The 143,284-nt window shown below is 32.5% G+C and overlaps 12 protein-coding genes and 2 pseudogenes across 17 annotated transcripts in view; 9 read left to right on the top strand and 5 right to left on the bottom strand.

The window, feature by feature from the left end:
* LOC118042646 (ethylene-responsive transcription factor ERF113) overlaps positions 1–1,430 on the bottom strand; it is a 3,021-nt gene extending 1,591 nt beyond the window's left edge. Inside the window, exon 1 of the mRNA XM_035050356.2 lies at positions 953–1,430. Coding sequence (XP_034906247.1) covers positions 953–1,094 — 142 coding nt within the window. The 5' untranslated portion in view covers positions 1,095–1,430. The remainder of the gene's footprint in view (positions 1–952) is intronic.
* A 14,916-nt stretch (positions 1,431–16,346) lies between these two features.
* Positions 16,347–17,003, bottom strand: LOC118042948 (eukaryotic peptide chain release factor subunit 1-3-like; annotated as a pseudogene).
* Positions 17,004–21,065: 4,062 nt separating this feature from the next.
* Positions 21,066–24,218, top strand: LOC118042633 (OVARIAN TUMOR DOMAIN-containing deubiquitinating enzyme 1). The gene is made up of 9 exons (XM_035050343.2): positions 21,066–21,406; positions 21,507–21,572; positions 21,657–21,740; positions 21,857–21,979; positions 22,656–22,708; positions 22,927–22,976; positions 23,040–23,140; positions 23,483–23,766; positions 23,897–24,218. Exons 1-8 carry the CDS (start codon positions 21,293–21,295, stop codon positions 23,747–23,749), a joined length of 858 nt encoding a protein of 285 aa, XP_034906234.1. The 5' UTR covers positions 21,066–21,292; the 3' UTR covers positions 23,750–23,766; positions 23,897–24,218.
* A 4,354-nt stretch (positions 24,219–28,572) lies between these two features.
* LOC118042613 (protein MEI2-like 4) lies at positions 28,573–37,102 on the bottom strand. 3 transcript variants are annotated; one of them, XM_035050326.2, is made up of 16 exons: positions 36,592–37,102; positions 35,757–35,962; positions 35,491–35,536; positions 34,098–34,418; positions 33,495–33,925; positions 33,222–33,380; positions 32,935–33,051; positions 32,704–32,852; positions 32,212–32,309; positions 31,786–31,974; positions 31,582–31,686; positions 30,552–31,200; positions 30,209–30,293; positions 30,032–30,100; positions 29,620–29,799; positions 28,573–29,391 (listed from the first exon to the last, which is right to left on the bottom strand). In XM_035050326.2, exons 2-16 carry the CDS (start codon positions 35,829–35,831, stop codon positions 29,233–29,235), a joined length of 2,832 nt encoding a protein of 943 aa, XP_034906217.1. In that variant the 5' UTR covers positions 35,832–35,962; positions 36,592–37,102; the 3' UTR covers positions 28,573–29,232. The 3 variants fall into 3 exon arrangements, with proteins under 3 accessions (XP_034906217.1, XP_034906208.1, XP_034906211.1); XM_035050317.2 differs by having other exon boundaries at positions 31,582–31,974; positions 36,592–37,101; XM_035050320.2 differs by lacking the exon at positions 36,592–37,102 and adding an exon at positions 36,451–36,581 and having other exon boundaries at positions 31,582–31,974.
* A 16,177-nt stretch (positions 37,103–53,279) lies between these two features.
* LOC118042594 (uncharacterized) lies at positions 53,280–54,736 on the bottom strand. Its single transcript, XM_035050307.2, has 2 exons — positions 54,400–54,736; positions 53,280–53,806 (listed from the first exon to the last, which is right to left on the bottom strand). Exons 1-2 carry the CDS (start codon positions 54,675–54,677, stop codon positions 53,395–53,397), a joined length of 690 nt encoding a protein of 229 aa, XP_034906198.1. The 5' UTR covers positions 54,678–54,736; the 3' UTR covers positions 53,280–53,394.
* A 6,577-nt stretch (positions 54,737–61,313) lies between these two features.
* LOC118042583 (trihelix transcription factor ASR3) lies at positions 61,314–64,174 on the top strand. The gene is made up of 3 exons (XM_035050300.2): positions 61,314–62,271; positions 62,672–62,713; positions 63,493–64,174. The coding sequence occupies exons 1-3, from the start codon at positions 61,563–61,565 to the stop codon at positions 63,780–63,782; spliced, it is 1,041 nt and encodes a 346-aa protein (XP_034906191.1). The 5' UTR covers positions 61,314–61,562; the 3' UTR covers positions 63,783–64,174.
* An 8,521-nt stretch (positions 64,175–72,695) lies between these two features.
* On the top strand, positions 72,696–83,267 carry LOC118042567 (ADP-ribosylation factor GTPase-activating protein AGD3). The gene is made up of 19 exons (XM_035050275.2): positions 72,696–73,305; positions 73,837–73,913; positions 74,822–74,922; positions 76,109–76,179; positions 76,736–76,798; positions 77,186–77,230; positions 78,005–78,070; positions 78,170–78,217; positions 78,350–78,445; positions 78,539–78,580; positions 79,503–79,718; positions 79,810–79,941; positions 80,046–80,270; positions 80,440–80,526; positions 80,602–80,931; positions 81,487–81,632; positions 81,727–81,820; positions 81,989–82,482; positions 82,672–83,267. Exons 1-19 carry the CDS (start codon positions 73,261–73,263, stop codon positions 82,784–82,786), a joined length of 2,493 nt encoding a protein of 830 aa, XP_034906166.1. The 5' UTR covers positions 72,696–73,260; the 3' UTR covers positions 82,787–83,267.
* Positions 83,268–91,293: 8,026 nt separating this feature from the next.
* Positions 91,294–94,379, top strand: LOC118042577 (inactive leucine-rich repeat receptor-like protein kinase CORYNE). Its single transcript, XM_035050287.2, has 2 exons — positions 91,294–92,870; positions 93,458–94,379. Exons 1-2 carry the CDS (start codon positions 91,996–91,998, stop codon positions 93,765–93,767), a joined length of 1,185 nt encoding a protein of 394 aa, XP_034906178.1. The 5' UTR covers positions 91,294–91,995; the 3' UTR covers positions 93,768–94,379.
* Positions 94,380–96,318: 1,939 nt separating this feature from the next.
* On the top strand, positions 96,319–100,859 carry LOC118041903 (disease resistance protein Roq1-like; annotated as a pseudogene).
* A 3,505-nt stretch (positions 100,860–104,364) lies between these two features.
* Positions 104,365–105,211, top strand: LOC118043326 (light-regulated protein 1, chloroplastic). The gene is made up of 3 exons (XM_035051284.2): positions 104,365–104,625; positions 104,716–104,871; positions 104,981–105,211. Exons 1-3 carry the CDS (start codon positions 104,450–104,452, stop codon positions 105,045–105,047), a joined length of 399 nt encoding a protein of 132 aa, XP_034907175.1. The 5' UTR covers positions 104,365–104,449; the 3' UTR covers positions 105,048–105,211.
* Positions 105,212–113,774: 8,563 nt separating this feature from the next.
* Positions 113,775–119,381, top strand: LOC118041994 (auxin response factor 2B). 2 transcript variants are annotated; one of them, XM_035049497.2, is made up of 15 exons: positions 113,775–114,492; positions 114,600–114,712; positions 114,813–114,911; positions 115,009–115,065; positions 115,187–115,342; positions 115,427–115,511; positions 116,009–116,099; positions 116,289–116,453; positions 116,615–116,734; positions 116,875–116,950; positions 117,036–117,201; positions 117,287–118,089; positions 118,204–118,394; positions 118,534–118,741; positions 118,983–119,381. In XM_035049497.2, the coding sequence occupies exons 1-14, from the start codon at positions 114,411–114,413 to the stop codon at positions 118,703–118,705; spliced, it is 2,376 nt and encodes a 791-aa protein (XP_034905388.1). In that variant the 5' UTR covers positions 113,775–114,410; the 3' UTR covers positions 118,706–118,741; positions 118,983–119,381. The 2 variants fall into 2 exon arrangements, 1 of the variants encoding a protein (XP_034905388.1); XR_004686399.2 differs by having other exon boundaries at positions 113,777–114,492; positions 118,534–118,801.
* A 6,186-nt stretch (positions 119,382–125,567) lies between these two features.
* LOC118041914 (pentatricopeptide repeat-containing protein At5g13270, chloroplastic) lies at positions 125,568–128,489 on the top strand. Its single transcript, XM_035049421.2, has one exon. It carries the CDS (start codon positions 125,778–125,780, stop codon positions 128,082–128,084), a length of 2,307 nt encoding a protein of 768 aa, XP_034905312.1. The 5' UTR covers positions 125,568–125,777; the 3' UTR covers positions 128,085–128,489.
* Positions 128,490–134,585: 6,096 nt separating this feature from the next.
* On the top strand, positions 134,586–139,369 carry LOC118041924 (protein NEOXANTHIN-DEFICIENT 1). Of its 3 annotated transcripts, none has more exons than XM_035049454.2 (11): positions 134,586–134,920; positions 135,420–135,540; positions 135,659–135,742; positions 135,843–135,906; positions 136,031–136,077; positions 136,606–136,660; positions 137,063–137,101; positions 137,529–137,697; positions 138,421–138,484; positions 138,573–138,715; positions 138,808–138,967. In XM_035049454.2, the coding sequence occupies exons 2-11, from the start codon at positions 135,449–135,451 to the stop codon at positions 138,888–138,890; spliced, it is 840 nt and encodes a 279-aa protein (XP_034905345.1). In that variant the 5' UTR covers positions 134,586–134,920; positions 135,420–135,448; the 3' UTR covers positions 138,891–138,967. The 3 variants fall into 3 exon arrangements, with proteins under 3 accessions (XP_034905345.1, XP_034905337.1, XP_034905321.1); XM_035049446.2 differs by lacking the exon at positions 138,808–138,967 and adding an exon at positions 138,974–139,369 and having other exon boundaries at positions 134,592–134,920; positions 138,618–138,629; XM_035049430.2 differs by lacking the exon at positions 138,808–138,967 and adding an exon at positions 138,974–139,369 and having other exon boundaries at positions 134,599–134,920; positions 138,573–138,629.
* A 3,858-nt stretch (positions 139,370–143,227) lies between these two features.
* The window catches only part of LOC118043355 (serine carboxypeptidase-like 45), a 3,136-nt gene continuing 3,079 nt past the window's right edge, over positions 143,228–143,284 (bottom strand). Inside the window, exon 10 of the mRNA XM_035051324.1 lies at positions 143,228–143,284. This exon is cut by the window's right edge and continues 297 nt beyond it. The gene's annotated coding sequence lies outside the window, so the exon portion shown is untranslated.

Raw genomic sequence — 143,284 nt, 5'->3', positions numbered from 1 at the left:
TAATGGCAAGCAAGCTGAACGTGCGTTGGATAAAGGCCAGGAATTCATAATTGTTTTTCAAGTATTCTTTTGATTTGATTCTATTAATTATAATTTTATGCGAGCAAAGTCGTTAAGAAGACATTTAACATTGAAAAACAAGCAAAAAATCAGGATTCAATCCCTTTAAAAGAAACCCAAACACGAGATTAATTGATAGATCAAGGACAAAAAAATATTTGGTCTAGTGTAGCAACAAACCGTGCTGTCACTTTCAAGATTAGGCAGGGTGAAGCAACGAGAAGAACCAAGAAGAGATCATCAAAGGATAAGGCACAAGGTCAATGTCTCAACAAAAAGGAAAGCTAGTGATTCACGGAAGTGACCATATCCTTCCCTTTTCCCTTCTAGTTAATACGAGGAATGTCGTGAATCATGATCAGTTCACACCAGTTATTTATAGCCAACAGGAAGAGATGACAGAATCAACTCGAGCACATGGTAAATGATTTGTTACCACCTTGACATCACTAACATGTGCATCTCCGCAGAGAAAAAAATGACGGGGTCAATAGGCTGGCCTTTTTTAAAAAAAAAAAAAAAAAAATTTAATCAATGAAAATAAAGAGAAAGGACATGTATAGATACAGTGCGACAACTTTGACGAGATAAATATCTATTAAAACAAGATGAAGAAGCAGCAAAATTAGAAAGTCTTGACAGCTTAAGCAAGAAAACGATTAACCTTGCCAAGTGAACTTATTGCTCTAGGAATACTATTTTTGTCTTGTTTCTTTCCATTTCCAGATATGAAGCAAGTGTCTTCGTTTATTTTTTTTTGGTGTAAATTAAATTTGTCTAGATCATTTGGGATAATGCCAAAAACTTTATTTGAGTGGAGCTAAAGGCCGGCGTAGGTAAAGGATTTTGAAAAGAGAGATTCAAATTAAGGAAGGGAAGAAATATCCATCACCTTGATCTTGCACTGGTTGAGACTGGTCAGGTTCGCCTTTGACGACGGATTGGTGGAGAGCAAATGGGGTTGATTGCACCGTTGGGACGTTATTGTCGGCAGTACCCATGGCTTGAGTGAGAGCTGAAACAATAGAAGACATGTCTGTCTCTGACCAAGTGGAAGAATAAGAAGGGAAGCCATCAAGTTCCTTTTCCTCCTCCTCTGATGCTTCCGGTGGAAGTGGCCTCTTTCCATACCTGCGATCCACCTTTGAAAAAAGACAGTTGATGCTAAATCTTTTGGTTTTAGGACGGTGACACTAGGGCATGAAATGGCCGTTGCTTTGCTAGATTTGCAGCTTCTGAATAAGCCCTACACATCAAGAATCAGATCAAAGGACTGGTACTGTTAGGCTTGGGTGCACAGGCAGAGGGAGAGAGAGAGGGGGGAAGAACCGGAAGAAGTAAGGGTTTGACAGGTGGTATTTATGGGTCAGTGTTTATCTTCTTGTATCTGCTAGCGCGATATAAAAAAGTTGACTTTAATTTTATTACAAAAAAACGACTGGTATTTCCGTATTTCTCAAAATAAATAAATAAACGAGTGGTATTTGGGCGGAAATTAATTAATACCGCAATCATTTAAACGTCCCCCGAGTATCCTAAAATAGCGGGATTGCTCCTCTTCTTTGAATAACTGCAGAAATGCCCCTAAATGTGTTTTGCGATCTTATAACATTACAAATCGGTCTATTAGATTTCACCCATTTAATCTTAGCCATTGAATATGACATGCAAGTCCCTCCCTCCCTCGCTCCCCAAAAAAGACCCAAAAGCACACGGAGTTAGAGGTTGATATTTATACGTACGTGCTGTAATAATGATATATTTATCCTGACATTACCAGGCTGGTTACTTCATGATTTTATGATCATATTTTTCATGTATTTTTGACTTTTTATTCGGAAGCATGTGCGATCCACATAAATTTAGATGGATTGCAATTGTCAACTAAAATACTCATTAGTTTAATAATTAATTAAAGGGTTGAAGTCATAAAAAAAAAAAAAAAATCTATTCGAGGGAAGTGGTGTCAGTCAAAGTGATTTATTAATTTAAAAGATGTTTGTGTTGATTAGTCATGCTAAATCAATTAATTAGGCTAAAACATACAGAGAATTATTTCAATTATCAATCTTTTTGACTGATACCCCATAGGTTTCTTTCTTTTAGTTTTAATATATGTTCTATATAAAATACTGATCAGAACCCACTTCCAAGGTCCTGATCCCCTCTATGGTCAAGACCACCATCAAATGAATGAGATGTTTCATTGCCACGCGAGTTCTTTTATACCAGTCTTTGGACTGCACCATTACTAAATATATATTGTATGTTTTAAGGCACGACAATCTTGAATCTAAAACTAAAATTCATTTTTTTTTTTTGATTTGAGTTTAATAATGATGCAATGTGACATATATAATCTAGAAACATGCTTGTGCTCCGAAAAACCTAGATAAGAACTTAACAAATTTGTTTTTTGAAAGTTTGTAAAAATTAAGGTTGCATGTCAGTAAGAACACTTCACGAATTTACCATGTGTCATGAACATGGTTTTTTTTTTTTTTTTTTTAATAGAATTGTTCATGGTGAGCTCCAGTTTCTTAAGTTAGTGGGTGACAAGAGAGACGGATTAAGTTTATGAATGATCGAGAGAGATGATTTTTTTTTTTTTTTAAAGACGGGGAAGCAAATTTGTTTATTCAATTATACTGGAATAATTAATTATCAATATTTGAAACAATTTGGCTATATTATCATAATCTTGTTTGTATGTTGGCGTCGTTATTATAATTGTATTATTTGTATTAAGTTTAAATAAGAATAGTAATGGATCCCATATCCATTAAAAAAACTTAACCCAAGTTTTCATATAGTCTTTATAGCATTTTAATTTCTTTTCAACTTGCTTTCGATTTTTATTTTTTTTATTGATTCAGATTGAATTTAGAAATTTCAATCTTAAAACTAAAATAAAAACTAATATAAACTTTAAATAATACATAATACATTTATTTTCTTGTTGCGTATCAAGTTTAAATTCTTAAGCAATGCTGACTTTTGAAAAACAATACTATATTGTGTTACTTGATTTTATAATTTTACACGGAAAAAAGATTTGATTGAAAAGTAATAATTAAGAGTTCAAATAATGCATATATAATTCAAGTCTTATACCATCATCGACTTTTGAATAACTCGAGAGACTTGATTTATGGGTTTATCTAGTTTAAGAGATAATTTACCTTTACGCATTACTAAAAAAATATTTAATATACATCTTAAATCAAAACTTATGAATACAAATAAAAATAATATACAATAAAGTTATGCTTAGAAATTATAATTCAAGGTTTTTAGTTAAAAAAAAGTTTTCTCATTTTTAATTTATTATCAATGTCTAAAATTTTATCATTTTTACCTATATACATGTGTGGCTAGAGAGGCTCAATTTATGTGATAATTTTCTAATACATGGCAAAATATTATTAGTTAAAATTGAAATATATTGACACATAAGCAATCCGCATATCTTAATCATAAAATACACTCATAAAACACACTTAAATTTGTATTTATTTCACTAAAGTCTAGCTATACACTTAACAGACACATCAACATTTTTCAGATAAATCTTGACAGAAACAATTAAATAAAAAAATCAATTATACATACTTTTTTATATTTGAAGCAAAAAATAGTAAATCTGGTGTCTTTATTGATAACCGAATTACTAAAAACTGATTGATTATTGAGTTCTTGTTGTGTTCATTTAAACGTTTTCCCGTGCTGTTAAATACTACGGCGTGGAAAATGTTGGTTTCTTTGCTATGGACGGAATATTTATTAAAAGCACAATTAAGATAAAATTGATGCGACCAGTTCATCACAAGAATCTTTACAATCCATCAGGTGCCGGAAGAGCTCAAAAGGATGGAGGTTGCAATTGCATAAACACGAGCTAAATGTGAATCATGTTTCACTTTGTAGCCGTGAGATTATTTATTTGAAGCAACTGAATCAACGCAATTAAAAATCTCATTAATGCAGCACTAGAGTGATTCATGCCTGAGCACTCCACCAAGTCAAATAAGCTACGAGTTAGACTATCTACCTATCTATTTTTTTTAAAGTAATTACATCACTTTGAATGTCATCCATGTACTTGAAGACCATTAATTTGTGTTCAACGGCGAGCGCAAGAATTTGAATTAGAAAATGCAAAAGATTTGGGTGAGAACCAGTTGCCTATGACCAAAGCCTGCAGCCTGTCAGAAAAGCCAACAAATTATTTTTAATATCAATAAATTAAAAATCAAAATTATTTTTAAAATTTCACGGAGTTCCGGGCACTTCACCTCCGGTCAGTTCACCCTCAAGCTGAGGTTCTGCTTTCTTTATGTAGGGATCGACTTCTATATACAGCTAGCCATTTTCTTCCCTTGATTATGTGGGATGTGGGATCAAGCTGTAAAGACAGAAACATGCAAGCAACGATCGATAACCTCTCGCCTTTCTATTATATCAAACGATCGAACAGATGATTCATCGGAAGGAAAAAAGGGAAAGTCAGAGACAGAATTTCTATATGTTATACGTGCATGTGCCCTTGCTCAGCACATGCGAGATATGTCAGATGTGCACTCACGTGTGTGTGTGTGTGTGTGTGTGTGTGTAGTAGGTGGCATGTATGGCGATGTATATATATGATCTTGTATACATTGCACCGGGTATTAATAAGCATGTTTGGAGCAATGTTACTTCCTTTTGATGTCTGGACGGGATTCGGTGGTTTGTCGTGTACTGCTATTTGCTTGATTTCTTCCGCACGAAACGTTTTAGTGTTTGAATTCTTGCTTTCTGTCAAGATCTTGAAGACACACAAATTCTAACTTGAAGCTGGTTAATTTTGATGACGAGGTACGGATGGTCATTTAAAAAAAATATTAAATTAATATTTTTCAGATATTAAAATAAAAATAATTTAAAAAAACATATATTTTCAAGCAAAATAATATTTTAAAAAATTAGAAATTCAAATTGATACTGCACACATCAATTTGAAATTATATTCAGAATGCGACAATCGAATTGGATTGGAGGGGGGAGAATTCAAAATGTCACACTATGCAATTTTGTCAAATAATTATTAGGTAGGTGGACTGACCTTCAACCGGCCATTTGCTTAGGGTTGTCGTTGACTTCCTTAGCCATATTCCCATTTGACTACGACCAGCAATTACATACTGGATGACATAAGCCTAAGCGACCTTACGGACGCTCCCTGCCATTTTCAAAGGCCACACACAAATCTCAGCACATGGTCTCATGTGTATCAATAATTTTTTTTTATATAAAAATATTAAATTAATTTTAAAAAATTCAAATAAAAAAGTATAAAATACTGTGCCAAACAAAATTTTAAAAAAACATGTAGGTATAACACAGCAATACATCAAATACAAACATAAATATAATTTTAGTGAAGACTTTACTAAATTTTAACATAATTACATTAATATTATAGTTTTTAGTGATATTTTTATTTTAAAGACTTTTTTTAATACAAGTGAAGTAAATATTAAAAATTTAGACACAAATAAATTATATCTTTTGACTAAATATCTCTAGAGCTTGTCAAGAAGTATAAATTATTTCAAATATAATATTAGAAAAAACAACCACTGGTCCTCCATGTCGCTACTAGAAGTCTAGGCAACCTTGGAAGGAACAACCGATTACCTAGTTCTTTGATGGGAAAATGTCTAATTTTATAAAATAGATTTGTCACATTGTATTATGATCATTATAAAACCCTAATTGATAATTAAATATCTAAGGTAAAAGACTAATTACGCTAAAAGAATATATTATGGCTCCTAAAATATCTTACTTAAGATAAATAGCAATGTTAGTCTTATCCTAAATTACTAAGGTTTGTTGTGTTCAAATTACCGGTGGTGTATCTATTGGATGCATGCAAGATTTACTATGATGGGTTAAACCCTAGTTTACCATGCTTTGTTTTTGTCATTCCTAATTGCTTGGTAAATTAACAATTATAAGTTGGTCACTTTATATTACAACTCAAGTTATGTTAAAGAATGTAACCATAAGCCTATGTTGGATTAATAGAATCTAACCTGGATTCTAAGGAAAGTCGATGAAAGGATCTTTTATAAAGTTCACCTAAAATATGATATCTTAATATTTTAAACTCTAGTGTCTTGGTAAATATTACACTAATTTTTTATTTTTTTTTAAATTTAGAAAACATGTTATTTTTGTTGCCATTCAAGGTAACGATTCACTATAAGTCCATTTACTTCAAATATTAAAAGTAAATAACAAAATAATATTTTATTGGGTTTTGAGAAAACCAAGGTTGAAATTTTAAGATGTTTTGTATATCGAGCATAACAGGCCTTTTAATTTGGCCCAAATCCTAATAGGCTTTATAAACTTGTTATAAAGTTCAAAATGCATGCAAGATATTTTTTTATATTTTTTTTATGAATATGCTAAAACAAGTATTTTTATCAAATGCTAAAATGTGAAAAATATTTTTGGCCTTTTTTTTTTCTTGTTTTGTAAGAAAATAAACAAGAAAGACATGCTTTTTTCTTACAATGATAAAATATGCAAAAATAATTTTTTGGAGGAACTTATCCATAATGCAAATTAAAAAAAAAATTATGGCATTCTCTTTTTTTATTATTATTAATTTATCTAACACATACTTAAAAAAAATTAGTCACCCACACACTGCCATTTCACGAATTACAACCTACATATAGTGTCATTTCACCTATAACAACCCACACATGTAGTGTCATTTCGCCAATCACAACCTACATACACATTGTTATTTCACTAATTACAAATCAAATCACATAATCAATAATCAAACCAATTAGCAGAACAACATATCAACAAATTAAGAAAATTTTCAAAGTTCAAAATCAACCTTTTAGATAAGTGGAAGTTGTTGGGGCCTTAGAATAATGTTGGAATACAGTGGCGACACTTGTACCCAAGGGCTATCGTCACTAGAGAGGGTTGCCACTGTATGGATTGGGAACTCCTCAATCCTTTCTTTATTTCCTCATCGACAAAAGGCAAATTAACACTTTATGAAAGAGATTGAGGTTAGGAAAGCTTTGGCCTTTTCTTTTCTCTTTCAAACTCTCTCTCTCTCTCTTTTATTACTAAATATTGTTGCCACTATTGATATGAAAGATTAATGTATGGATTAAACAATAATAAAAACAAATGTCAAGGTTAGAGGATCCACCAATGATATTTCAAACAAATATAGTATAAACTTTTATTACTCAATTTGAAAACTACACACGATGGAGGTTCCAATCGGATGATTTGTCATTAATAGCTCATTATAAATTATTAACATGATCATATTAATTATCTTATTTACATAACACTAAACTTTTAAATATTGTCAGGAATTCATGATGTTAACTGATGTTAACAACAAATCAAGTTCCTTTCATAGCCCAGGTGTAGGTAATACCTTGGGCTATGAGAGTGCCAAGCATTTGCTGTACCAAGTGTTATACAACACAAATCTAGATTAACCATTTAACAAGCAAGGTATTAAGAATTAGTAAGATAAAAAGATAAGACATGTTAATATTAAACATTAAGATCCATGTTGAGTTTACACTATATTTATTCTTACACCATTAATGTAACCTTTTTAGCTTGACATAATAAACTTAGCTAAACATAATGAAGAAGAGAAACATAAATAAACAAAACAAGAACATAAAGAAAATACAAGTTAACTAAGTAAAGGAAAGGAAATGAAAAGCATAAACAAGATATTAATGAAAACAAAACTTAAAAATTACAAAAAAAAAAATATAAAGAGAGAAATAAAGAGCATGAACTTGATCTGAACAACCAAGCTAACCAAATGCATGGAAAATGCCTCCTTTTATAGGCCAAAATTCAGAATTATTGATTTGATGACTAATTGTTGAGTGGGTGGCCAACTTTTGACTTGGTGAAAATCCTTATCTTCTTGTCTGAATAAAAAAAAAAATGATACCATCCGAACTGGGTCCACTTAAAAACATGAAAGTTGTAGGAAATTGTCTTAGCTTTTCAGAAAAAAAAAATAGAGGTCATTTGGACTTCTAGAACTCCAGATATGGGCCAAATATTGAACAGTGTTCGGGCTACAAAACAGATTCAAATTTCTCCATTGTTGCTATAATTTGGACTTGAAAACGGCCTTTTTAGATCTTGATGTCCAAATGAAAATTGTAGGCCTATGTCTTACCAAATTTGTGTAAAACTTTGAGATTATTTGGACATCTAGAACTTGAGATATGACCCAATTATCGAATAGTGTTCGAGTTTGGACTGCACCAACGTCTCTTTTCTAAGCTTCACCCTTCTTTGTCCTTTCAATTTCCATACTTGAACTCATCAATCAATCCTTTGATTTATGTGATAGGCCTGCATTTAAGATGAATATTTACCATATATTAAGGAATTTTATAGTATTAGACTTTTTATTATAAAACATGCTTTAGTTAAGGAGTTATCGATACTTTAAGTGTAAAATGATGATATAAAACCTTGATAAATATGCACTTTTAAGTGCTAATCAGTGACTTTTTCCGGTGGGGAAGGAGACTAAAGGCAAAATGAGTGGTCAACATTGATACTGATTAATGGAGAAGGGGTTGTCCCTAGTGATGGATAAAAGAGAGGCTGAAACAGTTGTCAAAAATGTATTTTTAATGATGTAAACTCGGATAGTAAAAACAAATCATAAAATCATAAGTAATTTTTCTTTTCAACAAATTTGAATTTCACCTTTAATGTCAAGTGGACAATGACTTAACACTATCAATTAAAGTTTACCCTCTATTTGAATTGAACCTATAATCTTAGTTGAACCAAACTGGAAAACCCTTCCACCTCAGTTGCAGTTTAACATTTCTCAAAATAGTTGATGCCTTAATGGGTTATGCAAATCAAATACTCATCATAGTTTAATTTTATAGAGAATCTATTTTTTTTTAATTTCTAATTTAAATTTTGAAAAAATGACCGCCAACATTTTAAATTTTAAAATTTTAAATTTTTAAAAAATAACCGCCAACATTTTAAGATTTCAAAATTTGAAAAAATAATCCATTTATAAATATTCTCATATACCTTAATATTTTTTTCTCATAATTTTATTCTCTCCGATCTTTATTATATTTCATTAAAATTTATCATGAATCATTCTAATTTTAATTTTTATGATGCTTTTAATTTTGATGATGACATTCATGTGTTCGCTTTTCAAATTGATACAACTGTGGTTGCTGAAGAAGAATCGAATAATCAAGGGCGGAAAATAGGGTATTATGACTCTATTCTTGATCATAATATTGTCAATCGTAATAGAAAGAAAGCTGAGTTAAGGTTATATAATGATTATTTTGCTGAAAATCCTAAATTCACTGAAAGTCAATTTCAAAGAAGATTTAGGATGAGTCGTCATCTTTTTCTTCGGATCGCAAATGCAGTGGAAGCTCATAATCTATATTTCAAAAAAAGGGCAAATGCTCTTGGTGTTCTTGGTTTATCTTGACTTTCAAAGGATGTAGAGCGGGCATTTAGGGTGCTCCAATCTCATTTTGCAATTGTACAGGAACCTATTCGATACCGGGATGAAAAAATGCTTGGAAATATTATGAAAGCTTGCATAATAATGCATAATATGATTATTGAGGATGAAGGAGCAATGAACTTTGGATTTTACCATGAACGTGAAGTCAATTCCTTTATATCAGTGTCACATGGTGAAATACCAGAACTACATGATTTTCTTCAAACTCATAATTGAATCAGAGATAGAGCAACTAGCTTTCAACTACAAGAAGATTTGGTTGAATATTTGTGGGAATAATATGGTAAGGAGTGGAATCATTAGATTTGTACTTCTTATGTCATCATAAGTTTCAAGTTTTTTATGTTTTTTTTTTCATTATAGTTGTTATCTTTTAAGTTAATTAATCCTACTTATTGTTGTTAAGTGTTAAAAGAACTTCAAAAAAGTATTATGAATTGATACCACTTTATAACAATATATTTAAAATAACCAAGAAATTTCTATATATTTAATTAAAAATACATTACATTAAACAATAAATCAATCTAGTTAATGAAAAATTAAAACCCCTCTTTTGCATAATTTCTAACTTTTTATTTTGAAAATACGCTGCAGAAATGAGATCCAAATTAGAAATATCCATTTTTATAATTTGTTCTTCTTTCTTAATCCTGTCTAATTCTTGTTTCTCTTAACTGTGTTGAATCATCATAGCTTGTTGCTCTAACATAATTTTTATGTCTTGCTTCTTCTTATCCTCAATTTCAATTAAAGTATCCCTGAATTGTTGTAAGAGATTTGTTACAATTACCTCCTCAACTTTATCTTTTCCTTATTTACATTTAAGTCGTTCCTTTGCATCTTGATAAATCAACGGTTCATTGTCTTCTCCTAAACTAACAGAACCAAGGGTAAATGGAGCTGATGAAGTTGGACTTGCATTGACATCACTTTTGTGTTTCTTGTTTGACCTTTGGTGTTGAATTGCATTCTCAAATTGCCAAATGTGTTCTTTTCTTAAGATAACCCAACAATGTTCTAGTTGAAATCGTTTGCCAACACAAAAAACATACATTTATCAAACATCATTAATCTGGTAAAAAATTAGAGAAATTAAATAATGTTAAATATGTGTTAAATAATTTAACATGAAAATGAACATTAAAATTACCCTTAATTTTTTGGTCATTCCACTTTGCTGACAATTTTTAATTTAAGTAACAAATCCAATAAATTTACCGACTTCTCTTTTTATTTCTTGCCATCTACTTAAGATCCTTATTTGGGAACAATTATTTAAGTTTCCTCCATTATTTACAAAGTAAGCATGTACTCGAGCCCAAAACTGTTTTGTTTATTATTCAACTCCTGTAATTGGATCCTTGCTTGTATTTAGCTATATAGAGACAAATAAATAATCTTCCTCTAGTGAGAAGTTTTTACTTCTTTGTGATTTTTTTATTGTATGAACATTTAAATTCGAGTATGTTAAGTCATCAATTAATTGATTAGAATCACTTGGTTGAGAGAGAATATCTTCTGACTCACTCATAAGAAAGTTGGTAAAAGAGCTTGGAAAATTTGAATCCATCTATATTTAAAAAAAAAGAAAAAAAAACTTAAGTTAAAACCTTATAAAAGAGGGTAAAGGAAGCTCACATTCAATGTTTAGCAATTTTATAGTTTCCATACATGTGAATTAATAATTTTGTCTAGCAATTTTGTAGTTTTCAGGTTTAATTATATTTTCAACAAGATAAAATATAATTGACCTCAAATTAAAACATATAATCAAAAATAAATTTTAAATATGTTACTCTATATTTTTATCAATATCAGCTACCATTATTACTTCTTCTCTATTTTGTTAAAGATAACAACATAAATAAAAATTGTCTTTCTTAACCCATATCAAAAAAATAAAATAAAAAAGAAATAAAAATCATCACAAATATCAAATTAACAACAAAAGGTCAAAAAAATTAAGAGATATAAAGGAGAAAATAGAAAAAGCTTTTGAAAAAGTATACCTTTTAATTTCAGCTAATTAACACAACCGATGTTATTAATTAACCGGAGAATAATTGATTCTTGTTTTTCTAAATTTAAAAAAAGGATGAGGCATAATACAAAATTTTAAAATTTACAAGTTTCTTTCATTCTATTTTTAAAGAACAAAAAATAAATTGCTGGCCAACAGCTATAAAAATAGTTGTTGGCCAACAATCATTTTCTTTTGCTATTTTTACATAGAAATGGCTCTTCAAAAGATAAATAGTTATTTTAACTTTTCATTTAGCTTTCTTGTATTGGAAATGCTCTAGTAATATCCAAAGAAATTTATACAAAATTTATTTAAATAAAAAAAACAACAAAATTCATTTTCAGGGTTGGAGTTTGACCTTTGAGAACAACTATAGACCTCTGGAATCTGCTGGAAGAGGAATGAACAGTACTAGTGGCACTTATGTTGCATATGCTGGAAGAGAATCACCATTGCTAGCGCGTCGTTGCAAGCGCCGACGAGACCTGGGAGCTCATTGTCATAGCTGGAAACGAAGAAGACGAAAACTAGCAGGGGGGGAAGCGGGATTTAATTAAAACCAATTGTAACAACGACTGCGTTTTGTGCATTCTGAGGCGCTGATTGAGTAAGCTTGTTAGGATGGCCACGTGTAGCCACGATGGCTATAGAGAACGAATAGATTTTACCTTTAACGCTAAGATTGTTTTCCAGAAAATGATTTTAGAAAACTATTTTTCAAATTTTTTTATATTTATTTGTTATTAGTAAAGTTGGTTAACAAAAAACACTTCTTAGTAAAAAAAATTTTGCTTAGTTTTCAGGAAAGTGTTATCCTGAAAAATTTGGACAGAAAACACTTTTTATAAGTTGTGAAAAAATTAAAAATATTAAATTATTTACCATTTATATCTAATTTGGTCTTCAAACTTTTGATTGCTATATATATATATATATATATATATATATATATATATATATATATTTTGAATATTTTTTTTCAATTTCCCCTCTTAAAATTTAATTTTTTATATTAACTTTGATCATCATTTTTATAATTATTACTTGCTTGTTCCTTATCATTTTTTTTATTGAAATTTGTTATCTATTAAATTTGGTCCTTTTTCTTTTAATTGTTACTTATTTTATTTGAAATGATTTATGAAATATTAATTATTATTATTATTTTAATTTCTTTATCTTTCATTTTATTTTATTTTTTAAATTTGATCTTTATTATTTTAATTATTATTTATTTTATTTAAGATAATTTATGAAATTATATATTTTTTAATTTCATTATTATTCAACCTTTTAATTTGTAAAATTTATTCCTCATTATTTTAATAGACTTGAAAAAAATAAAATATTAATAAGTTATTTTCCAGCTCATTTTTCATGATATAACCTAACACTAGAAAATATTTTTCAACTTATTTTTTATTATACTATTAAATATCAAAACATAATTTATTTTTCTAAAATTTACTTTTTCAAAATTCACATTGCAATAAACAAACGGGCTATTCCATGAGGATTGGAACAGCAGTATATAGAAAAATATAACAGAAATGAAAGAATCTCTCCCTAATTCTCTCGTCTTCCTCTTCCTGTCTTTTTCTCTCTAAACTCATGCCGTGTGCGTGAATACGGTTCCCTTCCCTTCGTCCCCATTCATTTTGTCCTCCATTGCTTTACCTCAAGGTTTACCAGTTTTTAACCCGCAGCACTCGTGATAACCTTCATGTGGTAGACCAGTCCTTCCTCTTCCTGCTGACACCGATGGTGAGGCTCACGACTGCCAGAGAAAGGAGATCAGCTGAGTTAAAATTCTTGCTTCGTTCTCTCTCTACTGTAATTTTTCTTCCTCTTTGATTCTTCTCTTTACAGGTTACAAATGGTGATGTCACCAGTGGAGGAGGTTGGGTGGCTGGCCGAAGCTGCTGGTGGAGTGTCTGTCACAATGTTGGTTTCCTTCTCTTTTCTTCTTCCTCGCTTCTTTCTTTCTCTCAATAGCTGTTTTTATTTGACTTGTAGGTGCTTGCGTGGAGGATTTTTTATGACGGAGATTTGTTGTTGAGGCGCATAGGAGATATGGTAGTCGACAGAGGAGAGAAAGGCTGGTGTTTGGGTTGAAAATGAAGGGAGGCAGCGGATAGGAGGAGCTGGTGGTGACCGATGAAGCTCGCGGTGCTAGTCTGCCATGAACAATGGAGGAAAATATGGTGGTTCTTTGTTTTGGTGTTTTAAAGGAGAGGGAGGGATGGTTTTTTTGTCCTCCCCAAAGAAGGAGGCTAGTTTTTAGGCTTTTATTTTTTTTTCTCTTCCCAAGAGTGAGAGCTGGGATGTCACGGGTTTTAGCTTCTTTTTTTTTTCTTTTTTAACAGCGAGTTTGAGAGTTTAATTATGTTTTTTTTAATATTTTTTATTTAGAAAAATATGTTAATAATATTTTTTTATTTTTTAAAAATAATTTTTAAAATTAATATATCAAAATAATTTAAAAATATCAAAAATATATTAATTTAAAATAAAAAGAAATAAATTATTTCAAAAACGCTTTTTAAATTTAGTGTTGTATGCTTTTTTATTATTATTTTTTTTTGAAATTTTAAGAGAATGTTTGCTTAGGTGAAAATGTCAGGTCATTTTTATTATATATATATATATATATTTATTTATTTTTTTTTATTTTTTTTTTGAAATGTTGTTTTGATTTTGGCTATTTATATTTCTTTTAATCTTTTTACTTTTTAGATCTGTTCTCCTGTCTTCTATATTGGTTTAGAGTGTTCTTTTACCTTCTAAATTTTTCTAGACAATCCACTCTCGTAAGCCAATTTTAATTTTATCTCTTTCCTTTTACTATTATTATTATTTTAAGAATGAATTAGTCCTAATATTTTTTTTTAAAATTACATTATAATCACTAAAAAAAATTTGTTTGATTGATCTTTCCTTCTCTTCTTTTTTCTTCTGAATTTTTTTTTGAAAAAATTGTCAATGCAAAAAAAAAATACATGAAATGGTCAGAAATTATAAAATTACCAAAAATTAGTCAAATCATGTCAAAAACGTATTTTCAGTAAAATTTGATATCTTTCCAATTTTAAAAAAAATATGTTGAAAACACGGGTAAAAAATGAGTGATAACAATTATTTTCGTTTTACAAGATTTACATTGCAACGACAAGAAAAAATTAGTTTTTTATTTTATTTTGTATAAAAAAAAACCACATAAAAATTAAATGAAAGGATTAAACTTTGGATCAATATAAAGAATAAAAAAATCAATTTGAAAGCCAGATCATCATAGAATGATAAGCTTAGAATACATGTGAAAATAGATAATTTAGGATTGACATAATTGCAAGGATCAACTTGGTATCCATTACCTTAGATCCATACCCCTTGGTCATTGGACTTGCTCTTGTAATTTGAAAATTTATTTATTTTAATTTTTACAAGTGTAGCTCAACTTGTTAAATTCTAAATTTGTTTTGTAAAAATTATCAATTCAAGTCCCACAAACTTTAGAATCACTAAAAACTTACATGGTTGTTAACTTCAGGACCCGTAAGATTAGTTAAGAGATGTGAAAATTAACCCAAAGCATCTACATTAATAAAAATAATAATTTATTTTGAAATATAATACACCGTGTTGTCATGTCAATAAGTGGCCTACCCATAAAGTTTTGAAATTTAAGAAACTCACTAGAATTGTTTCTTGAAATCATGATTATTTTATAGAATGATTAACTCAAGGAAGTAATTTTTTTAATCATAAAGTTTAATTTGACTTACTTGTCCATCATGAAACTTGGCTAGAGGTGTCATTATTGTTGGACAGTGATACAACTTCTGATATTTGGTTGAATTCCAATTATACATGATCAAACTTCAAAGAGAGTAAAATTCTTAGTATAGGTTGAATTTTGATGCAAGACTGAACTTCCAAGTACACGTTGAATTTTGACACTGAGACACTGAGATCAAAATCTTGATACTAGTTTGAATTTTGGTGATGAAGGATCAAACTTATTAAAAAGTAAATTTCTTAGCACTATGTTAAATTTTATTGACACAGGGATCGAAATTCCTGTACTGGTTCGAATTTCAGTGAAGTAGACTCAAATTTTTTTTATTGGTTCAAATGCCAATGATGTTTGCTGACGTGTGCTTGGTAGTGTGAAGTACATTTAATATTCATCAATAAAATCTTCTTGATATATATGATGATTCTTAAACTTTTAAGGATATTTTAACCAAATCAAATGTTTTAACGCAATGGATATTTTACTTTCTTGAAGGCCCCTGGAGAAAGGTCTTTCACACTGCTGCAGGGAGAGAACCGATAGATCCCAAGAAAGTCAGTCCCACGTCAGAATTCCAAGCTTGAAGCTGCAGCAAGAGACATCAAGGAAATTAGAGCTAGCTTCTCAGTGACCGTCCAGAACAGCTTGAATGCATGAGTAGCTGTTAACGAAACAAAAATCTATCCTGGAGCAACTTCCAACACACACATGATCGATTTTCAAAGCAGTATAACTAGAAATTTCAACTCTGTCACAAATTTATGGTTCATTCATTTATTTGAAGACTAGCTGTCCTCCATCACTGAGCATGAAAAACAAAGCACCTTAAAGAAGAAGCTAATATGTAGAAGCTTCAATAAATATTGCTGGCATCACAATGAAGAGATTGAAGAGCAATGAAAATGAGTTCCTCTACAAGAATCTGATCCTTCCTCTGAGTTATCTGTGAAAATCTCAAGCAAGCAGCCGAATTGCGGGTACTCATCTGCAAAACCATTCCAGAAGGGACTTTTCATCTTCAACCTCCGAGTCAGATGAGGCGGTTGAATTCTGAAGGTTGCTCTGGTCGCCCTGTTGCTAATCTGACTTGTTTAAAAATGCTTTATTATAATCTAAATCTCACAAATCTGACTTGTTTAAGAATCCGATTTATATCCAAATCTTCCCAGATAATCAGTACTGTCTGGAAAGCACCCATCTCCAGAACCTTCATGGTATCATCCAAGCCATACACTAACTTTCCATCATCCTGACTGACTTCTTCCAAGAACTTACCAATCAAGCGCTTCTCCTTTACGGACTTAACATTGGATAGAATCTCCAAGGAAAACTCAGTGGCTTGATTGAAGCCGTTTTCTCCACCACATGAGACATCTACACTTTTAATACTCCAGCCTGTAGCCAAAGATCAAACAAGTCAAATCGGCTCAGTTCTGTTTTAAAGCAAGCAGAACCAGCAAGTATTAATCCAACAACAGTGGAGGATCTATAAAATGCTTTGTAGCAAGTTCCGCTGCCTTCCTGACATATGATTATCCATCTAGATGTTATGTTCAAGGTGTTAAAGATGATAATGGTAAAGTAATTAGGGAAGATAATGGATTTACTGAGTTAAAGAACAACAATATTTTTTGTGTTAATTTTGGTCATTGTATTTTAAATATTTTTTTAATAATAATCTAAATTTTTATTTTATAAATTGATGTCTGAATATTGTTTTACACGTATACAAAGACATATAAAGAAAGAAAAGTATAAAACCATGTAAATATAACTTATAATAATAAAATTATAAAGTGATAACTAAATAGAAAAAAAAACTAAAAAAAATATAAATAGTGATATGAAAAATTAGATTAGTGTTGAAGAATATGTTTGATATTGTGTATTTTTTACTGTGAAAATTTATTTTTTTTAGGAAGTGTTTGGGAACGCGGTTGAAACCGCGTTCTTGATGTGCTGATATTAAAAATAATTTTTAAAAAATAAAAAAATATTATTAACATATATTTTAATATAAAAAATTATTTGAAAGGTAACTGACATTATTCTGCCAAACATATTATTAGTGTATTAGTATATTAGTAGTAATCATTTTAATTTAATACGCAGGGACCGCAAACCCTTTAAAATATAATTGTTTTGTTATCAAAAATTTATTTCTCTATCTTTTTAATAGGCAGGGACCGGAAACCCGTAAAAATCTATTTTTTTTTTTTTTTATCAAAGTAAAAATCTATTTTTTTATACTCTTCTTTCACGTGTTAAATATCCGGTAGGGCTTTGTTGGCTGTGAAAGCGTGTGTGTGTATTGTTTGAAATTGTACGGTAGTTGTTATTTTTTAAAATATTTTTATTTAAAAATATATTAAAATAATATTATTTTTTATTTTTAATATTAATATATCAAGGTGATTTAAATTTATTAAAAAATTAACTTTAAAAAATTTCAAAAATATTTTTTGAACAAAAAATAAAGATACTCTTACTCCAAAGATCAGTTAACTTTAATTAAAAAATAGCATTTTCAATTTCACGCTTTCACGCATTAAAAATTCAAAATATTCCAATATCTCTTCAAATTCCTTTTCAGAATAAAAAATTTCTAAGTTTTTCTCTTTTCCCTTATGCCATCACAATGACTCTATTTCTAATTCTGTACTTACCACGTAGTTTTAACTTTTAAGTGTATTGCTAATTAATTAAAATTTAATGAAAAATATATTAAAAAGTTAGGAAAAATCAAAACTTTTTATTTACCACAAAAAAAAAACTAGATAACCACATAAAAATATATTTAAACATTGCAAGTGTGTTTTAAAAAAAAAAAAAATAACATGTAAGGATCAACCAGAAGTAACTTGATCAACATAGAAAGTCCAAAGGCTGCTTGAACAACAAGAAACAAATAGTTTGGCTAGAAAAACTTTCAAAAATGATATTTTAAAATATATATATATATATATATATATATATATATATATAGATGTCAAACATATTAGATTGACCCCTGCCAGTGGCGGAGCCACAATGGAGATTAAGGGGGCAATTGCCCCTTTAATCTTTATATATAAATAAATAAATAAATAAATAAATATTTATTTATTTATTAGAATTTTAATATAATAACTTAAAAAGTTTAATTTTTTTTATTAATTACTAATTGATCCAAGCTTCTTTTTTTTTTTTTGAATTATTGTCTTCCTTTTATGAAAATTTTCTTTAAATTCTAAACTATTAATTAAGTAAGTAATCTTTTATACTTTATGTTTTAAGTGAGTTTCTTTCATTTTTCTATTTATTTCATTGTCTAATTTTAGTTTTATTCCTTAATAATTAGTTATTAAAAATGTTAGACTTTATTATAATTTATAGATTTGTTAAATTAATATGTACATGAAAAAAATATTATATGCATATGAATATGAATTGAAATGGGTTTTGATGAATTAATATGTATTTTGTTATGAATTTCACATGAAAAATTATGGTGATCAACTTACTAGTAATTAAAAATAAAGTACTCAACAACTCAAAAAATTAGAGATACAATAAAAAAAAATTAAAAATATATATTAATATTTATATTTAACCCACTTTTATAAAACAACAAGTCAACAAAGAATTGTTGCTAATAATTTCATTAGTCCCTGGAAGATTTAGAAATAGATAAATGAGAGTTTAATTGTATATATTTAGAAAGAATATCTTTAATAAAATTAAAAATAAAGTCATTATGAAACAGTTTTAAAATATAAAAACTCAAAAGAATCATTATAATATAAGTTTTTTTATTTTAAAAATATTCTTAAATTAATTTTACTTGACATGAGTTATTACATTTATTTTAAATTAATTTCTCTATATATAATACATGTTTATATAGAATATAATATCAAGTATTTATTAATAATTTGCCCTCTCATTTAAAATTTTCTGGCTCTCTGCCACTGACCCCTAGTCAACCCAAGTTAACATGTAAAATCTATTACCTGAATCATGAAATCATGATAACCTAATAGAAAGTAAATCAAAAAAATATATTGAAGTTCAATTCTCAATTGACTCAGTATTGAAGAATAAAATTGAAAAGAAAATCAATTAAAAAACTCGAATCAGCTCGGGTTAACCTATTAAACCTAGATCACGAGACTTGGATAACCCAGTGAAAAACAAAAAAAAAATATGAAGCTCAATCAAATTTAATGATGAAACTAAAAGGCAAATCAATTAAAAAAAAAGACTCAATACAACCCAAACCAACCCGCCAAACGTTTTGATCAATTCATGAGACTAGAATAACTTTATAGAAAACAAATTGAAACAAATTGTGAAACTTAATTCTTAATCTACTCAAATGCTGAATAATGAAATTAAAAAAAATAGTACAAAAGGAGCAAAAAAAACCTAAATATATCGGGTTAACCTATAAAACTTGCAATATGAGTTACGAGACTACAATAACTTTATAAATAAAAATATAAAAATAAATTATAGTGTCCAATCTCAATATTGAATTTAAGTCTAATGTTTATATATATATATATATATATATATATATATATATATATATATATATTGTTCCAATCAGCAATACTTCATGATGTTAAATTTTCAGTTAGCTTTGATTAATTGTATGCGACTCCATAAATAACTATTAATATATACTAGTTTACATATTTAGGCTATGCCGAGGGACCAAGCCTTTGCCAAACCTAAAAGAAGGTGTTCAAGTTTAATAAATTGTTCGACATTATTATTAAACTCGCCAATACAATTATTTTGGGTATTGATTTTCATTGAGATAAATTTTCCTATTAAAATATCTTTTATTTATCCTACTGAAGTCAATGTGTTTAACTTTAATCATTGGTTTTCTTAAAATAAATAAAAAAATTTATGATTTTTAAAACAAGTTAAAAATAAATATTAAAATAGTATGTCCATATTTCATGTATGATTGAAAGTAAAAAAAATCATAAATGTAATAAAAATAATGTTAAAAATGTATTTACAAATTTTAAGAATAAAAAAGCAATTTGAATTGAATTTCCATGAATAATTTATTACTAGTATTATTATTTTTATATTAGATATATAATAATAAATTATTAAAATGAAAATAAAAATAAAAATTCATAATTTAAAGGTGATGTTAATTGCAGCACAAAGTTTTTCTTCCTTATATGGGTAACCATCGTTGAAAGTTAATCTTTATTGAATATTTCATTTTAAATAATATTAAAAAAAAAAAAAAAAAACCAAAACGAATTGGCCGGATATGTGGATAACAATTTGCACAGGTAGGGGTAGCCCAACGCAAATATAAAGCCTTGTTTGTTTTGAGGTTGAAAGATATTTTTGTAAAAAAATATTTTTTTTATTTTTTTAATATATTAATATTAAAAATAAATTTGAAAAAAAAATATTATATAAATATATTTAAAAAAAAATAAAACAGTGAAAACCAACTAAAAATTACAATTTATACCTATAGCATGCCGGTAATGAATAAGAAACAATAATAAGAAAAAAAAAACAAAAAAAAAACGTATTTGCCTCGTCATAAAATAAAAATCAGGTAGGTAACTAATAATATCAGGAGAGAAATCGGTTTCTTTAGGAAAGCAAAACAAAAACAAAATTGGGAATTTAATCACTTGGGAAATCGATTTTTTTAGCAGAAATAATTAATTTAGTCAGGGTTTCAAGGTCTCGCCCCCTATTGAACAGAATCTTGATTTTCAGGTATACCGATCTCAACACTGTCAACCGCACCTTCATCTTCCAAAAGTCAAGAAAGAAACAGAAGGAGAAGATGCAGAATGAAGAACAGCTGACATGTAGAATCGAAGATTTGGCAAATTGTTGTGGAGGAGTAGATGATGATATCATGCAAAAGCAATCAAGTATCCCATTACTTGGGGACAAGGCAATTTCTCTCTTGTTTGAAATTCTTTAATTCTGTTTGAGTTTTTATTTGCATTTTAATTGAAAGGATATATCTTGGGCGATTGAATTTTTTACAACAGGAGCCTTTGTCTACATTAGCAGCCGAGTACCAATCTGCTAGTCCTATCTTGCTTGAGAAAATTAAGGTTGTTATCGTCATCACGTTTCTTGTTTTCTTTATGGCTGTCTTGAGTTAATGTACGAGTTGATTATTATTGCTGCTCGTGTAGGTTCTTGGTGACAAGTATGTTGCAATTAGACGAACACGTGGAGATGGGAATTGCTTCTTTCGAAGCTTTATGTTTTCGTACCTGGTAATGTCTTTTTAACTATTTGTTTGGTTTCTATCCTTGTGCTTTTTGTTTGAGGAGGAGGGAGAACAGTATGCGTAATTTACCCTTTTAAATAAGCTGTGGTTTTCTTGAGATAGGAACATATTTTGGAGACACAAGATGGGGCGGAAGTTGATCGTATCAAACTCAATGTTGAAGAATGTAGGAAAACACTGCAGAGTTTGGGTTATGTGGACTTCACGTTTGAGGATTTTTTTGCGGTAAATCTATCATGTGCATTCTGTTACTTTATGCAAGATGTACGTTTATTCATTTTTAAAACATTTTTGAACTCTTTCATTCAATCTTCTTTTTTTGTGTGCCGGTTCTGCAACAAAGACTTTGTTTAAGAATTAGTCCGTGGAGTGAACTGGAGTCAATACATGTGCAAATGTACAAACAAATTCAAAGGAAACTCAGTTTCAGAATATGATTTGGACATTTGAACTCCATGTTTGTAAGTTCTGTTGATTTGATGAATTGGAGTTATAGTTTCATTGCTGGCCCCTTCAGACATGAGGTGGACTTCTTTGGAAATATGGACCGTGATTTTAAGAACCACTTGAATAGCTCGTTCACATAAACATTATGGAAAACAAAGAAGGACGAGTATATATATATTATTTTTATAAGTGAGGCATAGATGAATTTAGTTAAGTTAATGCAAGCTCTTAATGTTATATTGAGATGCTGATGCCACCAAAATATTTTATATCTTGTTTCATTTCCTGCTCTATTCTTGAGATGAGAAGATTGATTTTTCTTTTGGGCTTTTAAGCAACAAGCTCTTAAGTCGTGACAAGCTTTCTTCATAGAAGCTTCTACCAAACCGTACCTGCCTTCAAGGCTTTCTTGCATTTAATCTGTAACTCAGATTTCATTGTGAAAAATATGCAGTTATTTCTTGAGCAGCTGGATGATGTACTTCAAGGAAATGAAAATTCAATAAGGTGTCCTTTCCTCCCCTGCTATGTCATGTCTGTTAACTGCTTAAAAAATACAACTTCATTGGAATTTTAAGCTCTCTAAATTACTCGTCAGCTCCTGCATTTTTATTTACAACCATGAACTGATGTGGTGCTTATGAGGCCAAAATGAGGTTGTGCTTGTTAATCCTAGTCAATCGACCTTTTTGAGCTCTAAACACAAATTTTATTTTCATTTTCAGTCACGAAGAGCTTCTAAATAGGAGTCGTGATCAATCTGTATCAGACTATGGTGAGTGTCTTGATGGTATGAATTAATGTTTGCGACCTTCTCCTGACAAATTTGGTTGGTTAGTTGTCATGTTTTTCAGATTTGTGACCACTGGAGAAATAAGAAAACGTTCTCAGTTTTTTGAACCCTTTATATTTGGATTGACGAACACAACAGTAGAGCAGGTTTGTTCAATGGATTATAGTTTCTGGTGTTACTTTCAAACATTTTCCATGCATTGTTAGTTTTATGCATTTAATGAAAAACAAGGATGAATTGATAGCTTTCACTAGCATAACTTAAACCAGTGTCATTTTACATCTAGTCCACAATTCTCCTTATTTTGTCTTTCAAAGTTTTACATTCCAAACCAAACACCATTAATAATTTGTTTAGTCTGTAATTTGATACCTTTTCTTGGTGTCAAATTCATCATAGTAGAAATCCAGTTTCATGTATTTCAGAAAGTTAGATAATGAATGCATAAAATCTTGGAGTTCCCATTTGATATATTTGTTTTGCCTTAGTTTTGCAAGTCATCAGTGGAACCTATGGGCGAAGAAAGTGACCACATGCACATTACTGCACTGTCAGATGCATTGGGTGTGCCAATTCGTGTTGTATACCTCGACCGCAGCTCTTGTGATGCAGGTGTTGTCAGTGTAAATCATCATGATTTCGTTCCTGCTCCAGGCAATCCCCCAAGTGCCACTAGTGCTAGTTCTGAGAGCATCAATCCCTTCATTACCTTGCTTTATCGTCCGGGTCACTATGACATTCTCTACCCGAAGTGATGCTTTCTGCAATTCTGGTAAGCTGCTCTCATCTTTTTGGTAATTGGTAGCTATGGTACATGGAACACTTGTGTATATGTGGTTGGGTGGGTGGATGGGACATCTTTTATGTTATTGAGTCTCACTTGTATATATTACGGAATGCAGACCATTAAAGAAGTCCGGGTGATGGAGGCTGTCAAGATCAATTTGAATCATGAAGAAACACAAGGTTGCAAAGCAAAGGCCTTAGCCTCATCTGTATTTGTGCTGTACATTGTGATAAATGTTCAAATGCTTCTGAATTGTGAGTGGGGGCCTAAATGCAGGTTGCCTGAAAGTTTCAGACAGTCATCTGTTCCAATTTAGGATGGAGCATGTCCTCACCTGGTGTTTAATCATATTTGTGAAATTGCATTTGCTGAAAGAGGAAGAAAACTGTTGATTCTAGAAAATCTGTCTAATGCATGCCCACCACTCTTTTCCACCACTACTTTGTTAGGGAATGAAACATAAGCAAACTTTGTGTTGCCATCATGGAGACTCAAGTCTTGATTTAGTTAGGAACTAAGTTACTTCCCGCAGCTATAACCAATTTTTTTCAAAGCAAAAAAAAGTCAAAAAGTCATGCAGAACTCTTTGATATTGTCATTAAACACAAACTTGAAACCCTCCAACCAACTCTTTGCCTTGCTCGGTTTCAAAGTGTTTAGGTGTGTTTTTCTTTTTTTATCTACAATTAATGATAAATGATAGTATTTTGAAACTAATAGATTGGATAGCTAAACATGAGCATGACAATATGTTTTCCATGTGCGAGTATATTTTGTCCCTCGGTGTTGTGTTTAATTTAGCTATGCTCGAGGCGTGGTTGAGCTATTTTTTTTTTTTTTTTTTTCCTTGTATTATGGTTTCTTTCCAATTGGGTTTCTATTGGGTAAAGTTGAGATAAAATTCAATATAAAATTGAAGAGTTATGGGAGAATCATGGGAAAAATTGAACAAGATTGAAAAAAATATATAAGAGTTAAAGAGTTAAGGTCTAAATTAAAGAGAAATTAGAAAATTAAGAACTAAATTAAATGAAAATAAAAAATATATATCTGATATGTGTGCCACATGCACCATGTGAGGAAGGTGGCCTTACTGTGATGGTACATGCAGCCTCTTTTAAGCTTTAATGGTGTCAATACTTGTGTTGTTAGAACTGTCTCAACGACATCTTTCTTTTATGATGATGCATGGTAAAAGAAGTGACTTTAGTGATATTTTTTGTGAAAGAGTTAAAATGTGATATGAAAAGATGAGATTTAAAAATTAAAACTTTGAGACAAAAAAAAAAAAGCAAAGAAAATAGTAAAAATGCCACATGAAAGCAGCCAAAGTTAGAAATTTTAAAAAACATGTCACATTTCTATAGTGATTTAATAGTTTAAAAACACCATTTTTTTTAGTGTTTTTGTTAATGGTCTTCGTTCCATTCCATAACGTGTTTGTCATTTAGGCTTAAAGTGCTCACTTTTCGGCTCTTGGTAATTTGAGGCTTTATTAGAGGTTATAATTTGTCCTCCTTTCATAAATTAGTTTAATTTGAAGCTAATTCCAGCCTTCATGTGTATTTAGTAACACGGTATATAATGCTTTTTAATAGTATTTTTTTAATTGAAAATATATTAAAAATAATTGTTTGAGATTGTTTTAAAAAAAAAAAATTAACATCAAGACATCAAAACTATTGAAAAAATATCTAAAAAAAATATTATTTAATATATTTTTTTATTTTCTTTTTATATTGATATCCCCATCTAATAACTTGAATCACAGGTTTAACAAATCGACCCGTGTTAATTTTATTTATTTTTTAATTGAATATTTTTTGTTTAATTTCATCGTCCAACAACTCAATATTTTTTTTTTATTTTTTTTTAATTGCATCCTTCAATATTAGGTTGCTTGAAAATTGAGTTTTGTATTTTTTTTATTTGATTTCTATAAATTTATCTTGATCTCAAGGATTTAGTTTATTTTCTTGATTTCAACCTTCAACTTTAGATCTATTAGAAATAGAGCTTCATAATTATTTTATTTTTATGAAATTATCCAAGTCTCATGAACTAGGTCACGAATTTAATTGGTTACCTTGAGATGACTTAAATTATATTATCGATTATAATCAAGATAAATTTATATTTGAATTCAATTAATAATGAATTAACAGATTCATATGATAAGTGGATTAGGACAATAAAAAATTGGATGCCAAATTCATTTAATTACATTAGTGATGCAAGTTTTTTTTTTTTGAAAAAAAGCACATATTTCTCTTAGTTATTTTTTATTATTTTTTTATTATGCATTATTATATTTTTTTAGTTTTTTATTATTATTTGAAAGAAATAGTTTTTCTATTTTATTTTTCTTATTTAATATTACTAGTTTTTTATCTTCTTTTTATATATATAAAGTGTTGTAATAGCTTTTTTACAAGTTAGATATGGATGAATAAAATTAAGTATTCCGATAGTCTCTTCGTAATCATGGTTTTCTTAGTCTTTGATGGTTTGCACTTGCAATCAACTTTATTATCCTTCGCTTATGTATGTGTCAAGTGATATTAGAGCCTAATGATTCCTAATATTTTTTGCTATGTGCTATCAATCATCATGGTTGGAGGTCGTAGAGAATGTGTATCAGAACTTAATAATTACAAGTAGTTAATTGTCTGTGTTGTTAAATAACCATAATTAAAAGATGTGGTTGTAAAACATGTTGTGCTTGTGTAAGAAAGGATGAGGAGGTTCCTTCTCAGGAAAGAGACATCTAAGAACTGTGGAAGAGGGTATGGTTGCGCATCTAGTGAGTTAGCGGATGGCTAAATTTGATCATCGGGAAGCATCACACACGCCTTCTTAATGTTACAAGCGCCACCCATTCGTCAGGAAAGAAAAAGAAAGCCAAAGAAATATCTCATGAAAAGATAAGAAATTGAAATTAAAACTACTATTACAATCCATAGTAAAAGGTCTTTTAATTTATAGTGATTTACCTGCATTATTTAACTCTTGTTATTATTACCTCGCATTTAAAAACAAAAGGAGAGAAAAAAGAATTGTATTTCTTGATAACAGGTTCATAACCCGGTAAACTAGTAATGGTGATACGGTTAGAAACATTTTTAGTTCTTTTAGGTACTACTAAACAAGGGTTCCATGCTAGGCTGCAAGTCAACTTAGATTTTTTTTAACATATAAAAAATGATGTCAAGGCAACACAAATGTTTATAAAAAAAGCAAAAAATATATGAGCCTTGGATCATTGACTCGACTGAATTTAATGAGTTTGACTAATTTAAATAAAATAAATAAAAAAATACAACAACAATAAATAAAATAACCAAAAACATTCACAACGTAAAACAAATTAAAAAACCCGAGTCAAGTCTATTCTGGTTAGCATGTTAAATATGCAATTTGATCGTGATACAAAGGTATTCTTATCGAAAGTAAACTGAGTAAAACTATGAAGTTTAATTATTAAACAACCCAATTCTTAAGGGAAAAATTGAAAAACAGTGAAAGACAAAGATCAATGTCAACCTATGTTAGCCTACTAGCCTCGCCACAATGGATATAGGATTAAGATAACCCCATAAAAATAAAAGTGAAAAAAAAAAACATGAAGACTAATTTCTAATAAATCAAATGTTGAAGGGAAAAAAAATCAACTTTAAAAAAGACAAAAAAACCAAAGTTAACCCATGTTAACCTTCAAAATATGTGACCTTGATCGTGAACCTAGGACTAACCCCAAGAAAAGCAAACCCTAAAACATAATGAAGCAAAACTCTAAATTAATAAAATATTAGAGGATAAAATTGATTAAAAAAAATCAATAAAAAGGGCTCAAACAAAAGAAATAGCAATAAAAAGAATGAAAACGGAATTTTATATAAAACTAATTTGAAATCAAATATTAAGGGATGAAATTGAAAACAAATTTTGATCAGAAAAATGATAAAAACAAACAACAATAAAAAAAATGATGATCAAATTTGATAAAAAAAAAAAAATGACACCTTTATATATTGGCAAGGAAAAAAAAGAGAAGAAAACATAAAAGTTCATGAGAGCTCAACCACTACGTCGTTGTGTATGCACCACACCTCCAAGAAGATTACGGCAAAACGCTTCAAAAACTATCGTGGAGGTCAGCATTTGCACATGAGACAACACCTTAGTAATGCTTATGTCTACACATGCCAACCACTTTTCTTTTTAAAATAATATCTATATTTATGAAAAGATCGAATATCTCCCTAGACAACTTGTTAATTACTAGAAATTAAATTTGAAAATGCAAAAGTGCCCTTAATTGCAAGTTTGAATTTTTGCTTCTAATGATATGATAGTCTTTACACTTTGATTCCAAAATATATAAAAATTATCTTTGATCAACCTTTTACCAAAATTTACTTTTAAAAGTTATATAATCTTTATAATATATTTTTAAAAGATTAAATTATCTCCAATCAATTTCATAATAACTAATAAATCCCATGAAAAATACCATATTGGTTTAGCAAGATCATTGAATTTTTGTTGAAATAGCAACATAATAATTACTCTATTGCGGTGATCTGTGTCTAGGAGCAGTGAATTCACCTTGGCTTCCAATTTATTTTTATTTTTTTAATATCAAGCAAATTCATTACATGTTGCAGGAACCTCAGCCGGGATTACCATCAAAATTTCCCAGCTAAATAGCAAAAGAAATTCACACATTATTCCGAGATCTAGAGCACAAAAACAGGGGGCGCAAGCATAGGTCAACCTACACGTACTTGCTGAATAGAATTCCTTTATTGTATCACACTCATAGGTATAAAAGATATCACAACACATACGAATAAACAGCATGTGAGGCCGTAAAACTGTGTGGTTTCCAGAAAAGAATAGGCACAAAGTTAAGGGCACAACACGCCTCTATCAATAAGCAATAATGGTAAAACGACATCATTAGTTGAACACCTCAAAATTTCCAAAACAGAGCTCCTCCCTGACGTCGGTATATATCAGCGAAAAACTACAAATGGGATCCAAGCCATACATTCAAAAAACAAACAAAACCCGGGAAAATACAGAAGCCTCTGGAACCACGACAAAAAGATCCCTTCAGTTCTCAGAAACTCTTATACATATGTTGTATGTGTGTATATATATATATCTATATAGGACTACTCTCAACAACATCCAAAATTTCGAAGCTCCACCAGATGCTTCTCTTGCCTAACGAGTTCAGAATTTTATGAAAACCAGAATAAAATTGGAAAATCACCTTAGGTCTGGCTATGTCCCCTAAATGTTTAAGAAACTTCTCAAAAGCTGAAACAAAAAAGGTCTCTTTTAAATCAGGCACCCCAACATCATTCATAAGGACTTGGAGTGGTACCGATTTTAAATTACTCATTCCTACAAGGTTAGCGCCCTCAAAAACAAGTGGCTTGCTCAATCAGACTCCTTTCCAGAACCTGAGGAAGCATCCCCATTTGAAGAATCCTCCCCACCCGCCAGATCTGATGGGCTTCCTTGCTGATTCTCCTCATGGGTGATGGTTCGGGGTTTCCCAGGTCTAGCTCTTACATTAACCCCCATTGGAAAAGGCACCTGCAAATAAATACAGGGTTGGCATGAAATTACTTTCATTCTTTTATCTAAGACTGCCGTTAAATGAGGTAATTTGGTTGTTCTACGTCAAGACTGAAGCCCATTTTATGGACATCAGCACAAAATCCCACCCACATTTAGCAGCATTTCTAGATTCTGTTTTATGTTAGTCCATATGGAAACACGTAACTAAAATCCAAATTGCCTGACATGCTGTGATGTGCATACCTGGTCACCTGCATTGGGTCCATCAGTATTGAAGAGAATGGGTCTGCATCTCTTATCCTCGTTCATCAAGCTTGAATTCTGGAAATGTGCAATGAGAGCTGCTTTTCCTTGTATGCGAGCATATGCAAGCAATGCTACCTTTTCACTATTGAACTTCTCCCATTTCTTCCCATTAAATGCCTGCCATAATTTAACTTTCCTTTTAGCTTTAGCCTTTGCATGTGACCTTTAGGATAAAATTGCCAGTGGCCTATAACTACACTAGCCACCCCTACTTTATCATCTTATTGCAAGATATACTTTCACCTTAAAATTTTGGGTAGGCAGTGTAAACGGAATGGCAAGTATAACAAGGGCGGAAAAAGTAATTTATGCAATCTATTAACAACATTACAGCTTACACATCACAAACCTGATAGAATGGAATTATTTGACTGGGATCAATCATGTTGATAAATGCATACCCAACATTGCATTTGTTCTGCAAAAATTGTTAGGGTCAGGTATTGCATATGGATTGAAAGTGTATCAACAGAAACTTTGGTTTTCCCACTACTCATCTTTAACCTTGAAATTAAAGGGCACTTGCCTTAAAATCAATTGGCAGGTAAATGAAATTGTAAGACCCTTTATGATGTTCATCAATTGCTGCCAGAAGCATTTTTGAAGTATACCTGCCATCAACACCACATTGTCACAGCTAAATCATAACCTGGAAAAGAAGAGTTATTGGCAACCTTTTAACTGAAATGTGGTCATAGTGCAAATATTTCTTGTCTAGTGAAGTTTGTTCTATATAAAAATCATTGAGCATGCATAAACATCACACTTTCATGGACAAGTTACTGCTTCAAAAACAGAGTTCCATCAATAAATAAATAGTAGCCACCAAGCAGAATATGATCACGGTTTTGAAGTTAGGTACCACATACTTGTTCGGAATATTCTTTATCATAAGTGTTGTACGGTTGTCTTCCCCTCGCAATATCCGATCAATGTCAAGCTCATATTGTTTCTTGTCAGCCTGATTAATGCTGCCCTCATTTCTACGGCTTCTAGCACGTTCACTAAGAGGATCAAATGTATTAATCATGGGAATCATTTGGCCTCTGCCAGGAAACACCATGGACCTCTGCTGTTGGGATTGGAGCCCAACATTATTTGGGGTCATTGAAAGTTCCAGACAGTTTCCGCCAACATGAGGAAACATGTTAGCAGAGAGAAATTCCATGGACTGCAACGAATTATTGGGTATCCTTATGCTCCCAAGGGAGCCAGGATGGAAACCAGATGTGTCAGGAGATTCCCCTGCATATGCACGTTGCCTATCCCAGAGAGAAGGATTAACAGCTGGCGCTGATCCCACATGTTGGTTATTGATGGGTAAAACTGGATTCTGCATAGGAGATGGTGCTCTAGGAGGTCCATGCAGCCGTGGTCCAGGATGAGCAATAGAAATTCCATTGACAAACGATGGCGAGCTTGGCCAAATCATGCCTGGAAGCTGGTGATGATAGGAGTTACCCCATATATAGTGATGCCCAGTTAGAGGGCAGCTTCCATTTTGAGCAGATCCAAAAACTGATAAAATGGAGCAAAGGCCAGATAAATGAATCTATTAAGAATTTGAAATTGTAACAAATAATCACCAGTATTCTTCTAGCACAGAACTCAATCATTTAACATGTATATCTTTCGATAACATCACAACTTTCATTATCTGCAAGTGAAACTAGCAAACCAAAGGCACGCAATGAAACCTATTAACCTTGATCTAGAAATTCCTGTAGTTCCATGGAAAAGATACGGTAGTTTGAAAACTTGGCTTTTGTAAGTCAAACAACTGAAAACTCAGTATTGTTAGCAGCACCACTGGGCTCCACCAGCTATGTGGAGTACGAAAACCAAAATAAATAAAAAACAAATAGAAGACAACTTCAGCAAGATATTCATTGCACTTACCTCCTTCACTGAACTCAATTGGATTTCCATTTGAGCTCATTTTGGATAACGGCCGGGTATCAATTCTTTCAAGTGGCCTTGGATTGATGTTTGCAGCCATTGCTCCTGAAGAATTGCAGTGAACACCACTATTTAGACCATCATACTCTGGAAGTGAATGAGGATGAAAATTTGGCACGCCCTGAATATCAAATTTCAATTGACCTGGTGAGTGACTGAGCTCGGCAAAGCCAGTATGATTGCCAGCTGATTCAACTCTCAAAAGTGAGGACAAGCTGTTAGGAACACTAGAAGAGATTCCATGATGCAATGCAGATTTCAAAAATGGAGCTTGTATTGCAGAGGGTGCACCCAAAATAGGCCCATTATCCATGCCACTGGATGTAATTGTTCCTGTTAACAATGCTTCATGAGTGACATGACTATTAAATTAACGAGGGATAAAAATGAATATAACAAGTGAAATTTAACATATTTTACATGAACAGACAGATGAAATAAATGACCCAAAAGTTGCATAATATTATAACTCCCGTCATTGTGTCTATTCGTGCAAAATTCACTAACTTTGGTTTGTCTTATTAGCATTATCCTATAATGAGTAGGATATCACATTTCCAACAATCATACCAGAGAATCCAGTAGTTAAATTAATGGAAGGGCTAATCTGCTGAACAAAAGGCCCAAAATCATCTTGTTCCAACTCAGTAGGAATCTGTTGCGATAAACTGCATGCCAAAAATCAAGATAAACCTAGAGTTTAGCGAGAGATCCAAAGAAAAGTCTAGGTTAGCTAAGCAGAAATGACAAACCAGCTGAAAGTTTGAATATTGGCAACAAAAAGTAACAAACAGGGGGATGGAGAAGGTCTTGCATATCTATGTTGTGAAGCAAATATATATACAAAAATGTAAATGCAACCAGGAAAACCATTGGTTCTGTCTGCTTAAACTAATGTTTCTCTATTTTATCGCACCCAAACATGGAAAGAGAGGAAATACTTCTGCAACTCTCCCACTAAATTGGATAGTTAATCAAAAGAAACATAAAGCAAAAGGAGGAAGAAAGAATGTGAGGAAAAAATAAATAAATGCAGAGTTAGTATGCTTGGACAATACCCACCGTTTTAAACCCCGTGGATGGCTTGCCTCTAGCTTAATCCGCTTCCCAGCAATATCACTCTTATTCAATGCACAAAGAGCAGCCTCTGCAGCTCTCACATCATAAAATTCAACTAATTTGAAATGACTTCTGTTTGGGGTTTCACGAATCTGCAATGCAAGAGCAGCATGGGTTCATGCCTAGGTTGCAGAGTTTTGTTAATAGCAATATAAAATCAGCAACCGAGTTCACCTCCTTGATCTCTCCATAAACACCAAAGATCTGACGAAGTTCGTCATTTGAAACAGAAGAATCAAGGTTGGATGCAACAAGAGTACCCTGGTTAAAATCTTTCTCTGAAGGGTTGTCCTGAAAAAAGTAATCAACAAGTCATGTGACAGGATTCATGCATGTACACAAATGTAGAATGTATGCAAAAGAGTAAAAGTCTTAACAATGGGACCGTCATTCTGATAAACTAAAGTGATTATGGACTAATAATAGCTCTATAATTAAACAGGAAAAACATTGAAATCCACCTTTGGAATTGAGTAGTGAATGTCAAGTTTCCTACGTCTCAATGGCCTATTCTGTAGTGCTTTCCTCGCGTTTTTGGCTGCTCTAATATCGTAATAGGATATCATAACAAAACCACGATGCTTGCAAGCCGTATAAAGTGTACGGATATCACCATATTGCTGCACATTAAGCATACACAATAATAACAGAGGGTGAGACATTCTTTGAAGACAAGTAGCTCAAGTTAATAGCATGTGTGAAACGCAAACTAAAACATGAAGTCAAACACATACCTCAAATACAGCTTTTAACTCAAAGTCTTCAACATTGCTATTTATATTTCTCACAAAGAGTGTTCTGGAAGGGTGTTCACCATAAGGGTGTTTTCCTGCCATTGAAAGATTGCATGCCCCCAGCTGACCATTGGAAGCTCCTCCAGGAAATTCAGAATCAATCTGGGCCACAGAACCATCATCCCCCAAATCCATCCCTCCAACGCTGCTGAAAAAGTCCAACTCCTCCATATCATCTCCGCCACTGGGATGGTTAATATTTTCTACCCTATCAGTCACCCCAGTAAACAAGTCATCGTCATTAGGGAGAAGGTTACCAATGGTTTGGGCCTCAATTTCTTCAAGGGACTCAAAAGGTTCCTCTTCCTCGAAATGAGATGCAATAGCATCAGCAGAATGGCCATATATAGGATTGGTTGAAGATAAACTCACTGCATCAAGAGCATGAAACAGTAGATCAGTTCGCAGTATCTCAAAAGGAAAGTACATCCTAGAAACCAAATCTAGATATGGCAAAGGCTAGCATGTGGCGGGTAATTTATATTTACATGGCCTTTGTGGAAAAAGTGTGGCAAAACAAGCCAAATAGGAGAAGAAACTTACTCTTTCTGCTAAATGATTCTGATAATGAGCTTGAGAAGAGACTATTCTCATGCTGCGGTGCCATTGCGTTCACTTCGCAACCTTCTGAAAAATAAGATGCCGGCTGTACATTCAAACTAGTCCTTGTACCTGGATCATTGTCCACAGGTCTCAAAAATGTGAAGGACCTACTTGATGCTCTCTCTGCTCCCACTGCATGCTTATCTAAGCTATGATTCATTTTATGGTCACGCATTAGGGAAGGCTGAGGATGTTCAAGTGATTTAACCGAATCCACAGCTACAGGTTTCTCTAGGTGTGTCGAAACAGCTGATTTCCCGGCTGCAGTTAAACAAATTATATTAGTTTCTACTCCATGAAAAAACTCACTTACCATAGTGGAAGTGCTATACTCACCTAGCGATGACATCATTCCACAAATTGATCATGCACTAAGAAGACTAGTTTGTAATGAATTTAGAGCCAATAATTAATTCCATGGTAGGATCCATTCTTAAATTCTGATTAAATCTCAATTTGGCACCAGCCCCGCCTATAATAATCAAAAAACTGAACTACAGTGCTTCTACTGAAAAACACTTTGAGGAGAGCAGAAAATTCAATGAAAGGAATTATTTAGTGCATGTGCTTCTACTGAAGTATCTGATTTACATTTCCTTCTGGCTCTTTCTCCTGAAACTCACTCGCTAAATTATTTAGTGCATACTTCCAGAAAAATCAATAATTCTAGTTCCAGCTTTGTTGACAATGTATTTTCAATAAGATTATTAAAGGCACGTGACAAGAATGAAGATCGCGATTAAATATTTAGACTAAAATATCAAAGTATTTTCAGTAAGATTATTAAGGCACGTGACAAAAATGAAGATCATGATTGAATATTTGTTAACGAATACTAATATCTTAAACATGTTAGCAACTATGGCAGGTCGATCAATCCACATTCACAAAATTAAACCTTTATTCTCTCAATAATGCCACAGCATGTCATCCTATAGACCTCATTAATAGCAGTTTACGTCATCTCAATGAGCTAATTCTTCTTTTTCCAATTCAAGATACTTATTAAATTACTTAATGTCCACATGGTTTCTTAGCAATCTGACATACAGAATTGAAAGATATATCCAACCTTCCAAACCACACAACACAATCGATGTTAAAGTGAGGATCTAGAAACAATCAGATCCCAATTTGGGAAGACAGATAAAGAGTTGTGAAGTGGCTGACTATAAAGAAACACTTGTATGTCCTAGGAATTGACCAACATACTGCTTAGCTGCTATCCAAACAATTCCAAGTTCTCAAATGATGTAAAGGTAACAAAAAAGATCCAGCAGTCCATTTGATGAATCAAAACCTTAAAACCCACACATATCTCAAATATACTGACCATGTTGATCAGGCATCGTGTCTGACTTCCAAAACCCTACCAGCCTCTGCCAAGGGTAGAAAACAAAACCAATCAGTAACAATTCAAACATAAACCACATAAAAAAAAAACAAAAAAAAATAACATAATAATAATTAAGCACTACAATCTACGCCAATATAAAAACCGTTACAAAAATATAACCTAACCATGAAACAGAATCAGAAATGATAACACGAATAGATGATTAAACTAAAGGTTGAAACACAGAGATGCACCGGCAGTACCTCTGGAAAAGAAACATCCTCAGAGAAAAATGATGATGAGGGCAAACCCTGTGAGTCCATTATTTCAGATGGCATTATGAATTGATACCTAAAACAAGACTATATAAAAAGCCCCCACCCACAAAAAAAAAAAAAAATCTCAATCTGGGCGGCCCACTGTTGCATTAACACTTGTGTACAAAAATCTCTGAGTCTTGTATGTAACTCTGCAAGGCAAGAATTTGGAAAGTAAGAGATAGCAAAGCAAGGCAAAACTAGGCAACTTAATAAAGCACGGGTAAGAATGATAAGGATTAGGGATGATTAATTTCATTAATAGCACAATCTGCAAGTTGTTTCAGCTTAAGATCTTAATTGAAAAGTAAGCAATTATGGCAAGTAAAAAAACAACAAAAACAAAATTAATTATTCCTTCATTGGATACTAATAATAATTACTGTAATAATCTCTCACAATTCACACCAATCAATCTTTTCTCAAATCAAAAATAATAATTAAAAGCAAACACGGAATTGTTAATTAAATTCTATTTTTTGCAGGTGCAGTTTTCAATAGATCCAAAACAGCTTAAAGTTAACCTGAATTAGCAAAATTGAGTAACCTAGAACATTTTTGGACTCAAAAAAATAACCGACCAGAGGATAAAAATTACAAAAACACACGTTGGAGGCTTGGAGCACAAAATGTAACAGACCTCAATTATTAAGCAGAAAAAACAGACTCCGGTTCCTAGAGAGAGAGGGGGAAGGGGGGGAGTACAAAGCGGAGAAAGAAAGAGAAGAGAGAAGAGAATTTAAACAGAGAGAGAATTCAAAAGAGAGATCGAATAAATTACGGCTAAAGGAAAGGGAAATTGAAGGAAGAAAGCATCATCTTATTAGCAGCATAGCATCTTTGCCGTGTAAGATCCTCCAACCAAACACCGCCGTCCTTCCTTGATTCTCTTTTAATTTCCCTGCATTGCACGTTAACCTCTCCTATACTTTACTTCTTCGTCTTTTTTTTTTACAAATCTTCTCTCTTCAGCTAAAAAACAGATTCTCCGGTGGAGAGAGACGGAAGCTCCGGCGAGATTGAGACCTCTCGCCAGAAGGTGAGAATATTGGCGAGGTTGTTCTTTTCTTTTATCTCTCTGCCGGTAAAAAAAATGAGAAGACTCTGGTTGCAAAAACTAGACCAGGTTCCTACAAACACGAGATCATGAGAAAGAGATGAGGTTGAGAAACCGTCCAGACTTGATTCTAACGCCGTTAATTAGAAAATCCGTTGTTAGTAAAAGAACGAGAAAGGTCTTCTTTCTGTCTTTAGCTCTTCGCTGTGTTGTATGGATTTTAGATTAGATGGAATAGAATATTAATTAATTATTGATTTTAAGATATACCCCCCCCCCTCTCTCTTGAAATGCCACGCTGGCTTTGTCTTTGAAGCCGGTTAATTTTAAATTTGAATTGTGAAATGACGAGAAAGGACTTGGCCTGCTATGAAATGATTCAGCCATGGAATCGGTTATTTTAAGTAACAAGTAAGGCCTCGCTAAAGCCACCTTCATAGAACTCATTTATTTATATGTTTTTTTAAAAAAAATGTTTTTATTTTTTTGGCCTTAAATTAATTAACTTTTGTATTTTAAATATTTTAATATGATAATAATAAAAAAATATTTTAAAAAAACAATCAACACTCTAACATCAACCAATTAAACTCATATAGCACATTAAAAAAAGATTATGCGTCTGTTTGACACTTTCATCTATTCAACCTCGTTAATGAAAGTTAGTTTCCAAGAGATCCGACAGTGAAAAAAGAAAAAGAAAATAACAAGGTGAAAAAATTGTGGGTGGTGGCGGTGGTGGTGGTCACAGGCTTGGTACAGTTTTAGAAACTCCTCTTGATGTAGCGGGCCTTGAGATCCGTGCGGTGCTTAAATTCTCAGATAGATAGAGAGTACTTATACTAGTATTTATTTAATGTGCTGAGAAATTATCCAGTGATACAGTGACGTGATGGTACGTGAAATTTGTGGTAGAGAAACAGGAATTTTAGATTTTATTTTCCAGGCTTCGAGTAATGAGTGGTTGGAAATATGTTCGTACAGTAAGAATCGAGTACCTTCAATTATAACCTGTGCCTGTTCGGGAATTAAGTTATAATTATTTTTTAAAGTATTTTTTATTTAAAATAATATTTTTTTATTTTTTAAAAATAATTTTTAATATTAAAAAAATATTAATTTAAATATAAAAATAAAAATATTTTTAAAATATAAAAACATATAAGACGTAACTCTGATTTTGCTGTATAGGCATGGTTGATGTTACGTGGCTGAATAAAACAGAGAGGCGTCCTTAAAAAATGAAGTTAAATGTCAAAAACGTGAATTCGTGAAAATTTAGGTGACGCGTGTGCCAAATCATTTATTTCTTAGAATCTCTTTTTGAGTCACGAATCAGGTGATCTGTCGGCCTAATTGATGTTAAGAGATGATAATTCAACTCCATGGATATATCCGAATTAACTCGAATGAATAGGTTTTCTAGATAGTCATATTATATTATGTATAGTAAATAGAGCACAAATATTAACAAATTCTATCCTAAACCTAACCCAGATTTAACTCTATATATATATATATATAAAATATTTACATTTTTTTAATTTAATATAATATTTACATACCTCAAAAATATGTATTATCCTTTTATTTTATGTTGAGTAATAGATAATAATCAAATATTCAACATTAATTTGAAACATAAAATATAAGTTGTCCAGATTTTTTCTTCTTTATTTCCACGAAGTGCACCATTTCAAGTTATATTTGCTCTTTATGTTTCTTGATTTTGTAAAATTAAATTTGTCGCATCTTATTGCAAATCAACATATTTATATTTATCCACGTGAAACATAAAATTAGGTGGAATTTAGCTGAATCTTGACTGAAAAATTACATCGAGTCTCTCTTGTAGTCTTATCATTTTTTTATTATTTTGTCTCTATTCTTTCAAAATTTACACCTAATAAAAATCAATTTGAATTTTTTTTAGGGTTTTCAAAGTCAATGAAAACACATAATATTCACTTTCAAGATCCATGTAACAACATATATATTCACCCCGGAGTCACTTCTCTCCAGAGTTTATTATCATGGCAGAGTTGTTAAGAAATCCAGTTTATAATCATCTGGGTAAATATTTTATGGGTTACAGACCTGGAAAAGAAGATATGAGAACACTTGGGTCGCATTTTTTTAAGCCTTGAACGCACCACCTGGTATTTGAAATGAAGATATTAAAACATTCATGGACGTCACACGCATAAATGGACAAAGCTTTCATAAGAGATGAACTCTCACTCTCACTGTAGTAGAGTACTGCCATGCTAGAGCATCCCTTGCGAGGATAAGTGATCAGTATAGATGCTATTTATTTTTCATAAGAGATGTATTTAATTCATTCAAACAAATAATGTCATGATGCAACATGTCGTTTCAAGATTAAAAGGAATTAACGAGCATAAATCTTGATGATAATAGACATAAATTCCCTGCTATTTGCTTGTTATCGTCCTTTTAAATTATATTCGTGTTTTCAAAATGTTCTGCAGTCTTCTTATATGAAAATGGGGTTTATTAATTCTTATAATGGGTTTTGTATTTATACCGGATTATAATTTACTCTGTTGACTTCTTTTTTCATATAAAAAAGGAGATCTAAGAATAATTTTTACAATGGATTTTGTATTTACATAGGAGAGAAATGTATAATTTTTAATACACCTTATATTTTATTTTATATTTTTTTATTATTATTAACGTAGATGCCCAAATCAACTTACACTAACTTCTATTAATTTCACGGGTTTTTAAAATTAAACGACTATATAATTCTTTAGTAAACATCATATTAGTAATCACAGAACTTAAATCTGAAATTATAAAAAAAAACAAATCTTTTGATTTAAAATTTTTATCATGGAGTCACTTACTAGATGGTTAGTGTTTTATTTTTTTTTAACAATTAGCAAGACTTGATGGAGTGTTAGAATATCATTCGACCAATTGTTGCATTATTCAAAAGTTTCTCAAATCAATGGCCTATACTCTCCTTTCGTCATCATTCGGGCGCCTGCATGGCAAGGGAGAGTAATTTTGTATATATATAATATGATTCACCATCGTTGAGTTGAGAAGCTTATCAATCATTTAACAATAATAATAATAATAATAATAATAATAATAATAATAATAATAATAAATTATCTGTAGGAGGAGAGCGTGGACTGCTGTGGAGTATTTATCAAGAATACGAACTTCTTAATTAACTTCGACTGCACATAGAATTGATGCCAACCATGACATTTAAATGTTTTGGATGGTAATTGTATGATAAATATATTCTTAAAATCTAAAAGGTTGAATCTTAATTAATAATTATATTTTGTTCTATAATAAATAACCACAATTATTTATATAGGGACTTCAACTAAAGGAAATTAAAATCCAAATATATTAGAAACGCAAAAAAAAAAAATGATGGAATCTAATTCACGCCAAGTCACTTATGGTCAAAGATAATTACTACCATTACAACTAGAATGCCCCTAGGCACGTGCGAGCCCAGAACTGATTTTACGGATTGACAACGTAAAGCAGTGGGAATTTTCTATGGCTAGATAATGGTTAGGTATGGTGTAATCTGTCATGATAAGATCAGTGCCTGTATTGGAGCCAGGTGCCCTGCCATGGTGTTGAGATGAGATAGGTGCACATGGCCACGCCCATGAATCCGTGTGTCACCCATTTGGCGCACAAGCAGCCAATCACACTCTTTTTGACACGCGTGAAGCGCGCTTGAGACTTGGACAGACTGCGTGATCTTAGTTTAGCTCGCCTGGCCATTGCATAAAATGACAGCCCAGCTCCTATGTGCATGCAACTGCAAGTACATGTTGTTTTATTTCTGAAAGGGGAAGTTGGCGTGTTTGGATTCTGAACCTGACACTGTTTCTGATACCCCGACTCGTTCATCTGCTCCTTTCTTTCCTGTGTGGACAGTTATTGAATTTATAACTATTTATTATTTCAAATGCATTGTGTTGGTGTCAAAGACGAAAGAAAAAAATAATATTTTCGCATTGTACATTGACCATTCACAATGACATTGCAACCGTTGACAATAAAAAAATTATTTTCAGATAATTATATAACATATATATTTACATGCATATAAAAATTCATGAGGTATAATTTAACTGATCAAATCCTAAATTTAAGTGCTATAAATCTCAAATCACTAAAAATATTAAAAATTTATTTCATTGTTAACTTTAAAATTTTAAAAAATTAGTTGAGATATATATAAATTAATACAAATATCCATAATTACCAAAATAAAAAAACATATGAGTCATTAGATACCAAAAATTAACAAGCTCTGAGCTCATCAACTCTCCCAGCAAACTCACACACACACACAGAAAGAGAGCTCACACGCTCTCCTTCAACTTCACGTTATCTAATGCATCTTCCTTACAAACACACACTACTACATAAGTTTCCCAATGATACCATGAGCTCATCGGAAAACTTATTTTGCAGGTGCTGGCGAGATTCAAATTTAGCAATCTTTTTTCGATGACTGAATTTATAAAGCCCATCAATCAACCATGAAAAAAACCCACGATCCTTAAAAAAAATTCCAACCTTGTTAATTATAAATAATAAATTAAAAATGCAAATTAACAACAAGAACATACCTTTGTACTTTAGTCACATCCAAATTTGGGTTATTTTGCGTCTATCAGTGCTTTTCAATATGCATGTTGCTTAGCTATTAAGCTTACGACTCAGCCAAGACGTGTGTGGTGTTGGTGCATGATAATCTAATATGCTTGAAAATTTAAAAAAATTATACTTATATATTGTTTTTGATCTGATATTTAGTGGTAAAAATATATCAAAATATATTGATAAAATCTTGATTTATCATACATAATAATAAAAATGATAGAAATTATTATTATAACTTGTTTTGGAATCATCTAATATGTGTTTTTTGATAAACATATCAGATATTTTGTTTTCAATCTCTTACTTAAAAAAATATATTTATTTTATTGAATTAAATTTATAGTGTTAGATTACTTGGGAAGCAAAGCCGTTTGTTACTCGATGAGTAGAAACTTTGAAATTCATTGGGAATGTGTAGATTGAATAACTGGCCAATGCTAGTAATTATCTCGTACTGTTTGACCACATGATGTTTAAACTTTCGTCGTTTCAGAAGCTTTATCCAGATGGAAGACATCTCCTTCCTCGTATAATATAGACAGCCTGTTTTTTTTTTTTTTTTGTGGAAAAAAGAAACAGATTGGTTCATAAGATTGGGCAGCTTAGTGAATTTACGAGACGGGTGGTAAAGGTAGGACAACGAGTAGCTTTGTCTAAAGTACGAGGAACATTACTGTCAGCCAGAAGAAAGGGATTAAAGAAGTGAATTAAAATTAAAATAGAAAGAACTGCGCTACTTTGCAGGGCTAGATTTAACAAAAAAAATGATGCGCGGCAACATAAATACATTTCATAAAAGAAAAAAAAATTAGTAACTCAAGTTTGAGTTAGAGAAGTGATCGGGTTAATTAAGTTAATTTTATTTTAATTAGAAAATAAAAAATAAATAAATAAAAACAATAAATAGATCATATAAAAAAACAACAATAGTCATAAGAAAAAGAACTTTTTTTCAAAGGAAAATAATAATACAACTCAATTCCTAACCAATTAAATACAAAAGATGAAACTAAATTAGAAAAAAAAATAAAAAAAAGCCTGATTTAACTCGATAGACCGAACTTTGGTAATAAGGGTGGGATAACCTAATGAAAGACAAAAAAAAAAGAGAAAAATGATGGAGATTAATTTAAAAAAAAAAACCAAATTTTAAAGGATAAGACCATAAAAAGATTCAAATTTCTTTTAAAATGGTCAAGCCAACCTGAGTTAAACTGCTAAACTTGCGTTCAGGTCATGAAATCATGATAAATCGATAGAAAAGAAAATAAAATAAAAATCACAAAGTTTATTTAAAAAAACAATATCGAATAATGAAATCAAAAAAGAAAATAAATTTCAAATAAAAAAGAATATCAACCTGTATTAACTTTTTAAACCTTTGAATAGGGTCATTATACTTGAAGCACCCCACCTAAAAAAATCACGAAAATCAACCCTCAACTAATCAAATATTGAAGAATAAAATTAAAAAAAAAATCATTTATATAAAATGATCCAAAACAAAAAAATAGCAATTAAGAGAGTGAGGATAGAATTAAAATGAAAAATAAATCAGAGGACATCAAATATTTTTTTATTAAATGGTGAAATTGAAAAGAAAAATTCATTTAATAAAAGGATCAAAAAAACAATAAAAAAGAATAAGGACCAAAATGAAAAAAAATACAACAAATTAAGATTGAACGATGAAATTGAAAATATATTGACATTTCACAAAAAAGTTAAGAACAAAAATAATAGAAATAAAAGAATAGAGATTGAAGTTGAATTCTCAATAAATAAGATGATTATTTTTAAAATTTTGAATGGTCAAAATGAATTTCAATTAAAGAAGGAAGAAAAAATAAACAGAAAAAGAAAATACCTCAAATGATAAATCATAAAACCCCATTAACAATAAATCACCCTACCATTAATGCCATGTGTTGCCTTAATAAGAAAATGATGCTAAACAACATGTAAAAAAAATATTTGGCTACCAGACAACACCGTGACATCTCCTATTCTATAATGCAAGCTTTGCATGTGCCAATAAATTTTAGTTTTTTTTAATTATATTGTATATTTATTAAAATATTAAAATATTATTTAATCAGCTTAATTATAACTAAAAAACTAGAATAAAAATACAAAAAAAAAACTCTAAATATCAATTATACAAAATGTATTTTTAAGAATGATTTGATCATTTCACTGTAGTTTTAAAATATAAAAATACCTACTCATCCATGATCATAAAGATTAATGAATCTTACGGAAACTTTAAAAAAAATTGTATTATCTTTAACGTCTAGTTTATAAAAGACAAATTTCATTATACTATTTTAATCAAGAGTAAATTCTCAATCAGTAAAAAATATTTTTTCAAATCGAATCAGCTTTTGTTAATGATTGGAGAGGGAAGCATGTGCGTAGCGCGACATAGTCAAGCACTCGTCGCTGTACGTGTTCCTACTTGAATAATTAGCCACCCTACGAGATTCTGTCCTCTTATTTTTACTTCCACGTGTGATATTTATTTATCTAAGCTCTGTTAACTCCTATCCCAATACAGTTTTTTCTTGCTTTTTTAATCCAGGGCTATTATCATTGGTTCTTTCAAATTATCATGTACCATTAGCCGTTGATTTTGGGAACTTCCCTGCTTCTGATTGGCTTCTCTCTTGAAAATTATATGTATTTACCTTTTTTAATTATGAAAAAAATGAATTGCACGTTTTTCTTCTCGTTTCCAGCTGATGGGTGGGTTAGGGCTTGAGCTCTCTAGCCCCTGGCCACGGGAATAGACAAGTTTTCCTTTTCTGCTGCAAACAAGGGCCCAGTATCTAGAGAAAAACAAAAAAGGAGAGCCTAAATTACTAATTTACTTTACTATTTTTTCATTACTAATAAACTAAAACCGTTCGGTGTTTAATTTTTTTTATAAATGGCTTTCTACAAAAAAATATTATGGTTCCAAAATTATCATTAATTAAAAATAAACAAAATATTCTTCTAGAAGCAAGAAAATTATATTTCATCTTAAGATTAAAAAAAAAAATAATCACAATGCTAAAGTGGATATCATGATTTAAATAAACACAATTAATGCTTGCAGTTGTTTCTTTGATTTTATCAGTTTAGATTTATTTATTCAATAAAAAAATAAAAAAAATAATTATTTTATCCTATATAAGAAATATAAATACTATCCATTTAGAAAGAGTAAAGAATATCATAATTATTTTTGTTTTCCCTTAAAATTTTACTTGTTGATGGTATTAATAGCAATTGTATGTTAAAATTTTTTACTTGAAATTATATTAAAATAATAATTTTTATTTTCAAAAATTATTTTTAATATTAACAAATTAAAACAATAAAAATATATATAAATTAATTTTAAATAATTATTTTTAAAAGATATAATTTCAACCGCGTCATCTTCCCTCGTAAACTTCCCGGCGGGTATTTTTGCCTTGTACTCTATCCTCAAATCCAAATCCAACGTTGGTTTTTTAAAAAACCCTACGTTAGTCCCGAGGATTACCCCACATTCTCCTTCCCTGTCTCCCATTCTCTCTGGAATTGCTCCCGGTACGTTCCTTTTTACTTGCATTGGCCAGTCTCTGTGCTTTTTTTTTTTTTTCTTTTGGATTTTGTTTGTGAATGTGTACTGTACTGAATAGGAGGATCTGTTTATAAGGAAAATTCCAACTTTCATTAGGAAATTAACTGGCATTAGGATTTTCTTTTTCTTTTTCTTGGAACAGTTTTGAAGTCATTTTCTTTGATTTTGTTTATAGAAGAGACTGAATGCTTAGAATTTCTTATAACCAAACATGTGAATTACAAATTGTATCAAGCACGGCATCTGGTTATTAATTCTTGATTTGGAAAATGCGAAGATTGTTTTTCTAAATGTAGAATTCTGATATTGGGATTAACTGATGGAGAGTCCATGCAAAGAAAGCAATATTCCCAGTTATGAATCTCTCAAGGAAGAACGTTTAAGTGAAGCATTTGAGGTTTCAGTGACAAAGACCATTGTGCAACGAGTTCAAAACAGCGAGTCGAAAGGGCCTCTAGAGAGAAGATGCAGCCCTGGACTTATAAATACACCTCAAGAGAAAAGGCCATGTTATGATGATGGCCAGAGCATGGAGTTAGATGCTCCTAAACTCGACATTTGCAAAAAAGAAGTTGAAGAAGAGTCAACAGGGCCGAGGGAGAGAAGGCCATATTATGATGGAGATCAGAGGTGGGAGTTAAATGCTCCTAAGTCCTAAACATGATGATTGCAAGAAAGAAACCAGAGATTATAATAGGAAGAGACAGTTAGAATCGACCAGAGATAATGCTGTCAAGAGAACCTGCATCACTGCATGAATCATTCATTGCAAGAATGACTACCTGATATAGATAGAAAAGGCGGAGAAGATTGGTGCGATAGAAGTTGTCTGGCCCTTGGTTCCGTGCCTTTTAAAGTTGATGAAGCAGAAATTGAGCTAGAAGACACTGCTTTCCCGAAATGGACAGACTATCAAGATTTTGTAGCAGAAGGCCTGCACAGCAGTGAAGGAGACAGTGAGGAATTTTAATTCTCATCACCTTAACTTTGCTCAGGTGATTGCATTTATGAGGATCTTTTATTGAAATGAATAGGTGAATGCTTATGTATATTTGTTTTACTGTTTGTTTTCTCCATCCTGGCATCATCTGGTGGTAATGTTTTTACGGGGAAGAGCTACATTAAGGTGTTTCCGGTTAAGACATCATCACGCACCTACTTGATTCTTTGTTTCCTTTCCTGTTTTTCAAATCAAAATGTCAGTGTTGAAATTTGTTTTTTACCTTGTGAATCAAGGTAGGCAGTGAGACAACTGCCAGGTGTTCGAATTAACAAAGAAGATGGAATCATTATGATTAAGAATTATCACTATCATCTGCATGACTAAAGCTGCACAGGTATTTGCTATACTTTGAGGTGAAAATTTAAATAACAGTCCATGTTTGCTTCTCGTGAAATATTGTATCTCACATTTCAAAATTTATGCCTTTTCTTTTGAAAACTTATTTGGCGAATAGAAACCATTAATACAGAACAAAATGGCTATCATGTGCCAACTCCTTTCTGTTAGGATACTGGCATGCAAACTCGACAAGATAAAAGGCTTAAATGAGAAATGAGACACACAAGAATTTACGTGGTTCACCCAATTAGGCTATGTCCACGGACAAGTATAGAAGGATTTTACTAGTAATGTGGGAATTACAACCTCTCTCAAATAATAGGAGAACAACTAAGAATCTCTCTATTACTAGGAGAAAACACCTCACTTACTCTCTCACAAATACCTCACAATTTAGTGGGATTACTTTCCCTCTTCACTCTCTCTTCTTTCTCTCTTCACTTTCTCTTCTTTCTCTCTTCACTTGGTGTGCCTATAATGCTTGGATGCATTGCCTATTTATAGGCAAACATCCATGTAAGAGCAAGTGGCCAACTACCTTCACATTCTCTCACTTGAAGACTCTGATGATTTAATCAAGTTTTCACACTTGATCATTTGTGATTCTTCTATCCTTTCAATACTTGTCATCTTCATGCTGCTTACGTTTCTGCTAGGCCATAAGAGAATCTGCACCATATATACTTATCAGTGTTGACTGGTTTGGTCAAAGCATCCGCTGGGTTTTCCTTTGTGTGAACCTTCTGAAAATCCACACTTCCATCTTCCACCACTTCGCGAACAAAGTGATACTGAACATCTATATGTTTTGTTTTTGAATGAAACGCTGGATTCCTTGCAATATGCAAGGCACTCTAACTATCACAATACATAAGAATCTTCTCTTGTTTGTGCTCGAGCTCCTCCATAAGTTTCTTCATCCATATTTCTTCATCCATATTGCTTCTTTACAAGCTTGTGTAGCTGCCATATACTCAGCTTCTGTTGTGGATAACGCTACAACAATCTAAAGCTTAGAGACCCAGCTCACAGCTCCTCCTGCAATTATGAACACATAGCCTGTAGTGGATTTTCTTTTCTCAAGGTCACCAGCAAAATCTAAGTCAACATAACCTCTGACAGTGAATTCTGATCCTCCATAACATAATGCGGCATCTGAGGTACCCTTGATGTATCTTAAGATCCTCTTGATAGTATTCCAATGCTCTCTACCAGGATTTGCCATGTATCGACTAGCTGCTCCCACTGCTTGTGCAATGTCTGGTCTTGTACATATCATGGCAAACATTAAACTTCTCACTGCTGATGCATACGGTACTCGAGACATCTTTATCCTCTCTGCTTCATTGCTAGGAGACATACTTGAAGATAATTTGAAGTTAACAAGAAGTGGGGTGGAAATTGGCTTACAATCTTGCATGTTGAAGCGTCGCAGATCTTCTTCAAATAATTCTTCTGAGAAAGCCAAATCTTCCTCTTACTTCTGTCTCGGTGAATTTGCATCCCTAGAATCTTGTTTGCTGGTCCCAAGTCCTTTATATCAAACTCCCTAGCCAACTGTGCCTTCAATTCTTGGACTCGATCTTTGTTGGGGCCTATTACCAACATGTCATCCACGTACAACAACAGAATGATGAAAACATCATTTTCTTCAAACCTCTTGTAATACATACAATGGTCTGAACTGAGTCTGTTGTACCCAAGGCTAATTATGAAGGAATCAAATCTCTTGTACCAACACCTCGGCGCCTGTTTGAGACCGTATAGAGATTTGTTCAACCTGCAAACCAAGTTCTCCTTGCCTGTTTCAGCAAAACCCTCTGGTTGGAGCATATAAATTTCTTCTTCAAGTTCTCCATGAAGAAATGCAGTTTTCACATCTAACTGCTCTAAGTGAAGATCAAATATAGCACACATCGCCAAGACTACTCTGATTGTAGTAAGTCGTACCACCGGAGAAAATATCTCATTGAAGTCTATTCCTTCTTTCTGAGCGTATCCTTTCACCACCAATCTTGCACGATACCGCTCCACTTGATCATTGTCATCACGCTTTATCTTGTAAACCCATTTGTTGCCAATGGCCTTTCTTCCTTGTGGTAGCAGAACAAGATCCCAAGTGTTATTCTTGTGCAGAGCTTCAATCTCCTCTTGCATTATTGTCATCCACATAGATATATATGTGCTTTTGATAGCCTCATGGAAAGTTGATGACTCTCCATCCTCTATTAGAAGACAGTATGCAATATTGCTCTCAGTAACATATTCTGAGTGCCAAGCCGGTGGTCTTCTTTCACGAGTTGACCGTCGAACTTCAGGAGTTTCAGACTCTATTTGTTCTTGTTCTTCATGCTCTGGTACAACTTTAGAAGAAGTACGATTCTGAGTATTTTCCATTCGAACTTCTGTAGTCTCCTTTAAAATGCTATCATTTTCTTCCATTTGCATTTTATCTTCTGCAAATATGACATCTCTGTTGATGACTACCTTGTGGACAGTGGGATCCCACAAGCGATACCCTTTCACTCCATCAGCATATCCCAAGAATACACATTTTCTGGATTTTGAATCCAGCTTGCTGACCTCTTGAGTATTGTACATCACGTACACAGGACTTCCAAATATATGCAATCGAGAATAATCAGTTGGCTTTCCAGTCCACATCTCCATCGGTGTCTTCAACTCAATTGCAGTAGACGGAGATCGATTTATCACATAACAGGCGGTATTGATTGCTTCTGCCCAGAATGACTTTTCTAGACCTGCAACCTTCAACATTGCTCTTGTTCTTTCCAATAGAGATTTGTTCATCCGCTCTGCCACTCCATTTTGTTGTGGAGTGTATGTCGTTGTGAACTGCCTTTTGATACCTTTATGTTAACAGAAGTTATTAAATTCATCACTAGTATATTCTCCTCCATTTTCAGTCCTTAAACACTTGATCTTCTTTTCAGATTCAAGTTCTACCCGCGCTTTGAAGGTTTTAAAAACTGCGAACACATATGCCTTCCTTCTAATCGGATACACCCAACATCTCCTGGAGAAGTCATCTATGAATGATACAAAGTATCTTGCTCCTCCCAAGGATACAACCGGTGCTTGCCAAACATCAGAGTGAATCAGGTCTAAAATGCATTTGCTCTTAGTTGTTGATGTGCCAAACTTCAACCTATGATGTTTGCTTGTAACACAGTGCTCACAAAAGGGTAAAGTAACCTTTGTAAGCCTAGAGAGTAACTTCTGATCAGAGAGAACCTTTAAACCTTTCTCTGACATGTGGTCTAGTTTTTGATGCCACATCATTGTCTTCTCTTCTGCAGGACTAGCTGATGTGATTGATGCTTCTGCCCCATGATGTGTTTCTCCCATTAATACAAACATGTTTGCAACTGTCTTTCTTGCCTTTAAAACCACCAGCGCTCCTTTGACAATTTTCATGATTCCATTGTGTGTTCGAATCTTACAGCAAAGACTATCAAATTGTCCTACGGACAAAAGATTCTTCTTTAAGTCTTTCACATGTCGCACTCCTGAAATAGTACGAATTAAACATCATACATCTTTAATTTGATGGTGCCAATGCCAGAAATCTCTAAAGCATAATTATCACCCATGAACATTGTGCCTCCAGAGATAGGTTCATATGTATGGAACCAATCTCGTCTAGGGGTCATATGCCATGTTGCTCCTGAATCCATTAGCCAGACCTCAGTGAGCTCTTCTCTATCTGTAGAGGTTGTTGCTGCTTCACTATATAGAACCTCTCCGTCTTCTGAGGTGCTTGCAACACATCCTTGAGGTTTTAATGACTCTGCAGTATTCTCTATACCGTTTTTAAACCAACAATCCCTTTTGAAGTGCCCTTTTCTGCCACAGTTGTAGCATTTCATAGTCTTCTTACTTCTTGATTTGGACCTCCCCTGCCTTTGACTCCCACTAGAGCCATGCTCCGTTGATCTTCCTCTTGACACCAATAACGCCTCTGCTTGGTTTGAACTGTTTCTGTCTCTTTTGTTTTTGCGCCTATTTTCTTCTTCCAAGATAGCGACTGCAACATCATCGAAGACTAAATAGTCTGAGAGGATATTATTGGTCAGGTTGATAATAAGTTGATCATACGAATCAGGAAGACTTTGAAGTAGAAGCTATGCACGTTCATTTTCCTCTATTTGTTGACCCAACGTAGTGAGTTATGAAAATAGAGTTCTTATTGTGTTGATGTGATAAGTCACCGACGTGGTTTCTACCATTCGAAGGGTATAAAGTCTCCGCTTTAAGAAAATCTTATTGTGTAAAGACTTGGACTCGTATAGCTTTGTTAGAGTCTCTCATATCTCCTTAGCTGTTTTCTTCTCCGCCACACTTGATAATACTTCATCAGCTAATGCTAAATGTATGTTAGCAAAGCATTGCCATCCATCTCATTCCATTTTGCATTATCAGTGATCTCAGCGGGCCGATCCCCAATTGCTGCCAAACAATTGTCTTTCCTCAAGATTGCCTTGATTCTCATTTTCCACAGTGAGAAATTGCTCCCCTTGAACCTCTTAATCTCGTACTTTGCTGCCATTTTATTCACCGTGATCGATTCAGCTATCACCGTTTCACATATCTGTAACGTATATAGAAATAGTATTGTGTGAAAAATACTTCACTAAATAAGTTCCCAGGAAAGATTGGAGGGGTCACAAATGGTCCCGCTTAAAACCCAATCTCCTTAGACAGAACTTCCTAGACTGTATTTAATCACCGCACTGACTTTCTATATACGCCAACAGTAACGTAAGTGAACAGTACCGTATGGATGAATAGTGTCGTATAGGTGAATAGTGTCGTAGACGTGAATAGTAACCGTATACACGAATAACTTTTGCGTGTTAACAACACCAACCAAGAAGGCTCTGATACCACTGTTAGGATACTGGCATGCAAACTCGACAAGATAAAAGGCTTAAATGAGAAATGAGACACACAAGAATTTACATAGTTCACCCAATTAGGCTATGTCCACGGGCAAGTATAGAAGGATTTTACTAGTAATGTGGGAATTACAACCTCTCTCAAATAATAGGAGAACAACTAAGAATCTCTCTATTACTAGGAGAAAACACCTCACTTACTCTCTCACAAATACCTCACAATTTAGTGGGATTACTTTCCCTCTTCACTCTCTCTTCTTTCTCTCTTCACTTTCTCTTCTTTCTCTCTTCACTTGGTGTGCCTATAATGCTTGGATGCATTGCCTATTTATAGGCAAACATCCATGTAAGAGCAAGTGGCCAAGTGGCCAACTATCTTCACACTTTCCAGGCTACTTTCACCGTTTCAAACTCTCTGTCTCTGCCTCGCTCTCTCTCTCTCTGGAGGCGGATCTTGGTCTTTGTGATTGTTATGCTAATGCTATAAAAACTTTGCAGAAGGGAAGTTCATCCGCTGATGCTAAGTGTTCTTCAAACCAACCGATTCTGAAGAAAATATCGAAGTCTTATTTATATCTATGATTGGAAAATCCCTTTACATGCGTTGTCCTAGACATGAAAGAGTTGAGAGGTGTCCATGCATCAATGAGGAGCAGGCATAAAATTAATTTACTGTCTGCTCCTTAAATTCATGGCATACACTTGAGTTGCTATGTGAAGTAATTTAGAACACTTAAAAAACGTAATGCTTTGTGAAAATTGTGAAAAAATTGGTCATGTTTCAATTTCTGCGTACTTGAGATGATGCTTGTTGAAGGTGTTCATCTATTAGAAAACTTTTATGATTCTGTTTGTGCTCCCACTGCTTATTTATCAACCAGTAAGAGTTATTGAATCGACCAAATATAGAATTAACGTGATAAGCAATCTTGACTATGTAATGCTCTGCTCTTTGGTATTGCTCAAGAACATTGTGATTAAAGTACTCTTTACCCTAATATAAGATGAACTAAAGGTGATAGCATTAGAATAAACATAATCTGAACTAAAGGTGATAAAATTACTCTAAGGAAACGGAAATAGCACCCAATAGAGCGATGAAGTGAAATTTGCAACAGCTGAAACATCAGGTCAAATGAATTGAGTGTTATCATCAATGAAATAGGGTTTCTCTCAACTGGGTGAAAAACACTTGATAGTGTTGTTGGTCCTGATGGGAAACTAAAACAGTCACCATGCTACTGTGGCACCGATGAGTGTCGGCGGCGCTTGTATCAGGTAAAACGGAGGTTATAAAATTAGATTACAGCTTATGTACACGTTTCTATTGAAAAACAAATACATAAAGCCATTGCTGAATTTTAATTTGTGCAGGATGCTACTTATATACAAGAACTCCTTTGGGCTTGATGTGTTTGAATAGCTGAGACATGTCAAATTAATAAAATTATCTGGTGGATATCTCATTTCTTGTCAGCCTTTGGTAATTTATCTAGGAATGGTAACGATTTTGTTAACTGCACTACATTTAATGAAGAACAGAGCAACTAATATCATTTCCTTCCTGTTTGATAAAGCTATATATTTTCTGTGCTTTCACCACACTCATAATTAGTTCCTTGAAGTCTGTAAAATCTAGTTTATTGAATCCTATGTTTGAAATGCTAGGTGATGCCGCTTTCCGCCCTTGTAGTGCCAATTGCCAAGCCTGGTACGAACCGGTTTTTTCTTAAGTGGGCAAGAACAAATCAATCACTTGAACTAGGTTTGCAAGGTCTATTGGTTTTTGTCTGCCACTCGGGACCTATCCAGGCTCGTAAATCAAGTGCGTGATTAAAGAAAAGGGGAGCACGATTGTGCACAAGGAAAAGGAAATCTTGAGCAATTGGGTAGCATATCCTTCGATAAAGATGGCTTATTTCTTTTCTTGCTTTTTCCTCCATTACAGAACTGTTTGTACAAATGATTGGTCAACATTAATCAAACCAAAACATGACTTCATTTGCACGATTCTCGTATTCGTAGGGCGAGTTGTAGCCAGCAACACTGCAAGGCACACGACCCCTGCTTTGTGTCCTTGCTATGGATGATTCCCAGGGGGTGCCCTCGAGGCTTTTCTTCAACGCCAAAACTTGTCCAGGGATGTTGGTGTCGTTCATAAAACCTCCAAACCTCCTCACAGCTGCATGGCGGTGTTTAGGCAGCTTCACAGGATGCACTTGACGGGAGAGAGGAGGGTTATTTTGGTACTTTTGTGGCAAATAGAGGTGCACAGTAAAGGTTTTGTTGCGGGAACTTGCGGTTGATGAAAACATATCTACCATAACTGGAGCTGTCATGTTGATGTTTGCTGCCTGATCATTGTTCCCTTGAATATACGCAGCGAGGCTTCACAGGCGCCATAATAAGCATGAAATCATTAAATAAATTCTTAAAAAGGGCAAATAAGCATGGACGAGATTGTAATTTTAAAGTGCAGGAGAATTGGTCAGTGATATCCCATAATCCATCCACCTGGTGGTTGTGTGTGGCAAATGATTAGCTTATTATTAAAATTAAAATATTAAAGCTCAAGAGCTTCTCTTATACTAAATTAAAGTCATACATGGACCTATGCTAGTACAGCACCTACAAAATAAATCATAGATAAAGGTTGAGGGTTAAAATTAAGATACTGATTGAGAACAAGGGTTGCTTTTTAAAACAAAAATATATTATGATAATTTTTTTATTTTTCAAAATTTATTTTTAATATCAACACATTAAAAAAATTAAAAATATATATTTTAAAATAAAAAAAATATGTTTTTGAACACAAAAATAAATACACTCCAGACTCCTTTTTACAGTATTTATTACACAAAGAAAAGCGTGTGTGATCCCATGGTTTGTTAAATAAACAAAAAGCGATTTGTGATTTCTTGCACTGAAGGATACATCTGCCCTAAATGAAAGGAAAGTTGAGAGAGAGACGTGCTTACATGTTGAAACCATGACCAGCTGCATCCCTGTACGAGTTAGAGTTGATTGGTGAGGTAGAAATCCAAGTCGCTGTTCTGTAACTTCTAATTTCATAACCTTTTTGACTGTGAATCACCTGATATGGAGCACACTCCAGGCGTAGACAGTTCGCCGGCTCTTCATAGGCACTGCGACCTTGACATTGCTCAGACATAATAGCAATGCACAGAGCCAGGGTCAAGAAGACCAAACCAATCCCTTCGCCGGCCGAACCCATGCGGCCCTTTCCTCGAACCATGGCTCTCTGTTTGGACCTGGAAATTGTTCTTCAAATTGTTTACACCCCCATGTAAATAAAAGCACTGGGGAGAGCATAAAAAATGTAAAATGTGGTTTACAGCCATTGCTTTTCGTCTTTATGTTAGTGGCTATGTGAATTGCGACGTTGCATGTTTATCTTATTATCCTCTTCTTTTGGGGAGATTCCAATTTCCCATCTGTGGTCTGTTAGTCTTTTTGTCAACGTCTACATATAAATTGCCAGGTCCCTTTTACCAAAACGGAGAGTCGGACTGATCCGTTGATGTTAACCGTTGGATCGTGACCACCCACCCGATTGCCTTTGATGCAAGACATGATCAAATATATTTTTGATGGTGAATAGTCGGTCCACTTCCACTTGCAGTATTCTTTTACTTGGACCCGTCAAACAATGAGGAAAAAAAGAAAGAAAGAAGGTTTGCATCCAGAAGGATTGATTTGCATGTCATGGACTAAGCATTTTTGTGAATTGCCTTAATGGAAGACATAAGGCAATAACGCATTGACACATGCCTACATTTCAGCCCTCAATATCGCATCTTATAAGCTTAAAATGGTCTTCAAACCATTTTATTGTAGTTATTTAGACATTATTTTGGAGTTTTTGAATCAGTTTCAACTTGTTTTTTTTTTGTTAAAATTTAAATTTTTTAGTATTTTTTAATTTTTTTAATATATTAATATCAAAAATAAATTTTAAAAAACAAAAAAAATATTATTTTTATGTTTTTTCAAGCAAAAAAATATTTTAAAAAATAATCCTAACTATATTAATTTGACATGTTACCAACAACCGATTATCCAGGGATGGTGTGATTATGGCAATTTTCTATGAATAAATATTTGTTAATGCTTTTCTTGGGCTAAAAAAACACTCACCACTGCCATTCTCAAAGCTGTTATAGCATGCACTGCAAATTTGAGACCAAACCCGAGAGGCATGCCCAGTCAGTGGCGCTCGGAGATAATTAGTCGATTCATCGCAGTAATTTAATTCAAGAGATGCTAATTGTGATCTCTCCGGGCCAGAGCTGTGTGTTTTTTCTGATTCAGCTGTTATTCTTCCATAGACAGTGGCGCTCGGAGATCCAACCACTACAACCTCCCCACAGATGTGGCTTCAAAAGGTACCATCAGACATCTTCACTCTTGACCCGATGAGAAAACAATCAATCCAATCCAAAACAGGCCACGCACAAAAAGATCCTCTTTTTTTTTCTTTTGAGTTGCGATTAAGTTTACAAATCAATGATATTAAGTGTGGGAAACATCACTTACTCCTTGATTGCTTCTAGTAGCAGACGCCATGATTAGAAGATAATCTTGGTGATTAAAGAGCCATCTTGGACCCACACCTGTTATTAGTCCCAGAAGCCAGTAAAAAACGAGAGCTGTTCGTGGTGGTCCTATGGTCTAATCAAAGATTAAGCATAATTTGTTTGGCTTTAGTTGATTACTTAGACAATGCATGTGACCATACCTAGAATGCGAACATCGTATTATTGCGATGGCAGCAACAAATTTGCTGTCACTGTATTTTAAAAATGTTTTTAAAAAAAATAATTTTTTTTCTTTAAATTAACATATTTTTTATATTTTAAAATTATTTTGATATGTTGATCTCAAAAATATTTTTAAAAAAAATAAAAAAATATTATTAATATAATTTTTTTTAGTGAAAAACACTTTAAAAAATAACCACAACCATATTTCCAAAGACATTAAAAACTAATGATTAGTCTATTTTTTCATGCATATCTAACTTTTTATTTTTTAGACCAAAAAAAAATTACACCTTTTCATTAAACAGAAGGAGTAAGTTATCACCTATCCATAAAACAAAGGGAGTAAATCATTGCTCTCGTTGTTTATAAAATATTTTTTATTTAAAAATATATTAAAATAATTTTTTAATTTTTAAAATTTTATTTTTTATATAAATATATTAAAATGATTTAAAAACATTAAAAAAATAAAAAATAAAAAAACCCACAAAATGAACATGCAAAGTCATGACCATGATAAATTAACTCAATTTAGACAATTGTTTCTCTCATTGTCCTTTCTTTCCTTTTCCCTCGGATGGGCTTTCATCGGACTAGATAACCATAAATTAATGTTTTGAGCATATGTATTTTCTTATTTTGTCACGTAAAGTTATCTTAAGATAGGATAAGATGATGATTCAAATATTTTGAGTATAAAGGCCATGCTTACATAAATAATTATAAATTAAAAAAAATTAAATGCTGATGTGAGATTTAAACTAAAGAATTAAAAAAGAGTGCAAACCTTTTTCTAACCACTGAGCACATAAAAGAGATGTCACTTGCATGCCCGGGGGGGCAGGAAGGGTGCGTGCTTAGCCATTTCATTCAACCGAAGGTCCAGAAAGAGGGGGAGGGGGTAACATGGCTAGAGAGACCACCTAGTAAAGCCGGCTACATATAGGCTAGCCCACGCAAATGGAGGGCCACAGTCATCAACCTGGTCCCCACGATATCGCATGACGATTGTGACCCTTTACTAACCCCTCATGAGATCTGTGCTTCCTTCCAGCCCCTTTATGGGAGCTTTTTTCCACAATCAAATACTCCTGCAATATATTTATATTGCTTTACACGAAACCAAATGGGCTAGGATAATGAGTGTGATTATTTTTTAAATAAATTTTTGTATCAAAATATATGTTAATAATATTTTTTTATTTTTTTAAATTATTTTTAATGTTAATATATTAAAATATTTAAAAAACATTAAAAATATATTAATTTGAAATTAATAAAAAAATTAAAATATTTTTAAAATAAGAAAAAAAACCAAAAAGGATAAACAGATGAGAAGAGATGGAAGGCAAGAAGGACGTGTAGGGGAAGATAGAAGGCACCAGCTCTCAACTTCAAATCCAACCACCCAAAAATGTGGCTTTAAATTATGCGGCATTCTCGTGTGTTAGCCATCAATTGAAGATTACGAGAAATAATTAAAAGTTTGATTGGTACTGCTACTGAGACATTCTTAGTTAAAAAATTATTTTTTTCGTTTTAATTTTTTAAATGTATTTACATTAAAAACAAATTTTTATATAAAAATATTATTTTAATATATTTTAAAATACAAAATGCTTTAAGAAATATCAATAATATTATATATGGTCGTAGAAAAGAAAAGGGATGGAACAATTTGTTTTTATTGGGAGGGTAGGGTGCCCTTATCAGCATTTTAGTCCACGCCATTACTGAAAAGGAAACCTAAGGATGCCGAATCTCTGGCTCTTGGAGAGAAAAATTCAGGGATAAATTATTATAAAAAGAAATATCTAACGTACAAGATTAATCTTCAGTACTCCACTCCCTTCACATATAGTTTGTGGAGCATGTTGATTTTCTCGTCCAGGATTCATAATAAAATTCACGAGTGATTTTATCATGTTTTGAGAGTGAAATTTATGTTTTTTTTTTTTAGATTTTGTAAGTCTTAGAGGATGGTCTTCCTTCAACAAAAAAAAATAAAGTGTTCACTTCAAGGATTAAGAATATTTACAAATTAATTATATATAAAAAAACACCTATTAAATAAATTTATGAAGCCATGTATAAAAGAATTAAAGGGTAATTGTTTTAGTTTTCATGGTTAGGTTGAGGTCGGGTATAATCTAATTATCTACAAAACTCAACTATAAAAGTTAATTTTTTATATTTTTTTTTAGCTTTTTTGATTGGTTTCACATATAAAACTCAATTTTCATCTCTAAAACAAATATTCCTTTGATATGATATTTAAAAGGGCAGTAATGATTGTTTTTTTAATCAAAAAATAAAATTTTATTAAAATAAAATTTTTATTTATTTTTTAAAATTAACATATTAAAATAATTTTAAAAATATTATTATTTTAAATAAAAAATAAATTTTGACGACCTCTATTTGACCCGAATTCCGAACATAGTTTTGATGGAAAGAAGTGCGTAGCTCGTGAAAGGTGGCCTAAACGTGTTGAAATTAACCGTGTTTTACTCAAAGATAATGACCTCACTACGGGGCCTAGAAAAGTACTTCACAGGAAGAAGATAGACAAGGGTAGCCCTTGTCCAAATCAACAAAGTAATCATCTATAGCCTAGCACTCTGAACCTCGTAGCAAAAACTGTACACACAAACTAAATTTATTATTCATTTCTAGGTGCAATGATTTTTGTGCTCCTCCAATAAAAAATCTTTTTTTAGAGGAATAAGATTTAGGGGTAGTCTTGTCTTTTATCATGACCAGTTAATTATTAATACGGAAATATATGTGAATTTTAATTTTTAAAATAATAAGATAATTTTATTACCTTGGATAATCAAATTTTTTAAAACTATTGTCTGAAGGTATTTAATTTTTTTATTTTCTAAAAAGCAGTGAAAAAGATAATTTTTCTCTTGAAAAAAAAAAAAACACCATGCAGGGGCTTTTTTTCTTCTTCTCATGTATTTTCTTCTTTTTTTTATTTCCATAGCAATCAAAGGATCTCTAGGTCTTTTTTATATTAATTAATTAATATAAAAATTTAAAAAGCTACTGAAAGTATGCCGCGTCTATAAGTGATCAGGAATAGGCTTTGAGCGTGTTTGGCAGTATGACTGCGGTTACTTTTCAAATAACTTTTCGTAGCGAAATGCATGTCAGTGATGTTTTTTTATTTTTTAAAAATCATTTTTGACGCATTAAATTTTAGCAAAAAAAAAAAATTCAAATTTGTTGGGAATGCGGTTTACACCGCGTTCCCAAACGCTTCCTTTATCTTGTCATTTGAATCTCCGCCTCATCTTCCTCGTCCTAATGTAACGCAAGTTAGAGGTTGTTGGCGGTTTGTCGCTAATAAATTTTTTTTTTCTTTTATTTTCTCTCTTCTCCTGTAAAAATTACAATTTGATTCTTTTTATTTTTTTATTTTAAATTTAGTTATTATTCTTTCAGTTTTTAATTTTATTTTTGGCTTTTTTATAAAAGTTTTATTTATTTTCACTTTATTCTTTTAATCCCATCTTGTTATGTATTTTTTTTTTTCAAATTTTATCCTTATTCTTTTCATTTCTAACTTGGTCCTTTGCTTTTTTGTAAAAGTTTTACAAGTTTTCAATTTTATCTTTTAATCTAAACTTATGGTATATTGTTTTTTTTCCAATTTGGTTATTATTCTTTTGATTTTTATTTTAATTTTGTTAAAGTTATTGTTTTTTTCAATTTAACATTCCAATTAAAAGTTTTGGGTTGTCCTTTAATTCGTTTTTTATTTTGATTTTCTCCCTCATTATTTTAATTGTTATTTTTTATTTTAGATACTTCTGTGCATTTAGTTTTTTTCTCAATTTCACCTTTGTTGTTTTTTCATGCATAGTGTTTTTAATTTAATAACCCGGGTCACGAGTTTTAAAAATTAATACTAACTGACATCCTTTGTTGCTTTTTTTTATATATATAATTTCATTGCTTGACATTGTTTTTAAAAAAAAAAATAAAAGGAAGGCTGACTTTATGATTTTCTTTAATTTCTCTTCTATCATATTATCCTAACCTTGTGACATTGGCCGCATGTTTTGCAGGTTAACTTGGATTGGCTCGCTTTTTATAACCCAGGTCACATGTTTATCCCGCTGTCTTGGTTGACTCAAGCTGATTTTTTATTTAAATTTGTACTTTTGGAGGTTTTTTTCTCAAGTTATCATGGTTTATTTAAAAAGAAGAATTATTCATTTATTATCATTGCCTTTTTTTTTGTCTAATTAGAATAAAACCAACTTATTAAATATAATCGGGACTATGACTTGAGTTGTTTATATTTCTTATTTATTTGAAACGTGCCTGTGAATCCTGAACTATCATTGCTTTTTTCTTGTTTTTTTTATTCTAAATTTTTTTTAATTGATATTTTTTTAATAAAAAAAATTACGTTTCAATCATTAACCCTCCCTCTACTATTATTTTCTTATTATTTAGTTTTTTAATAGAGTTTTTTTTTTAAATATTTTATATGTATTTAATTTTTGAAGATACTATTCCTATCCATCTATATTTTTTTATGTTTTATATCAACAAACTTTATCTTTAAAAATAAAAATATTTATTTATCTGTCTTTAGCAATTTTTTCCCATTTATTTATAAAAATGATTCTTGATTTATTTAATTAGATACTTACATAAGTTTTTTAATTTATAAATTGAATTTTTTGTGTTAAAAAAATATTTTAAAAAATAATGTATGTACATGTACGACAACTGAAAAGCTTGGGTCAAATAGATAGTAATCATTTATAGCCTAGCATATCAAAATCAAACTAATGGCATTAAACTTGTTATGATTGTATGGATTGATTCAAGATTTATAATTGTGTGTTTTGTAATGTAATATAGAGTTTTTTTTTTTGTAAAATTAAAAACATCATTTTGATTATCCTAGTGAACTTGTTACCAAATTCATAGATTAAGTAGCGAATTAAACTGAGGTTGATAACTTTGAATGAAAAAAAGAAAAAGAAATATATACCCACCTATTAATTGAGCGATTAAAAATATAACCCTGATGAATCACACAATTGACTACCTTAATCATGGACTAAGAGGCACTATCTACTCAGTCAATACCCAAGTAAATAAAAAAATAAAAACCACCGAAACCTTAAAGCAAAACCTCTCTCTCAACTTCTCTCCTTCTCTCAATTCTGTAATTACGGGGAGGATAAGTGATTGATGATCCCTCCCCTCTAAACGCCGTAACGGACTCTCCATTAGAACTCCGTTACTTCCCCACCCTCGTAAAGTCACGTGCCTTTAAAAAAACCAAAAGATAAATAAAAAAACCTCTTTCATCATTTTCTTTAATTATGGCTTTAGAGCAGCAATTAAGCTTAACCACAACTCAAAATCCAGTTGACGGCGAAAGAACTAACGGCGTTGATACCAACATCCGAGACGGCGGGGATGACGGAAACAAAGCACCGAGACTCCCTCGGTGGACGCGGCAAGAAATTCTAGTACTCATACAGGGCAAGAGAGTGGCAGAAAACAGAGTCCGAAGAGGTCGCGCATCGGGTATGGGCATCGGGTCGGGACAAATCGAACCGAAATGGGCCTCGGTATCTTCTTACTGCAAAAGACATGGAGTGAACCGAGGACCGGTTCAGTGTCGGAAAAGATGGAGTAATTTAGCAGGTGATTTTAAGAAGATAAAAGAATGGGAGACTTCAATAAGAGAAGAAACGGAGTCCTTTTGGGTTATGAGGAATGATTTGAGAAGAGAAAGGAAGTTGCCTGGGTTTTTTGATAGGGAGGTATATGATATTCTCGATGGTGGTGGCGGTACGGTCCCGGGATTGGCGCTTGCTTTGGCACCGTCTTCGACGGCGGCAGAGGCGGAGGCAGTAGCGGAAGAGGTGGTTTTTGATAGTGGGCGGAGTGCAGCGGCGGAGGATGGGTTGTTTTCGGATTTTGAGCAGGAGGAGGGAGGAGGGAGTCCGGAGGCTGTAGTTAAGGAGGTGCAACCGATAAAGATGGCGGTGACGGCAGGGGTTGCTAATCCGACACCGATTTCAGGTAATTGGGGTTGGAGGTTTTATTTTTTCTTCTGAAATTTTGAGGTTTGGCGGGTTTTTTGGGTTTAAGTAATAATCGCGGTTATGATTCTATAAATTTTGTTTGGTTGTTAGTAAAAGATTTAAGATTTTTAGTGGTAGATGATGCTGCTGCTATAAAGTTGGTGGTCGGATTTTATTAAGTACTGAAATGGGGTGTTTTGTTTGTACTTTTTTTTAAAAAATGAAAGCCCTCCAATTTCCATGTTTACTCCTTTTCTTTTTTCTTTTTCCTTTTCTTTTTTAAATTTCTATTTATCTATTATTTTTTTCGTATTTATTTATTACCAATAACAGAGGTTTTAGATTATCACAGTTGCTGATATTTTTTAGCTCCTTGTTTTGCTTCTTGTTATGCACAGAGAAGCAGTACCAGCCAGCTCCACGAGCAAGTCAAGCTGAAGGTAATGCTCAGATCTAGTAGTTTATTGATCATATTGTCTATGATTTGGTGCCTCTTCAATTGGTTCTTCTATTCTTTCATGGAAAAAGAATCGCTGATCTTTTCTTCAAGTTTATTCATAGACGGTGGCTCTATAGCCTTACCCTGAAGAGATCGTGTTTGTGTAGGGCAAGTAATTTACAACCAGACTCTTTATGATGAAAATATGAACAGGGCGCAAATGGAAAACTAATGACCATATGGATAAAGAGCAAGAGTCGGATCATGACCCCATCAACTTTAAATTGTCTTTTGGGACTTTGAGTTGACCCTTGGCTCAAATTGTCATGATTTGCCTTTAATTCATGTGATCTGTGTTTTCGAAAGTTTTTCTTGCCTGCTGGCTTTCAGCTGTGCGGTCACGACTAATCGCATGATATATTGCGAGGTTTTTTTAACTCGATAAGTTATTGTGAAACTCTTGTTTGAATGTAGAATGTGGTTCTTTCATAACTGTAGTCCGTCGAAAAAATTGACTTCATGGTTTACAGTTTATGTGTACTGCTGTCTCCGGTTGTGGGGTTTAGTTTGGTATTCAAGTGTTCAATAACCATTAACCATTACCTATCCTATTGTTTGAGGTCTATGAACACATTGTTAGTGGATATATGCTACGGGCCAGCGTGTAGGTCAGAAAAAATTGGTGGTTCGGGCATTTTCCAACTTCTCCTGGTCTTGAAACTCCATCATCGGCTAGTTTTACATGCAGAGAAACTGTACTCTTTTTTGTGTACATTGCAGTTCCACCAAATGATAAAAGGCCCGCCACAAATCCTGGGATGGGGTCTGCTTCACAGGAGGAACGGAAACGGAAACGGTTTGCGATAGATGGTGACGAGGAAACCATCAGTTTGCAGGGTCATTTGATTGATGTATTGGAAAGGAATGGTAAAATGCTGTCTGCTCAGCTTGAAGCTCAGAACACAAATTTTCAGCTGGACCGGGAGCAGAGGAAGGATCATGCAGATGGTCTGGTTGCTGTTCTCAATAAGCTGGCGAATGCGCTTGGGAAAATAGCGGATAAGTTGTAGCTAAATCCAGATAGGAGATTGTGCACATAACAAAGCTCTTTTTTAGTTCCATAGACTTAGCTGGGGGTGGAGTATTGGTGAATTGATCTTGATGGTTTATCTTAGGACCACATTTCACATCTTGTATTTTATTCTTAATACTCTTCCTTGTATTTTGCCACCTCTGTGGCGTAGTGCCATTATAGGCCATACATAGGGTCCTCGAGTAGATAATAAATTCAGAGATAAGCGTATACACCACCACATTCTGCTTCTTTATTGTTCTCTCCTGGATGTTTCGGGGATTTGTACAGGTTATTCGATATATTAAGCTGCAGAGGTCATTCCTTGCATGCATTAGGTTCAACTGTATTTTTTAAATTTTTTAAATTTAAATTAATATATTTTTAGTATTTTTTATTGTTTTGATGTTTTGGTATAAAAAATAAAAAAAATATTTTAATAATAAAAATCTTTCTGATAAACAATTCTTGCCAAACTTTCACGGATAAAATAACTTTCAAGAAATATTTGTTCTAGAATATTGAATTTCTTGCCCTTTGCTGATGTATGGAAATCAAATGATGTTTTATTCACAACTGTCAATGAGAAGTCAATAGCTAATTTACTAAAGTCAGTGAGATTCCTGTTATCCGGAGGTTATTACCAAAGCATAGTTTTCCTAAGCCATGGTTTTCGATCCAGAACCGCTTCCAGTAACTACTAACTAGATAAGGGCCATTCATTCTCCCACTAATTACAAAAATGGCATTGCAAAAGCTTGGAACACTGCAGCAAGTTGATGATGCAGGCGCATGGACGGGCGGGTTATTTGAATTTCGGCCGTTTGCTTGGATATTCGGGTTATTCATGAGATTCTGGCCCAATTAATTGGACATGAGCTCCCTTGTCCAAAATTTAAGGGCGTGTAAATTAACTGAAAACAATTTTCTTTTTTCTTTTTTAGTTGTTTTTTCAATCAAGATTGAAAAACGTGTCCAAGTTTTAAAAATAAAAAAAAAATATATCAAGATTATAGCTACTTTTTATTAAAAAAAAAAAAACAAAACCATAATTTATAATAACTGTCTTATTATTTTGTATTTGTAATGATCTAATTGTAGAATATTAATTAAAATTTATCATGAAAGAATTATATTGTAAACTAAAAAAAAATATGTTAGATTTATAATAAAAATTAAATTTATGAAGCTAAATAAATATGAAAAAATAAAACAATAAAAAATTTAAATTTTTACATTATTAAAAAATACTTGTATATAAAAGAAAAATATTGTATTGTTCACTTTTTTTATTTTTGAAAAAGAGTGAAAAACTTGTATTCGGAAAACATTGAAAAACTCTGTACAAATTTGAATTTTCTGTATAGAGAAGAAATGTTGTATTTGAACATGAAATTCTAGTGTTTTTTTCTCGAATTTTTTATAAAATTAAAGTATCACTCTATTTTTTTTTAATAACCCCTATAGAATCTTGTGAATCCACTATGCTATTTGAAGGGATTTGGATTTTTTAAATTCCAGCTCCATGATTAAAATATGAATTCATACATTCAAATTTAAATGATGTGTACTATTAAAATAATAATTAGAATTGGACATGGAACTCTACTAGGGTGGTTTTTGGTCTTGGCAAGGGTGGCTTAATTCTTAAAGTCATATGCTTCTAGGCTTTTTCTAACAGGCCATCATGGCCCCAACAAAGAAGAATCCTCACGTCACCACCATTGCTGTTCCACATGGTGCATTGCATGAACACTTGCAAAATTCTTAGCACCCAAACTGGACCCAGAGAAAGTTGCATCGTCCATAGGTCCAATTCTAGAGGGTGTAGGTTATGTCTGGAAATGCGTATGCATGTGTTTTTTAAAATTTTAAATATTTTTTTATTAAAAATTATTTTGATATATTAATATCAATAATAATTTTAAAAAAATATATATTATTTTAATATATTTTTAAAATAAAAAATACTTTAAATCATAATCACCACACTAATTATAAAGACAGCTGTCGTATTAACAAGGATAGTCTTCCCTCTTCTTCTTCTTCCCAGCAATAGACCCAACAAATTCGAGACTGAACGGTTGTATATTGTCATGGCCACTAAATTTCTGGGTACCCATCTCACCTCTGACAGAATTTGAACCTCAGCTTGTAATAAAAATAAACATTATAGTTTTGTTTTTTTCTAGTACCGTGCCGCAGCAACTAAGCTTGAATCGATGCGGGATTCTAATGATTTAAATTCTCAAGTAAATAATATATTTCCCTGATCAATTTTTCTTTCTATGTACTATTTTTATATTGACGATACTATGACTTTTTTAATTAACAATATGATTATTTGAATAGAAATTTAAAGCAAATAAAATAAAATTTAAATGATTTAAATTCAGGAGAAAAAAATGTATTTGTTTAGCCAAGATTCCCCCCTTGTTATTCATTTATTTAAATATCGCATTGACTATTTTTATGATATTATATATTTATATAAATAATTTTAAAAAATAATATGAAAGATTGAAAAAATAATATATTTTATTCTAATAGAATATTTATATGCATTTTTTAAAAAAAAATATAATCTCATATATAATTATTGAAAAAAAAAAATACCGCAAAAGTTCTAGTCACGTTTTGAAAGCATGGTATAATATAATTGTACTTGTTTATCTAAATATATTTTTTATTGGAATAGTATTCCCCTTATTGTTCATATATTATTGTTTATTGAAATAATATTTTGTTTTGTTTTGTTTTATTTTATTTTTATTATTTAATATTAAAGATATTAAATGAACTATTAAGCTGCAGCATATATCTTTGCCACTCGCCCTAGTATGACATGTACCGTGACAAAGCGCGACGCAAGATGCAGATTGCGCCACCCATGTTTTCTAGGCTTCGCCTGGCAAATTTGTTTGAACGAGCGTAGAAAAAGGAGAGAAAAGAAATGCAAGTGGTCAAAAAGAAACACCACCGGCCGCTGTTGTCGTCACAAAGTTTTTCTATAATCCTTTTTTTTTTCAGCCACTTTTCATCTTAGTGTGCAAGTATGTGTTTGTAGAATAGAGCATTTTTTTTTTAAAAAAATATTAAATAATTTTTTAATATTAAAATATTAAAATTATTAATTTAATATTTTTTAAAATCAAATATATTTTTAAAATGTATAAAAACACTGGTTGAAACACAATGTTACACAGCCTCTAAGAAACCTCTAGCTATCCTTGGTCGCTGGTCTATAATTCTATTCTTTCGTGCTCCTTTCTTCCTTCTCGAAGAAAATTGCCGCCCTGGCCGGCCCCGTGTGAACTGTGAAAGCATATTTTCCCCTTCTTTGATAAAATGATTGTTCATATTATTGACATACTTTATTGTTTAAAAAGATGTGCAAATAGGTTTCACTAAAATTCAATTTTTTTTATTAAAAATTTTTTTTTTTTTATGTTTTGGATCATGTTGATATATTAATTTCAAAAATAATTTTTTAAAAAATAAAAAAATATATATCATTTTAATATATTTCAGTAAAAAAAATATTTTAAAAAAACGATTAAATCACATTTTTAAATATCTGAATTTTATACCCTTCCAAGTCCCCCCCCCCATCTTTATTAACGGGAGTAACAAGCTGTATCACATAGCTCTATTAATGAAAAATTTATCTTTTCATCATTGTTAGAAAATGTCATTTAAAAAAAAAAATAGCAAAGCATAATAGCAAACTTTTTGTTTAAATGATATATAAACCCATCGAGCAGGAGATAAAACCATATCATGAATACAAGAGGATACATTAAGAAACAAAAACCATATCTAGAATCATATAGAAACTATATCAGGATTTGTTGAAATGGAAGGGAAAAAAACAGAAGAAAAGTGAAGATGTTGTTGCCGATGATTCTTTCACCGACGGCAGCTGATATTTCTTTTTTATTTTAAGGGGAGCCAGGAGAGAAAGGGAGAATATACATTGATCTGCAGTTAAAATTTCACCAGTGGACATTGATTTGTTGAACCTCCCTGGAAAAACTGCCAGACCTGAAAAAGCTAAGGGGTTCTCAGCAAATATTCCATAATGTTAAAGGGCTTCAGTTCGAGCAGTAGCATTGGAGTCCTTTGTTGATGGAAATTCCATGTTCTGTGATCTTATTCATGGAGGTTCCTTTATCTCTAGCCTCGTGTGATGAAATTCCTTTTAGATGGTGTGGGTATTGTAGATGCATATGGTTTTTGAGAAGGAGATAATGATTTATTTTTAAATTTTTTTTATATATTTTACAATAATATATTTTTTTTATTTTTAAAAAAATATTTTTAACATCCAATTCATTAAAGTTATTAAAAATTTTAAAAAATATATATCATTTATATCCACAATTTAAAACACTTACAAATGCCCCGACAATGTACACCATGCCAGGAGTTTAGAATAACACCTTTCACTTTAAAAAAGGAAACGTGGAGAGAAAATATTCAAACAAGGAGGAAAGTGCATTGATTGTCTTACTTCATTAAGGATGTGGCTAAGAGTGTTGTTAAATTGTGTTTTTTTAAAAAATTTAAATTTGTTTTACTTTAAATTATTTTAATATGCTAATATCAAAAATAAATTTTAAAAAATAAAAATAAAATCTTAATTTAATACATTTCAGAATAGAAAACACTTTGAAAAACAATATTTACCACACTCTTATACCGAACATTATATTTACATCTTATTCATTTTTTTCATAGACAACCTTGTGATTTAATTCTAATTAACCTTTCTCCTTTCTAATTTTTATAGTTTTCAAATACTATTTTTATTCTCTCTATTTCAACCCTTTTAAAACAAGAGGGACAAAACACCATCTCTTATTGATGGATTAAAATACCTTTGGATATGTTTGCTTAAAAATTCATGATTAAAAATGCTAGAGACAATGTAACAACTAAACATATCTAGGCTTTATAGGATGCCAAGACCAGGTGATATAGGCCTAACATTTCTTTTAGGTCTAGTATCCTTAGATTTAGCTACATATTAAGCTCAATACGGGTCTTGTAATGTGTCAAGCCCAATCTCTTTGGGTTCAACTACTTATTAAGTCAAAATGCGTGTGAGTTTGTTATCCCAATATCTTTAAGTTTAGCTACATGCTGAGCCCTAATGCATATGAATTTCACAATACATCAAACTCAATTTTTTTCGGTTCAACTATGCACTAAACTCAGATACATGTGGGGCTAGCAAGACGTTAGATTCAATATCTTATGGTTCAATTATGTGTTGAGTCTAAGTACATGAAAGTTCGACAAGATGTCGGACTCAACATTATTGGGTTCAACCACTCGTTGCACCCAAGTGTGTATGAGTTTGGCAAGATGTTAAACCCATCACCTTTGAGTTTGAAATCCTTTCAAACTCGATACATACATAGTTGATACTTTTTTAAACCCAATGTTGGGTCACATGTGTTTGTTTACTTATTCTCGTGGTTTTTTTAACATGAAATGTTAATAGTCAATAATGATCATCTCCCTATATCTTTAAGTGTATGAAAGTATCCAAAGAATCTGTCATATTTCCTTCAATATTAATATTATACAAGGGATGTATACCCCTCATTAATGTTGTGTAAAATACATTTATCCCTCATTAATGTTGTGCGAATGATATTTATCCCCTATTAATATTGTGTAAGAGATGTTTATTTTTCATTAATGTTATAAAGAGAAAATGACACTTCAACTCCTTCATTAAAGTAATACAACAAAGTTCAAAAGCAAAGTGTTCACAATACTTTTCTTATTCTCTATTTATACTTTTATTTTTAAAGAGCATATACCATACATTTTTAATAGCTAACACTTTTGTTCTAAAAATTTTAAAGCTCATTCTATCATTTATTGTAATATCTTATTAAAAAAAATTGACTTTATCATCGAAGAGTCCTTAAATCTCATAAAAAATGAATGCTCTGTAAGTGTTGAATATTCTATAACTAATCATCAACTTCTTAAACTTTGAAGAAAGGAATATTAATGTGAACATATGAGCACCCTCTATCTCAACACTAAAAAAACTTTCATTCTTGTATATATTGGATTTTAGAAAATCATCACTTATTTTTCTCATTTCTTGTGGTTCCATTATCTTCACCTTATTCTCTTTTAAACAAAGTGTTTTTGGTACAATTATTTGACTTCTTTTATAAATAATTAATTAATAAATGTTGATCTATACACGGGGATACATGTTTTTTTTCTCCTCAGGAATAACAACATTAAAAAAAAAACTTTGGAGGCACAAAAGAAACACATAGATTAAAACATTGTTTTTTATGATTTTATCTTTCTTAAAAAAAACTAGCAAAGCTTGTTGTAAGGTGAAATTATATTTTCTAGGGGTTCGATTAACTAATTGTTTTAGGACAAATTGACCTGTACATATTTTTTTAGCGCAACGATTATTACCTTTAAAGCAAAAAATAAATAAAAAATGTAGATTTTGTCTATTTTCTTTTTTTGTCTTTTCAATATCCTTTACATGGTAAAATGATGTTAATAACTTTAAAAACAAAAAAAATATTAAACTTGCAAAAAAAGGTTTTTTTCTCCTCCTTTTATTTTCTTGAACATTAAAATGGTAACATCACCCATAAAATAAAAAAGCTGGTGCCTAGAGGTATTTTTATCTTTTCATTATGGTTTCCCATTGTATTTAGCTTTTAAGGGCTATCTAGTAATTTAACAAATATAAACATTATTAAGAAAACAGGCATTGCATGAATTAGCTCGTGAATAGTTGTCGTGTGTTTTGAACAGCACGTCCAGGATCGTCAGTTAGCTAAACACTAACTTTTAGGATGGCGTTTGAATCGCCTTAGCAACTTCTTCATATCTGAACGATGTGCGTGGTTGACTAGTGTTTGGTTCGGTACTAAAGATTTTTTTTTTCCTGTCTCCTTGATTTCCACCCTATCCCTTAATATTTTTAAAGCAATTCTTCAATTATTTTTTCTTTAGGTTCATGTTCTTTTGATCACTATTTGTTTTATTTGTAATAATTTATGAAACTAGTTTTTTTTTTCAATCTCACCCCTTTAATGTTTTCACTTGTCAAATGTGGTCCTCATTGTTTTAATTGTGATGTTTTTTTTTTAAATTGAGTTTTTTTTAACAATTTCATCCAATTTTAGTTATTTTTCCTATCAAATTTGATTTTTATTTTTTTATTGCCATTTTTCCTTGATTTTCTTTAAATGATGTTTTTTTTTTATTGAGCCTGGGTGCATGATTTAATGGATTACGAGTTTAAGAGATTAACCTAGGTTTACAGGATTTACCTGAGTTTGCTTGATTTTTTTTTCAAGCTTCATCCTTCAATATTTATTTAATGGGAGATTGGGCTATGTTTTTTTATTCACTTTATATGATATTTTTTAGTTATTTAAAAAATAACATTAGTTATCTCGTGTTTTTTTTTTGTCTTTATTAAATTTAGATTTTTTAAAAGATTTTTTTATTTTTAAGTTAAATTAAATTACTTCATTAAATATAAACATTAACTTCTCACTTTATAATATTTTGTTTGGTTTACTTTTCGAGTCGCTGCTCTGATGGTGCATGCAACATTTTTCATTATCATCGTGTAGCCTTTTATAGTGGCACTATAGCCATCTCTGTTAGCTATTTCTCATAGTAGAGCAGTATCTATAGTGGAGTGATGGTAACTCTTCATCAAACTTTTTTTGCTTCTTCTTTTGGGTAAAATATTGACAACTTATTTTCTATCACTAGTTATTGCTGATTTTTTTGTTCGTTTTGTTTATTATTGATGTTTTTTTAAAATCATATTATTAAATTAGTTAAGTTATTAAACTAGTCAAATTAATAACCCTAATCTTAAATTTTTCTTGCTGCTTTAAAAATACTAGTGTCATTTAAAAATATATTTTTTATGTTAGAAAAAAATTAACAAAGGTCATGTTTAGTGCGAGCCATCTAACTAGTATAGACCAGACTGGTTTATCCATTAAAAATAAAAACTAGCAGCAACTTCTTGGAGATTTTTTAGGATTTACAAAGGTTGTGTTTATTTACATCGTCACACTATATTGTTTTTAAAAAAATTGAATTTTCTTGTATGAATTTTTTATTATATATTTTTAGATTATTTTAATATGATAATATTAAAAATAAATTTTAAAATAAAAAAATATTTTAATATATTTTCAAATAAAAAAACATTCAAAACAAAAGCAGTACACAAGCAACTGAAAACACACATGCTGCATCAAGTGGAGCACTGAAAACACACATGCTGCATCCAGTGGGCGTGTGTACTGAGCAGTCGTATACTGGTCCCAGCAGTCCCTCATGAAGGATTTTTCTCCATTTTGAAGACAGAGGATTGAGGAAGGTGCAAGTGATATCGCTGTCAGATATTTTTAAGTGCTGCAATAAATATTTTTCTGCTTTTCTTTTCCTTTTCCTTTACAGGGGTTGTAGCGACTAACATTTTCCTTTTGTCTCGAGCATGGTAATAGAGAAGAGAGAAATATTTGTCTGGGGCCCGCTACTTCCAGTGCTTAGTGGGACTGACAGAAGCGTCTCTCAGATTCGATGCCCTTAAACCCACGCGCAAAGCCGCCACTCGAACTTACCCGCGTGCTAGTTGCTTGCTCCTTCACCCGTTGACAAATACACACGCTCCTGTAAGTGCGTTGGTGGAACTGGGCTTCCTTGTTCATTTCTGACCGTGTAAAGGTAACCACTGTCAGTAGCTCTCAGCCCGTTTCTGATTACTCTAATATAATCAAATGGAATGGTAGCTATTAAACGACACCGTTGGATTTGAAGATTGAAACGACGTTGTTTAGTGGGATTTATCAATCCTCGAACTCTGCTAAAATCGCCATCTTTCCACTAAATTTGGCTCGCAAAACTGAAAAGCAAAGTCCCAATTTGGCCAAAAGAAAAATAAAAAGAAACCGAAAACAAAAATAAATAAAAAAGAAGAAGAAGAAAGTCTCTCTCTCTGTCTCCCTGTCTCTCTCGGTGTGTTAAAACTCTTTTATCTATGCTTTTGCGCTGTTGATTGTGTGTGTCTGTCCGTTCGACAATTCCAGGTTTTAATGAATGAAGGAAGTGGCTTAATCGATCCACTCAATTTCCAAGACTTCCTTAAACACGCACCAATCTCATGTTTTCTTGCCTCTTCTAGGGTTTCTTTCTTCCTTTTTTGTTCACTCTCCTAGGGTTCTTAAAAACAACTAGAATATGCAAACCCATACATAAATAAAAAAACTTACATGAAAATAACAGCCCTCAAAAGTGGTTGATTAGTATTTTTTTCTCACGAAGTGGTGATTGGGATCGGAGTGAAAGAAGGCAAGATCTCAGTTCAACTGTGATGATATTTGGTTCGATCGAGCATTTGTTGGAATGGTAATTAGAGTTAATCTCGAAGAATCAAGGTTTCAAAGATGCATTTCACAAAGCTCGATGACTCTCCTATGTTTCGCAAGCAGGTCAGTACTCTTTCCTTCTCTCTGTCTCTGCTTTGTTTTGTAAGGAATTGAAGCTTTGTTCATTGATTGTTTAGAGGTGAGGAAATAAAATTTCCAGCTACATGCACTAGTGACGTTATTTCTTCTTTTCTTTGACTTCTTTCCGTTGCTTTAATATTCCGTTTAGGAAATAAATCAGAACGTTTAACTTATTTGTTTTGTTAATGACTGGGTTATCTATGTAAGGAATTTGGAGTTAAAGGAAAGCGGATTGATTATTTGTTGTTGTTTTAGAGAAGGAAATTTTACTTGTGGAATGGATATGATCATGTGAGGTTTGCACTTGAAATTTTTGGTAATTTGTCAATTTTTTAGGAGAAATTAGATCTGCATTAATAGTTCAGCCTTTCAATCGCTACTATCACATGTCTCCCGTCTATAAACTTTTTTTTCTCACTCTGAAATATTTATTTTTTCCTTATCAAATTTATTCGTAACAATTTGCCTGTTCCATAGTTTAATGGGCTCTTGATCATTTCTTTTGTGGAACAGATGCAATCCCTGGAAGAAGATGCCGAATCATTGAGGGAGAGAAGTTTAAAGTTCTACAAAGGATGTAGAAAATATACGTATGTATCTATGTATTGGTTTTTACTCTGATTGACATTATATAGAGAAAAGCTTCTAGTCGTAGTATTCTAAATCTTTAGGGAATTGAAGTTTTCTATTCCACCAGGACGTGGTTAGAATTTCCTTGTAGCCTTGTATATTGCTGTTTTGTTGTTGCCAATCAGTGAAAGATACAATTTGGAAAAAACATGGAAAGCCTTTTATAGTTCATTTTGGCTTGTCATTCTTTTTTTTTTTGTGTTTTTTGCTTGAATTTCCTCATATGATGATATTATAATGAAAAGAAATCTTGTCATTGTTTTAGACAAAATTTGATAGTTAATTATCTGCCAGCAAGCTTGAATTTCTCTCTGTAAATGCAGGCCTGCTGTTTTTGTGTCATGCATGTTGATTTGTAGAACTGTTGACACTGTAATAAGCTAGTAGCTGTTGACAATCACTTGAGTATCTGCACACTACCCCCTACTCTTTCAGTTTTAGTTGCACTATTGCATGTGGACTGGGATAGAAGGAGCTGTGCATTACAGGGCTCGGGATTTAAGAATGTGATTTTCTTGCTTTATAACCCAATTATTTAGATATAGACAGAAGTGCATGATATGATTCCCTAAATTAAAAATGCAAATTCATAGGTGAAGCCTGAAACCGAGTTTCTTTTCTCATACTTCATGGTATCCTAAATACTGAAATTTCTCAAAAGGACTCTTGACTTAATGATAAACAACTGTTACCTCAATGTATACGTTTTAAGATGGTTAAGTTTGCTCAATATTCTGGTTAGTTAAAACCACCCATCTGTTTGGCATTATATGCAGTTGCATTGTTTTTCTTTCTCTGGCTTTGCGATGTCATGGGCATTGAGTTTGTGAAGAATTTACCTTTGTGCCATTTTTTTACTCACTTGCAGTGAAGGGCTTGGAGAGGCATATGATGGGGACATTGGTTTTGCCAGTGCTTTAGAAACTTTTGGTGGAGGACATAATGATCCTATTAGTTTGGCTTTTGGAGGTAATTTTATTGGAAATTATGTTTATAAGTTGTCTTAGATGAGGATTAAAATTATTTTCTGTTGTCATTGGAGAGTTGTAAGCACCAAATTTGTTTCTTCTTAGTTGCTTGATTTTTGTTACCTATAAAGTGCAGCACCATTTCAATTTGTAGGATGTTGTAATCGGTGATGCAGATGGGAGTGGAGGATAAGGGTTTGTTACAAGTCAAAACTCTCACAAACCAAAAACACTACAAAGTATAGGGAGACAACCAGAATATTCAATTTTTTTTTCATCTACGTCTCCACTTGCTAAAAGGCTATTGCAACATTTTATATAGAAAAAAACTAGAAAACATTAATAATAATATAATACTGAATAGGAAAAAAATAAACTAGGAAAAAATTTCCCGTCAAATAAGATTTTTTTTTTAGAAAAGCATCATAATAAATAATAGAAAATATCTATTTTCCTAAAAAAATTCATATATCAGTCTCCTAGGCTTGGAAGGAACTTGTCCTTGAGGTTAAAAATTGTCTTTCATCAAGAATATCCTTTTGTGCATAGGTTGATAGGCTACCCCATCATATGCCCCTAGCACAACACCTTTGTGCAGGTTGTCATATTTTTGGCTCCACCACTAGGATTTCGAATGACAATAACTGACTTAGACGAAAACAACTTACTAGTTTCTGAATTGTTTTCCTTGAGGGAACATCCTTATCCCCTCCCACACACAAAGCAAGATAACCATTAAGGATCGTTGGACTCTGATATCAATTGACAGATAGGAGCGAAGGATAAGAGGTTTGTTAGAAGTCAAAACTTTAAAATACCAAAACACCATAAGTATGGGAGACAACCAAAATATTCAATTTTTAATCATCTGTTTCTACCTGCCAAAAGGCTATTACAACTCTTTATAAAGAAAACCAGGAAACCTCAATAATAATACTGAATAGGAAAAAATAAACTAGGAAAAATATTCTCTTCAAACGAGAAAAAACTAGAAAAACATCATAATAAATAATAGAAAAATATCTATTTTTCTAAAAAATCTCATGTAAAAATTTCTGTGGTTAATCTTGGTAGTTGAATTCAACATTATATGAAATTAAAGATATTAGTTAATTCAATGTGTATAGTATTGAAATTTTAAGTCTGTTTATTGAGATTATTGATTGAACATCTGTTTGTTAATGCAGGCCCTGTTATGACCAAATTCACCATAGCCTTGAGAGAAATTGGGACTTACAAGGAAGTTCTCCGATCCCAGGTAATTTTTTGATTTATTGCTTTGAATGCATGGCACACATTAACACCCCAACAATTAAAAGTGATTTTGTTCTTATTGTTATTGCTTAAGCTGAGTTGATTGAACTTAAAAAATTGTGGCACTTGTGCTCCAACTCCTGCACTTATGTTCATATGCAGAAGTTTGTTGTCAAAGGCAAGACTATTGCTTACGGGTCCCACTTCTTTTTCATTACAACCCAATTGAGCCCTTGAAAAATGACATCTTTTTACATAACATTTCAAATAGTGTAGTACAATAAGATCATTCATAGAAATTGTTCTTGAGGATAAAATCTCGTAGGAAACTTCACACTAATGTAAGTCTTAGATAATAAGCCAGACAAAGCATAGACATCTAATGATCTTGTTCTTGAATAGAGTATTTGAACCCATGCTGCATAGAAAACAGAGTTTTGATAATGATAGTTACATTTATTGAGCTTATTTGGAGAACAGGATCATTTTCTTGCCTGTATTTAGAAAAATAATGTTTTGTTCTCTGATGTGACCTAAGCAATGTTCCCTTTTCTTTTCAGGTTGAGCACATGCTGAATGACAGATTACTACAATATGTCAACATTGATTTGCATGAGGTGAAGGTACAGAATTTTGCCAAATGACATTTCTTGTCTGACTTATGATGGTCAATGAATGTCATGCAACTCATGCAAAATATAAATTTTGCAAAGATGAGACGTGATTTGTTTCTTCCTTATTTTTTAATATAAATACTGTACCAGATAGGATAGATTTATTAGTAACCATCAACTTTCTGCTCTTCTCTCTCCAACTTTTTCCTTTTAACTATTGATTAGTGTGAGATCCCTAAGGAGGTTTATGGTTTCCCTGTTGCAAGAATTGCAAATTTGTTTTCACTGGTCTGAAGATCTTCCTAGATGGTCATTTTAGGTGTCTTTACACTTCAATGTTCTCTAATTCATTGATGTTTTTTTAATTGCTACTTTAAAAATCTTCTATTGATTCAGGAAGCAAGGAAGCGTTTTGACAAGGCTAGCCTTCTTTACGACCAGGTACTTCCCTCATTTTAAGATTCTTAATAATTTGCCATTCTGGTGGAAGCCATTTCTTGCATGATTGAATGAACTTTTAGCATTTGACAGAATAATAGTTGTTCTAGATTTCTAGTATTATTAATTTTGAAGTAGACTACATGTCAGAAACGTTGGGATGAACCTATAATGGTCTTTGTTAAGTCTAAGGAAATCATAGCTATTCCAATTATGCTGCAGTTAATTTTAGTATTATCCCTAGCTAGAACCCTAGCTAGAACAATATCCTTTCTTCTTTATTACCTTCAAAGGTAATTGAAGTCAAGCACAGCATGCAAGTGAATTGAACAACTTTAGGCTGAAAAATTTTAATATGTTGAATGGAATTGAGATGAAACCTTCTGCATCACGCATAAAAAAATTGAAATGTATATATTTCCTTGTGTCCCTTTGGAGGATGAGGTTTTAATTATCCAAAGATAATTGGACTTTGTAGTTCTGAAGCTTTACTTGGTTTGGCATGCCACATATAGGACCTTGTGCTGTGGAATTGGAAATTGATTTATGCAGTATCCACAATAGGATGGATGCTGCATTAATTTATAACATGCAACTTCTAATGACTTGCAGATGCACTATAACTAGAGTTTGGCAATTGTTGAGCTGTTTTAAAATGAGAGTCCATTGATAATAGGGTGAATATATAGAATGTAGCTTGATGGTGTCTTGAAAGTTCCACATTTGAATTTTTGCAAAAAAGTTTTTGTTTATGGTTAATGTTCATGTATGTGACAGGCTCGTGAGAAGTTTCTGTCACTGAGGAAAGGCACGAGGTCTGATATAGCTACTCTTTTAGAGGAGGTATTATGAACTTTGATACATCTGCAGTTCTTATCTACGATTCTGATATCTTGAACATCCTCCATTTTATATTTCTAATCGAGTTTTGATATATACCAGGAGCTTCATAATGCAAGGGCTGCATTTGAGCAAGCTCGCTTTAATTTAGTAAGTAAAAAATCCAAACTAGGCACTGCATCTCTCTCTCTCTCTTTTCTTTTAAAATAGTACAGTTAATATTAGCATTTAGGCTTTGATATTTCAAGAACTTGGGTTTTATAATCTGCTCACTCCATCCAGGTAACTGCTATTTCTAATGTCGAAGCAAAAAAGAGGTTTGAATTTTTGGAAGCAGTCAGTGGGACAATGGATGCCCATCTACGTTACTTCAAACAGGTAGGACACATGGTGGCACTTCTGTACTTTGTGAACATGCTTTAATCTCTATCATACTTACATATGCTCATGAGAAACGTTTGTTGCTTGTAGGGCTATGAGCTTTTGCATCAAATGGAGCCATACATTCATCAGGTATTATTATTATTATTATTATTATTATTATTATGTATTTTTATAGATTACAGTGCAAACTCTTCCAACATTTGCGTCATTATATTCAAAATACTTAAAATCTGATTATTTTGCTAAGGAAAACTGTGTTGTTCATACTTTTCCTATAATTTGAGAGAAACCAAAAAAAGAGTAGAAGGGGATTTAGGCATGTAATTCAAAAGTGCTCCATTGGATTTTAGCCATCAAGTGACTTAGCCTTTTAAGCAAGGACTGATGAGGGAGGGTAATGAAAGGAGATGTAACAGAGTTTCTTGGTCAACAATTGGCCTCCCCTTTGCATCCTATAGGGTGGGCCTGTGGATGAACAGTCCAGCAAAGTGGCCTCAATACCATAGCACCGTGGATGGCATTTCTCAGGAGCAACCAACAATAATATGAGCTCTGACAAACCTAGAAGCTTGAAAATCTTGTGCTCGTATGGAAATTAGACTTTTGGAATGTTGGAATGGTGAGGAGGGTTAGTGTTGAAACCCCCTACCGTAAGAGGCCCTGTTCAATAAAAGTAAATGTTAGTAGATTAACAAATATGAGGATGTGTACAGAGGCAAAACTTCAGCAGTGTTGGTTGTCTCAATGCCTAGCCAATATCCTAGTATTCAACTTGCATTTATGTGCTTAAATTTGTTTGATGGGTATTAATTCAGTTGATTAATTTCTAACGTTTCTGAAGTTACTAAGTGTCATTAGTATTGTATGTCTAACTACAAGGTCTGGATTAAACATGGCCACATGACAAGTACAACGGTAAAAAAGAAGAAAAAAAGAACAGAAAAAAAATTATGAGGCATTTGGATAAATATTAATACAAAAGAAAAGGAATGGTATTAAGGCTTTTGCATATTTGACTTATGGATACACAACACCACTTCTTGTTTTGTAGGTTTTGACTTATGCTCAACAATCAAGAGAAAGGTCTAACTATGAGCAGGCAGCTCTCAATGAGAGGATGCAAGAGTACAAGAGGCAGATTGATCGTGAGAGTAGATGGTCTTCCAATGGTTCTAATGGATCTCCAAATGGAGATGGTATACAAGCCATTGGTAGAAGTTCACACAAAATGATAGAGGCTGTTATGCAATCTGCTGCAAAGGGGAAGGTATTTAGAGTTCTTATGCCTGTGAGGGAACTTCTTTTACGGACCAATTTTTTCCCATGCAAATCTTCTAAAACAAGAAGCAAACTTTCAGGTTCAAACTATTAGACAAGGTTATCTGTCAAAACGATCCTCTAGCCTGAGAGGTGACTGGAAAAGAAGATTTTTTGTTCTCGATAACCGAGGAATGCTTTATTACTATCGCAAACAGTGCAGCAAACCTTCTGTGAGTAATTTATGTGAAAAATAAGTTTACATGCAGAGTGCTTGAAGTTCATTCTGTTCTTGATACTTTGGGTTTTTATCATCATGCTTGATATGTTCTCTTAGGGTTCTGGGGGTCAACTTTCTGGTCAAAGGAATAGCTCTGAGCTTGGATCTGGATTGTTGGGTCGGTGGCTGTCTTCTCACTATCATGGTGGAGTGCATGATGAAAAGTCTGTTGCTCATCACACCGTGAACCTTCTTACATCAACAATCAAAGTTGATGCTGATCAGTCAGATCTGCGATTTTGCTTCAGGATCATTTCACCAACAAAGAACTACACTTTGCAGGTATGATGTGGAAGGTATCTTGTATTTGCGATTTCTTTAAAAGCTACCTCGCATTTGAAATATAATCTCCATCGTTGATATCTGGCGGAGATGGATAATATGACGTGTAATTGAGGGTTCTTTTCTGCAATAGATTCTTAACAATGCTTATTTATGCTTGTCAGTGCAGGCAGAGAGTGCACTGGATCAAATGGATTGGATTGAAAAGATAACTGGGGTTATTGCTTCACTACTTAGCTCTCAAGCACCTGAGAGGGTAATTATTCAGAGCATTATTGACATTTAATTATCATAAGAGTTTTTTTATGAGTGTAGTTTTGTTAAATTTCAGTGTCTCTCGGCTAGTCCCCTGGGAAGCGGTCATCATCGGTCTGCCAGTGAGAGTAGTTCATTTGAAAGTACTGATTTTGATCCTTCTGCTGTCGATGAATATACATCTGAGAGGAGCCTTGCCGCTTTACATGAACGAGCATTGAGAAGTTCACAACAGCAGCGAGCCAGTGCAGAGAAGCCGATTGATGTGTTGCAAAGAGTTTGTGGAAATGATAAGTGTGCTGATTGTGGTGCCCCTGAACCAGATTGGGCATCTTTAAATCTTGGAGTTCTTGTTTGCATTGAATGTTCTGGTGTTCACCGTAATCTTGGTGTGCATATATCAAAGGTAAAATTGTTTCCAAGTTATAATTATTTGATGTTTTCACAGCATTGCTTTTCAAACCATGTTTCTTAATATATATTATGCTGTTAATGTTGCAAGAATGTGGGTGGTATCAAACATCTATTGGACATCAATGTAGAGACCAGTATATGTGAAATCTACTTTGAGCAGTTACAATAATCATTAAATAAAATAGGCAGTTTGTCGCCCGGTTCCTTTCATTCAAACCACTCGGGAGCCTGAAGGATTTTTGCTAGGTGGACAGGTTTTAGCATAACTTGATCAACTTCTTAAGTGCTACTGTTTTTCACTTTTGTTTTTATCAACCACCAGAAGATTGTCCTATTATGCTGGGCCTAAGCATCTATCTCCTTTTTCTTTGTCTGAAAATAAATTGGCAACGCTTCTTTATGTTTGGGTATATGTTAATTGTTATGAACGATACTGTTCTTGGAGGTGTTCTGGTTATGTCCATTATTAAATCCCTGACCTAGTAGTGATATTAGTACTGCCTGTTTATCTGTCAGACTATTAATCTTCTGTTGAATGTAATTGCAGGTAAGGTCACTTACACTTGATGTCAAGGTGTGGGAGCCTTCGGTCATAAGTTTGTTCCAGTCTCTCGGAAATACCTTTGCTAACTCAGTCTGGGAGGAATTATTGCAGTCAAGAAGTGCCTTGCAGGCTGAACTCATCCCCTCAGGGTAAAGGACCTAATCATGATCGAATTAAATATGTTGCTAACATATTTAGTTTTATTAGATGTTGCTAATATTCATGAATGTTCTGCTGATGAAGCTCATTCAAGTCGGATAAACCGCAGCTGCTTTTTATCAGCAAACCCAATCCTGCTGACTCTATATCAATAAAGGAGAAGTTTATCCATGCAAAGGTTTAACTAATAAACTCCCCTTATTTTTCACTCTTAGAATCTCTTTTTATTTAGTTGCAGATAATTGCTCATGGTTTTTTCTCTTTATTATTATGGAGATGCTTGCTTGATTTTTAAAACTGACGAGGGCATGTTGGAGATGAAATGTTTGTTTCCTTTGGTTGACAGTATGCGGAAAAGGCATTTGTTCGCAAGCCAAGAGACCACCAAAATACTCGATCAGTGGCACAACAAATCTGGGAAGCTGTTCGTGCTAATGACAAGAAGGCTGTATACCGGCTTATTGTTAATCACGAAACAGATGTCAGTGCTGTGTATGAGCCAGCATCTTGTAGCTCTTCCCCGACACTTGCTAAAACAATGCTATTGCAAGAGCTGGCCAACCCTGACAATGGCTGCTCTAGCTACTCAACAGGGAATTCGTTGGATAGGTCTTCCACCATCTCCTTAAACTTTCCAGGTTCAACTGAAGGCCAGACCTTGGAGGATGTAGATGGGTGTACCTTGCTTCACCTCGCTTGTGAAACTGCTGACATTGGCATGCTAGAAATTCTCTTACAGTATGGTGCGAATATAAACTCAACTGATTTGGGAGGTCAGACGCCACTCCACCGTTGTATTCTTAGAGGCAGAGCTGCGCTTGCAAAAATGCTCCTCACAAGGTGAATATTACTGGTTCATGATGGTCATGATTTCATTAGGCATGTGCTGTGCACACAGTTTCCTGTTTATCGTCATTAATATCCTCATGGCTCTGTCCATCCCCCCCTTATCATATGCCCCACTCAAGCAAAGCAAAAGATATTAACATCCATGAAATGCTCTATTAAATGGTCCTAATGCATTTGCAGGGGAGCAGATCCACGAGCTGTCAATGGCAAAGATAAAACCCCACTTGAGCTTGCAGTAGAGTCCAAATTTGATGAGAGTGAGGTCCTTGCTCTATTATCAGACTCAAATGGCTGACATGCTCGAAATAGTAATATATTTAATATTTAATTGGTGATTACAATGAAGCTGGAGAATTGAACATAAATTGGCTTTGATATTATGCTTTTTTGGTAAGTATATTTTGTAAGTCTAAGAGCTGGTTCTCCATTGAAGATGTAAGCAGTGTTTGAAATAGAGTAGAGTGGTAGGTTGGCATGCCTGCCCCAGGGGCATCTCAGCAAAATTAGCTGCTCAAGCTTGTATCGGTAAATGCCCCCCTGGTGAAGAAGGAAAGGTTATGTAATCTGTTTTGTTTAATCAGCTTGTTTTGTTACTTTTGTGGTGGAGCTGAGAGGGTTTAGGTCAGGCCACTGTGTATTTGTACATTGGTTTATTCTAGTGAGGGCTTTCTTGTGGCTATAACTCTGATTGCAAGTTTGAGCCACAAAAAAAAAAAAAAAAAACCGTGTAAGGTAAAAAAATATGGAAGAATTCAGTGAAGCTTTCTCTTTCCTCCTCTGTCTTCTTCGTAGAATTAAATAACTGATGCATGCAGCCAACCGAAGAAGAGGAAAGGAAACCAGTTTCCTCAAAAGCTTCTCGCAAAGCACGTGTTGCCCTGTCACGTCTCCAGATTCCAGCAACCTACGTACGTAGATTAGTTGGGTCAAAATAGCCATTTACTAGAGTCCTAGCAGTTTGTTTGATTAGAATGTTTACATTCACTGGCAGATGATATCAAAATTTGAGTTTCAATCTGTTTTTTTTTATAATCTGTTTCTTTTTACTTCAAATTACTTTTTAGTATTTTTATATCATTATATATTAAAAATAAAATTAAAAAAAATTATTTTGATTTATTTCTAAAATAAAAATACTTTGAAAAAATAATTATTACTATATTCTTAAAATGCTTTTAAAAAGGTGTTTGGTTTTGAGGTTAAATCTACTTTTCAAGAATTATTTTTTATTTAAATTATATTTTTTAGTGTTTTTGAATCGTTTTAATATATTAATATTAAAATAATATGATATTATTTAAATATGTTTACAAGTAAAAAATACATTTAAAAAAACAAATTCTATTACATTTCTAATCACCCCCGAACTCAAGATTTGTAGTAAAAATATTAGACCCACCAAAGAAACTTCGCTGGATTTTGTTCAATGTGCAACAAAAAAAACCTACAAAGAGTATGGTCTTATATTAGCAACAAAGAAACTACAAAAATGCTACATTAAATTGACTGCATTTCATTTAATGCTTTTTGTTAATTTTTTTCTTCACTATTTTGTACTTTTGCATTTCATTATCATTACTGTCGTAATTTAATCCATTGATCAACTGCTTCCGGATCAAGTACATGACATAATTTCTGGTGGCAAAAATTTAGGATGAAGATGTTTGGTTTTTTTTTTTAATTTTTTTTAAATTCGAGTCCTATAATTGTTAATATGATAATTATTAAAAATTTATATAATTATTAATTTTAAAACTCGTAAAATTAGTCGAGGTAAATAGAAGCTGATGCAAACACCCCATTAATTATATATATAAAAAAGAGTACATGATTATAACTTGCTGATGTCTCCTTCTGTGCCTTTTCATCTCAATTTTGGCCTTTGTCAGCTTGCTAGCGATACCAACGGGTCAATCTTTTTTTCAATTTTCTTAGAATGCTATAAAAGATATAAACGTTAGCAACGTGTTTTTAACCGTCAAAGAAAAATCTTTATTGTGCTGAAAAGTTGCTAGAGAATTCTGTGTTAATAAATGTTAATCTAGAAAAATATACATGTAAGGATATATACAATAATAAAAATTGTTTTTTTTTAAGAAAAAACAATAATTTCAACTCCAATGAAAAAAGTAATTTTCTTGCATAATTCATGCTTTTCTTATCAATATAGTTTCTCATAAAATAACACATTTTTTCATTGGTTCTTACTCGGAAGCAATAAGACTCAAAAAAAAAAAACCAGAGATGATTTGTTATAAGGATAAAAAAACAATTCTTCTATTAAAACTGTGTCATCTTATTTGCTTTATTTGATTTGCCATGTTTTTTAATAAAAAGTTGTCAAAATAAAAATAAAGGTTTTTTTTTTTTTTTTTTTTGTAATTTAACTCATTTGAAATAAGTATAAAAAATGAATCCCTCCACTCTAAACCTCATTCATTGATTAACACATCTCTCTTGATTTTTTTTTAGCAAAAATATGTTATTTGACTGCAATCACTGTTTTTCTTAAAAAAAATCTGTCATGATTTAAAACAAACCAAAAAAAAAAAATTTAAAACAAACCCCAAGTATTCTATATAAAACAAAAATTACATGATGAAACCATGTCAAAAATCCACGAGAAATTAAAAAAAAAAAACTGAATAATTCTAAACTTGTTTTATATATATATATATATATATATATATATATATATATAAGAGCATTTAAATCTAAATCTAATAAAAAAATATACAAAAGGATCAAACCCATGTAGTTGACCCTTTTTTATAATGTTTCTATTTAAAAAACATAGCTGATAACACATCATTTAATTCCTCAAATTCTAGCCGCCTAAAAGGCAGCTGAAAAGTTGAGATTCGATTAGTTTGAGTCAAAAATCCATTTTCAAGTTATTTTGATCTCAAAACATCTAATAAATATCTTTAACTTCTCAATAAATCAATTTAATCAAGTAAATTTTTTTCTAAATTGGTTTAAAAATATAAAATTAAACCAAAACAATATATTTCTCAACCATAATCTTTTTTTTTTCTTGCAAGATGAGGGTCAAACAAACACCTCAATAGAACTCCTTTAGTAGAATGAAATTTATTGACACTAGGACTCATGTTTTTTATCGTAAAAAAAAGGCCAAACTAATAACTATTTATTTTTTTACCTGTTTTTTAGCAACTTTCTCTCTCCTCCCTCAAATCAGGGGTCAAAAATAAAATATAATGAAGTTATGAATCAAAAATAAAATTATAGAAACTAAAGGGATTGAAAAGGTAGTCAAAGAAAAATAAGGGGTCTAAAATGAATTTTTGCATGAAATTCAAAGCGATCATTTGTGTTTGTAAAAAAAAAGAAGATTTAATTTGACAACAAAAAGATCTAATTGAGGAGAAAAAAAATATTGAAGACCAAAAAAAAAATTAAAAATTAACATAACATTATAGATTCATGTAGAAATGGTAGATGCCTTTTATCACTTAGGATATCTTGATGAATTAAGGGTAAAATAAAAAATAAAAGTTGTCATTTTATGATAACTTGAAATTATAACTAGTTTTTAGAATTTTATGTAAAAGGACTAATTATACAATAGAAAAGATTATAATTACTCTTCACATTTTACTATTGATGTTTGTTTTTTTTATATATAAAAAATACCTATTATGCTCTCATTAAATATTTACCTAAACTGATGTATTTTTTTAAGATAAATGATCAATAAATATAAGATGATGATTTGGGACTTATGCCTCTCAACAAGGTTCAATTCTCACTTTTAACATTAAACATTGAAGAATTGAATCTAAAAGGATGATAGCGCTCAATTATTTAATTACACCAAAAAAGAGCCTAGAGGCCATACTCGCACATAAGAATCATTGTTACCCGGCTCGAATTCACTTACTATGATGGGGTAATGTATCTAGCATAAAAAAAAAAAAATTCTAAGCAAATATTTGCAAAAAAAAAAAAAAAAAAAAAAAACAAATGAAGGAAAAAAACAGAAATTAGGGGTGAGCAAAAAAACCGAGAAACCGAGAAAAAAATAACCGAACTGAAAAAAAAACCGATTAAAATTTTGAAAAAACCGACCGGTTCGGTTCGGTATCGGTTATAGGCTTATAAATAACCGAACCGAACCGAACCGAAAAAAACCGAGCCAAAGCGGAAAAAAACCGAGCCAAAACCAGAAAAATCAAGCCAAAACCGAAAAAATCGAGCCAACCTGGTTTGAACCGGTTTTTTCCTTAAAAAACCGAACCGAAACCGGTCGGTTCGAACCGGTTTGGTTCGGTTTCGGTTTTTTTTTTTAAAAAAAATTTCAGTTTGGTTATTTTTTTTGATAAAAACCAAACCGAACCGAATTTGCTCACCCCTAACAGAAATTACATGATATATGTTTTTTTAAAATGAATGCTCGACAGCTAATTTACTGATAGGATAATGATTTACTGTATAATATAAAAGTGAATAAAAATATACTTGTGAATGACACCCTTAAACCCTTAGATCTCATTCAATTTTATTTTTTTTTTTAATTTTTGAAGGATAGGATTTGTTTAAGGATTATACTACTCCTAGATTGAATAAAAATCCAATTGACATGATTTTCTTTGAGGATTTGTCAAAAGTTTTATCATTTCATAAAATTCCACACAAAACTTAATACGTGAGGATACTCCTTTCGTTTTTATTATAAAAAAAAATTAGTGTAACTTTTTCCCCGAATAAAAAATCGCATCTAAACGTAAGGACCAAACTTCCACGCAAGAATAAGAAAAGTTCAAATATGAAAATCCATCAAATAAATAATAAAACAGGAGAAGAAATAACATTTTTGCCTTTGGAAAACATAGAAAAAATCCAGAAATAGTAGCGGTGCGGGGCGAGCACGTGTTGGAGCAAGGATGATAGAAACAATAGAGGCACGTGTCTCGTACACGCTGATGGGCTAGGCGAGCTCCAGTGTCGACTTGCATGCTCCGACGACTAAGAAAGCGCGCGGCCACTTGGATCAGGGTGCCTCCCCTTCTTCCACCTTTCTGCACTAACGGTGCTATTCAACATCGTCTAAAATAGAAGAGATAGACTCAAAAAGCTTTGGTCATTCTTCCTCTCTCTTTACTAGTTTAATCGGCGCTAAAGCTTGTCTGTGCCATGTTTTGTCGATGGGCAAGGAGGATCAACTGATGTGGAGGTGTCTGGATTGACGTTGTTTACTTCGCCGCTGCTTTCCTCAGATTTCAGGGCTGGTAAAAGGATGGCAACTGAATTTGGGCGAGATTCTTTTGCAGAAAATAATTTTTTTCTCTCTGTTTTTTTTTTTACAGAAATGTTTTCCTTCCTTTTTTTTGTTCTTTAGGTTTTTTTCTCTTGGTTTTTCTCCTTTTGGGTGTTTTTTTTAATTTTTTTTTATTTCTCCCCCTAGTTTTTTCTATGTCTCTTTGTTTTTCTCTTGTGAAATTTTATGTGTGATTTCTCCCAGGCTCATCTAATTTTTTTTATCTGATTTTTCTTTATTTTTTTATCCAAGATTCTCTTGTCATTTTATAATCCATTCTCTACTAACTAGAGAATCCCAAATTCTTTGTTCTTATCCTTACCTTATTTTCTCTCCTCATCTCATCTCTTCTTTATCCTTAAGTTGTTCTAGAGATGAACTTAACCTCTCACATTTATCTTGTTCTTTCTTTTTTCTTGATCACTATTTCACTTTTTAATTAATTATTTTATTTTATTTTATTTTTCAAAAATATTTTTTTAAAAATAAAGAGTTAAAAAATGAATTATGACTAGGGGCGGAGCTAGGAGGCTGGCAGAGCCTGCGCTCCCATTAAAAAAAAATCTCTCGGCTTTTCTCTAAACAACTTAGAGGGGTGTTTTGGAGTGTGGTAGCGGTTGTTTTTCAAATAGCTTTTCGTGCTGAAAAGCATGCCAATAATGTTTTTTCAATTTTTAAAAATCATTTTTAATATCAGCACATCAAAACGATTCAGAAAGTATAAACCGAACTCAATTTTAGCAAAAAAAAAAAAAATTTAAATTTTTGCAAAAAACTGTTTGGACCACAGTTCCAAACAGCCTCTTAAAATTTTAGAGCTAAGATTTGGCCCCTCTAAAAGAATCTTCCTAACCTTGGCCTCTTCTAAAAAGGTTTTTTGGCTCCATCCCTGTTATAACAATTGTCCTGTCTTCTCTTTAAAATACTCACAGAACAAGACATGGAAAAATTCATTTTTTTTTTTATTTTATATGATAAGTTTTTAAAGAAGTGAAAGATATCACAGGAAAAGAAAGCTTTGTATTTTTTTGAAAGGGATCCTCTTGGGATCCACACAGCACATAGCTGGAAATGAAAGAGATCATTTGAGATTCCAAACAACTAAAAATTAAAGGGATAATCTTAGAATCCACACACAACTAAAAATAAAAGGGATTATATTGGATCCTTACAAATAAAAATATAAGGGATCATCTTGGGATCCTCATAAATGAAAATAAACAAGATTATTTTGTAATCAAATTTTTTCATAATAAAAAGCGTCTCATCTAGAGACGACCACACTTAACATAAAATGCTACTTTGATTATAAAATTTAGTTTGACTTTCCTGATTCTAGGATTTGATAAAAGAATATCATGGTAAAGGAGTTTGGCTTGAACTTATTATTTGCCCATTTCCTTTTTGTCCTGATATACAAATAAAAATATGGTAAGTTTATAGAGTGACCATCTCAAAGATCAAAGGTCAGGATTTACAACTTAAAGGTTATTTTTTAATTCATCTTTCAACATTGCACCAAACTTTATTGTTGGATCTCTGTGTTTTTTTTTTTTTTTTTTTTTTAATTTTATTTTAAGCCTTGCTTAACATTTTCTATTGCGGACACCACATCCATAAAATGAGTTACATAATTCTCAATCAAGCACTCATAGTATCTAACCTTTAAAATGCCATTAAATATGAATGTAAGCTTTTTGGATAGAAAAAAAAAGGTATGTTAAAGTTATCACTTCAATTCACGCAACCTTAGAGCATATCCGTGGTTAACTTATTGTTTATTTATTTTTATATTATTATTTGAAGGCCAATCTTGTTTATAGTTACTTCTAATTTGAACCCATATTTGTTTGAGAAAGGCATCAAATCAAATCTTTTATTTCTTTATTTTTGAGTCATTCAACTTCAAATTCTAGACATGTGATAAGATAGACTTCAAAAAGATATTCAATAATGAAGTACAAGCCTCGATTAATTTAATAATATTTAAGAAGGGCTTGTTGGTGAATATTAAACATTACAAAAATATTAAAATAAAAAGATTCAAATATATCAATCTTAACCTATTACTACTATTTGAGTTATAATTGAAGCTACAAAAAGAATTTTAATGTAATTCTAATTTCATTGAAAATTAGATATTCATATATTTCTAGTGATATATAGATTTGAATATGGACTTTGATTTTATCAGCAGGTTATGAAAACAACTTTAGTCTTATTTAAATTAGTTGGACTATTGTTTTATTTATCTTTTAATTATTATTAGGCATTTAATAGATATTATGATCTTTATTTAAATTTGAGTTTATTGGATTATTGTTATTTATTAAGTTTATCCATATTCATTAGAAATATTCTATTAGACTTGGGATTCTTTATAGGATAAATACTCTTGTATAGAGATATTTTGAAAAAAAAAACTATTGTTAATAAAGAAATTGATATATATATTTTTTTTGTGATTGAGTGATTCTCATATTATATTTTTTAATTGAATTTGTGTACTCTTTGAAAAATTGATTAATTTCATTATAATTTTATATTATTCATTTTTTTGTTATATGCATAAGGGAGAGTGTTGCATTATAACTTTTGTTCTCATAGACAAGTTGATGTTAGGTCAAATTCAAAAACCATTCAAATATAATTAGTATATTTTAAAACATGTCTGCATCGGTTTTGTCTTTGGAGTTTGGAAAGACGCCTGTAAAAGTTTACTGACTTCTTAACAATTTTGGCGCTAAAGTTCAACACGGATAAAATGACCAATTGCTACAAATAAAAGGATGCAAAAAGGTGATTTTGCCAACTTAGGTTTTGCACTGAGATCTCTGATTTGACCAAAATCAATCAATAAATTATTTATAAAACGAAGTATTAATGATTTACGAACATAGAATTTCATGTAGCATCACTCACCAATGGAATAATTTTACCAAAAAAAAAAAAAATAATAAAGAAAGAACAACAGGGAAAATACTAATCCCCACGACAGCATTGTTTAATAATCAAAAGCCCCCAACCATTTAGAAGATAACGAATAATAAAAACTTAAAATTAAAAGATTTTTTTAATATAATTTTAAATTTGAATTTTATAATTGCTAATATGATAATCATTAAAAATTTATATAATTATTAATTTTAAAATTTATTAATTAGTTGAGATGCTCAAGTATAATATCTTAATAATAATAAAAAATAATCGAACCCCCCCGGGCAATCACAATTTATCGTGGTGTTTCGTCCTCCCCAAAACAACGGTCCAGATCTCATCACCAAATTAACTCCTCCTTTACGCTGTGGCTGTGGCTGTGGCTCTCCCTCACACTCAAACACATAGTTCGATGTTTCGCTTTCGGCCTCGTGACAGGGACACGAGTATGCATCTACTTACGTGGCAATGGACCCCACTCTGTCTGGTCTTCTGAAAGGCGGGAAGGGAAGTTTTGTCCTCCTGAGAAAGAGAAACAAATGAAAGATAGTGAGATACCCCCCCTCTCATTTGTAAGAAAGTAAATCGAAAGATAGACACACACACACAGTGGGCCTTTTTTTGTTTTTTTTGTGAGACAGTATTAGTTAGTAGTCGCTTAGCTCTCTTTTTTTTCTCCACCTGCTGCTTGTAAGGTAGTTTATCAGTACACACATTCTTGAGGGTATTTTTTTTTTTGTAAAAAAACTTGTTCTCGAGGTAGTCAGAGAAGACGATCTGTCACTCCTCTATTACAAAGAGGCGAAGATTCTATCATTTCTGATGTTTTTGTGTTCTGGGGTTCGTCGAAGACCTTTTCTTTGGTGAAATGTGGTGTGTTTTGAGGCTAGTAACTGATGTGCACTATTTTTAGAATGAAATTCACTGAAAAAATAGGAATAATTGACGTTATGATTCTTCGTTTCTTTCTGGTGAAGATTTTGAGTCGAGATTTGATTTTCATCTCATAGTATTCCATCGTTTCCAGCACTTAAAAAAGTTCTCTAATCAAATTGGGTGCAGGGAACTGGTCCTTTTGAAACTCTGGGGGTTCTCCTTTTCAAGCTTGGTAGCGTTTATGTCCTAGAGAATGCTAAAGACTGAGGCTTTATAATTAATGATTCTTGGGTTTGAGCTAAAATCTTGAGTTATAAAGAGTTTCGAAGGCGTGGGCTGTGGAGATTTTGTTGAGCTTGTGGTATCATTTATAGGGTCTCGTGGGAGGTTTTGAGGCTTTTTAGGTCCTAATGGGGAAAAGAAGATACAGTACTCAAATCAGCAACAACAAAGACACATCTTCACTGCTTTTTCTGTTCATTCTTTGCTTATACTACACAACTGTACAATGCCAAGAAAGTAGTAAAGTCACACCTCCATTTCCTTCTACACCAACCCATTCCAAGAATGGAATCAAAAGAATACTTGTAAGCATCTTTTTAGGAGTCTTGACTGGATTGACAGGAGCCGTTGTTTTTGCTTTTGTAGTCCGTTTCCTGGTCCGGTACATGAAGAGAACTCCAATTCTCAAAGGCCCGGTTATATTTTCTCCAAAAATCTCTCCTAAAAGTCTTCAATCAGCTCTTGAAAATGGGAATCAGTTGCTAGGTTCAAGCTCCAATGGAAAGTATTACAGGACTGTACTGGACAATGGGCTAACCATTGCTGTCAAGAGGTTCGAGCCATTTGAGATTGGCTCCCCGGAGAGGCAGAGCAAGTCAGTAAAGAGAAGGATACAGCAGGAGCTGGAAATGCTAGCTAGTTTGAGACATCGGAATCTGATGAGTTTAAGGGCTTATGTTCGCGAACCAGATAGGTTCTCTTTGGTTTATGATTGTGTGCCAACTGGGAGTCTTGAAGATGCAATGAACAGAGTGAGAGAGAATGAGTTGCAGCTCGGGTGGGAAGTTCGACTTCGGATTGCCGTCGGGGTTATCAAAGGGCTTAGGTATCTTCATTTTGATTGTGTCCCTCAGATTTTGCATTATAATTTGAAGCCTAGGAATGTGATTTTGGATGCTGAGTTTGAACCGAGGTTGGCTGATTTTGGACTGGCTAAGCTTACGCCTAATCTGGATAGAGCTACATCTGGATATAGTGCTCCTGAGTGTTTCCAAAATTGCAGGTACACGAAATTTTTTTATTTTATTTTTGCTGCAGTTCAATTTTGCGGGCGGCAATTATGATACGATTCAATGACTTGTAACTGGGATACATCATACATGTTCGCGCCATCTTCATAACTGCTCTTGGTCTCTGCATCTTAATGGTTTCTGATTATTGAGTTTCTTTTGGTAACTTACTAATCTGATAACTAATTGTATTGGTTTTTAACATTTTTCATGGTTCTCTTTCGTATCTTCGAAGTTTCAGCTGTTTTATTTGATGGTAAACAAGGTGAGTAATCTGACTAAAGTGGAAGTTAATCTGCCTAATAAACGAATGGGACGCAAATGGTTTAGCTAAGCACCTTTAGAAGTAGCTAAAGCTCTTTAAGAGGTCTACCGTTCCCCACCTGTTCTGCTTTTATTGCGATTTCTTGATGCTAGCTGGCTGGTGTTTTAGAATCTTCGCTTAGCCATGTTCTTAGCTTTAATTTGATATTATATGTATAGTTGCTTTCTTCTTTTATTTTTGATGCGTGCTTGTTTTAAATTAGAACTTTGTGATGTGGTTATAACAAAGATGGATGGATATTTCCAACTTTAATAGGTATACGGATAAAAGTGATGTTTTCAGCTTTGGGATGATATTGGGCGTTTTGTTAACTGGGAGGGACCCTACCGATCCATTCTTTAGGGAAACAGCTAGTGGGGGTAGTTTGGGTCCTTGGCTTCGGCATTTGCAGCAAGCAGGGGAGGCAAGGGAAGCGCTTGATAAGAGTATTCTCGGGGAAGAGGTTGAGGAAGATGAGATGCTCATGGCAGTGAGAATCGCTGCTGTTTGTCTATCAGATATGCCTGCAGACAGGCCTTCAAGCGATGAGCTTGTCCCCATGCTATCTCAACTGCATAGTTTTTAAAAGGAAATGCAAGTAAAATCGCTAAAATCACAAGCCTGCTGGTTTTGTGAAAATGGAATTTTGTCTAGAGGGCTTTGGTTTGCAATCCATGAGGAGCTAACTCTTTTCTCAGATTGGTAAGAGGTCGTGATGTGGTCCGTGTGGAGCCCTACGGTTGTCGCCTTTCTTGTTTGGTTTCCACCAATTCTTGAATTTGGAAGCTTTGCTCATCGTCATATAGCAGTAGTTTACAGTGTTGTATGCCTAATTAACGCTGTAACTGAGGATTGGTAGCCAGGGAGATCACTGACTCTAGAGAAAAAAAGCTTATCATCAAATGACTACGTGGGACACAATCTTGCATTATTGTGTTCTCTTCTAATGATGGTGGGGTGGTGTTGGCTGTCTTTGTTTGAACGTAGCTTTTTTGAAATCGCACGTCCTTTCACCTTGATGAAAATCCTGCTGTTCTCTTTTTTATCTACTTTGTCTAGCAAAGGTGATGTCAAATCTAAAGCAAATGTCATGAACCTTTAAACTTTATTGCATCAAATTATAGATCCATTTGTGGTCTGATCTTTGTTGAATATTGTCTATATAGTCAACGAGTCAATGCTCATGAACCTTAAACTTTATTGCTTCGAATTAGAACATGGGTGGGATGATGTTTTTTTGATTTTATCGCTTATGCAATGTGTCGATGCTTGGCGATATCGTCTCTGCTTTGTGACTCAAGAGTGACAACTTTTCTTTGCCCTTCGATTTCCCAAACAACAGGAGTTTCTTTTGTTGGAAATATCTAGGATGAAAATAAATATAGAGTCAGTTTAAGTTTAAAGATGTGAAAAACACTATCTTTAAATATTTATTTATTTTTATTTTACAGAGATAATATTTTCAGAATACAAGTAATTTTTTAAATAATAAGAATATAAAATCAAAAAAATAATCAATGTTTTTATTGTGTTTTTGTTTTCTATGTAGTAACAGGTTTTTATAAACCTGAAATATTACAATGAAATAGTATGACTGTTGATGAAACATTATACCTATTTATAAAATAGTTATATTTTTATTTAAATTGAATAGCTGATATTTAATTTTATCTTAACAATCATAAATGTTAAAATTAATTATAAAAATTAATTTAAGAATGAATTAATATCACTAACATATTAAATTTCAATTTTCAAGTCCTTAATGTCATCTTTAATATTATAAATATTTATATAATAGTATTAGGAAGCCAAATAGAAAAGTCATTCTACTATGATTTAATTTACTATACAATAAAAACCAATATTTATAAACGTTCACATGAAGTGTTTCATACTAAATGAGATAGACTTTTTTTTTTATTCATTTACAAACTAAATTAATATTTTTTGCTTGCCGGCAGTTCATACATGTCATGTTAGCTTTGCTGGGAATATATTCTAGGATTAATTTTGCTGAATAGCCTGGAATCATCAACTCCACCAGAGTGACCTGCAAATGTCGTGTTGGTAGGGGAGGAGACAGGAAGGAGTATTGAGAGATCTAAGAGGTCATGCATCCGAGACCAAAAGCAGGAGGAGGAGCATGCTCCAAAAGCTGAGTTGAAAATAAAATAAAAGTTGGGGAGTAATAATATACTGTCAAGTGTCAACTGTAATTACCAACCATTCCTGTTTGATCCTTTTATAATTGGAACAAACACCCATTTTGCTAGCATGTACTCCTCCTTACTCGATCCTCACGAGTACTTGTGAAGAAAACATACAATTTCGCTCTCGTCGTTTTCATGCTAGACCAGGCTCCAGGCTTCTAGCAACTCTCTATCTCTTATCCTCTTATCGGTTGTGATGTGTAGGGATTTTGGCTTTTGAAAGGAGAATTCAGACTCGCAGCAATAATTGATCCAAAGTCACTTCAGTGTGTTTGGGGAGAATTTTTTTATTTAAATTAGCACTGTTTTTTTCTCCCCTTAAATACTAGCAAAATAATATAGTTTCCAAAAGTTTTGAGGAAATAATTTAATTTGTTACGTATCATGATTAAGAATAATAACTTTGTAAGAAATAGTTGTTAGGAATATCTATTTATGAAGAAATTATTAAAATAAGTTTGCATATTTTTTAAGATAAAAATACTTAGATTTCAAAACTTTAATAAATTTAAAATTTAAGAAAAATATCTTTATTCCTAATTTTAGAGTTTTTTAAAGTCATTTAATAATTTTTTTCATAAAAATACTAATTTTATTATTGGAGGATTTTTGAATTCCCGATTAAAACTATTTTTGCAATTACTTAAAACTTTTTATTATAAACCTGAAATTTTTTAAATGAAATAAAAAATCCAAATGCACAAACATATTAATTAAATATTATACCAAACACTAAATAAATTTTTACTTATATCTCTATCGTCACCTGGTCAATGTCTTCTTCGGAAGAAAAGAACCCAGGGCTTTGAAAAAAAAGGTTCGTGGAAATTTAATACCATTTTTATTTATTTTTATTTTTTTTAATACCATTTTATTTTTGACAGCATGGGATTAGACCCCCAGACCAAATATCACGTCTGAGAGATGGACGCAGCCAATTGCATGGAAGTGCAGTGTGAGAGCCAGGGTCTTCTTAGTTTGCCTTGTGGAAAATCATGCCATTTGATGTTGACGCTGCCAGAACAACACGGTTGATAAAATACACCACACACGTTATTTTGTTTTCAACGTTCTACACATTTGATGTTACTCAATCATCAATCGTTACCACTCAATATTCTAGCTCAATATTGATCAATACGCGGCTAAAGGAACAATATCCGATTGGATGACTGATGCTTGATAATTATCACTTTTTTATATATAATTTGCAAGAAAGCATTTTCTTTCTCTGAACAATCTCCGATTGGATAACTTATGCTTCCTTTCTTTTTTGGAGTATTGCCACCACTAACCTTCAGCCCTCAGTAATTTAATCTTCAGCTAACCTTTCCGACTGCTGCTAATTTGATCATTACAGTCACCAAGTTGTTGGAATCCGATCAACTCACAAGCACCTTATAGAGGTAGGCAACCTTTGCGATTGATGCTACTGATTGCCAAAGCTTTTATGTTTACATCATTCAGTTAAGTTCCTTCCATCCATTTTCGTACATCATTGCTAATTAATTGTGCCTTAATATCTGCAGCTGCCATGACAGAGCCAGAGTCTTCTGGCTCTAGACCAAAAGGGGCCTAAGATGTATTTCTGAGTTTTAGAGGAGAAGATAATCGCAAGACTTTTACAGATCATCTATATACTGCCTTTGTCCAAGCAGGAATCCACACTTTTCGAGATCAGAATGAAATTCCTAGAGGAGAAGAAATCTCCAAACATCTTCACATGGCAATTCAAGAATCAAAGATATCTGTAGTGGTCTTCTCAAAAGGATATGCTTCTTCTAGATGGTGTCTTAATGAACTTGTAGAGATTCTTGAGAGCAAAAATAGAAAAACTGATCAGATTGTTCTTCCTATATTCTATGACATTGATCCTTCAGAAGTGAGAAAACAGACAGGCGGTTTTGCAAAAGCATTTCATAGACATGAAGAGGCTTTTACAGAGAAGGTGAAGGAGTGGAGAAAAGCTCTGGAGGAGGCTGGAAACCTATCTGGATGGAATCTCAATGATATGGAAAATGGGTATGCCTTTTCTCTCCAAGATTCACCTGCACACATTTACGGAGTAATCATACATTAGATTTTACCATATGAAACTATAAAATATTTTCTTAACAGGTTTAATTGTCTCTCTATTAATGACTTGCTTTTGTCTATGGACAGGCACGAATCAAAATTTATCCAAGAGATTGTCAAGGATGTGTTGAATAAATTGGATCCCAAGTACATAAATGTTGCCACTCACCTAGTAGGTATTGATCCCCTTGTCCTTGCTATTAGTGACTTCCTAAGTACTGCAACAGATGAGGTTTGCATCGTGGGCATACATGGGATGCCAGGAATAGGAAAGACAAGTATAGCAAAAGTTGTATTTAACCAATTCTGCTATAGATTCGAAGGAAGTTGTTTCCTTTGGAATATCAATGAAACATCAGAACAATCTAATGGTCTGGTTCTTTTACAAGAACAACTTCTTCATGATATTTTAAAACAAAATACTGTTAACATCAGTAATGTTGTTCGAGGAATGGTTCTGATCAAAGAAAGAATTTGTCACAAAAGAGTTCTTGTTGTTGTTGATGATGTGGCTCATCAGAACCAACTAAATGCTTTGATGGGAGACCGAAGTTGGTTTGGTCCCGGAAGTAGAGTAATAATCACGACTAGAGATGAACACTTGCTTCTTAAAGTGGATCGAACATATCGGGTTGAGGAATTGAAACGAGACGAGTCCCTTCAACTTTTCAGTTGGCATGCCTTTGGGGACACCAAGCCAGAAAAAGATCATGTTGAGCTTTCAAATGATGTGGTTGATTACTGTGGAGGACTTCCTTTAGCCCTTGAGGTTTTAGGTTCTTGTTTGTCCGGGAAAAACAGAGCTAGATGGAAATGTGTAATTGACAAAATGAGAAAAATTCCAAACCGTGAAATTCAGAAAAAACTAAGAATAAGTTTTGATTCACTGGATGACCATGGACTGCAAAATACATTTCTTGATATTGCATGCTTTTTTATTGGTAGAAATAAAGATTATGTAGCAAAAGTACTAGAAGCCCGTTGTGGTTACAATCCAGAAGATGATTTGGGAACTCTGAGTGAAAGGTCTCTGATTAAAGTTGATGCTTTTGGAAAGATAAGCATGCATGATCTATTACGAGACATGGGAAGGGACATCATTCATAAAGAGTCACCTGGCCACCCTGGAAAACGCAGCCGAATTTGGCAACGTGAGGATGCATGGAATGTACTCAACAAGCATATGGTAATAACTAAATGCTTACACAAAAGCAAAATCATCATGCGAGTTTATCTTTCTTTTCAAACTTCTTGCATACAATCACTTGGAAGTTCTATTGAATTTTGTTGGTGTTTCAGGGAACGGAAGTTGTAGAGGGTCTAGCGCTGGATGCCAGAGCATCAGAAGATAAATCACTTACCACAGGATCATTTACAAAGATGAGATTCTTGAAGTTACTCCAAATCAATGGAGTACATCTCACTGGACCTTTCAAACTGCTTTCTGAAGAGTTAATATGGATTTGTTGGCTCGAATGCCCTTTGAAATCTTTTCCATCCGATTTGATGTTGGACAACCTAGTTGTTCTTGATTTGCAGTATAGCAACGTCAAAGAATTATGGAAGGAGAAAAGGGTGCGAAACATACTACAATCCTTCAAAATTTTTCCTTGATACAATTTATATTTTCAAGTTGCTATTTTTATGATTAGTCTTCTTATTATTTTTCTCATTGACCTGACAGATTCTCAACAAGTTAAAAATTCTTAACCTCAGTTATTCAAAGCATCTTATTAAAACACCAAGCTTACACAGCTCAAGCCTAGAAAAACTAATGCTTGAAGGTTGCTCGAGTTTAATTGAGGTGCATCAATCTGTTGGATATTTGAAGAGCCTTGTTTTCTTGAATCTGAAAGGATGTTGGAGGATAAAGATTCTTCCTGAAAGTATTTGTGATGTAAAGTCTCTTGAAAGTTTGAATATTTCAGGGTGTTCACAACTTGAGAAGTTGCCAGAGCACATGGGTGATATTGAATCCTTAACTGAGCTGCTAGCAGATGAAATTCAGAAGAAATTCAGAATGAGCATCTTCTCTCTTCAATTGGACAATTAAAGTATGTGAGGAAGTTGTCATTGCGTGTATCCAATTTCAATCAGGACTCACTATCATCTACATCTTGTCCTTCACCAATTTCAACATGGATTTCAGCAAGTGCTTTAAGAGTGAAAACTTTCTTGCCAACTTCTTTCATTGAATGGAGATCAGTGAAACGTCTTAAACTTGCTAATTATGGTTTGTCTGAAAGCGCAACTAATTGTTTTTATTTTGGAGGTTTGTCCTCTCTCGAAGAATTGAATTTATCGGGAAACAAATTCCTCAGTCTGCCTTCTGGCATCAGCGTCCTTACTAAGCTGCAGCATTTGAGAGTTCAGAATTGCAGCAATCTTGAATCAATTTCAGAGCTTCCCTCAAGTTTAGAGAAATTGTATGCAGATTCTTGTAGGTCGATGAAAAGAGTATGTCTGCCAATCCAGTCAAAAACAAATCCAATTCTGTCTCTAGAAGGGTGCGGAAACTTAATAGAGATTCAGGGCATGGAAGGTCTAAGTAACCATGGTTGGGTTATTTTCTCTAGTGGCAGCTGCGGTTTGTCAAATAGCAGTAAGAAGAGTTTTGTTGAGGTACTGTCTTCGTCTATCTTGCACACACATAAACACTGACACATACATACATACTCGCGCGCACGTAGTGTCTAAAATTTCAGCATTCTTTAAAATCAATTTATCTACAGGCATTGCGCAATGGTGGTTACGGGTATCAGATTCACTTCGATGGTGGTAAGATGCCAAATTGGTTGAGCTTCCATGGAGAAGGATCTTCATTATCATTTCATGTCCCTCCAGTTTTCCAGGGCTTGGTTCTTTGGTTTGCTTTAGAAAATGTCAGTATCATGGATGGTGAGCTTACTATAAAAATTAAAAGCAACGGTATTCAATTGTTTAAATCCTTAGAGCTGGCAAGCTTTGTGCGTCGTGGAAGTTGGATAAGATACATAAGTATAAGTGAGATGGAAATGGAAGAACTTGGCGGAGATGAGGAATTGGAACTCTCTGTGAAATTGACCAACACATATAATTCAGTGAAAGAATGTGGGATTCATGTGATCGCAGAGATGCCCTCATTTGAAGAGTTAGAAGTTGGAAGAGATAGGGTGATATCCGCACCATATCATTCCTTTTACGGTTCAATATCATCTTCAACAATCGAGCAGTGGAAAAATTATCTACTTACGGAGTTCCCCCTATCGAGAATGGTCTTGGTGCGAAAATTCTCACCTGACTTCAATTAGTTTTGAAAATCCATGCCTTGTGCTCTCTTAGGTTTGGTATGATTGGTTTCTTGTATAAAATAAACACAGCATTTTATTTATTTATTTTGAGTTATGTAATCTTCCTTGTTAAATGCCTATTGATCCCTCCTATCATAACTCCGTGGTTCAATTCTGTAGTACGGGTGTTCTTCTCGTCTAAAATTAGCCTCGATTGTTGAATCGAAGGATGAATTTGGGCATGAATTCAAGTGTTGACTAGTCACAAATTCCATGAGTCCTCTAAGTCTTCCAATAATTGTGGACAATCTTGATTCCAGAACAGAGTGAAAGCAATGGCCATAACTAAGACTTGCTGTTCTGAATATAGCACAAGGCTTAACACCATTGAATCTTAAGGAGACTAATGGTTGAATGAGTTTTAGGGTTATTTGTATTGCTTTATTTTCAGATAATTATACAATAGATGGAGCAGGATGCATAGAAAGCTTCCGTCTAGCAGCTAAGATTGTGCAGGAGAGCAGAGCCGGCTTGAGCAAAATTATAAATGAAACATTTAAAAATATTTAAGAAATATTTTATTTTTTTATTTTTTATGCATGTCTGACAAGTGAGGCCTTAAGCAAACTTCATTTTGTATTTGAGGCTTTTTGTTAAATAGAGACAATTTTCATTTCATAAAGCATATTTGACAGATATGCTTTACTTATTCCTAGGGTCTTTTTGTTAGGCGGGAGCTTTGTGGTTTCCTATATGCTCTGGCCGGCTCTGCAGGAGAGTGATTCTTGATCAGCTGGAGATTGTGTACCGTGCAGGCATGATTACAGGAGAGTGAGTGATTCTTTAGGAGATGGAGTTTTTCTGGAGATTATGTACTGTGCTGGCCTGATTGTAGGAGAGTGATTCTTGCCTAAATCTAGTATAAATGATTCATATCTGCTGTATTCCTAGTTAGCGCATTATAGTCAGTCCAGCTAGAAAATAGCACTTCTTCAAAGTTCTGCTTTCCAGTCGCACACAAGTCTATGGGTTCTAGCAAATATGAAAAATCTGCTTCGAGATAACTTTAGTATAAGAACAAGAAAAAAAAAAAAAGATTACAATCTTTATTTGCATGTTTAGTATAGACTGGATAAATTACTGGCAGCTGTATTATATAATCAAGTTCTACCTGATCAATCTAGAATCTTATATGGGGAAATTGGATGCAAGTCTAAAGCTTATATAAACTCTTCAGTTCATGTCTCTTTCAAGAACCGGATCACAGCGATTCTTGGCATATCTTTCGCCTTAGAAATATGAGCAAGTATTTGGGTGTTCTGCTCACAAAACAAGATCAGAGCCAACTTGTGTCAATTTACTCTGCTATTATCGAGAAAATCTGCCGTAGATTGGCAGCGTGGAAGTCCCCAATATCACAAGTTTTGGGGCAAGAACATTGACTGGGTGTGAATTTCATGTTGATTGCGTAACAAGACTGATCAACTTGCCAGGCAATGCTTATGGGCTTCAAGGTCTAATAGCAGGGATCTCCATCTTGTTAACCGGGCGAGGGTGTCCTCTCCATGAAACTGTGGTGGTCAGGGTATTCATCAGGCAGGATTTAATAATTCAGCCATGCTTGATTAATTAAATTGGTATTCCTGAATAATTCGGATGAACTTTGGGTCAAGGTCTGCATAATGACTCTACAGCCAGGCCTAATAATTCTTGTTGATTTTTTCCGATACGATTCTGCAGATCTGACAGCCATAGACCAACTGAAATACTAACTTGCAAGTTGCAAATCTAATGGTTTAGATGAAGTGCAGATAAACTATGAACGCTACTCTCTCTTCCAGCCGCCTAGCATATGCAGATTGGCTTGGTTGTTCACTGCTTCCAACCCTGAAATTTATGCTTATGAGGACTTTACAGACAGCTGATGTTGCAAATGCTTTTGCGTATAATTTCTCCCATCTTGGATCAAAGGTTTGGAGGAGGAAACACATGATCTGGATAGAACTCTACCATGTTTAGCCCAGCTGCGTCATCAAGTGAGCTGACTTTTCTCTTGTGTTATTTCTGAATTATAGTACTGGTACCATCTCTGGCAAATAAAACAAAGTTTAAGTTCGTATTTTGATATGAAGAGCCCTAATAAGCTGGCAGTTGTTAATCATTTGTCTCAAGAAATGCACTATGAATATCTGAAGATTAGGGAATTTTTTTCCAATCCACATGCATAATCGGTACGCATACCCACTCAAAAAGCTAATAAAATGGCAATCAAGCTCAAGAAGTAGATGGCTTGATACAGTGTGAATCAGGATATAGATAGCTCAGGCAAGGAACCCGATTAGAGAAACATAAATTGATGTGAAAGCAGCAGCAGGTTCTTTAAGTTTTGTTTCTGTCAGAAAAATTAAAAATTGGAACTTACTGCTCATCCGATCATTGTGAATTTGACAATAGATTACACAAATGTAAGAGATTATCAATCGATCGCTCAGCAACTGTTTCTGCAGATTGATTAGTAATTCCAAATTCATATCTTCCTCGTTTCGTGCTCTTCGATATACTGACTAGCACACAAGCCTAATAATGCCTGTATCCAAAATTTTATTTTAATTAAAAGTTAAATTTTTAAAATTTTAATATATGGATTCTAATTTATAACATTTTTCTTCCTTCAAAAAATTATTTTAAATCATTTATACCAAACATATCTCTAACTTTAACTAATTTTTGTCATAAAATATTTATAAAAAATAACTCTTAAACTATTACTCAAAGTCAAAAATTATTTTTCACATGTCAATTGCACTCTAAGTCAAGTATTTAAACTCCTTTTAAAAAATGATATTAATTACAAAATTAATGCGTTGGATGCAATCCAATGCACTTTAAGAGGAGTAATAAAAAAGAAAATATAGTAAAGATGTTTTCATAGTTTAATATTTCTCATTATAGTTTCCGTATATTAAGTATTGATACTCACATTTATTCTAAAAAAGATACTTCTTATATTTATTTTTAATGATTTTTTTTTAAAATAAATTAATCTTTTATTTATCTAACCTTTTTCTAGAACCTTAATTTAAAAAAAAAAAAAAAAAAAAAAAAACTGTTAAATTTCGCTCCGCCACTGGATGGACTACAGTCATTGCATTCGGAGAGAGATTTTTTCTTTTCAAATATTTCCTGAATTTCTTCAATAGATAATGGCCTTAGCGTTCGGTAAACGCACCATTTGTTTTCCTTTCCAGTTATCAACAACTATACCATTTTTATTTTTTTTTTGCGAATTTCAGAATATTACATGGAAACTAACAAATACTGAAATCTAAATCCATGGTGTTATCGGTGGGTTTAAGATTTTGGGCCGGGCCTGTTTCGGATTTCATTTTAAATAGTATTTTTAAAATTTTTTTTAAAGTATTTATATTAAAAATAACAACTAACAAAATCCCATTAGTGAATATTTCCATTGATCTTTTGTCAACTTTTGAATATTAAATGAGCAAGATACTCGAGGCCAAGCCCTCTAAAAATTAAAACCTTTACCACCACATTTTTCGGTCAAATAAAAATCAAACCTTATCCATTCCAAAAAAAAATCTTGGCTACCTTATCTGTTGTCCATGGTCATTATCGAACAACCACCTTAGAAATACAGATCCCTCTCCTCTCAGTGGCTTCAAGCTCCGATCCCACACTATCCATAGAAAATGCAGGCAGCCATATTTCTTACGCCATCAATTCTCCCTCTTGTAACACCTAACAAAAGTTTAGCTTCGGCAAGGAGGGTCGTCCCAAGGTTACAGACCGCCAAATGTTCCCCGATCAAAGCAAGTGCTCCAGTGACAAACGACACTTCAACAGTTGATTACAGCTCCTTTACCTCGTAAATTCTGCTCTCCATCACCCTCAGTTTCGTATCTTCAACATTAAAAGTTACGGTTAACAATATACTTTCATTACATGTTTTGTCCAGTGTTTTTCCAGCTGAGGCTTGTGAGACAATAGGAGGAGAAGCTTGTAATGTTGAGATGTATCCTGAAGTGAAGCTCAAACCAGATGCCAGAAGTACCACTCCCAGCACTTCAGAGCAGATTGATAGAGAATATTTAGAGTACAACAGTGCCAAGACGTAAGATCTCAGGACCCCATCTTTAGTTTTACAAGTTTAAAGATTTGCAATGACAAGAATTGAACAAAATATCTGAGGTTTTAACAAGGATTCTTTCGTTTCTTTACAGGGTATTCCAAGATGAGGCTTGTGATGATCTCGGAGGAGAGTTCTGTGACCCTGGATCTCAGGGATGAGTTTAGCAGTAACATCTTACCAAGAAAAACAAGGAAAAAGAATAGAACGTGTCACCTTTACGTCCTTGACTTCCTTTTCTTTCACTCGGGTAGCATGGTTCTCTCGATAGTGTACATTAAGTTCTTGAATAAAAAACTTATGTGAAGTAAGCTTAATTTCTATACTATCAAATATAATAGTGCACTGTAAATGCGCAGGGCTGGAAATGATTAGGAAGGGATACTTTCTATTAGAACAAATTCCGGCTTAGCTAGCTTGCTATTAATACTGAGAAAAAGGATCATTTCAAGTTCAGGTATTTGCAAATGCAACTGATATTGAAACTATGTGAAGCATTTAACAAGCCAAGCCACAACAAAAGAGTGAGATTCCGGCTTGCACTAACGAAGTTCGTATTCAACCTTTAAGATGTAGTAATGAAACTAGATGCACAACTGAGGCTAACAACAACGCAAGAAGATGAAACAACCAAAATGGAAATACTGAAAATCTCCCTGGAAACTTTAGTTGCGGGAATAAACATGACTATTTGCAAAAGAAAAGGCAAGCTTCTGTTCAAGTATTTAGAACCATCAAATGCTGAAATCAACATTTCAATTTGCAAAAACAAGCTAGGTACAAGATAAACGGATACAAACACATATTTAACACATCTTTTACGGGAATTGGGACTAGAAGTCACAGAATCCAAAAGAACGGGTTGAAAGCGTACCTGTAATGTTGTGGAAATCATACAACATCATTTCGCGGAGAATAATTTCTCCACACTAGCATTAACAACAAAATCATTTTCCATCTCCTCATCCTCAATGATCCCCTTAGACACTAATGAACTAACGACTACTTTGCGATCATCCTCAGCTTCTAATAGCACCCCGGGAAAACAAAGAAACAGTAATATTTCTTTTTCCCGCTGCAGAAATTGGGGTATGATGAGAGATTATCAGGAAGGAGAGCCGGAGAGAAGCACAAATGGGTGGGACTGGGAGTGGTGCATTTGGCTCGTAAAGAAGAATGCCAGCTCCACCATCCACGTTGGAGATAACTGCCTGCTAAATTTTCAAAGCTACTAGCCTACTAGAATTTAGATATGGGAAGCCTTTTAAAGCCCGATAATCGAAAATCTCCCAAGCCCATGATGATAAATAAATTGAATCAATCTGTTTTTTCTTAAATAAAGTAGAATAACTCAAACAAAACTTTTGTTAAAACACATTTAAATATGTGCTATACATCATGGTTGTTAATACTTTCTAAGTTATTATTTTTCTTCTTTAACGATTCATTTTTATTTAATTCCAAATGTAAAACTGAATAAAAATCATAAATTTAATGATTGTATTTGACTTCTTCATTATAATATCACCTCTTTACTCTCAACCTAACCATAGCTTTTCTTTTCTGTTTTAACATAAATAATTAAAAATAGTTACTGTTTAAAAAACACATCTAAATGTAAATACATGAAAATTGTTTTAGTTTCTCGCTAGGATTAATTAATAAATAAATTGGATTTTAATTTTTTTATTTGTGTAGTGGCTGTGGGCCTACCAACCTAAGCAATCAAATTGGTATCATAGAATTGAAATTGAAGATCATAAAATTAAAATCGAGGCTCTCTTCTAAATTTACTATAATATTAGATGGAGACCCGATGATTGGGTGGTATATAGTTCGCTCTGATACTCCTTTTAAATTTTTTATAATCAATTATATATCCCATTAAAGTCAAAGTTACGGCAAACATAGTGTTGTATGCTAGTATATTTTTACTAAATTTTATTGATTAATAGATCAAGATTAAAAAACAATTGAAGCATTGATTGGTATAAAAACATCAAGTTCAGTCGTATAATGATTTCATTGCAAGACAATAAGAGTGTTAATCATACACATTTTCAACTCTCTCTCCGAGTACACATTTTCAACTTTTAATCAAAGAGATCCTAACCAAATATGCCAATATGTTCTGCTTTCCACACCGGAGGTTTGTTAAAATTTAAAAAAATATATATTTGTTTTTTAATTTTTTTTATATTTTTACATTATTTTAATAAATTAATATAAAAAATAAAAAATATTATTTTAAATAAAAAAACACTTTAAAAAACAATACAACTTCACAAACCCTACAAATACGACGTAAGTTCAGCCCAAAGCAAATAGCGTTATCTCTCTTACACAGTTGTTTGTTCTTATTTTTTTCTACATGATTTGAACTAACAGCCAATTGGCATTGAGGAAACTTTCCTCGAACGGAAGCTATGAACTTGCAGGACAGCGTTGGGCATAGACTAGGCCATGATTGTTAATTATGTAACCTCTCCACAATTTTCCACATGAAACTGGAGAGATGCAAAGGGCCGGATACCATGGGAAAATGCTTCTACGAAATAAAGATTTTCTGCACAAAGCATCATCGTTTTTTGAGTTCAAAACTTATTTTAAACTTATCCAAATTTCATTTTATATTATATTTAATTTTTATTAAATAAATAAAATAATAAAATTTAAATTCATTTGTTTAGTTATCAAGACTTTAATACCATAATAAATAATCATCTCAAGTTACTAACTTAAATTATTAAATAAAACTCTAAAATATATCATTCTATATAGTTTTTTTAAAAAATTAATAGACCTACTAATAAAATAAAATAAAATCAAATATAATTTTTCGATCTAGAGACATTTTCCCCGATGAGATTAATTAGAAATGAAAAACGAAGTATTGACCGACATGTTACATTCTATATATATTCAATTTTTAAAAAAAAAAAACATATAGCAACATGCAATATTACGTTCAATATGAGGGATATATTGCATCGCAGGGCAAAAGGGCCACAATTTAATGGAGTTTGAAGAATCAGTTGCGAGCAAAGGCGTCTGATCAATCTGCCAAACACAGAAGGATAGAAAAACAACTTCTTAACGGTATCAAAATGTCCTTGAATAGAATTTTGCTATATGCCATATAAAAATCAAGACAGGGAGAAATGGTACTAATTAATTAATTGGGCAATATCTAAATAAAATAATAATTGTAAAGCATGTTGTACCACACTGATTTTTTATCTTATCTTTTGAAGCCGGAGTCTACACATGCGGGCTTCATATGAATAATTGAAAACGTCGAGACCAAATAGTATTATAAAAATACATAACAACAGTCGGTGGTGCGAGACAAGAAAAAATAATAATAATAAGATGATGTAAGTTCATCCTGAAGGGCTTGCACGTAACAAATTCCACAGCTCTTTTCAGTTATCTGAGGGAAAAAATTGACAAAATTTTGAATATTCTTACTTTGTAAAATTAACCCGAGACTTTTCAGTAAGAGTAAAGAGAAGAAAACAAAAAAAATAGAGCGAAGAAGCGAGATTATTGCCTCAAGGCAGAAGTAGTCGATGCTTTCCTCGTCAATTGAGAAGATGACTCTTGAACACATGGATGGATCATACTTCAACTGCTACTCGGCAACTATGCATCTGTGGACGCAACTATGTATCTTTTGATAAGAGTATATATATAAAGCAATTTGACTATTTTGTTCATATACAAAGAGTAAAGCTTAATCGTTTGTCTCGTAATATAAATTTGGCATATTTTAGCAGTATATGACCAGTAGGTTAGCTTGATTATCGGTGCTTGGCTCGTATGATTCAACAAAGAATGGTCGTTTTTATAATAATTTTAAGATCTGGTTGGGTAATTGGCCCGGTTCAAAACTTGATTTTCAGGTTTTGATCAGGTCATCAGCTAACTAGATTAAATTAAAAAAAATAAAATAAAATAATGTTGTTTTAATAAAAAATAAAAACTAACATGTTTGCAACCGGTTTTTAACTAGATTAAATTATCAAGTCAGTTGGGTACACAAATTTTTTTTTTTTTTTTTTTTTTTTTAACTTCATCCAGTTTTAATTCTAGATTAACCAGGTTTTAAATCAATAACTAAATCGAATCAGGTTTGAAAACTATTGTACCTGCAACCAGGGTTCTCTCCGTGTTTATTTTTTCTTTTAAGCCAGATTCCTCGTTGGGTTGATTTGACCCAACACTGCTGCTAGAAGACAAACAAAGTGGATGCATTAAATTTCTGCAAAGCTTTTCCTTGGCCAGTTCAATGAACTATGTCTATGATCTCGCCGGCAACGCGTATCTGGTGAGGAAAATAAAGAACTAGAAAAGGTTTAAAATGCAAGTACGAAACATGTGTGTTTTGCAACGTCAAAGGCTCCAGTGTTCATTCTTTTATTTATTATTATAGATGAGCTGTGAAATTTTTTTATAATTTGTTTCTCAAACTTTTTTTTCAGTAATTTACTTCTAATTAAAAATCAATTACTTTTAATTTTTTTATAAAATAGTGAGATTAAAAGAAAAAAAATTAAAATACAAAAAGATTTCAAATATAGATGATGTGACATAAATTTCCTAAAAGATTTATTTTGGTCTTTATTATTAGGTCCATTACAACTAGAAAGTAAAGTATACCCTGAAAAGCTTTTTACACAGAAGTTTCATTGAGTCTTTCTTATATGCTCAGTCATGTGCTCTGGAAAGTTCTTATCCACTTTAGAGTAGAGAGTTCTCTTCCTAGGTTCAGTGCCTTATAGTGGGTTTTCATCGGACTCTTCAACCTTCACGTGAATTTTAAAAATTACATAAATTATATAATTTTAATACTTAATATTTTTTTTAACTTAATTTTGATATAAAAGTTAATTTTTTTTAATTCCTATTTGAGAAAAAAGAAAAAGATTGTTAGATTTTGATGAAAGAAAAAAAAAATATCGTTAACACCGATTTAAATGGTTTCATTTGATGAGGAAAGTTAATGCGAGGTTTTTTTTCACCTTTAAAATTCATAAAAAAAAAAAAAAAATCTAAGTTCGAGTTGATTTTTGGTTTCAGGTTGATTTGAGTTTTTGAGGTGATTTTTTGATGTCATATATAGATTTATCATGATTCCTGCAATGTTTTTATAGGTGATTTGAGTCAAATATGAGTTGAAAAATGAGTTTTTTGATTAAAAAACTTAAGCATTGATTTTCCGGCCACCATAATAGCTAGAATCTGGGCGAATGACACAAAGTGTTGTCTGATTTTTTTTCAAAAGAATTAGGCTAGTTGCAAAAAAATAATTAAGGGCCAGTCACGTGGTCCTACCAGGGCAATCCCGCACATGGACCCTAATAAAATGGATCAAATGGGTTGGCCTAGCTTGCCAGGCTAGACATTGCCTGACCTTTGCTATTTTTTTTTAATTTTTTTTTAAATTAATGATTTTTTATGGTTTTTTCTCTAAATTTTTTTTTTAATTTAAATTTAAATTAGTGCCCATTCTCTCTTTTATTTTGTTCGGAGAGCCTCTTTAAATGAAAATTATTTTTTTTAGTTATGCATTTAAATTTGAAGAGTTTTTTTTTTATTTATCTATATTTTTTTTTCTTTTGTATGAATGAACTTTATTTTTTAAAATAAATAAACATTTTCAAATAATATGTCTAATATGTGTAGCCTTGCAGTGTTATTTTCCCCTTTTATTTAATTCAATCAATATAATTTATATCTCTATTTTTATTATCGTTTACTTGAATAAAAAAAAATTAATAAACAAATTTTTCTTGAGCAGATAGACATGTGGTGATAAGAAGTTCCACAACATTGATTTTTTTCAAGCCTATTGAATATCATCGATATTGTTCATCACACTTTATAAGTAACTCTAACAGAAAGTTAAAAAATATTATCTTGAAAAATATATCACACAGGATGTATGGCAATTTGACCACGAACTTGTTAGTCAACTATAATATAGATAATGTTTTTTAGGTGTAATAAATATTTTGTGGAGTACAAAGAAAAAGTTGAAGAATTTTTTAGTTATGACGTATTGTTGCCTTCAAAGGTCGTAGTTGATATATTTACTAATGCAACAACTTAGAAATCACACATGATATCTCTTTTTCTTTTTTGTTTTTTTTTTCTTGGAGACAATATATTTCACTCTAAGACATCTCCAACAATTGGTGTTAGAAGAGAAATATGGGAAACCATTAATATTAATGACGCAACTTGTATTTGTGGCAAATGACAATTATATCATCAATCATGCCCACACTTATTTGCATGTTGCACTTTATGAAATGTAAATTATGTACAATTTATAAATAAATTATATTCCAACTTGTCGTATAAAAATGCATATAATCCGTGTTTTCAACATTTGCCTGATATGTTATTGTGGCCTGTATATACTAATTCAGATGTATATGGATGTCCTATTAAATGGTGGATGGGTATAGATTGAAGGAAATTCGCTGGTTTACATAATGAGATGAATGTTAGAGAAGGGAACTCATTGAATAGATATGGCATATATGGTCAAATGAGTCATATTAGAAAAAACTTGTGAAATTAGACAATGTATGTTTTATTTTTTTATATTTGTTTTAAATTATATGAAATTTAATTAACTTACAAATGCTAACAATTTATCTATGTAGGACCTCAAAATAGGCATGATTTGAACTAGAGTTCAACCTCTTCTAGAAGTGCCGACAAGCAAGGTCACCTTGTTGCTAATATAAATCTTGATAAATATATTACACATCCCGAGATGTCCATGCAAACTAAAGCACTATGCCGCTGATATTTGAGATAGAATTGATTGATATGCAATATTGTTTTACATTTGTTAAATATCAGAATAATTTTATTGTGGATGTTGATTACTAATTGATTTTTAATGTATGTATGTAGATTAATTATTTGGTATGAGAAGCTTAGAAAACAACATCTGTTATCCGTGAAGGTGTCTATAAGATGAGACATGTTGTGACCAACACCACACTCACTTTATGTCATGGAGGAATTCAAAAGGATGGGGAGGTTGAGTGTCCTGAAACAAAATTAGTGGAAGATGAGATCGTTTATCATGGAAGTGTTGGGGATGCTAGCCTTGTATGAACGTCCCAAGTCAATCTACGAGTGACCTAGGTCCATCAATAAGTTGAGATGATATTGACCCTCTTCAAACCTACATGAATATTACAAATTGACCTTGAGTTTGATAAGTTGGGGAGATTATTACATATAATTACATATTATTACATGCTATGATAATTGTTAATAGATGTATAGTTATTTTTTTTAATAAAATATTATGTTGTTTTAATTGTCAGTATAGATTTGTTATTTATAATAAAATATATTATGTGTTGCTTTATATGAATTGTGTTTTAATGGTAGAGAACTTGTTATTTTTTGTTGTGCGAAATGCTATTTTTTGGCAAGGAGTTGATGATAAAATAGATTGTTCTTGGACTGCTAGATAAGTCGCAGATGCTATCTATGAAACATGAGTCGCAAATGGTTTGTGATACTTGAATCGTAGATAACATATATGACTCATTTACCTATGCTAAATTTCTATTTTTTTTTTTCACCAATGATATTTTACATTTTTTTTTTAAAAACGAACTAACTTACCAAAACACTCAAAAAAATAACAGGTGATCTCCATCACTGACTTTATTAACGAATTCCTTCCACTCTCTCATGTTTGTTGTGACGTAAAGAAGCCTCTTGCTGTAGCATGAAAAAGAAAGGTTATATTTGTAATGTAATACATGAATACATGGACCATAGCTTCAAGTAACATGATAACTTTCAAACTAACAACATAGTTGGAGAGCTATTCCTACATGTTGGTCAAAAAAATTAAGAGTTTATTATATATATTTTTATATAAAAAGAGGTTTTGATTGGACTTATATTAGTTAATTATTATTAATAAATAATTGTATCAATATCAAATATATTAAAATGCAATTGATATTTCTAAATGATTTTTTTTTATTAGAGTGCATATATGAAAAATACTATATTTACAGTTTACACTATTCAAAAAATCATATTACCAATTTGATTTTTTTAAATGACTCTCTCTTTAGAAATTCTCCCAGAAACGTTTTTTTTTTTTTAAGAAACAGCACATGCGATTTATTTTGGAAAATAGCGCATGCGATTGGTTGAAAAACCACACTTTCTAGCTGCAATTTATTTATTTTTTATATTTTTAGTTTTTTGAATTCTTAATTTTTTTGATTCTTCAATGTTAGATGTTGCAAAATTATAGCTTTTTGTTGCAAATTAGTGGTTTTAAAAGAAAAAAAATTGAAAAAAAAGAATTTAGAAAAACAAAAACAAAAACAAACCGTAGTTTTCACATGTGGTTTTTGATACCGGTGCTATTTTTAAAATCTTTTCCACACGTGTTATTTGCCTCACTCTTTTTTTTAAACGTGTTAACAACAGAACATTGGTTGCTTGCATCTGCAAGACCTGGAAGTTGATGATCATGATCATCTCTCGCATTTTCCACATTTGGACCATCTCTACCACCACAAGTAATGTCTTTTTCATCTCCTAATTTACTGACACGTGTCCTTCCATTTTACAGCAACTATATTCATTTTTGCAGGCTTTACTGTTGTAATTTACAACCTTTGATTTTTCCTGGTGAACTACATCTGTCCACGGCTGTTATTTTCATCATTGACAGGTGATTCACTGCACGGTGACATTAACATTATCCCTCATTTAAATCTGATCATCTGCCTGTTAATAACGAGACAAAAAATCTCTTCCCAAAATCAGAACAACTTTCCGTTTCCAAGGACAAACGTGGTCCCGATGTCAACCAATCAAATATGGCCACCAAAACGTAATACACAACCCCGTTAACGAAAACCGTGGCTTCCCCAGTGAATAAAAATAAAATGTCTCCGTTTGCCGGTTAAGCAGAGGACAAAACAGTGAAGAAGGGCACTGTAACCGGAGGTACCGGTAGCCTAGAAACGGACAATAATTCCACTAGCTTTGAAATAATTGCAGAATCTGACTTCGCTGCAGGCACACAGAGTGAGAAATTTAATTTATTTTTTTAAATAAAATAAAAATGTAGTGCCATTTGTGAGGAGAGAGAGAGAGAGAGAGAGAGAGGGAGGGAGGGAGGGAGACAGAAACAGTGTACGAGTGGTAATGGCAGCGACTATTGCTGAGACGGTTGTTGAAGAGAGAGAAAGTGAAGCAGAGAAGCAAAGAAATGACAGTCTCATTATTAGATCAGATTATTTCTACAATTTTTCTTCTCCGTATGAAGCCAAACAGATCTTTGCAGTCGTTGCTCTACTCTTGTTATTGCTTTAAGAGAAGCAGAAGATCATTTCGATTGCTGACGTTTCACTTTCTGTAGAAAATCATTCCCTGTAATAATTAATTATTTAATCAGTTTCTAGTTCATAAACAGTCGTTTAATCGAGTACTCTTATTAGTTTTGGATTATAATAATGATTAACGGAAGTTATTCTGTGGATAATAAACGTAATGGAATTGCGAGAGGGAGTTCGAGTTTTCCGGTGGCCGGTGAAGGTACCTATGATGATTTTCAATGATTTCCTTTCGTTTTCTTTTGATTTTGTTAGGTTTTAGTGAATCATCATGATTACGTTATGTGATTTTTATTTTGGTATGAGTAGGATCAGAGGATGCACTGTTCAAGGAACTGTGGCACGCATGTGCAGGTCCGTTAGTGACAGTGGCTCGCCAAGGAGAGCTTGTTTACTACTTTCCTCAAGGTCATATTGAACAGGTTCGCTTTCATCTGCTTCCTTCTTCTGTCATTTCACTCTCTCATCCTTGTTTGTCATTTTTTTTTTCGAATTTGAAATTTGTGTGATATACTAATCCAGGTTGAAGCATCGACGAATCAGGTTGCAGATGATCAGCAAATGCCGGCTTATAATCTTCCTCCTAAAATCCTCTGTCGTGTGGTTAATGTTCAATTGAAGGTAATTAATATTGAATTAATGGCTTGCTCTGTCGTGTAATCTGTAGAATCAAGTGTTCATTGAGTTAGGATTCTATGCTCATATTTTTTAATTCCAGGCTGAGCTGGATACAGATGAAGTGTTTGCTCAAGTCATTCTGCTTCCTGTAGCTGAAGTATGATTTATTCTTATATAATTCAGATTTTTTTATATATAATTTTTTAAATTGCTAATTTTAAAGAACACCTCATAACTGAAAATAATTAAATGCTGGTAAAATTATGGAAACTTGCCAGCAAGATGTGGACTTGGTGGAGAAGGAGGATTTGCCGCCTCCGCCTGCACGTCCTCGGGTGCATTCCTTTTGTAAGATGCTTACAGCATCAGATACGAGCACACATGGTGGATTTTCAGTGTTGAGACGGCATGCTGATGAATGTCTACCTCCTTTGGTCTGGTTTTTTTCCTTCTCCATTCTCTGATGTTTTATTTCCTTTCTGTTCATGTTATTAATGGCTTTATTTTCTCTCCAACAGGACATGTCCCTACAACCTCCAGCACAGGAGCTGGTAGCCAAAGATTTGCATGGAAATGAGTGGCGTTTCCGCCACATATTTCGAGGTAATTGTTATCAGGTTGGATTGGATTCGCTGAGCGTATTCTGTGCTTATACAGATCATGTATTATAACCTGTTTCTCTACTTATGCAACCTTTGTTGTGCATGTTGAAGTCTCTTTGCTTTATGTTCATGTGTGTGAGTACCATTGGTTTAAGGATTGATTTTTCCCTTTTGTGCAAGTTTTCAAAATCGTGGATTGGTGATTGGATGTCCAGGTAGCTAACAGCTAACAGTTTGGCCTTGCTTTGCTCCACTAAAATTAATCAATCGTCCATTCTTCTTTATGTTTCATGAATGAGCCTCTCACTTTGATCTTGCATCAAGTTATCCAGTTGATTGTCTCAGTTTTATAGCTTGTAGATCCTGATTTATTGGATAAGATATTAACTATTTATTGGTAATATAGATGCTTATTTACATGCTATAGTTGCCAATTTGAAAGTGTTGTTATCTGACATAGCTGTGTTGTAATGTGTTATTGTGAATTCCAAATTGCAGGTCAACCAAGAAGGCACCTTCTTCAAAGTGGTTGGAGTCTCTTTGTCAGTGCCAAAAAGCTGGTGGCGGGAGATGCTTTTATTTTTCTTAGGTTTGCATCTTCATTTTTAGTCTCTTTGAAGATTGCTACCTCTAGCTTGCCTTGAGTATTTTTTGTACCTCATTGCAACCCAGGATTAATCTTGGCACTTTTTTGAAACTATGTAGTAGGTTTACCTGTCAGAGCTGATTCTATGGTGAATCAACAAAGCATGATTGACTTCTGGATTTTTATTTTCAGGGGTGAAACTGAAGAGCTTCGTGTAGGGGTAAGACGTGCTCTGAGTCAGCCAAGCAATGTCCCATCTTCTGTAATGTCTAGTCACAGCATGCATATTGGCATCCTTGCAACTGTGTGGCATGCTGTTTCGACAGGATCAATGTTCACTGTTTATTATAAACCAAGGTTTGTGGTTTGTTCTGTAGACACTGGCGAGATTGTTACATATTTTGAAACTGAGTGATTGCTCTGGATGATATGCATGGTTTGTAGTATGCATTTCATTCGTCCCTTGTCTATGGTTTTCTGACTCCGTGTTGTATTTTTGTGTGTTTGATGTGTTTCAGGACTAGTCCTGCCGAGTTTATTATTCCAATTGATAAATATAGGGAGTCTGTCAAGATCAACTATGCTATAGGGATGAGGTTCAAAATGAAATTCGAAGCTGAAGAGGCCCCAGAACAAAGGTATGTTTTCCCTTGAAACCATCCCATTTTTTAATTGATTTGAACTTGGACATAACCAAAAAAAGGAAAGGTGAAAAGATGTCTAGTTGTCAAAGGGGGACGGGGGCTGTGTTAATATATGTCTCATCATCTGTGGCCAGGTTCTCTGGCACTGTAATTGGAGTAGAAGAGGCAGATCGAAAGAAGTGGCCTCGCTCAAAGTGGAGATGCCTCAAGGTGGCAGCATATCTATAACTTACTGGAATGTGGATTTTTTTTCTTTTGCTTTGCGTCTGCTAAAACCTCCTCACACTCGCTTTAGGTTCGCTGGGATGAAACTTCTCATGTTCACCGTCCAGACAGGGTTTCTCCTTGGAAAATAGAACCTGCTTTGGCTCCTCTGGATCCTGTTCCGGGGTGCCCATCAAAAAGGCACCGTTCAAACATGGCAACATCATCTGCAGATTGCTCTGCTCCTACAAAGAAAGGTATAAATAGCATACTACAAGTCCGTACACTTCATTTGTCATTGCGTGATTATGAATATGCTCTGGTTATGCTAATGTCAACTAGATAATGAGCCTTCAAGACACCTGCAACATCAAGAAATCGTGACCTTGAGAAACACACATGCTGGGAAGAATTACTCAGACAGTAAGCACAATCCTGCACAGGCTCTATTTCAAGGTAAGGATCAGACTGCTTCTGATAATAGAAAATTTGGACCAGATGACAAGATTCCTCAAGTAATGCATGGAGCAAAACTCATGAACCTAACAACAGGACCTGGAACCCTGCATGAATCCTATGAATCAACTCGCCCCTTCTTTGAGCTGAACTCTGATGAGGTTGATCGACCTGGTAAACTTAATGAAACAGGCACGTTCAACTGCCATTCAGCTCCCTTGATGTATTTAGGCCACCCATTTAACATGATGGCATCTAGGATGGAAGTTCATGTGGCAAAAGATAAAGACATACAAAAGCAGCGTGGAAGCTGGTTTTCACCTTTGGCATATGCTGATAATTCTTCTCATCCTTCGGGATCTAAACCACAGCATCTTCCTTTTCAACAACATAACAAGGAAACATCTAAAGATAGTAATTGCAAACTTTTCGGCTTCACCCTTTTTGGGAATCCTATGGCTGCAGAACCAGCCATTATACACAGGCACTCCACAGAGAAACAACAGCAGCAAATCAATGTTGCATCAGATCACCTGCAATTGTTGGGTTCTGAAGGATTTTTGGAGCAAGCAAAGCATCCAAAGCATGTTATACCTGAGGAACAAGGGAACATTTTTCAAGCTTCTGCTCTTCATTCTAAAGATGTCCAGGGCATGCCCGAGGGTGATTCAACCAGAAGATGTGTAAAGGTTGTTACCTATTTGAATGCTTGACTAAGATTCCTTTTATAAAGATTTTATTTCTTTTCTTTTTTATTTTGGATATGAACTCGCAATTTGTATATGTGGCCTTCACTGGTTTAGGTTTACAAGCAGGGGACTGCTGGGAGGAGGTCTCTGGACCTGGCAAAGTTTAATGGTTATAATGAATTGACAGCAGAACTGGATCAGATTTTTGAATTTCATGGTGAATTAGTTGCTCCTAACAAAGATTGGTTGATTGTTTTTACTGATGATGAGGGCGATATGATGCTTGTAGGAGATGATCCCTGGCAGTAAGAACTCAAACTCGGGTCCTTTTTTTAACACGAATTGATCAGCAAATCACTTCTTCACGTGTTAATCTTACGATCATATTTGTAGCCTACAAGAGTTTTGGAACTTGAATCAAGTTGCTCTTTTTGTATGATGTAGGGAATTCTGTAGTATGGCGCGCAGGATCTTTGTCTTCACTAGAGAGGAGATAAACAGGATGGAGCCACGATCCCTGAATCTAGAAGCAGAGGGAAATTCGCGAAGTGCAGACCAAATGGCTGATATGATGGAGGATGGAACTTCAAAGCATCTTCCAGCTGTGAGTACCTAGGAGTTTTCAGGCTTGTGCTACGCGACTGGCAGTAAGGTTAAGAGATTCATCTACTTGGACGCCCAGGCCATAGTCTGAGAAACATCAGAAAGCTAGGTGCAGGGAATGTCATTTTTATTTTTGAAGGCTAATCAGTGACTAAAATCTTGTTGAGCCATTCAATCCAAAACAATTTTTATTTTCTTATAGGTTTAATCTGTTAATTCTGTTTGCATTTTTTTCGCCAAATGAGTTTTCCACTTTTTTTCAATCTATTTATTTCCTTTCACTTGTTCAGGTCAGGAGGCTGAAAAGGTGGCACAAACGAAGCTGTTGCATTGTGGCCAAGATGACAATGTTGAGGCAGTTGTGATGTCCTCTTCCAAGCTTTTTCATCTTATGCAGCGTGGCTTGTTTGGTAGATAAAGAGTTTTTGTCATACAGCATATGTAACCTTCTAATGTTTATTTTTTACCTACTCTTGGGAGGATTGGAAAAATAGCATCAGTTGTTTTTATTAGCTTAGAATTCTTAGGCACACGGGCAGACCAGGGACCACTTTCCAGTTCCACTCGACCCTCGCCTCTGTTATATATGCCCGTCAAAAGAAAATTGCCAGAGACAGCTCGTCTGCTGCTCACAAAATCTTTGATCGTACACATATCATGGTACGTAACCCTATCACTTTTTTTTACCACCTGATATTCTCTCTACTTGCTTATCATTTATGCCCATCTCTTACCTTCTACTGTCTAGATTCGTTGCTTCATGCAACAAGGGTTGGGCTTTATATATATATCCAGTATTTCTGTAACTCAGAAGCGCAAAAAGACCGTGTGTCTAAGCATTCTAAGCTAATAATAAAAAAAAATCCAAGCTCGGTGTTGTTGAACCAGTGTTCAAATTGATTTCTCGGATAAAATAACAAAAAAAACTAATTACATGGTTTGAGATTGCATAAGATGGTTTGATGCAAAGTAATAATAATAATAAAAAAAAAAAAAACAAATCCAAGCTCGGTGTTTTCGAACCAGTGTTCAAATTGTCTCGGATAAAAAAACAAAAAATCTAATTACATGGTTTGAGATCGCTTATGATGGTTAGATGCTAAAAAAAAAAAAAAAAAATCCAAGCTCGGTGTTGTCGAACCAGTGTTCAAGTTGATTTCTCGGATAGAAAAACTAATTACATGGTTTGAGATCGCATATGATGGTTTGTTGCAATGATGTTCCTCGGGCTTAATTTATGTTTCCAAGGAAAGTTAGCGGTTGCTTGACTATCGAGAAAGCAAATAGCTCCCGTCAATTTTTCTCACAAAAATGTAATTGCCACCAAAATGGATGGCCCGCTTCAGTCATTAAAAAAGAGGACATTTTACTGGGAGATTGGAAAGCTCGAAGTTGTATTGGGGTGATCGTTAAGTTGGCACCATGCCAAAACGTAAAGGGAAGAAATTAGATATAGCCAAAGCATAGTTTAACTGATAGGCGTGAACGTAAACTCTAGAAATTTAATACTTCAAATAAATCGGGGGAGCGTGCACGAATAACTGGATCTGAGTGCAGGGAAGAAATTAATTTCTACAGAATTCAATGCACGTTCTCAAATTATTGCACCCCAAAACATAATCAGAACAGCCAAGAAGATACATAATCATTTTTATAGCAGCTAACTACTAATTCAAGAAATCATCGAGTTTATACTTGCAATGGTGAAGGAGAGCCATTACCAAAACCTGCAGTCTGGTATTAACTCCAGCAGATCACCGCTCTAAAAAAGGGATTGTTGAAAGGGCCTTCACACAACTTTCAGCTTCACTATCATTTACTATCAAAGAGAAAATATTTTTTACAAGCAGAGTTCGACGCATAAATGCTGAACAAAGTGTTCAGTTGAAAGACCTTGGATGCCCATTGTGTGATCATCTGCATATCGACTGCATTTGTTCTAAGAACAAGAAAAGCATGCCATAAGAAGCAAATAACATGACGTGCCCACGAAAAAAAAGAAGATTTATTATGCAAAAGGACTTGAACCATATAATCCTAGCGACTCATAAAAGCAACATTTGGAATCTCTCTTTGTATAAAAGAACACCGTTTAGTATCAACGGCAAGGGTTAAAACTCTCCATCTTTATATATATATATATATATATATACAGAACATGTTGTTGACTTTATAGATTTGGTAAACTCCTAGCCAGCGGACAAGCTTGAGATTTACAACGGCAACTTTTTCAAGCTCTTCCACTACATTGCCAAGTTCATGCTCAAATAAGACAATTCTGATATGGTTTCTGTGCCAAAGCAGTCAGCAAGATTGAAAAGATAAATATACTTTTTCTTGGGAGGAAGAAAGAAGTGCAAGGGGCAGGAGATTCTATCCCGTGTTAGAGAAAGAATTAGGTTTGTTTAGTAACATGGTTAATGTGTTATTAAAAGTGATATTTAGGTTAAAACTTTATTTTATTTTAATCTTTAACATAAACTCTTAATATGTAAAATTTAAACAAATTATAAATTGATATCAATTAATTTTAATCCTTGGTTGACATGTTTGGATGAAATCAAAAACTCTTTAAAAGCCTCTATCTCACAAGGAAAGGAAAAAACACTATTTTGGTGTTTATAAAGTAGAAAGTTGTAAGGTTAAAATTAAGTCTAAAAAGCATCCAGGCTTTTAAATGGAAGAGGTTTTAAGAAAAGTTAGCATTGAACTTAAAACCACACACGTAAATCAAATTTGATTGAGCTTTGAGCTTGAGCTTGAGCTCATTGTAAAATATTTTTTTTGGATCATAAAAAACTATTTTTTGCCAACTAAAATGCTTGCTCCATGAAGAGTTATTTTTTCCAACCCAGCCCACTATTTTGTCTAGTCCAAACAAGTTGGAATCTGATAGTTTTTTCAAAACTTTTTCGAGCTTACATGAACAAATTTTTGAGCTCAAAAATCATATGATTTAAATAAAAAATTATTCATGTTTAATTATGGTTTATTGTGGGTAATGAAAGTTGTTATTAAGAGAAATCCATTAACCTTTGATTCCTAAAATTCTCTTTAAAAAAGGGTTGAAAAAGAGTATTTTGGGGTTGGTTAATTCTGTATTATTTTGACAGAATTTGACACTCTTCTTCAGCTTATTTTTCAGTATTGTTTTTTGGTTTTAAACCTCTTTTTTTTCCTCTCAAAAGATATCATGATCTAGAGCTTTAGTTCAGTCCTTACAAATAAATCATTGAGTAATATTTCATTGGTTTGTAAGATTTTTTTGGGAGTGCACCTAAACAAAGTGGTGTTGTTTGGAATCTTAGGTAACTTATTAAAGAAAGTCTTATTGCACGCGCGCCAACCTATCTTGACAAGGCTCCAAGTCAGGTCTGGTTTTGAGTTTATTGTAAAATATTTTTTTTTGGGCCATAAAAAATTATTTTTTGCTAACTAAAATGCTTAGTCTATGAAGAATTATTTCTTCTAGCTTGGCCCATTGTTTTGTCCAGTCCATAAATATGAATGTTAGAATCTGATCAAGTTTTCAACTACTCTTTCAAGGTTACATGAATAGAATTTTCAGCTCAAAAGTCACATAATTTAAATAAAAAAATTGTTCATGTTTAATTCTAGTTTATTATGGGTAATAAAAGTTGTTAATGGAGGAAATCCATCCACTTTTGGTTCCTAAAATTCTCTTTAAAAAACGGTTAAAGAAGAGTGTTTCAAGGTTGATTAACTCCGTATTGTTTTGACATAATTTGACACTCTTCTTCACCTTATTTCCAACATTGTTTTCCAGTTTTAAACCTTTATTTTCCCTCACAAAGTATATCCTAATCTAGAACTTAGATTCAAACCTTGTAGAGGAATCATCAGGTAATATTTTATTGGTTCATTAGATCTTGTTTAAGAGTGCACCTAAACACAGTGGTATTGTTGGAATCTTGGGCTGGAAGAATTATTTCTTAAAGCCCAGTCCATTTTTTATCAAGTCCATGAATGTTAGAATCTAATCAGTTTTTTCACAACTCTTTCAAGGTTACATGAACATATTTTTTAGCTTAAAAGTCACATGATTTAAATAAAAAAAAATATTAATGTTTAATTCTAACTTATTGTGGGTAATCAAAGTTGTTAGCGAGGGGAATTCATCAACCTTTGGTTCCTAAAATTCTCTTTAAAAGGGGTTGAAAATGAGTGTTTTGGGGTTGATTAATTTTGTGTTGTTTAGATAGAATTAGATGCTATTCTTTACCTTATTTTCTATCATTTTTTTTGGTTTTAAACCTTTATTTTTCCTCTCAAAATATATTTTAATCTAGATCTTGAGTTCAATCATTGTAGAGGAATCATTGAATAATATTTTATTGGTTCGTTTGATCTTTTTTTAAGATTGTATCTAAATAAAGTAGTGTTGTTGGAATCTTGGATGACTTATTGAAAAAAATCTTATTACACGTGTGTTGGCCTATCTTGACAGGGCTCCAAGTCGAGTCTGGTTTTGAGTTCATTGTAAAATATTTTTTTGGACCAAAAAAGATTATTTTTTGCTAACTAAAATTCTTGATCTATGAAGAATTATTTCTTCTAGCCCAGTGTACTGTTTTGTCTAGTCCATAAATGTTAGAATCTGATAAGTTTTTCCACAATTCTTTCAAGGTTACATGAATAAATTTTTCAGCTCAAAAGTCACATGATTTAAATAAATAATATATCCATGTTTAATTCTGGTTTATTATGGGTAATCAAAGTTGTTAGCAGGGAAATTCATTAACCTTTGGTTCCTAAAATTTTCTTTAAAAAGGGGTTGAGGAAAAGTGTTTTAGGGTTGATTAATTTTGTATTGTTTTGATAGAATTTGACACTCTTCTTCACTTTATTTTGCAACACAGTTTTCTAGTTTTAAACCTTTATTTTTCCTCTCAAAAAATATCTTAAGTTGGAACTTGGGCTTATTCCTTGTAAAGCAATCATTGGGTAATATTTTATTGGTTCGTTAGATCTTATTTAAGAGTGCACCTAAACACAGTGATCTTGTTGGAATCTTGGACTAGGCTAGTAGAATTATTTCTTCTAGCCTAGCCTAATGTTTTATGCAGTCTTTGAATATGAGAATCTAATTAGTTTTTCCACAACTCTTTCATGGTCACATGAACAAAATTTTCAGCTTAAAAATCAAATGATTTAAATAAAAAAAATTCATGTTTAATTATGGTTTATTGTAGGTAATCAAAATTGTTAAGGGGGAAATTAATCAACCTTTGGTTCCTAAAATTCTCTTTAAAAAAGGGCTAAAGAAGAGTGTTTTGCGGTTGGTTAATTCTGTATTGTTTTGACAGAATTTGACGCTCTTCTTTACCTTATTTTTTAACATTGTTTTCTAGTTTTAAACCTTTATTTTTCCTCTCAAAATATATCCTAATCTTGAGCTTGAGCTCAATCATTGTAGAGGAATTATTGAATAATATTTCATTGATTCGTTGGACCACCTAAAAAAGTTGATGGTGTTGAAATCTTGGGAAACTTATTGAAAAAAGTCATATTATACCAAGTAAGGAGCAATAAAGTTTTAAGAACAAATTATTAATCCTCAACAACAACACACTTGATCATTTTATAAATTGCTTTAATAAGTAAGTACCATTTTTATTCTTATTTAATTTTATATATTGATGATGTGGAGATATGGAGTGTGAGTTTGGTGAGAATTTTTATATTTCAATTGAAAATGTAAAAACAAAAATAAAATCATGATTTTATCTAATTTTACCTGAGTCAAAACAATTTTAATTTAATTTTAATAGTTTTTTAGTTCTTACATTGATTTGATACTTTAAACATATATTAATTTGTAAAATTATACAATTTTATGAGTTAACTCATAGTTTTAATAGCATTGCATCGGATATAGTGATGACAGATTTCACTTTTGAAAACCTTATTTAAAAAAAAAAAATAACAAATGAGTATTCAAGCTATAATAATATAGTGTTTGGTATTATTAAGAGTAATATAATAATAATATAGTAATATAAAGTAAAAAAAAAAAAAAAAAAAAATAGTAAAGAAAAAGAGTAAAGAATAAGGACCTTTTTTTTCAAGCCCTACTTGTTGTGCATTATTGGTGTAATGTAACATAGAAATTATTTTCCTTAATAGGAAGAGATGGATGAGTGGACTAAAGCGCTAGATTGTTAATCCATTGTACAAGTTATTCGTACCGAGGGTTTGAATCCCTCTCTTTCCGATTTTGTTGATGACTAGGTATTTTTTTTTTTCAAGTCTTTTTCTTTATTTATTTTCTAATAGTTAAAGATGTAGAATAGATAAAATTTTAAGAACATCTAATAAAAATAAAAATCAAGTAAGGAAAAGGATTTTTTTTTTTTTTTTTATTCTTCACATCTAGGATTACACCCTGATCATTAGATAAAAATCCAAAAATAAAAAGAAACAAAGAATATTACTACCTGTGTAAACAAAGAATTTGAGAGTAAGTATTAGACAATCTTCAAGATCTTTTTTTTCTTGTTTGGAATTTTTTTTTCTATTTTTATACCATATATCCTATTTTTACCAAGAAATGAAGTGATTTCTAGAAAATTTTCAAAATATTTTTCTAAATTCATTTGTAATAAGAGTCTAGTTTTTCGTGTATTTAATATTATAATAGTGGTTATTTTTTGAAGGTTATTTTTTAATGCATCAAAATAAAAATTATTTTTTTATTTTATAAAATTTATTTTTTATATTAACACATAAAAAAAAATCTAAAAGCATTACAAAATATTAATTTTAAAAAAATAATTTTGTTTTCAAAACAAACAGTGATTACAAAATTCAGCGTTTAAAAAGAAAATCAGCGCGTGAGCAACCTTGTCGTTCATTGCATTGTTATTGCACTTGCGCAGCCACAAGCTATAGCCGAACCTGTTTTACTCCGTCTAACACATCTTCTGCAGAGGAAGAGAAGGGGAAGATGATGTGTTGTTTGCTTACATGCAAAGACAACCTGCCTGGCTGTTAGCACTGAACAAGAGTTCTTCGCATAATTATATTGTAAAAAATTCGAAATTCCTGCAAATTCCCTGTATTCAATGAATGCCCACTACTGTTTTGCTGTGTCATCTCTCAATCCATCGCCAGTAATAATAGCTCATGACAAGATTCCACAATCCATAAAAGCTGCAGCAAACTTTTCTCAAATACCTTCATGGGTCTCATTAAAATCAACTCCTTCTTCACTCCAAACCCAAGAAAATATTAACAAAGCCCAAATTGAGAGTATCCACTTGATTTCTCTATCTAAACATGGGAAGCTCAAGGAAGCTCGTGAATTTCTCAAACAAATGGAGGACGCTCGTATTTCTGTTAGCCCTCGTTCTTATAAATGCTTGTTTGAAGCGTGTGGAAAGATTAAATCTTTATTGGATGGGAGATTGTTTCACGAACAAATGCAAAGAACAGTGAAAAACCCACCTGAGTTTCTTGAGAATTCAGTGCTTAAGATGTATTGCGAGTGTGGAAGTTTAGCTGATGCTCTTAAGGTGTTTGATGAAATGCGTGAGAGGAATTTGGTTTCTTGGAATACAATTATATCAGCTTATGCAGAAAATGGTGTTTTTGATGAAGGTTTTTGCATGTTTTCGAACATGCTTGAATTGGAAACTAAACCGAATGGGTCCACTTATATTGGGTTTCTACGGTCCTTGTTAAATCCTTCCGGTTTAGAGATTGGTAAACAGATACATTCTCATGCCATAAGAAGTGGGTTAGGCAGTAATGCTTCAGTTAACACAGCAATCAGCAATATGTACGTGAAATGTGGTTGGTTAGAGGGAGCCGAGCTTGTTTTTGAGAAAATGAGTGAAAAGAATGCAGTAGCTTGGACTGGAATAATGGTGGGGTACACTCAAGCTGAGAGGCAAATGGATGCTTTGGCTTTGTTTGCCAAGATGGTCAATGAAGGTGTTGAATTGGATGAGTATGTATTCTCAATTGTTCTCAAAGCATGCGCTGGTTTAGAGGAGTTGAATTTTGGGAGGCAAATTCATGGTCATATTGTTAAACTTGGGTTGGAATCTGAAGTTTCTGTGGGAACTCCGCTTGTGGACTTTTATGTTAAATGTTCAAATTTGGAATCTGCGACTAAGGCATTTGAATGGATCAGTGAACCAAATGATGTTTCTTGGAGTGCTTTGATAACAGGTTATTGCCAAATGGGTGAATTTGAGGAAGCTCTCAAAACTTTTGAATCATTGAGGACCAGAAGTGTGGATATAAATTCATTCACATATACAAGCATTTTCCAAGCATGCTCTGCACTTGCAGATTTCAACAGTGGTGCCCAAGCTCATGCAGATGCAATAAAAAGCAGTCTGGTTGCATATCAACATGGAGAGAGTGCAATGATTACCATGTATTCAAGATGTGGCAGATTAGATTATGCCACTCGAGTCTTTGAATCAATAGATGACCCTGATGCAGTGGCTTGGACTGCTATAATTGCTGGTTATGCTTATCAGGGTAATGCTCCTGAAGCTCTAAAGCTTTTCAGAAGGATGCAGGATTGTGGTGTGAGACCAAATGCAGTTACATTTATTGCAGTTTTAACTGCTTGTAGTCATTCGGGTTTGGTCATAGAGGGCAGACAGTATTTAGAGTTGATGAGTAGCAATTATGGGGTTGCCACAACTATTGATCATTATGATTGTATGGTTGATATATATTCCCGAGCTGGTTTTCTGCAGGAAGCACTTGAACTAATAAGGATTATGCCATTTTCACCAGATGCAATGAGTTGGAAATGTTTGCTGGGTGGTTGCTGGACCTATAGGAATCTTGAGATTGGGGAACTTGCAGCTGAAAACCTCTTTCAGCTGGACCCAGAGGATACCGCAGGTTATATTCTCATGTTTAATCTGTATGCTTCATTTGGGAAATGGAAAGAAGCAGCTAATGTTAGAAAGATGATGGCAGAAAGAAATTTGAGGAAGGAGCTTAGCTGCAGCTGGATTACTGTCAAGGGTAAAGTGCACCGGTTTATAGTAGGTGATAAGCACCACCCTCAGACCGAAGAGATCTATTCAAAGTTGGAAGCATTGGATGATTCTGTTATAAAAGAAGAAACTGGCCTTTTAACAGAAGAAGATGCATCAAATAGTTTGCCAGAGAGGAAAGAACAGCTTCTTGTCCATAGTGAGAGGCTTGCATTGGCATTTGGGCTCATATCTACACCAAGTAGTGCTCCTGTTGTTGTTTTCAAGAACCTCAGGGCTTGCAAGGACTGCCATGATTTTGGCAAACAGGTATCCTTGATCACTGGACGTGAAATCGTTGTTAGAGATTCTTTTAGATTCCATCACTTCAAGTTAGGGGAATGCTCTTGCAATGACTATTGGTGACCCTACACAGCATTGCATCACGACAGATTCAATGGTCTCATAAATCAAGCCTGATTGGTAACAGTTCCTAACAATAGCCCCGAGAACAATATGGATCGTGGAAACTGAATATCTGACAGTATAATGTCATGGAGTGTTTGTAAGTGGGACAGAGATGTATTCTCTCTACTGTTGACATGGATGCACGCGTGACATGGTTGACAAGATCTTTTACCACGTGAATATCGGAGTTTTTTTTAAAAAAAACAGCGGTCAGAGTTTTTTCTTTTTTATTTTTTTGTGCAAACTAGCATAATTAAAAAGAGAAAAAACGAAGTTTGGGCAATTACGCCACTGTAACTAGCGCAACTAATACAAATTTAATAAGTTGCGCTACTTTTAATAACACGATCTATTAATTTTTTTTATAGTGTCTTTTGTAATTTTATCACAGCTTACTAAAAATTAAAAAAAATATAACGCATGATAGAAAAATAGCATTGGAATTGTTTTGAGATTTATATCTCATTCAAATTAATTAATATGTACAAAAACAACCTAAAATTTTATTAAGATGAAATTTAAGATTCAATAGAGAAGCTGAGAAAGAGATAAGAAAAAAAAGTCATTGGGGACACATATTGGCTTTGTTTTCGACACACTCGATACTGTTAGAAAGATCTCGACGAGATGATTTTAACTAAACCTTGAAAGATTATCAAACGATGTTGTAATTGGTTAATAATTTTATTTAAAATTAATTTAGGGTTAATTATAACCTTTATGATGGTTTTTCTAAAGTATAATATTGAATATGTTAAAAACAAATTTTTAATATGTTCTTGGTAACTTTTTTTTTCTCATTTTTTTTTCTTGTCACCTCATTTTCTTAGTCATTTGATATTGAATTTTATCTTTTGGCTATTGAATCTTAAAATTAATATTCAATAAGAATAACGATTGTATATAGAATTTATATTTACCAACATAGTTGTGCTCAAATTTTGTTATTTTACAAATACTTTTTCAACTTATGTCATTTTCTTAAAAATTTTACCGAGAAATGTCACTCTCTTAGAAATTATCTAAACTAAATTATTTCTTGCAAGTGCATGATTAACAAATCATAGCATGACAATAGTTTATACAGAGGTCATCAGCTTGCAAATGATGATAGGAATTTTCCTAGAGTACTATTCTACTATTATTACATGGTGGGTTAAAGTACGAATGTCTAAAGGCGAGGCTTTGTGAGCTGCCACGTATGAGGGTATCTAATGCAAGTAAAGCTGCAAATCTGAAGGATTTTCTGTGTTATCTTTATTTTTTTCCCCTCTCTCTTGGAGGGGCGTTTGGCGTTACAATTTAAATGTATTTTAAAAAAAAATTAAATTTTTATTTTTATTTTAAAATAATATGTTTTTTTATGTTTTCAAATTATTTTGATATACTAATCTAAAAATAATTTTTAAAAAAATAAAATAACATTATTAACATGTTTTTTCTGAATGAAAAACACTTTAAAAAACAATATCAATTACACTCTTAAACACAGGGGCTCACACTTAACAACCCCATGATGATCCTTTATAATTAACACTTAACACGCATATTATTTAGCAATGTGGGACATCAGGCCTCCACAAGCACACAAATAGAAGATTATCTCATGCGTGATTATGCTTTCTAGGGTTCCATGCCACCTTGTGATGCTGTTGATAGGAAACTTCCTTGCGGTTGCTTTTGCAACTTGATTAATTATTTAATAAAATTGGGAAAAAAGTGGTAAGAGATATAGTTATTTATTCCTCCTCTCTAAATATTTAGTATTGTGGTTTAGACGAGTTTAAAATTAAATTGCATTTGAGTTGAAACTGATGCTTTTGAATAATTTTTAATGATATTGTTGTTGTTGAATATGTTAAAATGATGTAAAAAAACCAGAAAAAGACATTAATTTTCAATCTTTCAAACAAAAAAAAATATATTGAAAATTGTCTCAACCATAATGATAACAAAATAATCAGGTCATTTATCTAAAAAAACATAACTTTTATCATTTCAAAATCTATATATTTTTGCATTTGAAATTACATTTGGATGCCTTACAAAAACATAATTAGCATGAAAAGTATCAAATTAGTGTTTTCTAATATTTTCCGATAATTTTAATGTTTTTGTATAAAAAAATATTTTGCACCACAATATCAAACACACACTTTAATCTCACATTTTTTGTGGTAGTTATGTTTTCTGTATTTATAATTGCGTTGATGGCTAAATTATAAAATAGAAATCCGAAGAAAAAATCGTTGAGAATTTTTTACCAACTTTCGCAACATAGAAAAATTAAATCTATTGGGTCCTAAGTAGCTCATTGATATAAAAAATGATGCATTTGCAAAATTAACATGTAATTAAAATATTTTAATTGAAAGTTGCCGAGTAAAGATTGCTTGGCAACATAGAATGTTTGGTTGAGTGAAACACAATGGATTAATCCTTCGAATTGATTTTATTTTAGGACAACAATAGCAGAATCAGTGCGCGCACGGGGCAGGTACAACCATGACGAAACCTCAGTAATTGGAGGCTGGTAGGTGAAATGGCGTTTTGGTATAATAGCAATTCACTATTGATTTTTTGATATCTATATATTATTTATTATCTATCATGAATTTCTTTTTTAAATGCAATTCAATTTTGAATGTTCACTGCATAACTATTATTTATTGTTTAATAAAAAATATATAAAATAAATAAGAATGAAATAAAAAAATTAAAAAAATAAGAACTGCAATAAAAAAAACATATAAGAAATTGTAATTGAAGAATTAAATTGAAAAATAAAATTTTATAAAAGAAATAAGAAAAAAATTAAAAAATTAAAAATTAAAAACTGAAATTAAAAAAATTAAAAAGAAAATGTGAAAATTATTAAAAAACTCCCATAAACTTGTTAATTACAAAAAAATACTTATGTGAAAAACACCAAAATACCTTCCAAGGCAAAGCTTATTTTTTTTGTCTTTTCTAGTGTTAAAAGCATATTTTCACCCTATATAGATAATAAAAAAAAAAACATAAACACCCTTGGTCAGCAGTTTATCAAATTTTTTATCTCAGAAATAAGAAAGTATTTTTATTGTAAAAAAACTTATGAAAAATCAAGAAAGCTCTTAATTAACAGTTATAAATTTTGTTGACTAAAAGAGTATTTTATTGTATAAAAAAAATAAAAAAAATTATATACCCCTAAATAATTTTTTAATAAATAATAAGCTAGTAAAAAAGATTAATAAATCTCCTTTTTCAAGGATTAAGTTTTTTCTCACTTAAGAGTAAAAAACATTAATTTTATTATAGCAATTCATAATAAACTATGTGTAAAGCTATGGTGAAACTCTATTGATTTTTAACTTTTCTTTTAATAAAGTACGGGCAATACTAAATGTTTTTTTTCTTTCTCTAGAAACAGGCTATTATAAAGTTGCACATTCGAATAGAGTTTGATTTATGTTAATTAAAAATATATATAATATTAATTAATTAAGAAATGGCTGGCTTAATTGAAAAATAAAAGTATTTTATCGAGTATGTATATTTACGTCCAACAATTCGTAAAGCTTCAAAATGTTACATAGCTGTGATTAACAAAACAATTAAAAGAGATGGGTCGGTTTCACTGTCCAAACCAACTATTTTATTTTTCAATTTAACTCCTCTGTAACCTAATTAAATAAAATCTTACTTGAAACACTACAAGATTTAAAAGTTTTACCGGCGGAATTTTTCTGTTGGCGTAAGACACATATTCCATCAGTAATTAATTTACCGACAAAATCACCGACGGAGAATTTTCGTCGGTGAATCTTTCGCCGGTAATTTTTTGTCCGTAGGTAATTTCGTTGGTAATAATATTACCGAAGGATTTACTGGCGGAACAGATGTGTCGGTAAATTTTTTTTATTACCGACGGATTTACCAACGGATTTACCGACGGAAATTTCCGTCGGTAAATCCATCGGTAATTATTTAAAAACATTTTTAAAAAAATTTATTTTATAAAATTATAAAATAATTAAATTAACATAAATCAACATTGTATAATATATACTCAAAATGCTTGGAAAAAAGAATAAGAAAATCAACTCAAACAAATTTGCAACAAATAAATAAAACAAAAAAATTAATTCAACTAAAAAAATTCATATGAAAAAAATGAAGTTGCAATTGCTAAAAATTTAAAAATCCTATAAATAAATCAAATAAAAATTGATCTCATATGAAAAAAAAATTCTCACAACAACATTTATACAATTATTAAGAACAAAATCAATTAAAATTAAATAAAAAACAAATATAGTGAAAAATCATGAAAAAATAAGAAAAAAGAAAGATCTTACCTTAATATACTTGCAAGTGAAGCTAAGGAAAAAAATAAAATTCGTGAAGCATATTAATTAAAAAAAACTAAGAGGATAAAAGAAGAAAGAAGAAGAAGAAGACATACCCGAGCATGGAGGAAAAGAGAAGGAGATGAGGAGAAAAAAGAAAAGAAAGAAATAGATATTGATGTTTTTACATATAGTGAAGAAGAAGAAGTAGAAGTAGAAGTAGAAGAAGAAGAAGAAGAAGAAATAGAAGTAGTAGAAGAAGAAAAAGAAATAATGAGTCTGTCTCTTGTGAAATAAGTGGATTCAGGTTTTTTATTGGGGCGCGTTACCGACGGATTTACCGATGAATAATTGAATATTAATATTTTTTAATTATTCCATCGGTAATTCCGTCAGTAATATTTAATTTAAATTTTCAATTTCGTAAAAAGTTTTCAGAAACCGCCAAAAATTACCGATGATTTTTCAATCCGTCGGTGATTCCGTCTGTAATATTTAAATGAAAATTTTAAATCAATTGAATTTTTTCAGAAAACCGCCAAAACATGCCGACGAATTTTCAATCCGTCGGTGATTTTGTCCGTAAAGTAAAACAATTAACAGTGCAATTGGAAGATGAACAGTTCTGGAGCTCTCTGTAAAATACCGACGGAAAAATTCCGTCGATAATTCCCTTTGTAATTGACATGATGAACAATGTTCACATTTTACCAACGGAAAAATTCTGTCGGTAAATCCGTTGGTAAAAAATGACATGTCATTCTTTTTTTTTTTTGCTTTGCTTTAATTTTTTTTCCCAGGGTAATTCCCTCGGTATATACCGAGGGAATCTTTCCGTCGGTAAAATTCCTCGGAAATTTACCGACATAAATATTCCCTCGGTATTTCCATTTGTATTTATTGATTTTCTGATAGTGAAATTATGGATAAAATACCAAATTAAAAAATAAAAAAGTAAAAAGTAAAGTTTGAGGAAGATATATAGCTCATTCGAAATTAATGATAATTTTTGTTTTGATTTTAAAGTTTATTTGATTTATTTTTAGATCATGAATTAGAAAAATGAGAAATAAACTGATTGAAAAATAACAAAGAGAGAGAAACATATTTTATTTCTTCACTTTTTGGTGATGGGACTTATAATTTTTTATATTAATGAGTTTTATTTGGTGAGAAAATTTTAATAGTGGTTATTTTGAACTTTTATATTATATAAAAAACAAATCAAGGTGGTGGAGAAAATAATTTCTTGATTTGATTTTGTATTTTGGAATATTTTTTATGTTTATTGGGTAGTTAAATTGATTTTTATGTGCTGTTTGAGTGTTCATGAGATACTTCTGTTAGAACAAGTGGAAAATCAAATGTTTTGGCCAAAAAACAATAGTTATAATAGATGATGTGATGTCTATCTTAATTGGATAACAAGTCATTTACACCTTGAAAAAAAAAAAAAAAAAAAACAAAGTCCTGATATACAAGCCTAGACGTTCTAGAAAACCTAAGCTAGTCCGCATCCCTAAACTTTTTTTTTTTGTTTTTCAATTTTTTTCTTTTAATTTTATCATTTAATTTTTTTTTGTTATATAATTAATTAAAATATAGTTTTAAATAATTAAATTATTAAACTCAGTGTAGTTTATGACAGAGTTACAAGTTTGGTGAGTTAAGCTGCGAAGCCTGAGTCGATTCAATAAATTACTATTTCAATATTTTTTAAAACAAGATACCATATTAAATTTATTTTTGTAAAGCATTTGATTTATTTTGAATTAAATTTTATAATATATTTTGATTTGGTTAATGTAGAATTGATTTGTTATTATGATTAATTGATCTAGTTCACAGGTTAACCTGAATTAATTTAGATTAATCAAATATATTATTATTTTAATATATTTTTTTAATATTACCTTAATTATTATTTTTTAAATCCAAATTATGATATTACATGTTCAAGTTGCCTTTATACCTAGATACTTGGAGGTTTTTATTTTTTTCATATGAATTTTTCTTTATGTCCAATTTTTTTTTTTTTTTTTATCCAACTCGCATCATATCATTATCATTAACCTAATTTAGTTACTAAGAAGGAAATGGTGAGACATGAACCCACGTGGTGGCGTCACTATACCGTGTAAGCAAAGAGAGAAACAGAGTTCTTGGATCAAGAAAAGAAGCAAACAGCATTACAAGTGGTTCAGTTAAAACAGCGACAGGCCATGGAGTTGGTTAAACTCTGTTGGCGCCAAAAAATGCTCATTATTAATGAATGGATAAGATCCGATCCACTTCTTCTGCTACTGCGATTGCTTACCTCATACCCTCTCTTTCTCTCCTTAAAGTCTGTGAGACTCTCACTCTCACACACAAACTGCACTGAAATCCCTACCTGTAAGCTGGACTCTCTCTGTCTCTCTGTTTTCTTCACTTCACACCTCATCAAGTAATTAAGGGAAGGTGGGTTTTACTTATTCTGTGTTTCTTCACTTTCTTTTTTTAGTATGTAATTTTGTTTATATGATTTCAGCTTTTTTAGCTACATGCAGTATCTCTGCATGTTCTTTTACTGAATTGCTAATGTTTTTGATTTAATTTCGTGAATTATCATAAAATATGGAGCTTTATGAAAAACAAAGGCCGTTTAAACAAGGTGGAAAGATTTAGCTGTTTGAGTACGCTCATTGAGGTCTTTTTTATCAACAAAGCCGAGTATCTTTAATTGACCCGAACTTGAATTTAATTTCTTGACTAAGGAAATAAGTACGTTTTCTGTTTAACATTTGAACAGTTTACATGTCTGTGCCTGCCATGTATGTAAAAATTTATCTTCTATAATTGTAAACTGTATATGACACTCAGGGCAATGCAGTCCTATTTTAGCTCAGATTTTTTTATGGTTTTTAGAATTTCATTTCAATCAAATAAAAGAATTTCCTTGGCCATATTTTTCGTGCAGTTCAATTCGGTCATTGGCATCTCCAAATCATGGTTGCTTTGAGCGTTTCTGAAGTCATGGCAGATGAAAAAACAAAATGTTCCTTAGGGTATGGCAAGCCTCCTTGGATATTTAAAGGCAGGCAAGGATCCTACAAGTCTTAATTTAGTGTTTGTTTGGTCTATTCTGTGATGATGACTGTTATGATTAACATCATTCCCATTCATGAATGTTGTTTGATGATATGATTTCCATTTCAGAGCCTTGTACCAACTTCACCTTGTTAAATCCAAAATTGCTCGAGCATCCATTCCGAAAGAGTTCAGATTAGTTGAAGCATTTGGGTAATGTTTATTTTTTGCAACTGTTGTTTGAACTTTGAAGGGACAGGGGTGGGGTTCAGGATTCCAATTTTTACTGTTAACTCACATTTCTGCACTGCAGATACACCCTTGGAGGTTTTTTTCTAGCTAGCTATGAAGACAGTCCAGCTGGGGTTTTTGATGAGGTTCTATGGCATGACTTAATGAGCTAAACAAGAAAAGAAGTAGGCATTTAGTTGATTCGTTGTGCACTATCAGAAATGACAGAAAATTTCCCCTTTTCTTTTCCCTTTTTTCCCTTTTCTGCAGCTTGTGGTGATTGCGGGAATTGTGTGGAACCCCCCAACATCTTGTGCGTAAGTTTAACGACCTATCTATTCTTGTTTATAATGATGAATTGTAAATGATTGTGGACAAGGAATCATTTTTACTAGGAAAAAAGTAGCAAGTCCCAGAGCTGATGAAACTTGATTTGGGTCTTTCCATCTCAATTCCATAGAGGCAATCATATCAACTTTTTAAGCTATATTGGGCCAGTCAACTCTGAAACATGCATTTCCCTTCTAGTGCATTAACAATATTATTAGAGGAATCAACTAAAGGCCTCACAATTGTTTTATATTTTTTCTTCAAGTGGCCTAAGCAACTGGTCAGGCTGCTGTGCTTTGATGTTCAGTAGCAATCTACTATAACAAAAGCAGAGACATGTTTTTCAACCTGAACTGAACCACCTGGCTTTCGACACAGTGAGCCTAAAGACTATTCAAGATGTTAGCAGTTTGCTTTACCCCCCCTTTTCTAGGATAGTCTGAAATCTTTCTATCTTGGAAGCTATCAACGCAATTTGAATCCTTTTAGCAGATTTTGCTTTCTTGTTTCGACAGATGGGCAGCCAGGGTGCTTGTCAGCAGTGGCGATGCTTGTGATCATGGAAGAAAGGTGAGAGGTCAACAAATTTTTTGTGCAGTTCTGAATTTTAACTTTTAATATAAATGAGTTCCATCAAGGTGTTGCCTTATGGTTTGAATAGTTTGAAAAGGATACTGGCCTCTATTACTAGAGTGGGATATTGGCACAGACTTTTGAAGCAAAACGAACCAAAATTATTTACAGGATACACATCCAGATGCAAATTGTTCTTTCTTTCTCTTTGTTTTTGTAGAACACGTCCTAGATAAAACTTAGTGGCTTGCATACTCCCCGAAGCAATAACTGATTCATCTCTGACGAGTTGACATTGGGATATTATGCATGATTATGATGCTTTTGTGCCCCTGAACTGGAGGCAATTGAAAGGAATTTTTTACATATTTCTGATCTTTCTTTCACGTTCTCTTGCAGGATGTAGGGCTTCCTAGTCAAGTTGCCAAGTTTTCCAAGGTGATTTTTGTTCTGTGCACATATCTTGTGCAATTAAACTTCCAATTTCAACGTAAAAAATAAAGAAAATTAGGAAAAAACTGGTCCTTGGTCTAGTGAATTTTATTTCATTTTAAAATAATCCTTCCTCGGTATGCAGAAAATTCAAAATTTTGATCATTTGATTGCTCTGCACTAATCATCCGGTGTATATGCTAGTTTTTGACAGTGAACTATACTTAAAATAGCTTAGGATTATGCTACCCCCAATTTAGGAAAGCATTCAGTTGTTCCATAAATTATCTTCTATGATGGGTTATGGTTATACCTGCACTTAATCAAACTGATGCAAGAACGCATGGCATTGCAAATTCCATGAGAAGCTTACATCAATGTTTCAGCAAATGTGAAGCTTGTTTATGTTTTATAACGTGCTCTTTTGAAACAGAAAATCACAGCAATTCCTAGGCAAAGAAAGAGCAAATTTAATGGCTTTCTAGACATGATTGGTTTGGGCACTGCAAGTTCGAGTACGAAGGATTGCATGGATGTTCTAGTAACTGAAACTAATGGTCCTTCCGCAACTGATATCTGCAACATTAAACTTACAACTTCTGGTGAGTATGTTACACTAATAATTGTTTCTAGCCACGACAAACATTATAATTAGCTGTCGTTAGTACAAGTTAGTTGTTTTTCAGTAAACAACCCTCTATGCGCAAAGACCCTGTCATTGTCATGAGTTTTTCAAAACCGATTCAATTTTTCTCGTCAAGTTGAGTACTTGCTTGATCTTTGCAGTAGCATTAAGAATTTCTCTCGGTTGTGTGTTCTGCATGGATGTATCATACAAATGAGCTTGGGGGCTTCGTCTGAGCGATGCACTCTTGTCATAGGCCTGTTTGTTCTGTTCAGTCTTTCTTGCTAACTTGTTAGTTCAACCCTTCCAATAGCTAGCTTCTGCTCATATTCAGGAAAATGGGCCAGGGTTATAGAAGCCTCAAGGTTAGACAATGATTCAACTAGGAAATTAACCACTTCTTGTCCGGTAACATTATTCCCCTCACAAGTCTTTCAGTTCCTCCTGTCACCTAGGAAATTAAGAAAAAAATAACAGCACCATTTTCCTTTTGTTGGCAGTGGTGTACTATGTATAAGAGCTTGTAAGTCCTCTTGGAAGCTTACGTGCTCCCAGAGCTTGACTAAATATGAGAGGAAAGGGAATTCACTGTCTTCGCATAACTGATATCCCATTTTCCTTTTTTGGTTTTCTTATATTTAAGTTTTATTATCATGTTTCTGATTGATCTAATGCCTGGCTATGGACTTCTTAATGATAGTTCCTGGGGTAAAATTTGACAAATGGAAGGGGCCAGCAATCAAAATGTCACTACCAAGTTTTAGGTAAATTTTCATCTGAATTGGTGTTTAAACAATCACCATGCATTATGCGTACGGCATCTTATATTCTCTATATGTTGTGAAATTGCAGCGGACGTACAGAGTATAACCCCGATCTTTTGAAATATTCTTGCAGTATTGAATGCAGGTATACGTTCATACTCTTGCAATTGTTTAACTTCTTGGATTTATTTTGGAGAGAGCACAGAAAGTACCTTAGCAGGTCCTCATCCAGTAAGAACAAAATCATGCCAGTAACCCAATTCTGTTGGATTCCAGTTGCTCTGATCATCCTAAAAAGTAATGCACTCATGTTTTTTCCCAAGGACTGGAGAACTCCAGAGCATACCGTCACATACATGCAGCTTCTATGAGTGTATATAAAACGATCACTTCACTTCTGAAATAAATTCATAGCAAGAATTTGTAGAGGACAACATCGACGATTGATTTCGAATCTGACACATCTTGATTTAACGATTTTGCTGGTAGGGTACGAGCAGTGCAGGCAGCAAAAGTGTCAGGGCCATCTTCACCACCGAAGCACGACACTGAAGAGTCACAGAGCCAGCTTAAATTGAAAACTGTGGAACCCAGTAGTAGAGAACTCCTGGATGAGGGACAGAACTTGAGCATATCTGTAATGCTATCAAGACCAATACTAGCCTTGGAGCTCAGTTGTTTGAAAATGCAGGTTGAAGCACCAGTTGTAGTTTCCCAGCATTCTAAAAGCAGGTTTAACTAGAGTCGCAGATTAAGGGCATTATTTTCGTTCGAAAAATCCATTAATGCAATCAATACCAATTCTGTATTGATTTTTACATTATTATTATTATTATTATTTGTAAATCAGTAATATTGGTAGTTGCAAATTGTAATTACTGTGAACAGAGGCAGTCTGGCAGAGCTAGGATGTTTTCTTAACAGGCCAAGCAAATTCATGATTGCTTTTTCCAGAAATTATTACCTAATACTAAAGACATGGGGTATAACCCAAGGTGCTTCACCTCGATTTTTGTTTTTTTCATTTTTTAACTTCTTCTTTTTTTTTTTTATCATTTACAGTCTGGCAGAGATAGGATTAGGTGTGACATGTGTGATTGTGGGAAATATTTTCACAAGTGAAGAATAATATATATTGATAGCATAAGCAAGGCAAAGTTGATTGGACCTATCTTTTAAACTAAAAAAAATAATTTCATCGATGTTGAAGTTAAATTGCTTTTCATTCAACAAAATTATACATGTTGTATTTCAGTAAACATCACAGCGGGGCTAAAAATATATATCGTGAAAAATTAGAGTTATCATCTAAGAAATAATTAGAACTTTTAAAAATTAGTATTAATTTTAAAAATTCAAATAAAAAGTTAATTATGTTTAAGAAAAAAACGGTGTCATTTTTAAGATATCATTTCTTAGGAAAAATTGTTTTTACTACGTGTGTTTTTCTAAAAAAAAATTATTGTCATTAATTATCTTAATATTTTTCAGTTTATTTATTTATTATTATATAAAATAATTTTTACGTCAATTCTAAAATCAAGAGATACGTTGATTTGATTATTAAAATGTATAATCAATCCTAAAAAATAGCAAAAAGAAGACTTTTGATATTGGTCCTAAAATAAAAGACTTATCAAAATAATAAAAAAAGGTAAATTAAGGTAAAAGTATTTTAGCAAAATGATGCCATAAAAAAATCATTTTGATAAAAAAAAAATTAAAAAAAAATAATACACACACACAAATTAATCTACTACTTAGAGGGCGTTTGTTTGCCGTAAAAAATGATTTTTTAGAAATTAATTTACAAACTTTCATGTGTTTGTTTATCATTAGAAAAGTTAGTCAACAGAAAACACTTCCTAGTCAAAAACAAATTTGGCTTGATTTTTAGGAAATCTTTTTTTTTTATTTTAGACAGAAAACACTTTTTAGAAATTATGAAAAAATTTAAAATATCATATTAAAAAGTTGTGAAAAAAATTAGAAATATTATATTATTTGTTGATTATATCAATTTTGGTTATCAAACTTTTGATTGATATATATTTTGTTTGAATCTTTTTTTTTTTTAATTCCATCCCTTAAAATTTGATTTAATTTGATTTTTATATTAACTTTGGTTCTTATTTTTATGATTGTTATTTGCTTTTATCTTATTATTTTTTTAATTAAAATTTTTATCAATCAAATTTGGTCTTTATTATTTTGATTGTTACTTATTTTATTTGAAATAATTTATGAAATTGTAATTATTATTATTTTAATTTCATTATCTTTCAATTTTTTTATTTGTTAGAGTTGATCTCCATTATTTTGATTATTATTTATTTTATTTAAAATAATTTATGAAATTAGATTTTTTTTTTTAATTTCATTCTCGTTCAACTTTTTAATTTATAAGATTTGTTCTTTATTATTTTAATAAACTTGAAAAAAAATAAAACATTAATAAGATATTGTTCATAATATAACCAAACACTAAAAAATAGTTTTTAACTTATTTTTTTATGAAACTATCAAAAATCAAAAAAATAATTTATTTTTTAAAATTTATTTTTTTAAAAAAAAATTATTTTTCAACAAATAAACAGTGACTTAGTCTAAATCCACCTTAATTTAAATGAAACAAATCAATCCATAGGCCCGTGCAAGTTCATATAAAGTATTTGTGAGCGCACAGCTAGAAGCCCATACCAAAAGAAGAGGAAAAAAGTCGGCCCACTTTACACAAAAAGGCCTAGAATCGAAAAACAAAGCAACCCATAAAAGAAACGGGCTCAACAAGCCCAATTAGATTTCCTTATATGCCTAGTCCAATAAAATTAGTGTAGTAGCCCATATTCATATTCTGAAGATAAAACTAATTAATTTCAGAGAATTTGCCCAGCATCCATTTCGTTTTCATAACTTTCTATTTTTCCTAACAACGCAAAACGGGAAGAACATGAATATTTAAAGGAAGAGATTGTTGACCAACTTTCTAGTAATGGGAACACATTAACTTGAATTCAAATTGTTCTTTTGTTTTTTTCTTCCCTTAAAACTGCAGTTTCTTACAAGCTAAACCTGCATAGTACTGAGTTTCCTTAACAGCATATAGAAGATTGTTTTCGGATTACAGCGATCCTGATTAATGAAATCAAGTATAAAATCTCACATATTCATACATCAAGATCAAGAAAAGAAAAGAACTTATGAATCAAATATCCTTTATATAAAGGTTTATTATAAAGAACAATATCATCATACAAAAATAGTACTTGAGCCTGGTTTTGTAGGACTAATCCTTTTAGAGTGAACTTTGAACTGTACTTATAGGAACAAGCTACGCAACTACCTTTGCGCTTGTTGATACTGTCAAACTAGTATTCCCTTTTTTTCTTTTTTACATGTGCTACTGTTTCTTGCTCACTCTTTTTTTCTCTTGACCTTGTCCCCTCCCTGATTGGACTTGTCGCTATCCTCTTATAGATAGCTCAATCTTTCTTGGAAAGGAAATGGATCATTGTCTTTATTAACATCCAATCTTTGTAGATAATCTTGGAATCAACATAGTTCTTAGCCATTGATTGTTATTTCTTTGATTCATGGAGAGGATCAGATTTTGTAATCTAAATCTTGTATCAAAATGGAAAGGTTGGTTGCTGGTATTGAAGGGAGGCTGATTGAGTGAGCATGTTGGGCACAAAATCTGTAGTGGATTTTGAGAGTTAAAGCATGATTTCTTGTGTCGTGATTATAGATAACATATCAGAGAACACGTTCCTTGTTTTATTTGTGGAGATAGGATCAAATTTTGAAAGTTCAATCTTGCATCAAAATGGAAAGAATAGCTGCTGGTCTTGGAGAGAGGCTGATTAAGTGAGCATGTTTGGCATGAAATCTGTAATGGATTCTGAGAGTCAAAACCTGATTTCTTGTATCGTGATTGTAGCCAACATATCAGAGAACATGTTTCTCTTGTTTTTGTTCCACCAAGAGAATCAGTCGGGATCAAAACTAGGCTCCAATGTCGCACGAGGATCAACTGTTTCTCATCGTTGTCTCCTTCCTTATTTTCATCAGCATGTTCTTCCCCCTTTAAGTAAAACACACCGTTTCATTCAAAGTGAAACAACGTTGTTTTTGCTCCTCCAACAGAATGAGGCCTCTTTTACAGTTTAATTCAATTAGATCAAATGTCATCATAGTCCCTCTATTTCAACTCATTTTGCTCTATCATTAGCCCATTAGAGCTCATGTTTATGTAATCTCAAATGTCATCAAAAATTCTTTTACGATATTTTTTGTGTAATGTTGAATAAAATATCGAACAGCCTCAATGGTCAACATTTCGGACTGTATTATGGTCCTGATATGTGGATTTTGTTCTACTTGTATCATGCAGTTCTATGTGAATTCTGTAGATATTCATGCTGTTGGGAGGCATTTTAATGTGCAAGTAAATCATTAGCCCATTAGAGCTCATGTTTATGTAATCTCAAATGTCATCAAAAATTCTTGTACAGATATTTTTTGTGTCATGTTGAATAAAATATCAAACAGCCTCAATGGTCAACATTTCGGACTGTATTATGGTCCTGATCTGTGGATTTTGTTCTACTTGTATCATGCAGTTCTATGTGAATTCTGTAGATATTCATGCTGTTGGGAGGCATTTTAATGTGCAAGTAAATCATTGTTTCTGGATGACTTCGTTTGATCTTTTTTTTGGATTGTCAAGCTAACCCAGTCAAGTTCAAAACAAAAAATAGGCAGGTTCTTTCTGTACTCGAGTTCTTTACAAAAAAAAAT

The sequence above is a fragment of the Populus alba genome, chromosome 1 (assembly GCF_005239225.2).
Source record: "Populus alba chromosome 1, ASM523922v2, whole genome shotgun sequence".
In the NCBI taxonomy this organism is placed as follows: domain Eukaryota; kingdom Viridiplantae; phylum Streptophyta; class Magnoliopsida; order Malpighiales; family Salicaceae; genus Populus; species Populus alba.
The sequence above is the reverse complement of the archived record's forward strand: the minus strand, read 5'-3'. Positions and strand labels throughout refer to the sequence as shown.

Excerpts from the sequence above, each read along its gene's own strand:
- LOC118042633 (XM_035050343.2), top strand. The coding sequence starts at position 21,293 with ATGCAGAATGAAGAACAGCTGACATGTAGAATCGAAGATTTGGCAAAT. Across the intron at positions 22,709-22,926 it reads GGAAATGAAAATTCAATAAG|TCACGAAGAGCTTCTAAATA; the intron begins GTGTCCTTTCCT and ends TTTCATTTTCAG. Across the intron at positions 23,141-23,482 it reads CGAACACAACAGTAGAGCAG|TTTTGCAAGTCATCAGTGGA; the intron begins GTTTGTTCAATG and ends GTTTTGCCTTAG.
- LOC118042613 (XM_035050317.2), bottom strand. The coding sequence starts at position 35,831 with ATGCCATCTGAAATAATGGACTCACAGGGTTTGCCCTCATCATCATTT. Across the intron at positions 31,975-32,211 it reads TTTAACTACTGGATTCTCTG|GAACAATTACATCCAGTGGC; the intron begins GTATGATTGTTG and ends CATTGTTAACAG. Across the intron at positions 29,800-30,031 it reads AAATAATTCCATTCTATCAG|GCATTTAATGGGAAGAAATG; the intron begins GTTTGTGATGTG and ends AAATTATGGCAG.
- LOC118042594 (XM_035050307.2), bottom strand. The coding sequence starts at position 54,677 with ATGGTTCGAGGAAAGGGCCGCATGGGTTCGGCCGGCGAAGGGATTGGT. Across the intron at positions 53,807-54,399 it reads GCTGGTCATGGTTTCAACAT|CCTCGCTGCGTATATTCAAG; the intron begins GTAAGCACGTCT and ends GCGCCTGTGAAG.
- LOC118042583 (XM_035050300.2), top strand. The coding sequence starts at position 61,563 with ATGGCTTTAGAGCAGCAATTAAGCTTAACCACAACTCAAAATCCAGTT. Across the intron at positions 62,272-62,671 it reads TAATCCGACACCGATTTCAG|AGAAGCAGTACCAGCCAGCT; the intron begins GTAATTGGGGTT and ends TGTTATGCACAG. Across the intron at positions 62,714-63,492 it reads ACGAGCAAGTCAAGCTGAAG|TTCCACCAAATGATAAAAGG; the intron begins GTAATGCTCAGA and ends TGTACATTGCAG.
- LOC118042567 (XM_035050275.2), top strand. The coding sequence starts at position 73,261 with ATGCATTTCACAAAGCTCGATGACTCTCCTATGTTTCGCAAGCAG. Across the intron at positions 77,231-78,004 it reads CTAGCCTTCTTTACGACCAG|GCTCGTGAGAAGTTTCTGTC; the intron begins GTACTTCCCTCA and ends TGTATGTGACAG. Across the intron at positions 80,527-80,601 it reads GCTCTCAAGCACCTGAGAGG|TGTCTCTCGGCTAGTCCCCT; the intron begins GTAATTATTCAG and ends GTTAAATTTCAG.
- LOC118042577 (XM_035050287.2), top strand. The coding sequence starts at position 91,996 with ATGGGGAAAAGAAGATACAGTACTCAAATCAGCAACAACAAAGACACA. Across the intron at positions 92,871-93,457 it reads GAGTGTTTCCAAAATTGCAG|GTATACGGATAAAAGTGATG; the intron begins GTACACGAAATT and ends CAACTTTAATAG.
- LOC118043326 (XM_035051284.2), top strand. The coding sequence starts at position 104,450 with ATGCAGGCAGCCATATTTCTTACGCCATCAATTCTCCCTCTTGTAACA. Across the intron at positions 104,626-104,715 it reads GATTACAGCTCCTTTACCTC|TGTTTTTCCAGCTGAGGCTT; the intron begins GTAAATTCTGCT and ends TGTTTTGTCCAG. Across the intron at positions 104,872-104,980 it reads GAGTACAACAGTGCCAAGAC|GGTATTCCAAGATGAGGCTT; the intron begins GTAAGATCTCAG and ends GTTTCTTTACAG.
- LOC118041994 (XM_035049497.2), top strand. The coding sequence starts at position 114,411 with ATGATTAACGGAAGTTATTCTGTGGATAATAAACGTAATGGAATTGCG. Across the intron at positions 114,912-115,008 it reads TGGTTAATGTTCAATTGAAG|GCTGAGCTGGATACAGATGA; the intron begins GTAATTAATATT and ends TTTTAATTCCAG. Across the intron at positions 118,395-118,533 it reads GTAGGAGATGATCCCTGGCA|GGAATTCTGTAGTATGGCGC; the intron begins GTAAGAACTCAA and ends TGTATGATGTAG.
- LOC118041914 (XM_035049421.2), top strand. The coding sequence starts at position 125,778 with ATGAATGCCCACTACTGTTTTGCTGTGTCATCTCTCAATCCATCGCCA.
- LOC118041924 (XM_035049430.2), top strand. The coding sequence starts at position 135,449 with ATGGTTGCTTTGAGCGTTTCTGAAGTCATGGCAGATGAAAAAACAAAA. Across the intron at positions 136,078-136,605 it reads AACCCCCCAACATCTTGTGC|ATGGGCAGCCAGGGTGCTTG; the intron begins GTAAGTTTAACG and ends TTGTTTCGACAG. Across the intron at positions 138,630-138,973 it reads TCTTGCAGTATTGAATGCAG|GGTACGAGCAGTGCAGGCAG; the intron begins GTATACGTTCAT and ends TTTTGCTGGTAG.